Source organism: Sciurus carolinensis, chromosome 12, assembly GCF_902686445.1.
Source record: "Sciurus carolinensis chromosome 12, mSciCar1.2, whole genome shotgun sequence".
In the NCBI taxonomy this organism is placed as follows: domain Eukaryota; kingdom Metazoa; phylum Chordata; class Mammalia; order Rodentia; family Sciuridae; genus Sciurus; species Sciurus carolinensis.
The window spans coordinates 7,680,114-7,824,292 of NC_062224.1; the positions used below are offsets into that span (position 1 = coordinate 7,680,114).

At 39.4% G+C, this 144,179-nt stretch overlaps 1 protein-coding gene across 3 annotated transcripts; it reads left to right on the plus strand.

Annotated features, from left to right (window-relative positions):
- Positions 1–17,641: 17,641 nt before the first annotated feature.
- Wdr37 (WD repeat domain 37) lies at positions 17,642–88,376 on the plus strand. Of its 3 annotated transcripts, XM_047521051.1 has the most exons (15): positions 17,643–17,715; positions 17,801–17,881; positions 27,297–27,474; positions 32,400–32,496; positions 35,004–35,099; positions 35,405–35,469; positions 38,986–39,121; positions 40,461–40,532; positions 42,771–42,815; positions 45,020–45,096; positions 55,844–56,084; positions 57,250–57,391; positions 78,144–78,278; positions 78,790–78,904; positions 85,435–88,376. In XM_047521051.1, the coding sequence occupies exons 3-15, from the start codon at positions 27,337–27,339 to the stop codon at positions 85,564–85,566; spliced, it is 1,491 nt and encodes a 496-aa protein (XP_047377007.1). In that variant the 5' UTR covers positions 17,643–17,715; positions 17,801–17,881; positions 27,297–27,336; the 3' UTR covers positions 85,567–88,376. The 3 variants fall into 3 exon arrangements, with proteins under 3 accessions (XP_047377006.1, XP_047377007.1, XP_047377005.1); XM_047521050.1 differs by having other exon boundaries at positions 17,642–17,881; XM_047521049.1 differs by lacking the exons at positions 17,643–17,715; positions 17,801–17,881 and adding an exon at positions 18,295–18,461.
- Positions 88,377–144,179: the final 55,803 nt, after the last annotated feature.

Here is a 144,179-nt window from a genome sequence, read left to right on the forward strand (position 1 = left end):
CATGAGAACACATCATCCCATCCCACTTGCAACTCAGTGGGGGAGTACATTTTCTGGTAATAGGTTGTCTAGACACCCCTTGAACCATTATAGTATTAGAGGTGTTTCCCGCTGTCTTGGTGGGGAGGGAATAGGGAACCACTGGAGGTGTGGCCTGGCTGGAAATTTAAAGCTAGAAAAGTAATATTAAGAAATAAACACAAAAGATGAGAAGTATATTTTTCAAAGCAGGGGCACTGATGGGTGGAAGAGATTTGATGGATCTGATCCTAACAAAGGAACAAGCCTGAAAATGCTTTATTTATAGTGAAACACACCAAAGGAATTCATTGTGTGTGTGTGTGTATGGAGGGGGGTTCTTCAAGGTAAACAAGAAGCAAGAAGCTGTGGGCAAGTGGCTTGATTGGGGACCTACCAGTTGCACAGTAATTCTTCCTCCTCTAGGCAGCTGGCACCACAAGGCTAGTTGGGCACACTGGTGTCTCTTGCCCAAGCAGGCATCTAAATTCAAAACTATTGAACTCAAATTCCACACCAGGCATGGAATCTGCCCCATTAACAGCAGCCACCTGCAAATGGGTGTGTCTTTCTACACCTTTGCATGGAGAGATTCCCAGACGAGGTAGAAAAGCTGTCCAAGACTATGGAGGTCAAAGCTATAATTTACCTGCCATTTCCGAGAGAGAAAAGAGGTCCAGGTTAAGGGGTGAATGCAGAGAAGCTGACATCAGCACCCAAGAGGAAACTGACCTCTTGATTCCCTGCAGAGAAGCACACCGGAGTCATGCATGGTGGTAGGAGTTGTCGGAGCCATTAGAATAGACCTGGGCCCATCAGGCCTGTGTGGAGGGATCTGGCCTCAAGGACCTACGGCCTTGAGGACCTCTGCCCCTGAGGACAATCATTACTCCAATGATGGCTCTGACATTTAGGACAGGGCTTTGTAGGTGGCTGTTTGGCCTGCCAGCATTCCCATCAGAAATGTCCCTCTTCTCCACAATGGAAACAAGTCCCCTTTGTGGCTTGAGGTGCATTCTATTTTTCTCCTTTCTCATTCAGAAACTTACTCCTCTTAGGGCCATGATTAGTCCTCAGCCTTTTTCCTGTCTCTATACTCCCTTTCCTTCTTCCCTCCTGATCTCTGTTATAAAAGACAGAGTTGCAAGCCAGAGGATATCATCTAAGGATTGATCAGGGCCAAATGCCAATTTTTGTAATTTCCTCCAAATATCTAGGGTCATCTGAATGATAAATTTATCTTTTAAAAGTAGGTTGCCCTCTGTGGATTCAGGATCCACAGTGGTGTGTTTTCTCATTGCCTGCCTGAGTTTCTCCATAAAAAAATAGCAGGACTTTCCTGAGGACCTTGTATGATTTCGGATACCTTGGAATAATTAATAGGTTTTTATTTGATTCTCCTGAGGGTCTCAAGGATTAATGTTCTGCAAATGTTTAATTTTCCAGGCTTCCTGCTCATCATTCAGATCCCAGTCAGGATCATTTCTGGGAATGACCTGTGCTCCAAGTAGATAATTAGGTTTGCTTCTAATTTATGCTACTGGGGCATGAGTAAGATGTAGGTTATCCCCAAACTGTTCAGCTGCTTTTAGGGTGGTCTCCTTCTCCTTGGAGGTTAATGTTTGGTTAAACAATAGCATAATATCTTTGCAGGTGAGATCTAACACCTGACATAAGTTCTGAAACACCTCAATATAGTTACCTGGATCCTCTGAAAACCTCCCTAAATCCATCTTTATCTGTTTTAAGTCTTGGAGGAAGAAAGGGGTATGTACTTTAATTGGTCCAAATTCTCCCCTGGCATGTCCTGGAGAGGTAGTATATTCAACTTGCCTGTTGGGACGGATGGAGGAGGGCCTGTGTATAGAGGACAAGAGGACTGCTGGTGGATGTCAGCAGGAGGTGGAAATTTTAGGGTCCTTCTGGTTCCCGTCCCTCAGTGGGTGATTCCTTAAGGCCTTCTCTCATGCAGGGATTACCGCTGAGTCTAATTTACACACTTGGCATAGTTTGGGGTTTTCTGTTAGAGAAAAGCAAGCCTGGCTGTAGGGAACTTCTGACCATGTCCCTTCCCTTTTGTGAAATGCATTAAGTTGTGAAATAGTATTAATGTTAATACTTCCTCCTGGTGGCCAGGATTCTCCATCAAGGAGTTTGTACTGAGGCCAGGTCGGCAGAAAAAAAAAAATGAGGTGCTTTTTCTTGAGGGTTAAACTTATCCCAGTTTCCCAGTATGGACACTAGTGGTGAACCTGGCATAACTGTTGAGAACGAAGCTCCCATATGAGGAAGGAAAAAACCGAACTCGGGCCCTCATGCCAGAGAAAACTGTTCGTTTCACTGGAGACGTCTCTCCATGAGCTTGGTGGACCAGAAAACCGATCTCTTACCATGTGATTTTGCCATCTGGCATCAACGGAAAAATTCAAAAATAGTCTCTGCTTTACCCCATGCCAGAGACCTGGGAGAATTCAGACTTGGGTGTCGGGGTTTCCAGGACCCCCAGCCTTGGGCATGGTCAAGATGGCGCCTGACGCTGAGCCAAAAGCGGCCAGCTATACAGTAAACAACCAGCGAATTCCAATGATTGGCTAGTTAACGATGTGACTAGAGCATGCCCCCCTCGTGTACCTATCCTATGCTTGCAGCTGTCCGCGTTTACCTCATGTACTCTCCCCGATTGGTTGAAGTGTATAAAAGCCTGGTGGGTGGGAGAGTAGAGAGGCAGAAGCGGAAGAAGCGGCGGAGGCGGAGGCTGAAGCTGAGCTGGAAGCTGGGAGTGCGCGGAAGCTGGGAGAAGCTGAGAGAAGAGAAGCTGGGAGTGCTCGGAAGCTAGGAGTGAGAGAAGTGTAGGAGAGGGACTGTGCACAATAAACTTCCAAAGCTTCAGACATTTGTCGTGTCTCTCTCTGCGGGCAGAGGGAGCGCGATAACTGGTGCCGAAACCCGGGACATGAAGGGAAGATGAAGGCCTTATAAAAGAAAACAAGGTAAGATATTTGAAAATTTTTTTTTTTGTATACAAGTTAAACCGGTTATAAAAAAGTTAAAGGGTATCAGGATATGCTATCAGCGGTCCTGGGGACACGTGGAGTGCGGTCCGGTTGAAAGGTATCGGGACGCGCCATCAGCGGTACTGACGCGTAGAACGCGTAGAACGCGGGTTAAAAGGTATCGGGATCCTGACGCGTAGAACGCGGGTCAAAAGGTATCGGGATACGCCATCAGCGGTCCTGACGCGTGGAACGCGGGTTAAAAGGTATCGGGATGCGCCGTCGGCGGTCCTGACGCGCGGAACGCGGTCTAATTGAAGTGAAAGTAGAAACACGTTTGAAGCGGTCCAATTAGGGTATAGGTAGTACGTGAAAAGCCGCTATAAAAATTCTAATGCACACTTGATAGTTTTCCTTTCAGTAATCTCGTTGCTCCTGGCAGCTAGGCCACTGTTTGTTATTGTAACTGCCATAACTAAAGCTATTCAAATTAGTAACAATAGGGTCTGAATGCAGCAACCCCTCAGGGAGCTATTAAAAAACAATGGGACGCCATTGAGGGAAAAAACAGCTAAAGTAAGAAAAGCTGCTCAGTGTGCCACAAGGGGGATCTTCATGAACAGGATTTAATAGTAACAGAAAAGAACGCTTAAAGAGAATAAAGTGAGGAAAAATTGAGTGGTGGTGACCTAGAAAATAATTGCTCAAAAAATTTAGGAACAGGGGAGAAAAGGGAACTAAGTCTAACACAAAGAACCCCCAAAAGGAATAACCAAGTGGTAGTGAAAACTTAAGAACAAGGGGAAAAGGTAGGAGAAACCTAAGCCTAATAGAAAGAGCTTCAAAATCTGTAGAACCTGCCCGTATTTGAGGAGCAAATGGAGATACCATCAACCATTAGAAAAACTTTAAAGAGGCAGTTAAGACTATTGGAGACAGTTATGCAGAGCAGTGTTATCTGGAGGACAATGTCTAATTGGAGAAGCTCAGTGGCAAGAAATAGCTGTTGAAACTGCTTGCAGAAACATAGTGGCAAGGTTTCCCGATAGAAATGTTAATAGGAGAAGGCCAATACGTTTCAATAGATGCACAAAATCAGCAGCAAGGAGATAATGCCCTAACAAAAGATAAGAGATAACTATAGTAAAATCTGTTACACCTTATGCCCCAGGGCTATGTCCAAGATGCAGAAGAGGAAGTCATTGGAATAGTGCCTGTCAGCCTATTAGAGATAGGGAGGATAATTTCCTAGGGTTGAATCCTAAACTTCAAAAAAACGGGAGACAGGGCCCTCCCCGGGGCCCGCAACAAATATACGGGGTAATTCAACAAGTTCCCCGATGGTGGTATCCTCCCACAGAGAAGGGGAGCGCAGAGCCACCTCAGGAAGTGCCGGATTGGACATCTGTGCCACCTCCAGACTCATACTAACCCCAGATATGGGGGTGCAGATGATTGATACTGATTGGCATGAAAAAATCCCACAGAACAGTGTAGGACTATTACTAGGTAGAGGTTCCTCAACACTAAAAGGACTTATAGTACACCCAGGGGTTATTGATCCTGATTTCACTGGACAAATAAAAGCCTTGGTCTCTTCACCAAAAGGAATTACGGTCATCTCTCCAGGGGATCGCATTGCACAAATGCTTATATTGCCCAGTCGACATTCTTTGTGGCCCAGTAAAAATACAAATAAAAGACAAGGAGGTTTTGGATCAACAGGAACCCCTTTAATAAACCTTAGTATGGATATGGGACAGAGGCCCCTCCTAAAATTAAAAGTGGGAAATATGGAATTTATAGGTTTATTAGATACGGGAGCAGACAAAAGTATTATTAGCGCAATGGTCTGGCCAAAGCACTGGCCATTGATCACAGCAGCTCAGAGCTTGAGAGGCTTAGGAGTAGCAGAAAGCCCCAAAGTGCTTCCTCATTATCGTGGAAAGATACAGAGGGACACACAGGAATATTTCAGCCATATGTCTGTAATGTTCCTATTAGCCTATGGGGACGAGACGTCCTGCAGCAAATGGATATGAAACTCAACACTGATCAGACTTACCAAGGGACTCCTGTAAGAAATATGTTACAAAATATGAACTATGATGATAAAAAAGGATTAGGAAAACATAGTCAAGGATCTACCCAACCACTGCCTTTACTTCCACCAAAAAATGATTCTCATGGATTGGGTTTTTCCTGGGGGCCACTGATAAACCATCAATCCCTATAATATGGAAAGATGATAAGCCTCGCTGGATTCCACAGTGGCCCCTAACAAAAAAGAAGCTAGAGGCAGCTCATAAGTTAGTACAAGAGCAGGTACAAGCAGGTCATTTACAACATTCTACCTCTCCTTGGAATACTCCAATATTCTTAACAAAGAAAAAATCAGGAAAATGGAGGTTATTACATGATTTATGAGCCATAAACGAACAAATGTACCCTATGGGACCCATCCAATGTGGACTCCCTCTTGTCACTGCACTACCAAAAAATTGGCCTACTATTATTCTGGATTTAAAAGATTGCTTTTTCTCTATACCCTTACACAAAAATGATTGTTGGAGATTTGCTTTTACTTTGCCCTCTCTTAATCACACTCAGCCTGACCAGAGATTCGAATGGACCGTGTTGCCTCAAGGTATGGCTAACAGTCCTACTATATGTCAAATATACGTAGATAAAGCGTTAACAACTACTAGACAAAAGTTTAAGAGATTGTTGATTTATCATTATATGGATGACATACTTATTTGCCATCCAGAAAAAGAAGTTTTGTTAGAAGCATTACAATTTATAACTCAAGCATTAGAAAAGAGAGGACTAACGATAGCTCCTGAAAAATTACAATTAGAGGAGATCCAAGAATATCTGGGTACAAGGCTCACTGCTACTACAGTCAGACCAACAAGGTTGACCATCAGGACAGATCAATTGAATACCTTGAACGATTTTCAGAAACTCTTAGGTGACATTAACTGGATCAGATCCTATTTAAAATTATCCACAGGGGAATTAAAACCTTTATTCGATATATTAAAAGGTAATCCTGACTTGAATTCCCCTAGGAAACTTACTCCCGAAGCACGGATATCCTTACAGCTAGTAGAGAATAGACTTCAGCAGTGTTACATTGATCGTTGTGATCCTACTCAACCATTAAGTTTAATCATAATCTTAGAGAAGCATACCCCTTTTGGCATAGTTTGGCAAGGAGGACCTCTGCAAAGTATAAATCTCCCTAGCTCTCCGGCTAAAACATTGCAATCATATCCCCAAGCTATTGCTCAGGTAATATTCAAGGGAATAGAATCTTGCATTACTGTTTTTGGAATCCATCCGTCTATTATTATAACTCCTTATTCCACTCAGCAAATTAAATGGCTAATTAATAATGATGATGATTGGTCAGTATTATATTGTTCCACTTCAGCTCAGTTCGATAACCATTATCCCCAACATCCCTGGATTCAATTCTGTAAAAATACTCCCATAGTTTTTCCAAAAGTGACTAGTGTCCAGCCTCTTAAAGACTGTGTAACCATTTTTACTGATGGCTCCAAAAATGGAGTAGGTGCAGTACTTATCAGTAAACAACTTCACACCATAATAGTTCCACCCAACTCCGCACAGGTTACTGAACTTGCAGCTGTAATATTAGCCTTTAAATTAGCAGATAATCAGCCATTCAATCTTCTATCTGATAGCTTATATATCGTTAACGCTTTACAGGTTCTTGAAACGGTACCTCATATTTCTTCCATGTCCACGGTAGCTTCTTATTTTACTATGCTACAAAACCTTATCCTACAGCGTAAACATCTATTCTATGTAGGACATATTAGAGCTCATTCTAATTTACCAGGACCTTTGGCCAATGCTAATGACTTGGTAGATATGGCCACCAAATCGATCTTTGTTTTTTCCATAGAGGAACAAGCAAAACTCTTTCATGAAAAATTCCATGTAAATTCCACTACTTTGAGCAGAAAATTTCCTATATCTAAATGTATGGCTCGACAAATAGTAAAAAATTGTCAACATTGTGCTCCTTTAATCCCAGTACAATCCTTTGGAGTTAACCCCAGGGGACTGCTGCCTGGTCATATTTGACAGATGGATGTAACCCATATTTCTGAATTTGGTACTGTTAAGTATGTACATGTGTCAGTAGACACTGCTTCAGGGGTCATTATGGCTTCCGCTCATTCTGGAGAAAAGGTAAAAGATGTCATTCAACACTGCCTACAAGCATTTGCTGGTTGGGGCATACCTAAAGTTATTAAAACAGATAATGGTCCTGCTTATACTTCCAAAAGCTTCCGGTTGTTTTTACAAACATTTAACATCCAATCAGTCACTGGCATCCCCTATAATCCTCAGGGACAGGGCATTGTGGAAAGAGCACATCTTACTTTAAAAAATTGTCTAAATAAACAAAAAGGGGGAATAGGAGCCTCCTACAAGTCTCCTAAAGATAAACTTAATTTAGTTCTTTTCATTCTAAATTTCTTAACTCTGGATAGGGACGGCCATTCTGCAGCTGATCGACATTATAATCCCCATAATACTCCTCAAGTATGGGCAAAATGGAAAGATATCCTGACAGGTTGTTGGAAAGGACCGGATCCAGTCCTTCGTTGGGTCTGAGGGTCTGTTTGTATTTTCCCACAGGATCAACAGACTCCAGTCTGGATTCCAGAAAGGCTAATCAGAGTTTTACAGCATGCAAGTGATGCTGCTCCTCCTTGCAATGGTGAGTCTGAGCCTTCCTCCAATAACAAAAACTCAGACGGAAAGGCAAACCCGGAACCTATGGGCCATTGTTAGCCTGGCCATATTTTTCACTTCTAACTAACACATTTTTTATCCTTCCTTTTCTTGTTTTTCACCAATTCCCCTATAAGCCTGTCAATTCTACTGATGATTTTTCAGGTCGTGCTGTTTTTGGTGACAAGGATATCTCTAGTCTTTCTTTGCTTTAACAGGAAAGCTGTTTTGTTATCAAGGAACAGAAGAGGAATTTCTGCACTTTGCTGTTGGAATCATACTACAAATCAGACCCAGAGTAGAGCAACTCGTTCTGCTGACTCTAGCTGTAATATTGCTTTTCCTCCCACGTCAGCTTGTGTATTTCCTCCCTTTTATGTTTCTACCAACTAACATTTCTAATAACACCTCTTAACTGTTCACTAACCGTGTGCTATCTCTCACAATACTGGAATGGTTCTTTTGCCACCCGTGCAATTTGCACATTTCTATCTTCCTACCAGTCCTAGTTTCTGTTGCAGATATAGAATTGCCAGTGCTATTATCAAGGAACAGAAGAGGCTTTGACATTGCAACAGCCGTGATCATTGTCATCACAGTCCTTGCAGTAGCAGCATTGACACAACCATAACAACGATCATTTGGTCGAAGATACAGCTGCAGCCTTACAGACCATAGAGACTTTATCAGAAAGTGGACTCACTATAAGAACAAGTGGATACCTTGCAAGAACTTTTGGGACTGGGATGCGTTTATTCCCTGAGAGCTGTTTTGTGTTGCCCGTATTGTAACTCTACTGGGATGTATATTGTTTCTGTATTTAATATGGCTATATGGTTTTTCTTCTGTTTATAGATTTGTCAAACAGCGGGCAGGCTTAGGAGCTATGGTGGTACTCCTCTGCCTTGGCCTCCTTCTCTTCATTCGTTTTGGCATGCATCTACGAGCTAACCAATAGAGAGATCAAATTATCTTTCATCAGGCCATGACCGCCCTAAAGGCCGACAGCCCCCCATTAGTATGGCTCTTGATGCTGGACCGGTAGTCAAAGACGGGTAATGAAGGAGGTGGCTGTGTACCAACCTAAGACAGGAGCTGCAGCATGCTCTGCAGGCTCTGATGACGGGTAAGGACATATGCTGACCACTCAGCCTAAGACAGACACGGTCCCGAGCCTTAGTTTAATAGTAAAGAAGGGGGATCTGTCGGGGTTTCCAGGACCCCCAGCCTTGGGCATGGTCAAGATGGCGCCTGACGCTGAGCCAAAAGCGGCCAGCTATACAGTAAACAACCAGCGAATTCCAATGATTGGCTAGTTAACGATGTGACTAGAGCATGCCCCCCTCGTGTACCTATCCTATGCTTGCAGCTGTCCGCGTTTACCTCGTGTACTCTCCCCTGATTGGTTGAAGTGTATATAAGCCTGGTGGGTGGGAGAGTAGAGAGGCAGAAGCGGAAGAAGCGGCGGAGGCGGAGGCTGAAGCTGAGCTGGAAGCTGGGAGTGCGCGGAAGCTGGGAGAAGCTGAGAGAAGAGAAGCTGGGAGTGCTAGGAAGCTAGGAGTGAGAGAAGTGTAGGAGAGGGACTGTGCACAATAAACTTCCAAAGCTTCAGACATTTGTCGTGTCTCTCTCTGCGGGCAGAGGGAGCGCGATACTTGGGGGCATGGCTGACCTTCTCCTGCCACAACTTCCAAATGTGACCGTCCACCAGAAAAAGGCCTCCAATGGGGCACATTTAAATCTCCGGAGAGTAAGGAGGACATCTAGCGGTTGCTACACACTTAACACCCTTTTCCTGGAGTTCAAGGAAGGGGTGGATTAAAAAGCTTCATTTCTGCAGACAAAAAAAAAAAAAAAAAAAAAAAAAACAGAACCCCAAATCGAACCAAAACAAACAAACAAACAAATCTTGCAGAGCATGTTGGTGCACAGAAACCACAATGGGGAGAACCCTCACAGGCTTATAAAAGCTTACTATGTGAGCCCAGGGAACCCAGATATTTCCTTCTGAACCACTCCATGTCCCTCTATGAACCCTGGAGTCGGAAGAGCTGGAATCTGATCTGCAAGGGGAGGGAAGTGCTTGGGAGGAGCAAGCATGACAACTTGAGAGTGCGATGTGGCCCGTCCATGTGTTACTGGCCCATTTGCTCAAAGCTACTTATTGGCCCATCTCCACAGGATACCCCATTGGGGTATGTTAGATATGGAAAATGACAAACCCCAAAATAGTGTGACCTGGGAAGAGGGATTGAGGAGGAAGGCAACACACTGATAACATTGGTCCTTTCCCAGTGACCCGACAAGCCCTGGGGAGGAGATATCCATCAAGCCTAGAGTGACAGTCTGGGAGGAAGCCAAAGCATTGATCCTTCCCCAGACAAATCCTCTCCCAGATACTGACTGCTGTCCCCAGACCCCCATCTTGCCCAGTAAAAACAGATCTCAAATTCCCGAGTGCCCAAACCGACATACTCAGTAATTAAGCCACCTCTTAGTGTACCCTACACAGACTCCCCCTTTGGCCAGTGGTTCATTTTCCACCAGGAAAGTGGGTCCATCTGATGCGTGATTTCATCACTGAATAAAGGCTGTGCTGATCCATGAAGTTTATTCCAAGCTCAGTCCTTTTGTGCTAAGAGGATGGTAGGAAGAAGAGTCAGGAGAAGAAACCTTTGAGATTCAGCTGAGGGTGACCCAGGCCAAAACCTTATAGTTGTTCCAAGTCCACACATCCAAAGGCAGACCAAGATTAGAGACACTACTCATGCCAAATGCTCTCTGAGCCTGGATAGGGTAGTGGGAAATGTCTTTGGCAGAACCCAACATGCTTGCCTCACAGGGCAGGTGATTCAGAACAGCCTAGGTCGGGAATCCTCTCATCCATGTCTTGTAGAATGGTGGCTTACACTAACTGCATTTAATCAGCTGCCCATTATTGTCCTCCAGAAAGAAAGATGCACCTCAGAAAGATGTGGGGTGCATATGAAGGAGACTGCGTCTGTCATGATCTCAGTGGGAACTCCAAATATGATACCCGTGGTAACAAGTGATCAGGGCCAAATTCTGTTTCCCCAGATGTTGAAGATTGAACACTCGAGAAACACTGAGCAAGTGTAGAAAGCAAGTTTTATTTAAAGGATAGTGCTGTGTCCAGTGCAAGGTGTGAACAGTTCTCTGAATGTAGGCGGTGAGTGAATTAGAAATAAAGAAAATAAAAGAAATAAAGACAAACAAGCAAACATAGAGGAAAGCAGGACTTGATGGCTCACCAGAGCTCTGGTGGCAGCAAGACTGGCTGACTATGAGGCTCTGCATGTGCCACGTCTATTCCCCACCATTCCAGCATATGACAGGGCTCTGTTGGAACAGAAATCATAGACGTGGCATACTCCTATGGGCGATTGCTTTTCTTGGAATACTGTTAATAATCACAAATCTCTTTGAGAAAACAGCGTAGAATCCCCAGGGAAATTTTACTGTATTGGAACATACAATAAAATGTAATGGATGTCTGTTATGTGAAATCAGGAGAGATATGCCCCTTAATATAAGTAATGGTATATTCATGGATGAGCTAAGACAAGCAGCTTTATCAGCACCACAAATAACAACTCCAGCCACTCCTCATGTGACTCCAGTTATACAAAAACAAAAACCCATGGTCCCCACACTACAGGGACCTCCAAATGTTGCATATAGAATAAAAGGAAAATTCTGGTATCATCCTCGAGGCATGGATGTGAGTAAAAACACCTGGCCACCACCTACTGATCCTCCTCTCCCTTATACAGGTGTATATAGTGATGAAGGACGGTGGATAGTTAGAAAAAGAAAATGAAACGGTAGATGGGTTAATGCTCAAACACTTGGGTTTATGGTTGGTGCTTAAAGACAAAAGAGCAAAAAAGAGCTCTCATTAGACAGATCAATAGTTGGTTCAGAAAGTGCTATCGATTAACCACAGATATGATTTCCACCTTCTTATGTCTAACACCTTGAAGGTCAAAATATAATTTTAGTCTGCTATTAACCAGAGAATAATTGGCATAAGGAACTAGTATTGTCTAAAGGCTGATTTCTTTTGTTAATAATTATAGAATGTACTTGTAGGCTAAAATATTGTTAAAAATAGCTAACTATGAATGAAAACCACAAGCATGTTTTTTGAGCTAAGTGTTACAGTTTATTAATGCTCAAAGATTTTGAATAAACCAGATTCAGCCTCAGAACACTTGGTGTCTCTGTCTGCTGCTTCTCCAATGCGCTGATGCCTCCCATCCACCTAGGACCCCTGACCGCTGCTAGGGCTGGACTCTGGCATGCATGTTTATTATATAGGTTTTTACTTCAAAAGGATATATTGGAGAAATCTTCAAGATAGATAAAATGAAGTTGTGAGTGAAAAGCAACTTAATTGGAGTTTATCAGCTTGGGCTGATATCTCTGGCGTCTCAAGACTAATGAGCATGCCCATATATTTTCTAGCTCTGGTCAGTTGGTGTTTGACCCCAAGGCTATTCAAATCAATTGATTCTGTGAGACACAGAATTTTCCCTTTGAACAGGGTGTTGCTAGTGACTGAGTGGTCTCAATCCATGCGATAGTATCTACTGAGAGTTCTCAGAAGGGCCCCACCTCTGCATTGGGATGGTTCAAAGAAACCTGTAATTTACCACTCCCAAGGTCCATCCATTTTCTTGCAAATGACATAATTTCCTTTATCTTTATGGCTGAATAAAACTCCATTGTGTATATATGCCACATTTTATAAAAATTCATTCATTAATTGATGGACACCTATGTTGGTTACGTAGTTTGGCTTTTGTGAATTGTACTGCTGCAACATGGGCATGCATATATCACTAGAGTGGAGTATTTCCTCCACCTGCTCTAACAATATGATTTTTAAGCAAATAACAATTAGCCCAGTGAACACAGGGTTGGGTGAGTACAAGCCTCAACATGGCCATCCAGTACTTCTCTCCCTGGATTTAAAAAATTGAAGCAATGGGGGAAAATGTTCAGTGCCTGTTTGGTAGCTAAACTGAGAATGTGATCCTGTCAACCGCCAGCTGATGATAATCTGCCTTGTGGAAAAAGACGGTCTCCAGTAGAAGAAATTGAAGGTCATAGGTGGGGAGAAGCAAAGGATAGAGATGGGAAGAGTCCTTGGTTTCAGTGTGTCTGTGGTCACTTGGACTCCTGCTTTTCTCATAGTTTCATTTTAAGAATCAGTGAATTCCTCTTTTCCCCAGTCAAGTTTAAGTTCATTTGCTGTCTCTTGCATTCATAAAAACCTTGACAAATATGCAGTGTTTTTTACATTAACACCATTTGAATATTTAGTGTGCCTCAGGTGCTGGTATAAATATTTCACATGTATTCATTTGATTAATATGACTGCAAAAAACAATGTTTACCTCCATAGGAAAACAGTAAAAGCTAACTAGTAAAAATTAGCACAGAACAGTTAGACAATTTGCCCAAAAAAATACAACCAGTAAGTAGCAAAATTTAGGATTAGAACCTGGGAGATCGAGCTCTAGCCTGTCTAGTCACATGCTCAACTACCTTTTCAGGTAAAGGAACACTGTTCATTGATTAAACAAGTCCCAGTCTTGAGAGAGAGAGTTGCGGGCTGAAAAAGTGGATCTGTATCTATAAGCATACACATTATAGGTGAAACTGAAGAGTGGATACAAGAAAGAGTGGGAGTAGAAAAGGACAGCGTGTGGATTGCTGAGGAGCCAATGGGTAAGAGGAAAGGCAGAGAGAGCACATCTGGAGAGGAATCCTACTCCTGCCTTCTGCTTTCTTTACCTGCTTCCATTCTCAGGAATGTAGCTCCTCAGTACCTATTTCACAGAGACTAAGTGGTTCCATTGTAAAGGCTTCCCATGTTCTGGTCTTCTAGAATCATTTTTCACTATTCTCAGAACAAAACCTTCACTCACGCCAGTTTCATGGGTTTTTTTGCTGTCACTTTTCTATCCATCCTTTCTTTTTATTTCTGTGAAATGTGCCACTACTTCATCCATTTCTCTCCCAATGTCTTATTTGGCCTTTGAAATTCAGTTTGAATTTCCTTTGGGTATTCTTCAACTATTTCAAACAAAAAGTTCTCATTTTTCTTTTTTATACTATGAATGTACTTATGGTTAATTATCATGCTCATGCTTAATGGACCTTATTTTGTTTCATATTATTAATTCGACCTTAAGTGACTTTCAATTTCTTTGAAGTCTGGGATCACATCTCGTTTGTGTCTTCACATGAATGCAAAGGTAATTATAGGAAAATGAACACCAACTAAATAAGAAATGTTTCATGGTGGAAGTGTTTCTGGTGCCAGGATCCTTTTTTTTTTTTTCTTTAGGTAGCAGGGATTGAACTCAGGGGCACTTAACCACTGAACCATGTACACAGATCCTCTTTATATTTTGACACTGAAGTCTCACTATGTTGCTGAGGGCTTTATTAAATTGCTGAGGCTGGCATTGAACTTACTATCCTCCTGCCTCAGCTTCCCAAGCTGCTGGGGTTACAGGCAGGATCCATTATACCTGCATAGGATCCTTTCTTAACTTTTGTGGCTACTTAGCATATTAGAGATAACAGTGAAAAGAAAGAAACCATTCTGGCTTTCAGAACTTTAAGATTTTGTTGTTGTTTGACTTGACGCCAGTAAGGTACCACACAAAGAAACATATACATAACCATTTAAAAAGAATATCTTTTATAGTATCTTCTACTCTTTCCATTGTTCAATAAAATTTACAGAAGGCCATCATTTGAACTAAGTTTCTGTACTAGGCCCCAAGAAGCCAAACTGACATGGTGTCACTCTTGCTAAGTGCCACATAATTAAGTTTTAAGGAACCAGGTAAACCCCCTGAACAGATCAGTTTCTCCTGAGAATAGAAGGTTCACGGTAACTACTTGGAAAGGGCCCCATCAATCCTAGCTAGGTTAATAAGAAATTCTCATCTTCTTTAACCATTATAAGAAAAGTGACCTATAGCAAACCAATGTTAGCCAATCTACTTTTTATGTTGTTTTCTTGTTCCCACTGGACAAAAAACAACTCTTTTGTCATATTTGAAGGAACACTCATTCTTTTTAGAACAAGATGCTTCCTAATTCTAGAATCTCTAATAAAAGCCAATATAGCCTTAAATTTATTGCAATTTTTAAAAAACTATAAACAATTTCCAAATCTCCCAATGAATAACATGAATCCTTAAAAAGGGGGCAAGAAAGAAGGATTCCTATATTTACACTTTATTTCTGTGTTAATGGGGATTTAACCTAGGACCTAGCACATGCTAAGCATGTGCTCTACCATTGAGCGACAGCTCCAGTGCTTTTAATTTTATTTATATATTTTTTGTGGTCCCGTGGATTTAACCCAGGAGCATTGTACCACTGAGACCCATCCCCATCTCTTTTATTTTGAGATAGTGTCTTGTTAAGTTGCACAGGCTGCTTCAGTCTTGAATAGATAGGATCACAGGTTTGGCTTTTTTATATTTGTCTTTTAGACAGTCTTATTTTTTCTTTGGTTTTATAATTTATAACATAGACTGATGTGACTACATATTATGGACCTAGTAATAGGCTACATATCTGCATTCAACACTCCACTTTGAAGATTCTGTTCTGGAAAATGTTGCCATTAGGTTGAGCACAATAGTAGCTCCATCATTAAATCTTTGTGTATAATCTTGATATGGAAAAATGCAGGATTCTTAATCCACAACAAAGTTTACTATGTATGCATAGCCTTATCCAATTCAGATTCATATATTTTCATACGGTTAATATTAACAAAAATTGAAGAGGCTTAGGAGATGGTTTCACCTCAACCACTTAGTCTGTTACCTTGGGTTAGTTACTAAGTATCTTGAAGCACCTCTGCCCTAAGAAAGGTATAACAATACCTCATTCAATAACTGGGCACTGCTAGTTAAAAAAAATTCTTTTTAGATGTTGATAGACCTTTATTCATTTATTTATATGTGGTGCCAAGAATTGAACCCAGTGCATCATACATGCTAGGCAAGCATTCTACCATTGAGCCACAACCCCAGCCCTGCTATTTTCCATAAATGGGTTATAAGTTATGGTTTAGAGAACAGTATGAAGTTATTTACAGTATTTTTCATTTATATGTAGTTTTTACCAACAGAGATAAGGTTTTCTAACACCATCTGGAACAGGTTAACAATGTATGTTTGATTGTTTATTGAGCAGAATTTTCCAACATTTTCCCCAATTGTTACTTCATTTTGAAAAAAAAAAAAAAACTAGGTATCATAGTAATGAGAACAATGCGGATTTGTTTCTTTATGCAAAATGATGCAAATTCCTTTTACAGACATGAACCAAACATATTTCTAAAAACAGTCTGAAGACCAAACATACTTGCTGAGATTAGAATAGTTGTTCCCTTTTGTCACATGGACACACACAAAGAAACAGGCTCTACTGAAAAACTAGAATGAGAAAAGATGGCAAGTACTTGGTGTGTGAAACTGAACAGAGAATGTGATATTTTTCAATGAGACTGGAAGCATTTACTCATCAGCTCTTCTTCCAGTGTCATGGATGAGGTCCAGGTGACCTAGGTCAGCAAGTCAGTGCTGACTAATGTCCTCATCAGTCACCCAAGTGAAGAAACAGACACAAGAAGAATGCCATTTGAAGACTGATTTTATATTGTTAGTGATGGAACACCAAGGATCAATGGTAAACATGCATTATAGATTCACCTTCACAGTTCTTGGAAGGAAACAATCTTGCCAACAACTTGATCTTGTAAGACAGTAAATTTATTTTTAAGCCACCTATTTTGTGATTTTGTTACTGCAGCACTATTAAACTATACACAGTGGAGACAATGTAGGCTTTGGCATCTGGATCTTAATCCTTGCTCTGTTGCATACTATCTTTTTGACTTCTGAAGTCATTTCAATGTTCTCATGTTTAGTTAAAATTCAGTTTAGCAGTTTCCACTTTATTGTCTTGAGGATTAAATTAATTACAAATTATGTGAATTGATTAGCCCTCAAAACTTGATTCCTGTCTCTTGGTTTTGTGATACCTCATAAAGTACTCAATATTTCCCAGTGACTTGTGGAATCCTAAATATATCAAAGAAAAATAAAACTCCCATTAACAATATCTTGAGTACAAGATACAAACTGAGTACAAATTGTGGATGTTGTTTTGCAAAATAAAGTCACCTAGTAGAGAGTTAGTTGAATATGATAATGCAGGCTATCATGACTAGCAGAATGTCTTGTATAATATATGTTAACACCCTTCAAGTTTGGAAATGATTTCTCCAAGGAGTCAAATATTTTAGTTCATCTTAAAATTGTTTACAGTGATAAGCTTTTATTATACTTAATGCAGAAGTAACTTCACTTTTGAATTTACATATTTCTTTGGTTATCTGAATCCCCAAATACATTAAATTTGCTGCTTCTCCAATAAACATATTACCGCTTTTTGAATCTGAATCTCGAGTATTATTTTTAAGGGCAGGAGCAAGATTGTTAGCCCATATAGAAGAAAAATGCTTTTCATACTTCTGATTTACTCTAGGTGAGCATTAACTGCTCAGATAGAGTTGTTTGCAAAGCAGAGATGGCTGTTTATGTAATGGCTCCAATCTATTATGTACTTTTCCAACCTAGATTAAAGCTTAAGTCCCACCTTTTGCAGAGAACAGCTGATTCTGTTTTCTCTTTTTAGCCAATGGTGATCAAATATTTCAGAAGGAAACTGGGTGAGTCATCTTCTGCAGATAAGCTGAAATATTAATAGTTCTATCTCCATCAGGCTCCCCTGCAGGCAAATAGCAAGACGACCACAGAGCCCTGCCAGTTAAGCGGTTCAGAGCAAATTAGCGAATAAAGCGGTGTGGATTTGAAAGATTTCGAAATTGTTATAAACAGTATACTTGACCTTGCATTTTAAGGGATTATTTTTCTTCTCGTCCCCAGTTCCTAGGCTTGAGCGAGTTTTTAGGACAGATGGATTTAAAACCTGCCTGACCGGGGACCCCCACCGGAACCCCTGCAGCGGTGAGTAGATCCGTGCGCTAGCTCCCCGGTTACAGGCGCTCCGGGGTCCTAGGGAGGAGGTTCCCTGGGCGCCCGGGTGCATCGTATTGGGGTTGTAGGACTGGGCTCGTTCTGGGCACGGGTCCGGGCGTCTCCGGGAAGCGTCAACGCCAGAGGCGCCGAGCCGGCCCGCCTCTCAAAGGGGCGCCGTACTCGCTCCCCTTCCTAGGTCCCTGGATCGGTCCTCGCTCGCGCCCAGATAGGGTTAGCTAGGGTGGCGGGGACCACAGCACCGCAGCGCAACGGACAGACCCGCGGGGAACCAGGCCTGCGGGGCGGAAGCCAGGACAAGACTTCCGGCGGCGCCAGGCTTGGGCGGAGCTTCCGGTGGTTCTGGGCGTGGGCGGTGGTCAGGGCGGGACTTCCGGCGGCGCCGGAAGTGCGGGCACGCCAGGTTGGGGTCGTCGGGTCGCGTCAGTGCGGAGTTGGTCGGTGTCCTGCACGTCTGCGGATCAGTTCTGCGGGCTGTGTCGTGGGGACTTACAGGCTGAGTGCGACCGGGGCTGGCTCCGGGCGGTGGAGAGTACAGCTGCTGTAACAGGTAAGTGCCGCCATCTTCCCAGCTGTCGGGCTCCGTGTCCTTCCCGCCGTACCTGGAGGAGGGATGGGCCTGGAGGAGGGGTCGAGGTGGACGGGAGGATGCAGCGGAAGAGGAATCGCGGTGCGGCAGAGGCAGCGCGGGCGTGGGACGCGGTGTCACGGTCGCGTGGACCAGGGCTCGAGGTGGACGAGGGGTCGCGGCTCCCCTTTCCTCCCGTGTCTCAGAGCGGCACCTGGCCGGGCTGCCAATGTCGCGCGGGAAGCCACTGAGAGGCTGTTAGAAGACGGCGGTCTTCGATTCCGAAGAAGGGCCCTGGCAGGGCCGCTGGGAAGGGAGGTGAGAGGGGCGGGGAGCGCGGGGTGAGCGGATGCTGAAGTGGTTGACCCGCGCCGTGCTTTCTGTTCCCCTTCTCGACTTCCCCTTGCGCGCTGCCACCGACCAGGCAGCTGTTCTTTGGGGTAGTCCAGCAGCACCGGTAATAGACCTGTTTGCCAAAGTTGCATAAATAAGCCTTTCAACTTTCAAGTATCTTCTGGCCAGCCAGGTTTTTACTCTATTACATTCCTTAGGCTTGGCTGGGTCTGTTGACGCTGATGTCATGGTCTTCTGCCATGAGTGCTGATTGCTTGGAACTTTCTTGTAAGCTCAGAGGGGTTTCCCTTAAATTCAGTATTTTGGCCTATGAGTTCATGGCCTTTAAAAGCATTCCAGGAATTATTTGCCTCTAAATAAATCAGATAGCTCAAGATAATTCACTTACGTACTTCCAGGATGTTTTCTCCTCCTTTAAGAACAGTTTTACCACACCACTCTTTGCTTTTTGGGTTACTTTCCTGATCAAATTCGAGTGTGTCCGAATTACATTTGAAACGTGGTCCACAGACTTAAACACTGTGTGTGTGTGTGTGTGTGTGTGTGTGTTCACACACACACACACATATATATATATATATATGTATGTATTTATTGTGCTTCTAGGGATCGAACCCAGGAGTGTTCTACCACAGAGCTACATCCTCCCTCACTTTTTTCTTTTAAAACAGTGTCTCACTAAGTTGCCGAGCCTGTCCATGAGCTTGTGATCCTCCTGCTTCAGCCTCGAGTCACTAGGGTTAAGGGCGTGCGCCAGGCCGACTGAACCCAGTATTTAAATGTGACCGAAGTGGAATAAAAGGAGTGGCACCGTTAGGCCCTTGCTTTGGACACTACTTTTCTATTAATGCTGCACACAGGAGACAGGGTAGTGGATATTGGCCACAGTTGATAACAACAGTATGACCTTGGGACAAGGAAATTTTAAGACCTAATTTCCTGTCTTCTAAAGTGGTTTTTATCAACCTCTTTTTCTTATTGGAAAGGTTATATCATATATGCCAAGCATTCTTGAAAAGTGCTGGTTGCAGGAGGTTTTTGTAATGTTTATTTCCTCTTCTCTCAGCCTCTTTTAGTACTTCTTTTTGGGTAGCTATGTTAGATGATTCACTTACTTTGTGCATGTCCTGAGCTAAAATCTTTACTTCAGTCCTTTTCCCAGAGGTGATACTACAAGTTTTCTTAATACTCCTATCATGATTTTCCTAAGGAAAAGATTTTACAATGTTTCATCCTTGTTTTGAGTTAATTCTTCTAGCTGTTGAGATCTTTGAAAAAATTTTGGTGGCGTTTTTCCAAATAATTGATGTCTGCCAGCTCAGCATTATCCATAGAATTGATGGGCATGTATTCACAAAACATTTTAAGCAGGTTGATACTGATGACAGATTTCTGAGGTTGCTTCCCATTCTCTCCATTTTCTCCTCATATTGTGTTTGGTGTTCCAGTTCTCTAGAAATTCACCTAAAATGCTATTACAGTAAAATATTACTAAGAATTTTTGAACTTGTTGAGATTTAGTCACATTTTATATTCTTTAACCTCACATGCATGTAATGTCCTTTAACCATTGTTTTGCATATTATTAACATTTGTGAAATTAAGCACTTGTTTTTCTCTTCTTGAAAGAAAAATATTTAAAATCTCCCTGAATATGCAGTAGAAAGTAATGTTTTGCATTTTTTTGTTTCATAAAAAGGCACAAATTAGTAATTTGTTGTAGCTTTTAAAAACCATTTTGGCTATCTACTGTCCTCAAATTATATGTACTTAGAAGAATCTGATAATTTATTAGTGGCTATTAATATTGGGACCACTAAAAAGAGCCATTTGAAGGGAGTAGAAGGCTAAGTATTCTTTGATGATATTTAATATTACAGCATTTACAAAGGTGGGAATTCTGCTTGCTAACATACAGTATGCTTATGAATTTCATTAATTTATTAAATATTTGACCAGTGCCTGCTCTGTGCACAGCACTAGTGCATCCAAACTGTATGTTTTTGTCTTGCTTACAAACAATAGGGGGGATGATGTGTGGCAGCACATAAAGACAAATGAGACCATAAATCAATTAAGAAGTAGAGTTTATATTAAATCTGTTTATTTGAATGACAGGATAGGGAGGTTGGATTTTCAGAGGGACTATTTATAGTATTTTAAAGAATGATGTTTATTAAAAAACAAGGAGGGGCAGTAGAGCCCAGTGGTAGAGCACTTGTCTAGCATGTGGGAGGCTCTGGGTTCTACCGCCAACACAGCATAATAAAAAACAAATAAAAAATGAGGGTATTTTATTTACCTCAGTCTTCTACTTAATGTGGTCATTTGTCCTATAATATTGGACAAACGTGAAAATTTTTTTTATTAGATCATTGTAGTTATGCATAGTAGTTGAGTTCATCCAAAATTATACATGTATAGAATTTGGTTTCAGTTCACAATCCCCGTTCTCCTTCCTCGCTAGACTTCTTTTGCTCATTTATTTATTTTTGATCGGTTCTTTTTACTTATACATAAAAGTGAAATTACTTGTGGTATATATATATATGCAACATGATTTTAAAAGAATTCATTCTGCGTTTCTACCCCTTTTCTGTCCCTCATCTCTGCCTCTTGTTCTTCTTCTATATTGCTGATCTTCCCCGTATCTTCATGTTAGTCTATCCTTCCCTCTCTCTGTATTTTACTCTAGCTTCCATGTATGAGAGAAAACATTTGACCTTTGAGTTTCTGGTACTGGTTTATTAATGTGAATATTTTTGAGGGAGAGTAATTTTCTTTTGGAATTTTAGGTTTCTGTTTTAGTTTGTATTTAGGCAAAACAGTGTCTAATAGTTAAAGTAGATCGTTTTTTATTTTCACTTGCTTGTTTTTCTGCATTCTTTGGGTCAAACCCATGTCCTTATGCTTCCTAGGCAAGTGCTGTACCATTGATCCATCCCCCTGGCCCTCAAGTACCTTATTTTAGTGTGGGAAAATTTTCTTACTCTTTATAGATCTAAGGTTAATTTACTAAATTGTTTAGTCTATCAGATATTATCAGACTGTTAATTGGATTTGGGAATTCTATTTAACAGGGATATTGTGAGAATTAGTGACTTTTTATTTTAGTCTCATAACAGACCTTTTTAGTAGTTTTTCTTTTTTTGTTGGTGAGGGTAAATGCCTGGAATGCTCTTCTTTTTTTTTTTTTTTTTTAAGTTTTAAAAATTTTATTCTAATTAGTTATACAAGACAGTAGAATGCATTTTGACACATTGTACATAAATGGAGCACAGCTTCTCATTCTTGTGACTGTATATGGTGCAGAGTCACACCAGTGCTGTAATCATACATGTATGTAGTAGTTTTTCAACCTCAGATAGATCTGCTAATCCATTCGCTTTCCTTCAGTATCTCAGCAGTTTTTTTCTTTCATCTTGCGTGTCTAGCTTAGATTCTGTGGTATATCAGTATTCATTTTAAAAATACCTGCAACTTCCTTACCCCTCTCTTTTTATGACTCCAACCTAAAAAAACCCTGAACTTCTTATTAATCAAATATTTAAATATTTTTATTCTAGTACACAGACTTGAGATGAAAACAGTAGTACCTGTGTCCTTAAGATTTTAGTTCTTGCATCCTCCTTTTTAATTGAGGATTTTGTGTGAAAGGAAGTGATGATAGGACCAGTGCAGACTGCTGGGGAAAAAGATGGAGGGTATGAATACACAGACAAAAGTAAAATAGAAAAAATTTGTAGGAAAAAATTGTGACAAAGAGGATTAATAGAAAAAAAATTTTTTTAAGAGGTTAGGAAACCACAGAACTAATTTTAGAGAATTGGCAGGTGAACAGTAGCTGAAGAAATTTAGAAAGAGGCAGAACTTCAATTAGTCAAGTAATCTTTAAACATTATCAACAGGATATGGCACAGACATTATGACCCCATCTTTCAGATATGATTTCACAGAATTTAGAAAGTTGCTAAAAGGCAAAATTATGAAAAAAAATCTTTCGGTACCAGGTTTTGGGCAGGGAGTTGTAATGCATGTATTTGGTTGGAAGTTGTTTGGTGGAAAAAGATTGCCACTTATTGACTTGGTGAAGTGACATTAAAAGCAGAGTCATAGGGGACATCATGTGATTTACAGGGAGGAGGGGTGGGGGGAGAGGGAATAAAAGGCAGAATGTAAGGATTTTAAAATCAGTTGTCAAGAGGGCTGCGTATTTCCTAGTGGGATTAGAGGGCATGAAAAAGTCAGTGGTATCATACCTGAGATTAAGTCAGTGATGTAAAACTTGTAAATTTGAGGTTTTAAAAGAATTGATACTGCAATGTTTTGTTTTTTTTTTTTTTTTTCTTCACTTCTTTGGTAACCAACTTGTATAATCTTTGGAATGCATTACTTGTTCAGTTTATACTTAACAGAATGTTAATAGAATGTTTCTACTGATGAAGTTCTTAAAAAGAGGAAAGAGGGTTGTGGCTCAGTGGTAGAGCACTTGCCTAGTATGTGAGATGCACTTGGTTTGATCCTTAGCACCACATAAAAATAAATAAAGGAAAGAGGAACCCCTTTACCACTTTTGATTTAAATGTAGATATTTTTCTCTAAGGCCACAGCTTTCATAGGCTTTTGATATTTTTCTTTCCTTTACAAAATATTCTTTATAAACTGCAGTGTAACTGAATGTTTTTAGTGTTGTAAAGCAAGACTTGGTCTCTGCCATTTTCAAAATTAATTAATTAGTTAACTTTTTTGGTACTGGGGATTGAATCCAGGGGCACTTCTGCATTGAGCTACATCCCCAGTCATTTATATTTTTTGAGTCAGGTTCTCAGTAAGTTGCTTAGGGTCTTACCAAGTTGCCCAGGCTGGTCTTGAATTTTTGATCTTCCTGCCTCACAGGGATTACTGACTTGTGCCACTGCGTCTGGTTCTGTTGCCATTTTAGGATAAGGCCTACACATGGGCAATTTGAGAAACAAAAGGTGATCCTTGGCTTTGTACTTATGGAAAGATGGAGTTGACACATTTCCCTTTATTCTTTGCTTGAAAGCAAAGCTAAAAACATTGTTCCTTATATGTAAAACAAATATAAGGCTGAAAGATAGAGAAAAGAGACTGTACCTTGGGCCCTGAGAAATGACAGAGAACTTCTTTTTGCCTCATGTATACTGACTTGGTTTTGGAGAAACTTGCAACCCAGAAACACCAATTGGTTCAGACTAAAAAAGTCTGAAGGAAAGCCTTTCTCCTTAGCTAAAAGACTAGGAAAGGGACAGCCTACCAACTAGAAAACTTTCAGACAACAAGTGCTTTATTCCTGCCAAATGGCACGGAAAACTTTGCAGAGCCTCTGCCTTAATCCTGATGATCAGAGAGACTGGATAGGGAGTCTAGACTTTCACCCTTGATAAGTAGTAATAAGGAGCCCTTCTCTGAAGGGGTAGTATCAGAGAAGGCTGGGTGAGGAGCTGGGTTTTCTTACCTGTTAGGTGGTAACCAGGCCTACCTACCCTTTTTCCTGCTGAGGTGGCACAGAGACCTACCAGGGATTCAGGAATGAATCTGTGATGTCAAGGTAGCTGTGTAGGGAGCAGTAAGGAGGAATCCCTGATTGAGCCATGATGGTGTGAGTGGGGGCCTAAAGGAAGGCTAAATTCTCACTCCACCACCTGGTAGTAACAGGAGGTACCCTTGTTATACAGGACTCAGTGAAGACTGAATGAGGAACACTAACTTCAAAACAAGGGAGCCCCCTTTTTTCTTGTTGAAGCAATGTCAGCATTGCTGTAACAAGACCTTTGTATCCTGAATCTGATAGCATAATTCCCCAAATGTCAAGGTTTCAGTTGAAAATTATTTATCATTTGAAGAACAGGAAGGTCTCAACCTGAATGAAAAAATATAACTGTTAACACTGAGATGACACTGATGTTAGGAATGTTTGACAGAGATTTTAAAGTGGCCATCCTAAAAATACTTCAATGAGCAATTACAAATCCTTCAACAAGCAATTATGAAGGGCACTTACTCTATGATCTCATGTTTGTAATGTTTTCAAAATGACAAAATGAGAAAAATATTAGGAAGAAAATACAGGATATAAAGAAGAAGCATGGAAATTTCAGAAGTAAAAATGCAATATAAACAAAGAAAATGATAAAAGGAATTAGTAGGGAAGAACAAACAATGGGATGAGCAATAATATTGGTAAATTCATTGGACTTTCCTAATTTATGTCTGAAAGTTGAAGCATGACTATCTGAAATGCTTCTTCTGTGTTATAAAAGAAACATTTCAAGAGATGATATTATAAATGGAGAAGGGCAAAACCATAGATAAGGTTTTGGCACTTTTTATTGACTATAATTTGTGGAGGTATAATGTAATACGTGGAGCAGCCACTAACAAAGTTATACAAAAGAGATAAAATCATAATTCCATTTGTAGTTATCTTTCCTTATGGAATACTGGTTCTAGGTTCCCTGAAGAACCTAATGGTAACTTCAAAACTAACACAAAAGTTTTGGTTAAGAGCTGTTGAAAGCTTTATGCACGAGTTAAAGATTTTAAAGACTTTTAAATAATTAACAGGTAAACTGTTTTCTAGATTTCTCACACCAGTTTTGGGTTAGGAGTGTCTGTAAAAAATTTTAATAACAAGCTATATTGGTGAGAGTTCTAAGTAGTGTATGATAAAAGGCAAACAAAACTAGTTAAACTGTGTATGTGTGTGTGTGCATTCATATAGTATTGTTTAGAAGAAAGAATTATAGTCTTTCTTATATTCTAAGATATATTGATTTTTACTATTTTAATGATAGTACTGTAAAATAATCTAAGTGGATTGAGTTTATGTTTTCTCCCGTGGAAAGAAATATTTTCATATTTGATATTTAAGATTGTAATTAGAATGCTCAATACCCAAATAGGAAAGGTTCTCATTGATCATATTATTAATAACCTTTTGGGAGACATTGAAATTTTCTGTGCATACATCCTATTTTTTTATAATATTTCTTTTGAATAAACTTTTTTCTTTTAAAACAAGTGAGTATTTAAAAAGAAAAGAGTGCTGGCCATCTTAAAATAATATAACTTAAATAAATAATTTGTAACAAAGTTTGGAAGTCTTAAAATTGCTAAGTGAAATCCATTTAGGAGGAAAGGGACAACAGTTCAGGAATTTCTGTTGAGTCTGGTAGTCTGAGGAGTCAGGAAGAAGGCTGGAGAGTAGAAATAAGTCTTGCCTTTGGGTACAGATCTTTTTGCAGTCACTTAAGTCACAGTTTTAGCTGTCTGCTTAGAATATGGATATTTATATAGGCCTTAGGATTATTTTAAAGGCATTTTTCTATCAAGTTGTTATGCATTTAATAGAATCATTCCTCTAATAAACTTACGCCAATTTTCCTTTCTGAATCAAGAGAATTTTGTGCATGTTGATTTCTTAGAGGTCATGGATATGTCCTGTTTTGCCTTACTCAGTGTGGGGGAGGGGAGAAGGCAGTGCTGCTTCTTAGCATTTACATTAACTGATATGGTGATTGACTTGTCTTTAGAGGAGGAGGGATTAATTAGAGCAAAATAAGTAGGTGATGTTTCAAACGGTTAATCTATAGTAGAAGAAAGGTGTAATATGTGAACATACTACTTAAACCAGTGTTAATACGGTGATCATGTTGATAGGAGGAATGCATAATGGAATAATAGAAGACAGGTAGAAAATGCACAATTAGTAAATCACAGTGTTCAAATTATTTAGAGATTTGAAAAACTTAACCACATGTGACCAGTTCAAGTTGAAATGCTATGAATATAAAATACACATTGAATTTTGAGGAAGTAATAATGAAAACAACATAAAATACCCACCCCTTTTGTGCTGGGGATCAAACCTGGGGTGGGGGGAGGACCACTGTGTGTGGTAGGCAAGTGCTCAACTAGACTTCCATTTCTAGCTCCATTAATGTTTTTTTATATCAACAGTAAAATATTTTAGATATGTTGGGTTAAATAAATTATTAAAAGTAAATTCACATGCGTTTACTGTTTAGAATGTGGCCATTAGAAAATTTAAAATTAGGTAGGTAGCTTGTATTGTATGTCTCTTGTATTGAATTATTCTAGAATCTATAGTAGTTTAGAATTTGCAGTTGTAGTTGGTTATCTTTGCGGGGTCAGTAGACTGAGCCTGGAGGAAGTTGCATTAAAGGAGAGTTGTTTTTATTTTAAACCCTTAGCTATTTTTATTTTAAAAATGTTGATGAAATTTGATCAAAAAATACATCTTTAACGAGGGCTGTTGTCTTTACCTTAAAATACCTTAATCCGTTGTGGTGTAAATTATATATAAACGTTAACCAATGTAAGAAAGTTCATAATAAAAAGTAGTAATTGTCCACTGTTTTTTATTTCAATTTTTTTGTATCAGAAATAAAGTACTTATTTTTTTCTGCTGTTGTTTAGATTATTGCAGGAGTGACCAGGATACTACCTTTTAGAAGTAATGCCCACAGAAAGCGGAAGTTGTTCAACTGCTCGCCAAGCAAAACAAAAACGCAAATCACATAGCCTTTCTATTCGAAGAACTAATAGCTCAGAACAGGAGAGGACGGGACTACCAAGAGAAATGCTAGAAGGACAAGTAAGTTAATATTGATCAGTACCTTATTTTAAAGATGTTGATCGTGTTTATAATGTTATAAAAATAGCCTAATATGTACAGATTTCTAAAAAATGGTTTGGGTCCTCAAAACTTTTTATCAAAACTCCCCCCAAATAAGTCCATTAAAACTACTGTCACACACGGTAGCCTACACAGAGATAGAATTAGATTTCTGGATTAATGTATTGATAACACTTAACGAAAAGGAATAAGTGTGACAGTACAAATTAGTTTTTATTCCCTGTACAGGTTCATTGACAGTATAGTTTTGCATTTTCCTATCTGGAGAAAAAAAGATCATATAGTTAGCAATTTCTGTTTTCAGGAGGTTTTTGAATTAGTTCTTTTAAAAAATTATTTAAAAAATACTTTTAGTTGTAGATGGACACAATACCTTTATTTTTGTGTGGTGCTAAGGATTGAACCCAGTACCTCACACATGCTATGCAAGTACTCTACTGCTGAGCTACAACCCCAGCACTGGAATTAGTTCTCGTAGTAACTTGCCTTTATCCTTGTCTCTGCTCTAGTGAGCATACTGTCCTTTGATTAAATGCATTAATCTTATTGATAAATTTAGCTTATACTTCGTTTTTTAATAGATGATGCAAATATTTGAGTTTTTAATGATTGCTATTGTGAAATCTAAAGTATATGAAAATAAACTAGAGATATAAATGCTTATATGTGTGTATATAAATACATAATTTTATAACTGTTCTTTCAAAATTATAACCAATTCATCAAATATACTGCTGCAGGAAAATAAGACTACATCTGAGGAATTGTTTCTTGTTAATATTGGGTCTTATTAGAACCTCACTGATCATTTTATGGTTGGGTCCTCTAGGCTCCAACTCCACAAGGGCAGTAGTGTCTACACTGAACCCAACATAGCTGCTGCCACAAAGTAAATAATCAGTTCAAATGTAGTTTTTATGTGTTGTCATCCTTCAGTATCCTTGGGGGATTGGTTCCAGGATCTCCTGAGGATGTCAAAATACATGGTCCTTATTTATAGTTGTACAATATTTGCTTGTAACAAATGCATATCCTTCTGTGTACTGTAAGTCATCTCTAGATGACTTATACTCACCTAATACAATGTAGATGCTATGTAAATAGTTGTTACATTATGTTGTTTAGGACATAATGACAAGAAAAAAAGAGTCTGTACATAACTCTATATAGATGCAATTTTTTTCCACTCAAATAGTTTTGACCTGTAGTTGGTTGAATCCATGGGTGTAGAACTTGCAGATGTGGAGGTTCAACTGTGCCTGCTGCTACTTTCTATAAAAAATGATTACATTTTGAGGTAATTATGGAAATAAACTGATAATAATAACTTTGGTGTTCTTAATTGTGTAACTTTGCTAGGACTGCTGTCACAGAGTACCCCAAACTAGGTGGCTTAAACAAAAGAAATTTATTTTCTCACACTTCTGGAGCCTGAAATCTTAGGTCAAGCAATAGAGAGGATTTGTTTCTCTTGTGGCCTCTCTCCTTGGTTTAGATGACTGCCTTTTTCTTGTGACCTTTCATGGTCTTTCCTCACTGCATGTCCTAATCTCCTGTTTTGTAAGAACACCAGTCATAATGGATTAAGGTCCACCTTTGTGGTTGCATTTTAACTTAATTACTTCTGTAAAGACCCTATTATTTATTTATTTATTTTTTTGAGACTCTATTTTTAAATATTGTCACATTCTAAGGTACTTGGGATTGGGACTTCAGCATATGAATTTTGGGGGATATAATTTAGCCATTTGAGAGTGAAACCAGAGCTATGTAGGAGGATTTTTGTGATGGTGGGAATGTACTGTGTGTTATTTGATAAGGAAGTAACACAACTACGTGTGACTATTGGGCACTTGAAAAGTGGCTGGTGTGATTTAGAACCTGAAATTTTAGTTTTTTAAAATTTTAAATTATTACACTTAGTTTTTTAGTTTTTAAAAATTTTAAATTATTACATTAAAATTTACAGTCAAATTGGGCTGGTGGCTACTATATTGGACAGTGCAGGTAAACAGTCTAAGATAGTTTAAAAATTTTTTTGGTTTACTTACACTTTTAGCAGTGAGAATTCTACAACTTCTTGCTGATATATTCTAGTTACCTCCCACACAAGGTAAATACAAATGTGTTCTCCTGGCCTTCTTGAGTTCTTGTTCTCCATTATGATGTAATACAAGGAAATAATTGCATATCTCAGTAACCTTATGAAGGTAATTCAGAATTCTGCAGCTGAACAACTTAGTCCTCTGCTGCTCTATGGCCCTCTTTGTGGCTCCCACCTAGACACTACTTATTTGTTGAATCAGTACCAATAATTTGTAGTGGAACCAACCAACATGTTCTGTTAGTGGCCAGTGTAAGGTGCTCTGCCTTCCTTTTGCAGCAAGAGGGTAGAGAGTGATGTGTTTGTATGCAGTGGGCATGGTAGGTAAAAGTGGAATGATTAAGAATATAGAGGTGTTGATTGCCAGTAAATTGAATTATAGGCGTAATCTCTGTCTTAGGCAAAGTATCTAATAATAATCTCTCACTTGGGGAGCAAAATAAAAAAAAGTGAAGATTAGTCTGAATGAGATATTAGGTTTTATTTTCTACATGTTAGATTTGTAAATCAGAAGTAGTTTAGAAAGCAGTGATTAGTGTGCAGGAATGGGATTCTGTCATTACAGAGGACTGTTGAGTCTCTGTCTTTACCTACCTCTGTGCCGCATGCCTATGGTTTTTGAAGAGCTACTTTTTCAGGTGTATGTCAGTGTTGATGTGATAAAGTACAAATTCATTTAAAATCCTTACTTAATCATCGTAACTTTTCTGTCTTGAATTTTCTCAAGTGGGACCGAAAGTTGAACACCTTTTTCAGGGATTGTGAAATTAAATGGCACAGAAAAGGAGAACTGATAAAGTGGGGTTTATGATTTGTTTTCCAAAACGCACCTCAACTTTGTTTTCTATAACACTTGCTTTTATATATATACATATACATATGTATATATATATTTTAATTGCTTTTAATTGCTTTAAGAGGTGTTCGATGTTCAAGGAAATACATTTTAATTGTGCATGATAAAGATTTTAAAACATTATGGGTATAGGTGAGTAGAATTGGTGTATGTAAGAGGAGATGTGGTCTTGTGTGGGAGTCAGAATGGCTTCTCCAAGGTAACATTTGGGAGGAGGGAACGTTCCATCAAGAGGAAGTGAGTGGAATATGCAGAGAACATGAGGCAGGGCAAATAAATATTAAATCCACTTCTCAGCACTCAAGCTCATGTTTTGTAATTATTGGAATTTCCTCTTTGGCTTAATTTACATTTCCATTGTGATTTTAAGTTTTTCTTTGTTTATTTCACATTCTTTATCTGCATTTTAGAAGGATGTTGAGATTACCAGTTCTGCCAGGTTCAAATTTTAAGTTAGTAATTTTACATGTATATATTTTTAAGTGGTTTACAATTTTTTTGTGGGATATATGTGATTAATACAAAACTCAAATTGCTAAAATGTTATCATTTTCCCTAAATTTATCTTCCTATAAAGTTACTCTGAGCCAGGCACGGTGGTACATGCCTATAATCCCAGCAGCTCCGGAGGCTGAGGCAGGAGGATTGTGAGTTCAAAAGCAGCCTCAGCAACTTAGCGAGGCTAAGCAACTCAGTGGGACCCTATCTCTAAATAAAAATATAAAAAAGGACAGGGGATGTGGCTCAGTTTTTAAGCACCTCTAGGTTCAATTCCCAGTGCAAAAACAAAACAAAACAAAACAAAAAGTTAACCTGAGAAGGAATTTTAATGAACAGCATATCTTTTAAAAAAAGTTGTAATTTACAGATATGCTACAATCTGTGCTATATATAAATTTGAGAAGTTACTTGGAAAACTACACTGATAGCAATTAAATAGTGGAACATTATTTTAGAAATATTTCTTGAGAATTTTGGGGGGGGATTATTCTTGAATGCTGGAGTGAGTGGAGGACCCATGTAGGCCAGACCCTGGAGATTAGAGTGTAGGCGATGTCCAGCAGTCTTCTGTTTATTAGCAGAATTCAGGAAAAGTAAATGTTTTGTGTACTTGTTTGGTGTCTGCGATGCTGCTCCCTTATTTGACCCTACTCAAAATTCAGCTGAGACATCGCTTCTTCCCATTGCCTTCCTTTGACTTTTAGACAGAGACTGGATTTGTGACAGAAGATATGCAAAGGCATGAAGAATGTGGCCCAACGGGGAACTTTAAAGTTAAATGTGTTCACTTAACTAATAGACATTTTGCTCTTATAGGTGAGATTTTTCCTTTTTTTCCCTTTTCGTAGCACTCCTTTAGGTATTAAATAGTTATAGGAAATACCTAGTGGATTTTGCTTGAAGCACAGTGTATGTTAATGAGATGATAAAGCACATATTAAAATACATTGATAATAGTATTGATAGAGCTTAAAAGCTATTTGTAATATAATTTCACCTATGGGTGTTACCTTCTCTACAAATTTGGAAGTTTTTGCATAGGTAGGTTTTTATCTTTTCTTGTAAAAGGAAAAATTATGTTATTTTGAAGAAACAATTGTTTTTAAATCTCATATTACCCTAGGTAGTCATTTATACAATTTGATTATAGTTTCCTCTGTGGAAATTTGAAGCTTTCTTCTTCTTCTTTTTTTTTTTTTTTGGTGCTGGGGATTGAACCCTGTGCCTGGTGCATGCTAAAAATACACACTACTACTGAGCAACACTAAAATTTGTAAGCATGTTGTATATAAGAAAATACATTGTGATATAAAGTAAGAATTTAAGATAAAAGACAATTGACTTTGAAAAAAGTATGTTGGTACTTGGTATTAGAGCCCCCATTCATTCATTCATTTTAAACAAAATCTTTCTCTTCTGTAGGATTCTAAACTGCCTTCCTCGGTTCGCACCACACTTCTGGAACTATTTGGTCAAATAGAAAGAGAATTTGAAAACCTTTATATTGAAAACTTAGAATGTGAGTATCTCCTATCTTAACTCTTTTATAAATAACTTCTTACCTATGTGTAGAAATATTGGGAGTAAAATTTGTTGGTAGGTGTTCATCACTGTATTAATTTTCAACTGTAATAAACAGTGACTTAAAACAACACATATTTATTGTCTTAGGGTCATATAGGTTTGACATGATTTTTCACTGAAGTCAAGGTCTTGGCAGAGCTGTTCCCTTCTGGAGGCTCTAGGGATGAACAGTTCCTATTTGTTGGTACTGTGACAGGATTCAGTTCCTTGTGCTTGGGACATGTTCCCTTGCCACACTCCTTGGCTCATAGGATCTCCTCCCTGGATTAGTGATGCATCCTCTTGTTGTCAGTGACCCACCCTTCTGCCTGTCCTCCATTCATAGAGATGTGTTTGGATTGAGCCCTCTGGACCATTTTTCAGCCTCTGTACCTTTCAGTCTAAGTTGTGATTTTATAAGAAATAAATGCATTTTATTTTTCCTACCCCAAGTAAATTGAGATGACTTTGATTCATATTTTTATTATACCATCATTTGAAAATTTTCCAAAATGCATGCAGTACCTAACCTATGAGAGGTAAATCAAATAAATTTTTTAATTAACTTGACTTTAGCTTTTTCTTTTTTATTTGGAAGTAAAGTATACTTACAAAATATCAAACAATAAAAAGAGAAAAAAGATATCTATCATTGTCCTTGACCATATTGAACTTTTTAAAGGAAACCATGTTTTGCATTTTTTACTTTTAGTTCTTCTGTTATTATTTCTTTAAATATAAGTAATCTACTTTTAGTTTTAGATCTACACAGTTTAGGCTGAATGCATTAATGTTTCACATGAAATGTTAGGAACTAAACAACTTTTGTTCCTCCATTAGTTTCTAATTTTTATTTTCATAGTTTTTGTTTATAATTTTTTTATTATGCCAGTATCATTCATTCTTTCATGTTTATCTACAAGTCGATTCCAAAAATGAAATACTAACAAGCTGCATTTGTATTATTAGTTATCATTTATAACTAAATAACTGATTAGGTAAATAATGAGAATATAATTTTATGTCACTTGAACTTTGCTATTGGTAAATATATAATGTTTTAAACCTGGATTTTCCTTTTTTTATTTTTTTAAAGTTTATCTTGAAAATTTATAGAGGGAGAGTGATTCCAAGTAGGTGTCATGTACTGCATCTTTATTCTGCTTTTTGTTTGTTTGTTTTTTTAAAGAGTTTTAACACTGAACTCAAATTATTGAGTTTCCATTGTGATCTGAGGCCTTATATATTTTATAAATTCATGTAGTTTGTTTGGGAAACTGTAGGATTATCCTGGGCATGGTGACATATGCTGTAATCCCAGCTACTGGGAGGCTGAGGCAGGAGGAGTAAGAGTTCAAGGCCAGCCTGGGCAATTTAGTGAGATCCTGTCTCAGAATAAAATAGAAAAAGAGAATGGGTTGCTCACTGTTAGACTGCTTGCCTAGCATGCACAAGGCCATGGATTCACTCCCCCAAACCATAAAACTGTACAATTACAAATTATGGACACTGAAATTGAGTTTGCATGGTGTAGCACTTACAGTTTTGGTGACTCCTTACTATCCTTAGGGTAAAGTTTAATTTGTTCTGATGGGGTGTAGTGTAGATCTTTAGCCCTCAGCTTAGTTTTGACCTTCCCTTTTTCTAACATTTGACCAGAGCAGTCTCCTCACAGAGTCCTAGGAGGCTGCATAGTGTTGTGGCAAGGGTGTAGGCTATTGAGCTGGGTATACCTGTGTGCAGGTCAGGTCTCAGGTGTGTCATATCAGTAGCTTTATGTCCTTAGACTAGTTGCTTCCCTGGCCAAGTCTCTTAGAGTTGTGTCTTCATGATGTAGCAAGAGTTTAGGAGATTTTTATTTTATTTTATTTCATTTCATTTCATTTTTATTTTTATTTTATTTTTTGGTACCAGAGATTGACCAGGGGTGCTTAACCACTTAGCAACATTCCCATTTTTTTTTTTTTTTAAATTTTTTCAGTTGTAGGAGGTCACAATACCTTTGTTTTATTTATTTATTTTTAAGTGGTGCTGAGGATCAAACCCAGTGCCTCACACATGCTAGGCAAGCATTCTACCACTGAACCACAACCCCAGCCTCATATTCCCTATTTTTTAAATTTTTTATTTTGAGATAGGGTCTCACTAAGTTGCTTAGGGACTTGATAAATTGCTGAGACTGATCTTGAACTTGCTATCCTCCTGTCTTAGCCTCTCAAATTGCTTGAATTGTAGGTGTGCATTACCACACCCACCCAAGCTTTTATTTTTTGAGCGATATCTAGAATGATCTCTTGAGTTATTGGAAACTATAAATTGTGATCTTCCTTTTTTAGTATTATTTCTATCTTTGTTTATAGACAATATTAACATAAGATTTTTATGTGTACAAGTTTTAGAAGTGTTGAACATATTTAAACATAAAAACATTTTACATTTTTGAAAATTTGTTTTCATTTTTAGTGCGTAGAGAAATCGATACTCTCAATGAACGCTTAGCTGCTGAAGGACAAGCAATTGATGGAGCAGAACTGAGTAAGGGCCAGCTCAAAACAAAAGGTAAGGTGAATGATCCTGAAGTATTCTCTTATAGATTATTTATCAAGGAAATTTGAAACTTAATGAAGACACTCACTTGCTTTTTGATGTCAGCAAAACTTTAGAAAGATATGGAATTTAGGTGTGGTCTAGAGGAATAAGGCAGGTGCTTGGGTCCTTGTTCCATCTCTTTAATCTCCTTGTCATCTTGGGCAAATGAGCCCTCTCTTTCACTTGCTTTCTGTGTAAGACAAAGATCCACTTTGCGATGCTGTGGTTCTTGGGTGGTTTGATTGTATTTGATTGTTGATTCTCTGTCTCTACAGCCAGTCACAGTACCAGTCAGCTTTCTCAGAAACTAAAGACCACTTACAAGGCTTCAACCAGCAAGGTATGCAGGGCGCTGGCTCTCGAACCAGTCATGTGGTGTTTAAGGTGTGCAGATGTGTACTTTAAATTGCATATTTTCCAATTAGAAATGTGTAATAGAAAAAGATAAATGTCTGGTTTCTAGGAAGACTTAATCTTTAAAATAATATGTTAATTGGGTAAAGTAAGCAGACACATAGACACTAAGTCACCCTAATACTTACTGAGATCAATATGTTATATATTAGTAAATCTATTATCTGTAGAGGAAAAATATATTTTCTGTTTTTACTTGGCTTGATTTAAAGGCTCTGAGTTGGAGAAAGCAAATAAATAGATCTAAAACAATTAAAATTATGTTCTGGGCTAAAGTTACCATTATCTTTTTAAATTTTTTCTAAGTGTGATGAGGAAGTAAAGGTCTGTCTCCGAGGTAAATAAGGGACATAAATTCAGGGAATTTAGCTTTTAAAGTATTTTGGGCTGACATTGAAATGGTAAGGATTTAATTGTTTGGAACATTGTGTATGATGAAGCAATGTTTTGAGGTAATTTTGAATATATCTCTAGTTGGGAATATTTTGAGTATGTAAGATAAATTATCTAACCTTGGTGAATGTATATTCCTTTGGCTAACCCTGAGGGAAAAAGTTGAAATTTGCTGTGATTGCAGTTATGTTAGCTTTTTATTTTTCCAATTTGTTCTCTGAGCTTAAAGTTGTATAGTATGACAGCGATAGTGACATTAGTTGCAGTGAATAGGGAGAAATCAGTGCTTCTATTATTTTTCCTTATCTGGAAGTCTTTGGTAATTATTATTTAAAAGAAAATAGGAGTGTTGCTGACATTTTCTACTCTTTGTTTTGATAGCATCTAGAATGTAACATTAATTTTTGATTCTTTTGGTTCATATAATATCTAGCCCACATTGTTTTGAAAGTTTTAATAAATTTAACTTTTCTTCAAAATAAAGTGTGAAATTTTGTTTTTCCTGGTTTGATTTCTTGTAACATTATCTTGAATGACTGCTTATTCTGGTGCTTACAGTCGTATGTATAAATGTGCAATCTTAGAATTCTGAAACTTTCTGATTGTTTCTGAAGTAGAGGAAGAAATAATTATATAAAGTTATCCTTTACCATAAGTAATAAAAAATAAGGTTTGGACAAAGGTAAGGATATGTATACTAATATTCTGCTATAAAAATATATTGGAGATATTTAGAGACTTAGTCATTTTAGGACTAGAAATTCATCTGAATTTATAAGAAACAGTATTAATGATTTTTAATAGCATTTGCACACTGCGTGTACTCATCTTAAGAAATAACATTATCTGAAAATTGAAGAAATAATTTGGTAACAGAAAATATTCTGATTTGTACTACAGCATGGATTCTTGGTATTAAAGCTAAGCATGAATGCAACAAGAAAAATGCTACAGTCTAGATTCATTACTTTCCCTCCTTCTGACTCAGAGCCATGAAAGGCAAGTAGCATGTTTGGTGAGATAGTGGGAACACAAGTGTGTTAAGTAAACCCAGAAGAGGTTTTTCCCCTTCCTGGGTGGCTAATGGTGTATTTCTAATGCTTCATTGGGAGGGAGGTAAGATAGTCTAACCTGCAAACTACTTTAAAGAAACTTGTGAAATTGTTTACCAATATTTTTATAAACTATCTTTCATTGTAGGGAAAAAAGAACCTTTCTGATTTTTTTCAAAAGTGCTTTAGATGGCATCTCAATTGAGATGATTTAGGATGATAACCCTAAGCATCATTTAGTTGCTTTTCTGCTGCTTTACTGTTTGAATGTTCCTTCTAAGTAATTCAGTCTGTTTTGTTGCCTCTTTGTACCTGTACTAAGTCAGTGTTTTTAAAGAAAGAGTTAAAGTTAAAAGATGGTCAAAATGTAGTGGACATTTTGGAAGAAACACATGAGATGATATATTATATATAGTATTCATAAACATCACATTATCTCTGCTTGTAAAACAACACTAAGAATACAGTTGGATTCTTGGGGTAGTAGTGGTGGCCCCCTCTGTTCTTACTGTAGGAAGGGGATCAGTGAAAAAGTGGTTTCTTATAGTACTATTGTTTATATTAGAAATGGTGAGAGACTTGGAAAATGAAATTTCCTACAAGTTACTATGGAGAAAGTTGTATGTCTTTAACTTCACTCCCTACTAAAATGTTGTGATATTTGATATTCAAAGGACACTTTATGTGAGCAAAAGCACTTTCTCGTTGTGGAAGGGATCATTTTGCTGGGTTGAACAGTTTGAACAACCCTCAGAAACAAAAGAAGATAATGATGGATTTGAGATTGAATAAGGCCTTTTATATTTTCTGTCAAATTTAAACTAACTCAAATGGAATCTGTGTATATTATTGGTTAAAAATGTCAGACTCTTCATCAGGTATTTTACTTTAGTCTTTCGGTGTATCTCGGAAATACTTTGAATGCACATACCTGAATGGATGTAACAGTGGATCATGGATTGTGCATTTTGTGTTTATTTAAGACTAAATTCAGATACATTTTTCAGGACTTTGTTAAACCAGTGTTGAACTTGTATGATGCCACCAATCTGTGATTTTCATTTAGTTTTATGGTTTCATTATTCTGAATAATTTACATTATTCTGGTTTATTTAAAAACTAGAAGGTTTTTTTGTTTAAATCTAACAGCAATTTAAAAACCAAATTTCAAAGAAATCTTTGTGTTTAGTTTCTTCCTCACTCATTTTATTTTTCCTTATAAGAGGAAACAAGAATTATTTGTTGTATATGTCATTATATGAGATAATATCTTACTGCGTGTGTACCTCATTGTCTGTATTGTTTTCATGTTTGTCTCCCATTAGACTGTGAGCTTCAAAAAGGCCAGGAGTCCATTCAGCTCTGTCTCTTCCATCTAGTGCAGTGCCTGACTTTGAGCAGGAGCTCAATAAACAATTTCAAATAAACCTGCTCATCAGTTGAAAGTGTCGTCTTTTTATTCCTTTCCCAGCATGGGCTTTTTTTTCCCTTCTGATAAAATATGATCGGTGTAAATGATCAAAAACAGGAAAAAAATGAAAGGTTTTCGTCGAGCACAATAGTTAATATTAATGATTTGGGTATCTTTCCTGACTTTTTCATGTCTGGCTGGCTAGCTACCTCTTTTTTTTTTTTTTTTTAAAGAATTTTGGGAATTTTGCCTGATGTTTCGGATTTGTGGAGGAGTGACTTCAAATGCCTACCTACACCTTTCTTCTGTAGTAAATTACTTTCCTGACTCCTGTGAAGTGGGGGAAATCTTCTGAAGGTTTTGGAAAGGCTTCATTCTCTGATACCCAGCTGAATGAGCCTAACTTTACTATGCAAAGTGGTTCAGTTCTGTTCGTGCTTTTGTTTTGTTCCTGTAGTGTTTACAATATTTGATTAAGTGATTTATACTTTTTTTTTTAAGAGATTATTTTTGTTTTTCCTTTTTAGCTTAGAAAAAATTCACTTCAGTAAATGTTTAAAAATACTCCTTCCCCTCTTAATTTTAGATTGTCTCCAGCTTTAAGACTACCACATCCAGGGCTGTCTGCCAGCTTGTGAAGGAGTATATTGGCCACAGGGATGGTATCTGGGATGTCAGTGTTGCAAGGACACAGCCAGTGGTGCTTGGCACTGCCTCTGCTGGTGAGTTGCACCCTGATCCATTTGACTATGGAGATGTGGCTTTGCCTGCAACCTGACTGAATTGACTGTCAGTGATTAGGGCCTTTCTGTAGTTCAGTGGATAGGATGACAGCCAATGGTGGACTTGAATTTCTAAAGAAGGAAATACTTGAATTTAACTTAATCCTGTTAAGGAATCAGTGTTCACTTTTGGCTACGTAAGTGGGATATTTTTAAAATGTTAGATATTTTTTGATTTACTTTGTTCCTGTTATTCATATCCAGATGTTTCTGATTTGTAGATATATTTGACATCTTTCTTTCACTAGTGAAGTACAGCTTGGGGGTAGTGTTGTAGTAATAACTGGAAAGTGCACATTATTTAGGGAGCCTAGCTGGCAGTGGAGACTGGTGTCCCTTAAGGTTTGTCCGCATGAGTCATGGGGATGGGGTGTTAGAGAAAGACTCCTTTCTTCTCACTATAAACAGGAGACTTTATGAAAGCTAAGGTGGTATAGGTATGGTATAATGCAGTACCGCTTCAGATAAAAATTGCTAAAATTTAAAGTAGTACTCAGTTTTTTGAAAATGATTTCCCAGCATGTGAGGAGTTAATTACTCACTAGACTTTACTTTTTAGAGGTGAAATAGAATATGATATACTTGTTATAGTGGTAAAGAAAAGTGCTGTGTCTTGTTTGAAACTATGTTCATGTATGAGCACTTCAGATTGCTTTGGGAATTACAATTAAAACATGAAAAGATTCTAATATTTCTGAAATTTTATTTGGAGAATTGGCATTTATCAGATTTTTCTTAATTTTTTTTTCCCCCACTTTTATTGTATCTAAGAGAAAAGGCCTAAAGGAATACTTTTTTGTGTCAAATAAACTACCTGGACTTGAATGCTGTTTGAATTTGAATATATTGAAAGATACTTTGAAATACTCTGTATCTCCATAAAATAATGAAACCACATGGGACTGGGATGTGTCTTAGTGTCAGAGCACTTGCCCGGCATGTGCATGGCCCTGGGTTTTTTACCCAGCTCTGCACAGAAAAGAAGGACCAATGAAGCTGTGATGTGGACGACTTCTGTATACATGCAGACAGTGTAGACTAGGAAATTGAGTCATGATTTTGTTCATTTGCCAATTCCATGACTTTAAACAAGTCACAATCTTTCCAATATTGGAAACTTTTTTTTAGATCAATTGAATATTCTAGAGTAGTAGAATCATAGTTGCAAGAAGCATTAGTAGTAGTGTAACTTTTGTTTTTGGTGTGTCTTATGATTTATTTTTTATGAAAAAGACTGTAAAATTGATGATGGCTACAACCCTTTTGTTTGATCTTGCAGATCACACAGCTTTGCTGTGGAGCATAGAGACAGGGAAATGCCTTGTCAAATATACAGGCCATGTGGGTTCAGGTAAGCATTTACCTAAATTAGTACTGTAGTTTTGAAGCTATTTCCTTTTTGATTTGTTTTTTAAATCTTTCATGATAAAGTCAACTATATTGATAGAAAGTTATATGCTGGATAGGCGGTTTTACTATTTTGGTTGTTAGGGACAGTGTGGTATGTTGAGATTATGATAAATGATGTTCCTTTAGCTTGTGTGGACTTAATTAAGAGAAAAAGCTTAGCTCCCTGAACAAACCATGTGTCATATTAGTCTACATTTTATCTAATATTGTATATAAACCATATGTAGGAAATTTTTTAATTGTTGTAATAAATGTGTGCATTATTTAATATAAAATATCTGGTTTAGAGATTCACTTTTAACGTAGTGATATATTCAGGCTAAATAAAGGATACACCTTATTATTGCGCTTCGTGTCTGTAGTTAATGCTGTCTACAGTACTCTTTTCTGCCTTTTCAGTTCTACCTGTGCATGTACCAACGTCCCAACCAAATTTCATTTCTCACTTTTCTCCCAAATGCCCTTTGAGTTTCCTTCTACCTAGAATGTCCTTATTGCTAGCCTCTGTCAGAGGCAGGCTGCCACTTACCTCCTCTGCCAACTGACACCGTATCCTTAATCTTTGTAGGCAGAGTCAGAGTCATCATTGCCGTTGTTAGTTTGTACAAAGTTATGCACTTGATTTGTTTGGGTGCCTTTCTGCTCACTTCAGTTCCCATCCAAGGTCAGGGCTCCAAGTGAGCTACAAGCCCCATCTCTTCCCTTCTTCGGACCTTCTGTCCTTCAGCAATTCCTCTTGTCACCTCTGTCTTCTCTCTCTTGCCATGGGCTTTCCCTCTTTAGTGTGTAGACAGGCCTCATACCTTTCCCATATTAAACATCATCTTTCCTTGCTGCTTCCTTGCCTATTTTCCTTTCCACCTTCTATCCCCATAGTCTTTGTCTGTGGCACATTTGCATGGCCTGCAATTTTCTAACACAATGCCTGGAATATATATAATAGGTGCTCAAAAGTATAACACAACTCTGTTAAAAGAATGAGGGTTGTATTGTTTCTATGTTCTCAACTCAAATTCATTCCTTAAATACATTTGTTTATTTTTAGCATGATACATTGCTTAAGTTTATTATTTAAAAGTTATCCACACTTTTACCAGCTCTTCCCCCAGTTACCTGTATTTTAATGTTGAGATTAAAAATATCTTCTTTCATTTTTCATTTAGTTTCTTAGGCAAACACAGTTCTAATGGCATAGCTAATAAGATTTCATTGGTAGAGATAACTGATTGAGGTTTGGTGAAACTCTTATTACATTCTGTGTAAGGGATGTGCGCTTTCTTCACGAAATGTGGAAATGAGGGTTGAGCTCCCCAGAGTGACTTAAGTTCAGCTCTTATTTGACTGACCAGTGGTGGTTTCAGTCAGGTGTAAGACCTAGGATTTACTTGAGAATCCTAAGTGGGTTGATGGGCTCAAGATTGCCTTAGGAGCTGAGCAGCTCTGTTCAATTGGCCGCCGCCTCAGTGTGCTGGGTTATTGTCCTTGTGCTTGCCGTCTTGTTGACCACCCAGTGAATTGTCCCATCTGCAGTCAAGGAAGAAAGCAGGGGGAATGAGTTGCTGAGACTCTTCTCTAGCTTCAGCTACTTTTTTAGAAAATGAGAGCTTACTCAGAAGACCTTCACTGAACTCCCCTTTTTGTGTTGTTGATCTTTTGAATAAGAAGAATGAGAGATTGTCATCAGAGTTTAATCCAGTCCCAGTTCATTCCCTGGGCTGGGGGAATTCCCTCCTGGTCTCCACTGGTCTTGAATTGATTGGGATTCTGTGTGCTGGGAAGGAGAGCAGGGTGGGGCCTGTCAGTCGGGAAACAGTGAGTGAACAGTGAGCAGCATCTGCACACTGTAATGTGCCTTTGTCTATTGTCATATGATGTTTTCTTTTTTTACCCTGGTTTATTTTTAGTTCTAATTAACCCCTGTTTTTAAAAAGTAGTAGGTTATTGATATTCTTTTTCTGTGTTTCCTATAGTTAGCAGTTTGGCAGTTCATATACTTTTTATTGTACCTCAGTTCTAACACATTTATTCATAGTTTAATCGAGTGGGAGGATCTAATATTGAGCTATCATTGTGCCTTTAATTTTAAATTTTAACTTTGCAAATATGTATATGACTAATAAGTACTGATGAAATGTTTTTGTTACTTTAAACGTGTTTTTATAATATTTTTATTTTGCAGTAAATTCTATAAAATTTCATCCCTCAGAGCAGTTGGCTCTAACTGGTATGTTGATTTTTTTTCTCTTTAATTGAACAAAATTATTGATAATAGTAAAACAACTATAAGTATTCTTTTATTGGTAGCACCTGAATTATCCAATGGCTTTTATGAAAGTTAGACATTTTATGAATTAAAGAAAAGGACATTGAGTAGTACTTTTAAAAAATAGTAGTGAATCACAGATTAGAATTACTTGAATTTATTGTGAAATTAAAATCAGTTCATATTCTTTTTTTCTCCCTTTCTCCTCCTCTTCTTCCTTCTCTCTTTTTGGCAGAACTGGAGATTGACTTCTATGAACACTCTACCTACATTCCCTACCCTTTTTACTTTTTGTTTTGAGATAGGGTCTTGCTCATTGCTGGCCTTGAACTTATGTCTTCTGCCTTAGCCTCTGCAGTAGCTGGGATTTTAGGTGTATATACCACTGTGCTCTGCTTCAATTTGTAATTGTCTTGAAGTCTTTTTTATAAAGCATTTTATTATTGCCCTTGATATGATTTTCAATAAATTGTAATATAGGTATTTTGAAACCCTGTGATTACCGCTGTATTTCCTAAACCTGTATGAATCCAAAGTAAAGAAATGAAAAAAAAAAAAATAATAATGAGACAGTAATTTTCCAGATTTAGCATTTTCATGCCTTTCTTGACAATTTACCTATGCTGTGATAACTTGGATTTCCCACATTTCATGTAGTGGTTTTCAAAAGTCTAATTTCATTTGTTGCTTTTGGAAGGTAGAATTATTGTCCTGAGCATTTTTCTTAAAAGAATTGTCAAGATAATTGTAGAGCCCAGTGCTATGTAAACTGTTGATAATCTTGAAGGATATGTGTAGGTTTTTGATAGATCAGAGGTCCGCAAACCTTCCATAAAGGACCAGTTAGTAAATATTTTCATCTTTTAACTGTAGGGTCTCTGCTGTAACTCCTCAATCTTACTGTTGTATGAAAACAGCAGAGACAATGCACAGGTGAGGGGATGACCTTTTATTTATAAAAATGGCTTCCTGGATTTGGCACACAGACCAGATTTTGCCGATCTCAAAATACAACACAAAAGTTAAGATAACTGGGTGCTTCGTGCAGGTGGAATTGTTTTAAGCAAGGAGCCCACACTGAGTACTTTGAATGTTTGAATGTGTGAGATGCAGCAAGTCAATGAGTCTGGTCAGAGAATTTTTATATGTAAGAGAAATATGGTGGGTAGGTTAATCTGAGAATATTTTCACAGGCCTAGACCATCTTAGCTAATTTATGCCTTAATAAGTAACTGAGGAATAAAGTAGGCAAGGAATTTATACCTTATTACATTGGTGGTTTGTTGTATGATTTCCGGGGAAGGAGGCAAGGAGACCAGTGTGTTGGATATGTCTAGGTGTGTAAATCAATGGTTTAGAAAGGAGGGGTGAAACCACGAGATGCTTAAAAAAGGTACTGATGGAAACTTGGAGATAATTAAAGTAATGGGAATAGAAAAGAGCTTTAGACTACAATTCTGTATATTGTTGATTTGAAGAAAAATTGGCAAGTCACTCCGAGCAATAAATTGATTTCCACCATAAAAAAATATACTACCATTAACATATAGTACCTTCTTTATGAAGCTCTGTAGCACTGAAGAGAAGATGAAGGCCAAAATGATTTTTTTGAGGGGTAAGATGAGACCATTTTTGTAAATCTGAGAGCCTATTCTGGGTCTTGTAGTCTTTTCACTCCTGAGTCAAAGCATTTTCCAAACTGGGGAAAAGAGAAGAATAGGGAAGCAGCACAAATAAGTAACAGTGATAGGTGCCTGGCAAATTGTAAAGTCCTATCAATGATGAATGGTTGAAAATGTCTTAATCATGTTGCTAAAACATCTCAGAATCTATTTTAGTCATAAGTTATAGTGTAATAAAATTCCTGTTAGATAGAAAATAAAATCATCTTTTTTGTAAATTTTCTCTGACCCTCTAAAACTTTCTACCCTAAAATGAAAGGGGAAATATTTTTATAAATAATCATAATCCTGATTTTGCACATTTACTCCTTGAATAGAATTGTGCAGTCTGTGAAATAACTATTTAAATCAAGTACATTTATTGCACTAAATAATCACTAAGTTAGAAAAATCTGACCAATGTTTTTTAGCCAGAGCATAGCAAAGAGCACATTTTATGTATGGTGTGTACTTTGGGTAATTTTCCCCAATTTCTCTCTTCAGCTTCTGGAGATCAGACTGCTCATATTTGGAGATATGTGGTACAGCTGCCGACACCTCAGCCTGTTGCCGACACTAGTGTAAGCACATTTACCTACCCCCAAAACTCAACATGGTCCTCCTAATGTAGAATTCTGGGTGCTTGCAAATTTTAGAATACATTTATAGTATCTGTTGTGGACTGAATGCTTATATCCCCCTGCAAATTCATATGTTGAAGCCCTAATCTCCAATGTGACTATATTTGGAATTGGGGCCTCTAAGGAAGTAGTTAAGGTTGAATGACATCATAAGCATGGAGTCTTAACCCGAGTCCTTCAAAGAAGGTCACCAGAGAGCTTGCGTGTGCTTGCTTATACTCGCACACTCTCCCTTGCTCCGTCATTTTTTCTCCATCATTTGAAGACAAAGCGAGAAGTCATCTGAAAGCCAGGAAGAAAGCCCTTACTGGAAACCAAATTGGCAGGAACCTTGGCCTTATACTTCTGACTTCTAGAACTGTGTGAAAATAAGTCTCTGTTGTTTGTATGTCACACAGCCTTATGGTAATTCATTATGGCAGCTGGAGCTAAGATCCGGCAACAAAAGTGGATATGCTGACATACGAAATACCTAAAAATGTGAAAGTGGCTTTGATATTGATTAATAGGTAGAAATTTGGAGCCATTTTGAGGTACATGCTGGAAGTTGTTTAGATTGCAGTGAAGAGATTGTTGGCAGAAATAGGGATGTTAAAGATGATTCCATTGAGGGCTCAAGAAGAAAAGAGGAGAGCTAGAAAGGAAGCTTCTATCCTGTCCTCTTAAAGATATACGTGTGTATATCATCATGTTAAAGGCCATTCTGATGAGGTCTCAGAAGGAAATGAGGAACAGGTTATTGGAAGCTAGAGGAAAGGTCAGTCTTGTTACAAGAATTTGGCTGAACTGTGGTCTAGAGTTTGTGGAAGGTAGATTTTCCAGTTTGGGGATGAACTTGGATATTTAGCTGAGAAGATTTGTATGGAAAGTGATAAAAGGTGTAACCTGGTTTCTTCTAAATGCTTGGAGTACAGTGTGAGCGGGAGAGAGAAAAACTGAACTGTTTTGCACACACACACAAAAAAGAACTAGAAGATTTAGAATATTCTCAGCCTATCCATATCACAAAAAACGAAAAAGTTTGTTCTGAAGGGAAGATTAAGGGCATGACTGAATAACTATTTGATAAAGAAGTAATGTAGGCATGAACTGCAAATGTAATTAGCCCCTTCAGCAACAGTTAGGAATAGAGAGACGATTATACTAGCAGAGACACTGCCATCTGGGAGTAAAGGAAATAGAGGAAATGAGGTGAAATGAATGAAGGCTGTCATACTGTCGAGATTCTACAGCCACTGTGAAATAGAGGTGTCTGGCTGTGAACTCATCATCCTTTAAGACAAGGGAAGAAGGACCTGAGAGAGAGTTGGAGATTGACAGGGCCACTACTTGTACCACAGACCCAGGGGACAGGGTAAGTTCCTTCTCAGTTTCAAAGGGTGAGGCTTTTTGGTTTCTGGGGGCCAGGATGCCACAGCCCAGTCCAAGGTGGGACTGTCCAGATGAGACCTGGGGAAGGGGTCTGGAGGACAGACCATTAAGTCAACAAGGATCGTTTGGGGACCTTAAGATCCACTGCAATATATCTTGTTAAGTTCTGGACTTGTTTGGGACCTTTTGTCCCTTCTGCTTTTCCTGTTTCTCCCTTTTGGAATGGGAATGTTGTCCTATGCCTGTCCCACCACTTTATTTTGTGAAAATAAAACTAGTTTGGTTTCTGTAGTTCTTAACTGGAGAGAAATTTTGCCTCCAGAAGAATTGTATCTGAAGCCTCACCCATACCTAATTTAGATACTACTTTGTTCAGACTTTAGCTTTAGTGCTAATGCACTTGGGGCTTTTAGGGTGGAATGAATGTATTTTGCCATGTAAGAACATCATTAAATTTGGAGGACCAGGTATGTTATGGATTAATTTTTGTGTTGCCCCCAATTGCTCTGTAGAAACCTTAACCCCCAATGTGGCTGTATTTGGAAGAAGGGTCTTTAATTAAAGAAGTAGTTAAGGTTGAATGAGGTAATAAGGCTTGGGTCCTGATCCAGTAGGATTAGTGTCCTGAGAGGAAAAGACATCTAGACCACTTAACCTTCTCTCTCTGTCCTCATAATGTGAGGACTCAGCAAGAAGGAGTGTGTGCCAACCAGGAAGAGTGCCCTCAACAGAAACTGAACTGTATGATACCTTCATCGTGCCTTGTTCTCCAGAACTGTTTAAGAAAATAAACTGTTTGAGCTACTCAGTTTGTGGTATTTTGTTACAGCAGCTCAGGCCAAGACAAGAGCTAAAAAGAAGTATCTTCATACGTGGATTTCCACAAATATTAAACATTTACCATTCTTTCTTTTAAAATTTATGTTTAGGTTATACTTCTTAAAGTATTATATATATAATAATAGACACCTCTTTTATCTCTTGTGGATTTTTATTACCACGTCAATTAATGACTTCTGTGGTATCATCATTTTTATGTGGGTAAAATTTTAACATAGGTATAACAAAAAGATACTGCACATTGAGAAGAAAGAATCCACATGTCCTTAAATTACTGTTTGCCTTATACTCTTGGATACTTTTGTACCACTTCATTCTGAGTCAATAGATTTATGATCACATGAAGGTTTTAATTATCGTTTGAATGAAAATTATCCTTCCAGTTTCTGTTGCACTGTAGATTTTAGCGCTATTGTCATCACAATGGTCAGTCCCTCCCTGTGCAGCATAAGCAGGTAGAAATGGTGACAGCAAATGATTTTATGTAGTCAAGTGCAAGTCTGTGAAGTTTCAGTTTGTGTTGGGCTTTGATTGTTGTGAGGATGGCAGTAATCTAGTTTTTATATTTCTGTCTTTGAATATTAATTTACTTTTTTGCTTTGCAAACATTCTAAACATCATTGTATTTGGAGGCAGGTTGAGCAATTAATTCCAGCAATAAATGTTTCTTTCAGTTAAAAATTCTTAACAGTTCACTTTTAATTGAATATATAGTGGCTCCCCCTTTGTCCACAGTTTTGCTTTCAGGTTTCGGTTACCTGTGGTCAGCTGTATTCTGAATTTTTATTTTTTTATTTTTATTTTTTGGTACTGGGGATTGAACTCGGGGTTTTCAACCGCTGAGCCACATCCTCAGCCCTATTTTGTATATAATTTAGAGACGGTCTCACTGAGTTGCTTAGTGCCTCACTTCTACTGAAGCTGTCTTTGAACTCGAGATCCTCCTGCCTCAGCCTCCCAAGCTGCTGGGATTACAGGCATGTGCCACCGTGCCCAGCTTATAGTCTGAAAATATTAAATGGAGAAATCCATAAATAAATAATTCTTGAGTTTTAAATAAATTTTTTTAAACAAAATACCATTATTATTGTTCTATTTTATTATTAGTTTTTGTTGATCTCTTACTGTGCCTGATTTATAAATTAAATTTTATCATAAGTATCTGTGTATAGGAAAACACAGTATTTATAAGGTTCAGTACAATCTGTTGTTTCAAGAATTTGCAGAACATCTTGGAACATATCACCCTCAGATATGGTGGGACAGTTATATGTTTAACAGTTTTTTTCTTCCTGTGGAATTACCAAACTATTCATTATGTGGCATATTTAAATTGTGCATTAAGAAACAAACAAATTGAGCACCATTGAGAGACAAAGGCAAAAAAATGAGACTGAGGATTAATGTTCAGAAAACTCACAAACTGAATCAACATCATGAGGATTGTTTTCCAAATAAAATTAGAAAAGCACTGATATTGTTAGAGGAAAAATTTTTGTACAGTTACTTAAATCAAAAAACATTTAATATTTTACTTGGAGTATTAAAATAACTGTTTTCTCTTCATTACTTCGCTTGCATTTAACACAGGAGTTTTTTTCCTGGATTACTGCTACATCCATATTTGGTGCTAATGTTGGAGTGGGAGGAGCTTGGTTTGAATTAAAGATGAGCCTTTGCTGTGTTGTAACTTGAATAGCTTCAGAAGCACTGTCAAGGACAGCTCCTGCCTTACCTCACTGGTGTAGTCGACAGTACTCTTCTGTAGTATTGCTTCTTACATTGAAATCAGTTTGTTTTTTTACACTTTTGCTGGCCAGTCGTGTCTCAGATTTGCTTAGCAATTCTAAACCTAGATTTTAAGACAAACTCTGTTAAATTCTGTGTCTGTCTTGAATCAGTACAGCTTTCCCGTAGATGTTATCTAAAATTTGCATTAGTGAGTTTTACTTGACATTCAGTGTTGAGAAAGAAATATTTGGGTGCGTAGAATAAACAGATTTAGGGGTTAGTGTTGTGACTCAGTGGTAGAGCGCTTGCCTAGGACGTGTGAGGAAAGGTATTGTGTCCATCTCCAACTAAAAATAATATTTTAAAAAAACAGATTTAGATTACCATCTAAATAGCTGTTACATGTGAGTTATGTGACATTCAGTAATTAACTAGTAGGGTTAATTTTTTTCCATCTGAAAGGGGAAATGGAAAGGAGTTAATTAAGTGGCTTCTAGTGTGGTCTTTGCTACATTAAAACACTCATTCAGTGACGCCTTGATTCTGAGGACTCAGTACATACTTTATCAGTATTATATCAGCAATTTCTGGACATTGTATTAAAATATGTATTAAAATATTGTTTCCACCCTTTCTGTCTCCTGCCCTTTGTCAAATGAAGTTAAAAGAGCTTATAATTATTGTTTTTTTGATGGTGCTGGGGATTGAGCCCAGGACCTTGTGCCTGCTAGGCAAGTACTCCCCAGCTCTATAATTATTCTTTTTGAATTCATTTTTATTGTAAACAAATGGGATACATCTTGTTTCTCTGTTTGTACATGAAGTAGAGGCATACTGTTTCTGTAATCATACATTTACCTAGAGTAATAGTTTTTGATTCATTCTGTTCTTTTTTTTTCTTCACCCTCACCCCTCCCACACCCCTCTTATCCCTCTATACAGTCCCTCCTTCCTCCATTCTTGCCCCCCTCCCACCCCCCATTATGTGTCATCATCTGCTTATCAGTGAGATCATTCGTCCTTTAGTTTTTTGAGATTGGCTTATCTCCCTTAGCATGATATTCTCAAATTTCATCCATTTACCTGCAAATGCCATAATTTTATTATTTTTTATGGATGAGTAATATATAATTATTCTTAATATGGAATTTATTACATTTATACTGTACAATACCTTTCAGTATCTTGTGTAGTGGAAGAATTACTTGCATAAGGTGTTAACTTTGTTTCACCTTTTAAAACGGATCCTGACAACCAGGGACTCCAGAGCTCCCACCCGAGCTCCCGCATGTCCACTCTGCATACTCAGTCCCTTTGTTGAACTTTGAAGTGCCTTACACTAATGTGACTCAAACCCCTAACCCATGATCTTGCTACCAAACCCTCTCAGGTGTTTCCTGAGTGAGGAAGTAGTTCCATTGTATATCTAGTTGTTTATTTCCTTCCATCAAAAAATACTGAATAGCCTCTTGTGTTCACTGTTCTGGGTCAGGGGTTTAGTGGTTAACAAAACTCAGAAAATTTGGAATTCTCATTGACAAACTCCTCTCATCCTCCCATCCTCCCCCTCCTCCACTTCCTACCAGTCCATGGAATTTTACTGATTACCGTTCTTAAAGCCATATTTTTCTATTTCTGGGATACTGCTTCTATAGTATACAGCAGAGGTCTCCACCAGGACCCCTCTATCTCCCCACCCAGGGACGGTGCAGGTGCAGATGAGTAGGACTCAGGAGCAGCTGAGGGAGCTGAAAGCCTTACAGCCTTGAGGCCATTGCCTCCTGAATGGTTCCATAAGCAGCACCAGAGTCATCGGGACACCAGACTGAGAGCTGTATGTTCCCGTTAGGAATTTAAGATGATGTGATGATGTGGATCTCTGTCTTCCTGCCTAGGTGCAGCTTATCCACTGAGTCATTTTTACCTTAAGCAGCATGACCCAGGAGCAAAACTCATCTCTTGCAGGAGGAAAGAAATTTTGTCACCCCTTTGCTGTTCCACAGATTGACAATCCCTCATCTTTTCCAGCCTGATCACTGTGGTTGCAACTTAACTAGTCTCCCTGCTTCAGGTGTGGCTGCCCATGACCACACTCCTTTTTGGTAGTCCATAAGGAATGATCTTCCTAGAATGAACATGCCATCACCTCAGTGCCTTCCCTTTGCCTTCAAGGGGAAGTCCTTTCAAAATGCCTTCTGTGTTGATGGCCCTTTGCCAGCCCTTCTGACCTTGTGTTCTGTCACTCCTGTCCTCTGCAGCCTCAGCTGAACTCATGCCCTCAATGCCCTGGACTTAACAGGTTCTCTCCCTTGCCTAGTGTGCTCCCTCTAACCTACACGAACTCCGCATCCTTCCCATGTTGCTCAGATGTGGCTTCCTTAAGGGTCAGACCACCCTCGTGTATTCCTCAAGGCGTCTTTTCCCTCATGGTGTTTAGCATCATCTGAAATGGGTAGTGCATTGTACAGTCATTCCTGTTGAGCACTCTCATTAGACTGTGAATCCTTTCTTCCTGGAGGAATCCCACCTCTGGCTGAATCTCCTTTTTGGTCCCTTTACTGACTTGAGCAATGAGCGCCCCGTTGACAGCCTGGCTTGGGTTTGTGGCCCTGCGCTGCCACATTCTCTTTCCAGCCCGCCATCCCACAACTGGAACGTCTGCCTCCTAGTTCTCTGAGAAGATGAACCAGTTGGAAAGAACTTCTGCACCCACCTCCCCCAGCTGCATGTGTCATGGCACCAGCTGTCCTGCAGTCATGGGTCATGACCTTGCTTCCATCATCATCCTCTTCCTTTTCCTCTTCTTGGATGTTGCACTAGCAATGATTCCCTCTGCTCTGTGCCATCAGAAGGTTCCTTTCTTGGGTCCTTCTCAGTAGCACATCTGTCCCTCAGTCTACCCAGGACTCCATTTAGCCTTCCCACACTGACCTCAGAAGTGTCACCTGTGCTGCTTTCCCTCCTGAGGCACTGTTCTCTCGGACCAGCTTTGTGCCCCCTGCCACTCTCTTGGACCTCGTCTTTGACATCCCCTCCATGTTGCCCACCCTGTGGACATTCTCAGGCTGCTTCTTAGGCTCCTTAATTGTACTTATTAACTGTGGTCCTCCTCCCACCTCTCATCTTATTTCATTTTCTTCCTTCCTTTTGAATCTTGCTGTCTGGCTGTCTTCCTCTTCACATTTCTGACGCTCTGCCTGCTTCACCTGTGTGTCTCCTTTCTCCTGACACTCCATTGCTCACCTGCTGTCCTCCCACACCAGTCCCAGCTGATCTCATTCAGCACACATGACTTTACGGACTCTTTGTTGCTGCTGATCCCAGAAGTGCATACTCTATATGCCTTTCTGTAAACTCAGAATTCTGTATAGTGTAGTCATCTGACTCTTCACTCCATCTCTCTTTGGGTGTCCCATAGCCACTGCAGACCTACTGAAATTGGGTTCTGGATGTTGTCCCCCGTCTGCTCCTTTCATTGTGCTACCCATCCCAGAAATGTCACCTTCTACACAGTGGTTTGGATTGTATACTTTTTTTTTTTTTCCTTCTCCTACTCAGTACTGGGGATTGAACTCGGGGTACTTTACCAGTGAGCCACATCTCCAACCTTTTTCCCTTTTTATTTTGAGACAGGGCCTTGCTAAGTTGCTGAGGCTGGCCTCAAACTTGGATCCTTCTGCCTTAGTCTCCTGAGTCACTGGGATTACAAGTGTGCAGCATGGCACCCAGCTGGGCTATACACCTTTAAATTGTCTGTGAACTTTTGTGTTTTCTCAAACTCCATGTGATTATCAACCTGTCAGCAAATCCTGAAGCTTCACCCAGAGGATATTCTAATCAGCCTTTCATCTCATCTCCATCACACTGTCCTAGTCCAGGCTGTCTTCTCTTACCTGTACCTTTGTAATCTTCCAGTTTCTCCCTGTTGTTTCCAGGGCTGCCATTCCCAAGTACCACAGGCTTCAACAACAAATTTAACAACAAATTTATGTTATCACAGTCCTGGAGACTGGAAGTTAAAGATTTTCTGAGGACTCTCTTCTTGGCTTGCAGATAGGCACCTTCTCACTTCATTCCTTTTTGTGTGTTTCTCCTCTAATTTCCTCTTAAAGATACCAGTCATGGTGGATAAGTGCCCACCATAATGGCCTCTCTTTAACTTTGGTAGTTTCTCAAAGGCCCTCTTTCTGAATGCAGTCATATTCTGAGGTCCTGGGGTTAGGGCTTGGCTCATGAGATTGCAGGAGACACAGGCCCACCCACAACAGCCTCTTAACCTCCTTTTACTTTTCCCCTTGTTCGCACAGCATGAATCAGATTCTCTCATATCCTTACTCAAAACTATGTGATAATTTTCCATCATACATGGAATAAAAGTCTTTTCATGGTCTCCCAGGTCTTACCCCGCTTTACCTATGTCTGTCTACTCTTCCCACTATCCTCCCCTTCCCCCGCACACTGGCAAACTCAAATTTTTTGTAGCACAGACAGGACTTTATGCTGTTTCCTCTGCCTCAAATGCTGTTCCTTTGTCAATAATTCTGAGTGAATTAGCAGCCCTTGACTGCCCCTGTGTCTTCTTTTTCTTCACAGCACCTACCACTTCTTGACTGTGTACATGTACATATAACAGATAGTCCCATACTAGAACATACGTATGGTATATTTCCTTGCGTGTTTGTGCATGTGTGATATAGCCTTATACTAGTTGGGTGTATGTCACATGTAACCGAGTGAACTTTATTTTTTCTTTTTATTGGTGCATTGTAGTTATACATAATGGTTGCATTTGTTGTTACATATTAGTACATACACACAATGTGACAATATAATTTGGCCAATATCTCTCCCCAGTGCTTCTCCCCCCCATCCCCTCTTCCCAGCTTTGGTCTCCTTCCTCTGTTCTACTGATCTCCCTTTGTTTTTCATACGAATCCCCCACTTTCCTTTTCCTCTGTAGCTTCCACATATGAGAGAAAACATACGATCCTTGACCTTCTGACTTTGACTTGTTTTACTTTACATGATGGTCTTAAGTTCCATCCATTTTCCTGCAAATGACATTTTCTTTATGGCTGAATAAAACTCCATTGTGTATGTATACCCCCCTTTCTTTATCCATTCATCTGTAGATGGACACCTAGACTGGTTCCATAGTTTGACTATTGTGAGTTGTGCTGCTGTGAATAGGTTATGCATATATTGCTATAGTAGGGTGACTTTAATTCTTCAGGGTAGATACTGAGGAGTTGGTATAGCTGGATCATATGACGGTTCTATGTGTAGTCTTTTGAGGAACTCCCCTACTGATTTCCATAGTGGTTGTACTAATTTATAGTCCCTCCATCAGTGTAAAAATGTTCCTTTTTCTCCACATCCTCTCCAGCATTTATTATTGTTTGTATTCTTGATGGCTGCCATTCTGACTGATGTAAGATAAAAATCTCAGTGTAGTTTTGATTTGTATTTCCCTAGTTCCCTACTAATGATGTTGAACTTTTTTTCATATACTAATTGGCTATTTGTATTTTTCTTTGGTGACGTGTCTATTTAATTCACTTGCCCATTTATTTATTGGGTTATTTTTTTATTGGTGTTTTTGAGTCCTTTGTTTATTTTAGATATTAATCCTCTGTCAAAAGTATAGCTCTCAGAGATTTTCTTCCATTCTGTAAAATGTAGTTTCTCTCTTCACGTTCTTGTTCCCTCTGCTGTGCAGAAACTTTTTTTTTGCGGTGCTGGGGATGGAACCCAGGGCTCTGTGCTTGCAAGGCAAGCACTCTACTGACTGAGCTATCTCCCCAGCCCTTTTTTTCTTTTTTTAATTTGGTGCCATCCTACTTATTAACTCTTGTCATTTTTTCCTGAGCTTTAGGGGCACTGTTGAGAAAGTTGTTGCCTGTGCCTGTAAGCTGTAGTGTTGGCCCTAAGTCAGACTAGTGTGTGTGTGTGTTTGTGCATGCATTTCTTTCTTGCCAGAATAGAAGTTTTGTGAGGGCAAAGGACTTTGTCAGTTTTATTTATTCCAACATTCTTACCATCTAGAATGAACATAGCCTTACATGTAAACAGTACCCAGTCTTTTTGTAAGCACCTGATCAATATTTGTAGAATGAATAAGCATATTCTTAAAGGATCAAAGCCTAGATGACTCTTTTGTCTCTGGCATTTGACAAATTCTTCACTGATATCCAGGAAAATAAAGTGAGTTCCCATATTAGTATACAATAAAATTCTATAATTATCTTGGATTTATAAGCTTGTATTGACTCCTGAGAATCGAAGTGCCTTTTTTGTTTTTGGCTGTGCTGGGGATTGAACCCAGGGCCTTGTGCATGTGAGGCAAGCACTCTACCGACTAGCTATCTCCCCAGCCCTCGAAATGCATTTTTGATGTTAGTGATGTTTATTTGTATTTGGTTTTATATTGCATTTCTACTAATAAGTGGCAAAAACTTAAAATATCAAAAATTATTCTGTCATTTTGTTGGTTAGTAGAAATGGATTGTATTTCATTTGATGTCATAGTGGCCTTTTAAAAAATATTTGTCTTTCAGTTTCAGCCAGTCATAAAATGATAAACATTCATTGAGCACTAGTTATGTATCAGATACTATGTTTGTATTGGTCATAATGATGAGTAAGTCCTGGAAGGATAGATGACACCAGTCTGATGGTGTAACTGTGACAGAAAAAACTCGAGATTCCCAGGAAATCTTTGTTTTGTGATTTTTTTTACCTTTAGCAACAAATATCTGGAGAAGACGAAATAGAGTGCTCTGATAAAGATGAGCCTGATATCGATGGAGACGTGTCTAGTGACTGCCCTACTATTCGGGTTCCGCTGACATCTCTTAAAAGCCACCAGGGAGTGGTCATAGCTGCTGACTGGCTAGTTGGAGGGAAGCAGGCAGTGACAGCCTCGTGGGACAGAACGGCAAACCTGTACGATGTTGAGACGTCCGAACTTGTTCATTCTCTGACAGGTACCCTAATGTCAACACGTTAAATTCCTAGTAGGTTCTTTCAGTTTTCTGTTCACAAATTTATGTCTGATGTTACAAATGACTTTTTGGCCAGAATTGTTTTTAGTCTTCTTGGCTCTTTCATTGTAAATTTTGGAGATAATTCCTAATTAAATTTATTGATAGCTAAATTTATTTTATATTTAGGATATTGTAGCATATAGTATCTTGTTGTTTGAAATATGGTTGTATTGGTTTTGTTTTTCTGTGGCAATTTCTGTTTCTACAGACATAGTGACATGATACAACAGGAATTCACTATCTCATGGTTTCCTGGTCTGGCTTACTTGGTGGCTCAGTGCTGCTCCTCTGCTCAGCAGCTTGCAGCCTGAAGTGAAAGTGTTGTGGAGGCAGGACCTCACTGAGGCATGTGGTCCTCTTCCAAGCTTACTGGTTGTAGGAAGAGTCCATTGCCTTGTAGCCATGTGGCTGAGGACCCCATTTTCTTGCCATCAGCTGGAGACTACTTTGAGCAGCTGGAGGCTGCTCTGGGTCCCTCTAAAGTCCTTGCCCCGTGTTGCAGTTTGCTTTCTTCCAGGCCACCAGAAGCACTGAATTTTCCCACCTTTGGAAGGGCCTGGACCCTTTGCAAAGGTTAGATGTTGCCACCCAGGACAACCTTTCTTTTCATAACTCAAAGTCAACCCTGTTAGGGACCTTAATTACATCTGGGAGTTCTGTTTGCTCTATAATGTATCGTAATTATCAGGAGATACCTCATTTAAAGGTTTTGCCCAAATGCAAGGGAAGGGCATTGTTAAAGTGCATGCCTTTTACTGAGGGCCAGAATATTATGCCATTAGAAAATATTCTAGAAGTGAAGAAGGAAGACTTAAGCTGTTACTCAGCCTGTTAGTGATTTGTCTGACTTCCTGTTAGAATCCTGCTAGTTCCCTGCTCCTTTAAAATGGGTGACTGAAGTGACTTTCAGCTTCTTTGAGAAAACTGGTCCCACCATGACTGCACATGTTATTATGTGATTCCTTTAGATTTTCTTTTCCACTGGCTGTTAGCAGTGGAGTTTATAAGGACAGGTATTTTTAAGTTTTTGTGTTTTTAAAAAGTTTCACTCTAATTGTGAATCTGCAGGTGGATGATCTTGCATTTTTGTCATCTTTGATTGTAGGGCATGACCAGGAGTTAACTCACTGTTGTACACACCCCACTCAGCGGCTAGTGGTGACCTCCTCCCGTGACACGACCTTCCGTCTCTGGGATTTCAGGGACCCTTCCATTCACTCCGTGAATGTTTTCCAAGGACACACGGAGTGAGTTCAGAGATCTTAACTATTTATGAAATAAGTTTTATGGGTTACCATTAAAACTTAATTTTAATGTTAATTTTCAGTAATTGCACCTTTACACTCTTTCAAAATGACTATGCTTTTCTTAACATTTAGCTGCATTTTCAAGGAATTTTTATGGGATTAAGAGAAGACTCTAGTGTTCTTTCAAGAAATTGGATGGGAATTAGAATGGGGTATTGAGAAGAAAGGGAAAAGGAAGAATCAGGAAGCGCTCTAGGCTTGGTGCATGGGTCAAGGGAAGGATGGTTCCATCCTCCGTTGAGAGGGTCTGACTGCAGCTGCTGAGATACTCTCCCAGGTTTTCCTGGTGCAGCTTTCCTTAGTCTAGTTTGTTTTTGTTGTTACATGTGTTCTCAGGGTATGTTCTGGTAGAAGGTAGATTCTCTCTCTCTCACACACACAGACACACAAACTAGCATGTGTCCCTCTCTGCTTGGATTTCTCTGAGACATCTCGAGCATGAGGATGTCTGTTACTCTTTCCACAAGCCATTTCTTCCAGTCTGATCCTTCTCAGTAAACGAGGAGACCATTTGTCCAGTTTCTTGTGACATAGACCTTGAAATATTTCTTGATGATTCGCTTTTAAAATCTCTCTTTTCCTATTTCTCTATGCTGCCCCCCAACCCCGGAGTCCATCAGCAAGAGCCCTGTCCATTGAGAAAGGGGAGGAAATGTGGAATGAATTTAGCAAAATCACGCTGTGTGCGTGTATAGATACATCATAGTGAATTTCACCTTTATGTATATATAAAGTACCAATCAAAAACAAATGAGTGAAAGGAAGGTCAGTAGGGTAGAGAGAGGAGAGGGAAAGGGTGGGTACTGGAAAATGAAATCAGATTACATGCTTCTATGATTTTGTCATACAAATGAACCTATTTTTGTATAACTAAACTGCTCTGATTTAAAAAAAAAAAAATAAAAGAATCCTGTCCAGGCACACCTCCCTAGTACTTCTCTCCACTGTCCCCCCTTGCACCGCTGCCCGCTTCAGAATCTCACTGTCTCTGACCTGGATGACAGAGCTTGACACTCAGCCATTTTTTAAATAAATGAATACTTGTTCAATTGACTACTGAAAAATTTGACAATGTCTTTCACATATTTAGCTTTAGACATTAAGTCTTAGTTTCATGTTTAAAATATTAATAAAATATGTGAAAGGAAAATAGGACAAAGTTTTTAAAGAAGCTTGAGTTTAGAAAACAAGGATGCGTAGAATTTTTTATAGCTGTGGTCTGTAATGGTAAAAGTGTATTGATATTTTATTGTATGAATGTATCTGTTCCAGGAGCTGCTCTCATTTTTAATTACTTAATCCTAATCTGAGATGGACTTTTATTCTAGTTCTCAGGTAACAATTGCCACAGTAAGAGCAAATCTTCACATTCTTAGTGACTGAGCACAGCATAGTGTTGTCACTTCATTGCTGTGCAGAATAGGCCAAGCCCAGCCTGACCCCTGAGAGCTCCAATGTGGAACTCCATCTCATGTCCACCTCAGTCCCGCCTGCCACACTTAGGGTTGGGGATGAGGCCAAAGCAGGGGAGGGCAACTATATGAGCCTGGATGTGATGTCCAGTACCTGCAGAGGGACCCACATGCAGAGGTCGCACTTGGCTTCCTGCACACTGGGGTGGGCGTGGGGGGCCCTTCCTGCTGTAGTGCTGCTCTTCCCGGGATCCCACAGTGAAGGCAGACTGAGGTCCAGAGGACAGACGTAAGCCTGCAGGTTCTTTCTAGCCTTTTTAATTTTGAAAAGTCTTAAGCCTGTTGAAAGAATAACAAGTAAATGCCCATTTACCCTTCCCCCTGGATTCACTTATTGTTTGTTTGTTTATTTATATACTTTTCATATTAAATTTTTTTGGTACTGGGGATTGAACCCGGGGACACTTAACCACTGAGTCACATCTCCAGCTCTTTTTAGTCTTTTATTTAGAGGCAGGGCCTCACTAAGTTGCTGAGGTTGGCTTTGAACTTGTGATCCTCCTCCTTCAACCTCCTGAGCCACTGGGATTATAGGCATGTACTACCGTAACCTGCCACCTGTTGTTTTTATTCCACTTTTTTTTGTGTGCCTTTCTATCTTGTGTACATGTATGTACCAACTATATATTTATAAAATACACACTTATTTTCTTTGACTGAGTCCTCTGAGCATCTATCTTTTAAGAATTAAGATGTTGTCCTATACAGTTCCTTATCAGCTTAAGAAAATTAACTGAAATTCTCTAATACAGCTAGCGACTACAGTATTTTCATACTGATTCAACTGTTCCTAATATGTCTTTGATACTTTTTTTAATGTAGGATTTTATAAGGATTTACTCATTACAGTTAGATATAATGTTCTTTGGCCATTCTTATTCTGTGACAGTTCTCCACACGTTTTTGTTGTATTTTATGACTTTTTAATTATTTTTGTGAAAAATACAAGGCAACCCTCTCCCCCACCACTGCTCCCCGCCATTTTGGTATGGGTGATTGAACAGGGGCACTTAACCACTTAGTCACCTCCCCAGCCCTTGTTATTTTTTATTTTGGGATAAGGTCTTGTTAAATTGCTGAGGCTAGCCTTGAACTTGTGATCCTCCTGCCTCAGCCTCCCAAATTGCTGGGATTACAGGCATGCACCACTGGGCCCATCCAACTTCTTTGTAGAATACCTCATGATCTGCATTTTTCTCCTGATTTCCTTTTCTGCCAGAAGTGCCTCTCAGCCCTAGTCATGTGCTTTTTGTGTCCCATCAGAACACATATAGGACCAGGTGTCCTGCTCTTAGGTGTGCTGAGTTGAATCCCTTGTTTTTGATGGTGTATGCCACATTTCTTCATTGAAAGGCAGTTTTTCTGTTTGAAGTTAGTGAAGTGACACTTCAAGATATGAGAATACTTACTTCCAGGAGCCTTTTTCCTGCTGGGTCTAATGCCATTGTTGATCTTTACCTCAGTATAGTGAGTGTTGCAAAAAAAGGTGATGTTTCTAATTGTGCCCTTCTTCCTGCACTCATCAGCTGGCACTTTGTTCTTTCAATATTATCTTAGACTGTGGTCTTTATTGTCATTTTATTTTAGACTCTTAGCATACTGGTTTATGGCTGTCTGTGCCTTCCATGTGACGCTTTGGTCTCTGAGCATTGTCCTAATAGAGTGAGATGCCCTGGCTAAAGAGTGCCAACAGCTTCTCACTGAATTGACTCTGCTAACCTGTACTCTGGACCAAGCAGAACCCTTCTGAGATTTGAGAGTTGAGTGACAAAGAGAGTTTTATGTGTAAAGAGCAGGCAACTGTACTCCTCATGTGATGGAACAGACGTGGGCATGGGGAGGCCAGCCAGTCTGCCTCTACTATGCTTGCTTACCTGCAAAGACAGGGGACCCAAGGAAGGCTGGAGCATTGTGTCCAGAGAGGGGGTGCAGAATGTCCAGGGTTTGGTAAGTCCTTGCTGTAACCTGGCCAGGTGTTGTAAAAACATCTCACAGATTGGATTTGGTAACCCTGTCAAAGCCTGGCTAGCATCATCCTTGCTCTAGGGAGAGAAACTGAGGCTAAGGCAGTCAGGTGATTTGCTGAGGGTTGCCAGAGTGATTCTAGAATAGCTTCTCCTGGAATGATGTTATTTCCTCATGATGTTATTTAAAGGCCTTTTTCATCACATTCTGTGTTCAGACTTTATTTGATCGAAAAATTTTACTTTTGTGCAAAAAGATGAGAATATATTTGCATTACTGGGAGTTGATGGAAATACATGTTTTAGTTTTATGGGTATTGTTTCTCATTTGTGTCTTGATTCTGAAACAGCGAATATTCCTGTGTTATTTCAATATTTATTTAATTATGGCATATTTTTGCAGTTAGTTGATAAATAATGCATTTTTTAAAAGAGGTATGAGTAATGTAACTGGTTATGAAGGAATTCTTATTTCAAAATACAATTTCTAAGGGTTTTTTTTTAATGATATTAGTAGGCTTAGAATTAATGTGGTATATAATTCATGTGAACTCTTTCTCCTACCTAGTTAGATGGTTAGATTCAGTTTAGCTATGAGGATAAGTGAAAGTTTTAATGAAAATAGAATATAGGTACAAGGGTCACTCAGATTATTTGTGTATTTTCTTATTCAAACACGAACTACCATGTTTTATTAATATGTAGATCCAGAAACATGTTTCAGAAAGTGTTTTCTTTGGTACTAATTTCTCTTCTGTGTCAGAATAGGGAAAGTTTTCAGTTTTAGGCCTTTCTGAATTGGCAGGTTGTGAGAAGAGTTAGGAGGCTCAATTTTCAATTCTGCTTTCAGGGTCTGGGTGGACTAAGGGTGGCTTGTCCTGGTATGCCTTCTAGCCTTCCTCATGCAGGCCTAGGACGTGGTCAGCAGGTGGAGCTACAGACATCTTTATTGAATAAAATATATCATCAGCAGCAAACCTCTAGAAATACCTCAAATTTAGGAAAACAGGAAATAATGTATAAATGGGTTTCATCTGAGGAATCTTTTTAGTAACTTGATTTTTGTCTCTGTCATGAATTCTGTATGTTTGAGCCCATAGGACAGAACCTACAGAATGCATTATCTAAAAATGTTTACACATGTGTATCCATGCCAGGGCATGCTTTTTATTAAATGCAAACATGAGGATCGAATTCCTCATTAAGAGCAGAAGAATGATCAATGGCTGCAGTATGTCTCCTGTTTAATTGCTTTCCTAGGATGTTCTAATGGTGACGTATGAAAACAAACCCTGGATCTATCTCCTGCCTTTTCCCAGCATCCTTAACAGTCTGACAGATCCTCTGTTTTGAGACTTTTCTACAGTGGTCCACAGTGTCCTCAGAGGGAGCCATGAGTCCCCAGTGTGTTCCTGGTTTATTACCCCGCCTGAGGGGAGTAGCCATCCTGTCTGCATGTCTAATATCTAGTTCAGTGTCTATCACCTTAATGAGTAAGTGGAAATATTTTCCTAGAAATGCACTATTAGACCGACAGTGTTGTCTTCTGGTCTTTGTTAACTCTGTTGGCTTTCTAGGTGATTTTCTTGAGTCTTCTTACTCAGTTCTCTTCCTCAATAACTTAAACTCAGACCTACAGTAAGAAGTGTGCTGTCCTTGTTAATACAACCCTGAAGAGTGGTGTTGAAAGTGTTTTTTAGTGAATCATTGCTTTAAAAGAGTATTTCTTAAGTGTAAGTGACTGCAGAAGCCTTTCTTGTGTAATTCACATTAACATGGTGTGGAACTCTCATTTATCTCAGGGGAGCTCAGGGTAAATTCTCTAGTAAGGTATATTAGAATCTAGTGCCTTTTATAATGTGAATAATTGACTTAACTGTCCAGTTAACTTGTATTTCTGTACATTGGGTTTTTTTTTCAGACAAGATGTAACCAAATAGGCTTCAGGATTATTAGCTCAGTTTTGTAATCTAATTTCTTTAGAAACTGGGAGAGATATTTTCCCCCTTTTCATTTTCTCTGTTATCTCTGTACTTTTATGTGACTTCTCTACCTTTTTGAAAAAAAACTAGAGTTTGAGATGCAGTGTTTCAGTGTAAGATAAAAAAAACTGTAACCAAATGGATCCCCTTGAAATTTGTACTGTCATTATCTTTGCTGGATAGAGATAGGGCTCCTTGATGTATGCTCTGCTTAAAGCTTTTATCATAAATTTTTAGAAAGGACTAAAGCTTTTTTCTTTTTTGATGTGTTTCATTTATTTTCACTCTGTACATGACATCTCTTCATTTAATAGGAATTCTGCCATAATAGTGTTTATTTGGTCTAGCTACTTGTGTAACTGTTATTATTTGACTAGGTGTTACTAGCCCAGTGTGTACCAATTTATATAACATTGTCTTATAGCAGAAATGCAGAATTGTACTGTGTATTGTTCTTGTAAATAATAGAAATGTTTGAGAATTTTAGAATGTCTCAGGAATTTCACCTATTGACAGTTTATTTCTCATATATTTCTATCCTAATCATCAAGAACTCAAACTTATAATTCAATGCTTTTTTATACCTGAACTGAGCTAGGTCCTTATATGTTCACGTGTTCTCCCACTGACGGTGTAATTCAGTAAACTCAGCTGCTGTTCCACAAGCCAGCTCTTTCTCCTCTCCTGTGTCTTGCACACTTGGACCAAGTTGGACTCCACAAAGTGTGGCTTTCACTGTATGGATTATGGATGGTACACATTTGCAGTAGTCTCTTACTCTTAGGTAACTTATTTTTAGGTTAAATTCACTAGCCGTCCTTTGAAAGGAGTATGAGAGATGCCCATTTGGATTGTTCTTTAACAGAAGGACCCTGCCTTCAGCTCTCTTAGATTCAACTTGGCATTGCTACCTTCTGTAGGAGTATGATAAGAGCTTTTTTCTCCTCCTGTCCCTGTACCCTAACCTCTTTTCCCATTTTACTTTTTTTTTAAAATTTATTTTTATTGTAAATAAATGGGATACGTGCTGTTTCTGTTTGTACATGGAGTAACAGCATACCATTTGCATATTCATACATTTACACAGAGTAATGATGTTTGATTCATTCCTTTATTTTTTTCCTCCCCCCCACCCCTCCTACTCCTCTTTTCCCTCTATACAGTCCCTCCTTCCTCCATTCTTGCTCCCCTCCCACCCCCCATTACATGTCATCATCCGCTTATCAGTGAGATCATTCATCTTTTGGATGTTTGAGATTGGCTTATCTCACTTAAAATGATATTCTCCAATTTCATCCATTTGCCTGCAAATGCCATAATTTTACTATTCTTTATAGCTGAGTAATATTCCATTGTATATATATACCACAGTTTCTTTATCCATTCATCAATTGAAGGGCATCTAGGTTGGTTCCATAGTCTGGCTATTGTGAATTGAGCAGCTATGAACATTGATGTGGCTGTATCTCTGTAGTATGCTGATTTTAAGTCCTTTGGGTATAGGCCGAGGAGTGGGATAGCTGGGTCAAATGGTAGGTCCATTCCAAGTTTTCTAAGGAATCTCCACACTGCTTTCCAGAGTGACTGCACTAATTTGCAGTCCCATCAGCAATGTATGAGTGTACCTTTTTCCCCACATCCTCTCCAACACCTGTTGTTGCTTGTATTCTTGATAATTGCCATTCTAATTGGGGTGAGATGGAATCTTAGTGTAGTTTTGATTTGCATTTCTCTTATTACTAAAGTTGGTGAACATTTTTTCATATGTTTGTTGATTGCTTGTAGATCTTCTTCTGTGAAGTGTCTGTTCATTTCCTTAGCCCATTTGTTGATTGGGTTATTTGTATTCTTGGTGTAGAGTTTTTTGAGTTCTTTATATATTCTCGAAATTAGTGCTCTATCTGAAGTATGAGTGGCAAAGATATTCTCCCACTCTGTAGACTCTTTCTTCGCATAGCTGATAGTTTCCTTTGCTGAGAGAAATCTATTTAATTTGAATCTGTCCCAGTTATTGATTCTTGCTTTTATTTCTTGTGCTATGGGAGTCCTGTTAAGGAAGTCTGATCCTAAGCCAACAAGGTGAAGATTTGGACCTACTTTTTCTTCTATAAGATGCAGGGTCTCTGGTCTGATTTCAAGGTCCTTGATCTATTGTGAGTTGATTTTTGTGCAGGGTGAGAGATAGGGGTTTAGTTTCATTCTGTTGCATATGGATTTCTAGTTTTCCCAGCACCATTTGTTGAAGAGGCTATCTTTTCTCCATTGCATATTTTTGGCACCTTTGTCTAGTATTAGAAAATTGTATTTATTTGGGTTTGTGTCCGTGTCCTCTATTCTGTATCATTGATCTACCTATTTTGGTGCCAATACCATGCTGTTTTTGTTACTATTGCTTTGTAGTATAGTTGAAGTTCTGGTATTGCGATACCCGCTATTTCATTCTTCCTGCTAAGGATTGCTTCAGCTATTCTGGGTTTCTTATTCTTCCAGATGAATTTCATGATTGCTTGCTCTATTTCTGTAAGGTACATCATTGGGATTTTAATTGGAATTGCATTGAATCTGTATAGCACTTTTGGTAGTATGACCATTTTGACAATATTAATTCTTCCTATCTAAGAACATGGGAGGTCTTTCCATCTTCTAAGGTCTTCCTTAATTTCTTTCTTCAATGTTTTGTAGTTTTCATTGTAGAGATCTTTTACCTCTTTGGTTAGATTGATGCCCAAGTATTTTTTTTTTTTTGAGGCAATTGCAAATGGAGTTGTTTTCCTCATTTCCCTTTCAGCTGTTTCGTTGCTTGCATATAAAAATGCTTTAGATTTATGCGTGTTGATTTTATGGCCTGCTATTTTGCTGAATTCATTGATGAGGTCTAGAAGTTTTGTGGAGGAGTTTTTTTAGTTTATTTAGTTTCTCTAAATATAGACTCATGTCATCCACAAATAGTGACAGCTTAAGTTCCTCTTTTCCTATTTGTATCCCTTTAATTTCTTTAGTCTGCCTAATTACTCTGGCTAGAGTTTCGAGGACAATGTTGAATAGAAGTGGTGAAAGAGGACATCCCTGTCTTGTTCCCATTTTTCCCATTTTACTTTATTTTGTTTCAGTTACTATAAAAAGGAACTGACAGTTGATGTAGTCACTGGTCATTAAGCTTCCTCCATGGGTGGCAGATGACTCCAGTTTATTACCCGGCTGATGGTATTTATTTACAAATATGAATAAACTTTGGTATTGAAAAAAATCTGAAATTAGCTCAACATGGGTAAAATATTAGAGAATGCATGGGTTTTTTGTTTCCTTCTTTTTTGTTTTCTTTCCACGATTATAACTTTGTCCTCAGAATGTCAACTTTGATGCTTTCTTCTAAAGAAAAAAAACCACACGTTCAACAAAATAAAACAAAAGAATCAGCTTGAAAATGATGATGATTGTTTTGAACATATAACGTTTTCATATGCTTTAATTGCCAGACACCTGGGAGAGATATTTAGTACTAAGTACTAAGTTCTAGATCATATGCTTACCATGGTTAATACATTGAATTTTGTATCTTGATATTAACAGTTTTCTTTATGCTTTTAAAGAGAAAAAAAAATGTTTGGAAAATGACGTTTTTTACTTAGATGCTAGTCAGTTATAACTGAATTTTGTGCTCCCTCAGTCAGGATACAGAAATTCCTGGTGTGTAGGCTATGGGGAGGCAGGCCACCTTTTCCTTGGACAGTGCAAATTTTGGAAGACTGCAGTAGGTTTGTAATTCTGTTTTTCTCTTAGTGATGGGTTTTAAACCCCTCTTTGTGAGGAGGAGGAGGAGGAGGAAAAACAGGTATTTCCTGAGCTGTGTCTTCTAGGGACAGAAGGACAACTCTAGAAATGCTTCCAAAGGTGGAAATGGTTATTTGAGAATAAAATAACCTATAGATTACAGTGGCCCCGAAACTACATCTTCTGCCTTTGAATTAAAACTTCATCCCAGTTTTGCGTTCCTTTACCTTAAGCATGGTTGTTGTATCTTCTTTTTAGTTTAGATGGACAAAAGCAATTTTTTGGGGGGAGGTGTGTATGGGAAATTGAACCCCAGGTGCTTTACCACTGAGCTACCCAGACCTTTTTATTTATTTTTGTAAATTTTGAGACAGGGTCTTCCTAAGTTGCCGAGGGCCTCGCTAAGTTGCTGAGGTTGGTTTCCGACTTGTGAGCCTCCTGCCTCAGCCTTCTGAGTTGTTGGGATTATGCGCGTGTGCCACTGTGCCCAGCAGAAGTAATTTTATTTTGAGGAAGTTTATAGATTCCTAGCCATAGTTGGTCAATACCTACGGGTATCATAAAATCAAGGCTGAGGATAACTAAGGACTAATAGACTAATGGCATAAACTCCTAATGTATGTCCTATTTTTTTTTCCCCCAGCTTAACTATTAGCCTAAATAGGTTGCAAAGATTCATAGAGGAATGTAATGGGCAATAGCTGGCAAAAATGGGATGTTGCAGTCTTGTGTTCAAGTGTGTTTTGGTGTTTCTCTTGTATTAATTAGTGAACGTTGTGTCTGTGACTACAGGAACAACCAGGGGGATGTTCGAGTGTGCCATATAAGCATGCAGTGCACCAGTGTGTGTGCACAGTTGTTTCTTGGAGTGAAGGGACATTGATTTCACTGACCGCTCGTTCTGGTCAGCTTCTGCAGAGCTACCCTGTTCTTGGTTTACTAGTCTATAATTTGAATAGACAGTAATTTACTGAGTCATTCCCTAGATATATTTTAAAGTACTTCCCATTTATAACATAGTTTTCAAAAGTGATGAATTTAATACTTACCCACCCCCTCTGAAAAAAAAAAAAGGACTTTTCAGGAACTAATAACAATAAAACCCTGTGTACATGTATGATTACAGGAATGGTATGAATCTACGTCATGCACAACCATAGAAATGAAATGATGTACCCCATTCATGTACAATGAATCAAAATGCAGTCTGCAAAAAAAAAAAAAGAAAGAAAGAAAAAAAGAAAATTAGGGCATTTAAATTGTTCTCCCTGACAGATTCATTGCAAGCTATCTAACCCTTTTACTGAGATGATATAAAAATTAGCATTTTATTGACACAGACTAGAAACTTTCTGAGATACTTTAACATGGATTCACTGAGACAGGTGAGAGATATCTCTCAATCCACCATGTATTATATAGAACCAGCAGTGTGGGGAAGAGAGCCATTACCAAAGGGTTAGCTTATTTTTGGAAAACATGGTAGTGATAGTAGTGTGTGTTTTTATTCCTAGCATGGCCAATGCTGGATGGGCATCCCATGCTTAGCTGAGGTGAGCTGTCCACGTGGTTACATCTCTAGCTGCTTTCATGACTTGTCACACTCAGCTGCTGCCAGAATTCTCTGCTTTGCATCTGAGCTGCAGGGTTCTGACACTCAGTAATAGAGCAGAGTAACACTTCATTTAACTCCCATCTTTGGGGAGTGAGATGTTCCACATAAGTGAGTTCTTCAGTAATCCCTCAAGAACCAAAACTTAAAAAACAACAACAACAAAACTTTAACTCTTCTAAACTCTGTGTATCCTGGTGTGTGTAAAGAAAGGGGAATATAGATGCTTTCAGGAATCTTGTGTGTATTATTATATTGTTTTCCAACACTAAATGTTTCCCCAAACATTTACTCTGAGTTTTGTGTCTCTTCTTTGTGTTTCATTTTTGTTCTGACTTCTCTGGAAGTCAGTTGTTGAATTTTGCTAATTTCATGTTAGTGTCTAATGGTGTTTCTCTGCTGATCTTTAATTTTTCTTAGTAATTGCTCTTGATACTTTTAAGGTGATATAAAAATAAAAGTTAGCCTAACTAAATAAAGGCCTAAAGAACATTTTTAATAAAGAAAGAACATTGAATGTATGCACGTTAGGAATTTCCTTCTATATTTTGTAAGGTCATGCTGCAAGACAATCCAAGAGCATACATTAGTAAACATATGTATAGACCCCTGGACCTGCATGCAGTTGTAAAAAATGGTATGTGTCCTTAACTAACCTTGATCTTCTGGGAAGACAAGACTGGTACGTGAAACAGCAAATTAAGAGAGCACAGAGCTCAGTGCTGTATTACTTAGTCCAGAGAACACAGAACTTAGTTGAGAGCTATTAGTACAGAGCTGGTGCTATGTGATTTAGTTCAGAGAACACAGAGCTTAACTGAGTGTGGTTACTTAGACTCCAGAGCACAGAACTGAGTGCTGTGTTACTTGGTGCAGACACCACCGTTTGACATTTCTAGGATGAACACTTCTTTTTATGTACCAGCCAAGATGTACTCTTTCGTGCTTAGTTAATAACCCAAGGAGTTCTTACTATGTTCACAGTGTCAGTGGGTGGACTTACAGGCTTGTTTTTAGACATCTAGAATAGTAAGTATCAACACTTTCATAAAGACAACTTAACTTGGTTAACAACAGCAAAGATTTTTCAAACTCTGGTTTGTATGATTTGAAAAAGAAGGCATCATATGTTGGTAGAGTATTATTATCCTAGTTTTTCAAGTAACAGTTTCTGAAGGAGACTTAAAAAAATGAACCCATTAAGTCCCAGGTTTTTAAGGTACTGTTTTTACACTACTGCCTTTTATAATAAGTGAGTTCATTTAATATATATCACATCTATTATACACCTACAAAGTTTCTTGAGGAAAAAACGTCTTTTTTTTTTTTTTTCTGTGTTTTTTTTTTTTTTTTTTTTTTTTTTTTTGGTGCTGGGGATCGAACCCAGGGCCTTGTGCTTACAAGGCTAGCACTCTACCAACTGAGCTATCTCCCCAGCCCAAAAACGTCTTTTTTTGATGAATATGTTATAGTCATGAGTTGCCATTTAAAAAGAACAAATCAAAAATATTAATTCCTTTAGCACGTGATAGGCACAGTCAGTGAGGTAAGAGGAGCATGCCTAGTGAAGTGCTGAGCAGTCTAGTAAGGAGGGGAATCCAGAGGTCAGCTGTCACCTGAGCCATTAGGTCCAGTCAGTGGGGCTACTTCATGGGTGGTCTCATACAGCTTTCCTAGTGGCGAGATGGCAGTAGTGGCCCCTGCCAAGTCACTTCTGGGCAGGCATGGCCTTCTGGAGGAGGCTTGCTGCAGAGGAGCCCAGAGAAAAGGGTCCAGAGGATTCGTTTTCAGATAGGAAGGTGTGGAAAGGATTCAGTGGCAGTGAGTGCTTGGTGGGGGGAGAGAAGAGGGGAGACAGTCATTGTGACCACGGACCTGGGTCAGAGGATAGAGTTGGGGGATATTTCTGCAGGTGATGGTGGATGTAAATCTCCGTTGCCTGACGTGTTTTGTTTTTATTTTTCTGAAAGTTGGGTGTGGAAATGTCCTTCGGTAAAAGATGAAAGAGCAAGGTGTTGAGTAGGCATTGAGAAACGTGGGCAGCATGGGGCCTGGTGCAGGGCATGGAATGCAGAGCATGGCTGTGGCAGCTGTGCAGGGGCAAGTGTGGAGTATGCAGAGTTGGTGAAACTAGATTGTGGTTTTCCTGAGTGATAAACTGAAACAGAGCAGTCCTGAGGACACTGAAGGTGTGTGCATTAGTGTAACTGTGGTGATTGTCTACAGCTCTTAAGTTGACCTTGGAGTCTGATCTGAATATGGGCCAGGCTCTGGAACTTTTTGATAAGAATATGGTGGTACCATGACTCCCTTTCCCTTCCTGTTAGTGCTGGTGGGCGTCTTTCTAATGCAGAGGATGGCAGAGAACAAACTTGGCAGAATTTAGAGAGTTGAGTGACCTTAGGAGTCTGTTGGCCACCGCTTGATGAACTTTAGTAAGCAAACATTTTCCCATGCAGTCAGACTTTCCCCCATTATTGTAACAGTCTGAAGCTGATGGTGTGTAGAGGGAGGAGTGTTTCTTTTCCAGGTTGAGGGGCAGTTTTTTCTGGTAGTTTTTGTAAGCAGTCTGATCTTCTGTGGGTCTGAAGCACACTGGGCCATTTACCTACCTGAGACCTCCCCAGGGTAGTAGAGGACAGAGGTCTTTTGATTGTCCTGTATAATGGTACTCCTCAAATGTCAGTTTCTAGATGGCCAGACAATATACAAAGCATGACTTATATACATGTTAGGAGAAAAGCAGTGGCTATCCCTTGGGTGACTCTAAGGAAATGCCATATGTTGGAGGGCTGTGATAACAACTTATTCTGAACCTTTACGTGACATTTGACTTTCCCTCTGCCCTCCTCACCTGAGTGTGGAAACCTTGGGTGCCTTCTGGTGCCATCTGCTGTTCCCTTTTGAGCCTCCTTCAGTGAGTGGCAGAATCAGGTGTACCGTGCTTTAAAAAACAGTTGTTCCTTAGCACAGTTTTCTCAGTAGCATCCATTTTTGTGTCAGTGGGAGTTTAGTTACAGCTTATGTACATGTTCACATGAATGTACATATGTAACTATATACAGTTACATGTACATGTCATGATGGTCATTCTCATGGTGGACAGAGTTCAACCCTGCTTGGTCCTCAAGCTGTGAGGCCTCTTGGGCACCTTGTCCATTGTTGCATGAAGAGAGTTGCCTTTTTCTCAAGTTTGAGAAACATTTCAGGTCAATGTCGTTATTTTGCAGGTGAATAAACCAACATTCCCAGGCCCTGGAACAGGTTGACTAGGGGCAAGGGTCCCATCTGTTACTTTCTGCTCTATGTGATGTCGCTTATTGGCTCATCTTTTGTTTACCCATTAAAGCAAGAGTGACTATTTTACTTGCAAGTTTTTGGTTAATCTGCTAGTATTTGAGAAAATCTTGCTGTGCAATATAGTTCTGACTTTATCCTCCCTCCCTTCTTTCCTCTGTGTGTGTGTGTGTGTGTGTGTGTGTGTGTGTGCACGGGCGCATCGTTGCTAGAGATTATACCCAGGGCCTCGTACTTGCTGAGCAAGCACTGTGCCACTGAGTTATATCCCCAGCCCTCAGTTTTCCTAATTATTCTAATGAATAAGTCTTTTCTGTACCTCATTATCATGAAAACTGATGTAATATATCATTTTCTCTTGTTATATTTCAAAAATAAAGGAAAACTTCAAAACTTTTAATATACAGAACTACATAATGAATACTATTGAAGTATTGGCTGTTGTTAATTGATAAACATGTGACAGACATGAAATGGAAAGTTAGATCATTAAAACCTGAGGGAGGTCATTCCTTACCTATTTAAATAAATTTCTCTTGGATTTTTTAAAGAGAGTGATGCAATTATAAATATTCTGAACTTATTTACAGTTGAGTATCATGCTATGTAGTAAGAATTAAAGAGAATGACCAGATTTTAAGAACGTAAATAAGAATATTGACCTATGATAATGCAAGAATGAATTTATGGTTTAATTCTTACTCATTTAAATTTTTTTTTTTTTTTTTTTGTGGTGCTGGGGATTGAACGCAGGGCCTTGTGCTTTCGAGGCAAGTACTCTACCACCTGAGCTATATCCCCAGCCGCCATAAAAATTTTTTTGGTAATAATTTAAAAAATTTTGTGTTGAAATGTCATCTTTAAGATTGTCACTTATAGAATTAATAGAAACTTAAGAATTTAGCCCAGTAACTAAACATATTGCCTAGATATGCTCTGAAATCACATTAGGAGCTCTTGTCTATGGTTATTATAGAAGATTGTAGCTTCAGCAGGATGATTGTCAGCATTACTTTTTTTGGGCCATTTAATATTGCTTACCCCGAAACTGAACTGTATTTGATTAAAAACAGGGTGAATATTGCTGTCTTCTTTGCTAGAGTAGAGGCCTCACTGGCAGCAGTTTTACCCTCTTCTCTGTGGCATGTTTTTTAACAGAGTAGGTGAAAGCACCCAGAAACCACTCCAGACGCGGGAACTCACACAAGAGATTTTAAGCGGACAGGCAGAGTGTCTCCCTGCAGGGTGAGAGAGAGAGAGAGAGCGCACACGTGCAAGAGTGAGGAGGAGAGAGTCTAAAGCGAGAAAGAGAGAGGGAGAAAATGGAGGAGATGGCCAAGGGGGTGGGGGTCACAGAGAATTTTAGATTGGGCAGAGCCCATAGCTAAGAGTTCTCAGGGGGCTCTGAGGACTCACCGCCAGTAGAGGAAAGACTGACTGTCCAGAGTCAAATTCTGTGGTGGGTGAGGAGGTCAGCAACAGCAAGAGGCAGAAACACCCTATGGTGGATATTGACCAGGAGGAGGTGGCATGGTCAAGGTGACTCGGATCCCCATGAGGGGAGAACCAGCAAGCAATGACCATGGATCCCATCCCAGGTTTCATCACAGAAAGACTTTCCTACCCGGAAACATTTTCTCTCCTTACTAAATATATTTCACTGTCTGTCTCACTCACTCGCTCGCTCTCTCTCTTTCTCTCTCTCATCCTGCGGGCAGACACACTGCCTGTCTGTTTAATAAAACCTCTTGCATGAGTTCCCGTGTCCGGAGTGGTTTCTGGGTGCTTTCAGTAGGACCTGCCACACAGTAGGTGCTTTAGTAAATACTTGTTGAGCAAACAGTTCTGTAGTACATACAAATTTATCATTGATTTAGATTAGATATTTCTTATTCCTGAAAAAGGAGGAGTAGAGAATAGTGTAACCAAGTGAGGATATTGAGGTAATGCTACACATTAGGTGAATTCATTATTTTCCCCAGGGAATAGTGAATTTTAAATTCTGAAGAAGAATTATGTGATACAAGTTTGACCTTTCCTTTTCCTTTGATTGTGTTTTTTTTTTTTTTTTAAATCTCAGCGTCTTTTTTTTTTTTTTTTTTTTATTTCAAAGGGGGGGAGTTAACCATCAAGGAATATTCAGAAAGGTATTTCATTTGGACATGACTTTTTTAGTTAGGTATCTGAATTCTTAACATACAGGCTCATGTGAGTTCTTTGAACTCTGATAAGCACATGTGATAGAAAAGACACCAAGATCCTAGAGTGTCTGCTTATTAAGGCTGTCTGACTACTAAGACTGAGGTCTTGTTTCATCTCTTTGGTGTTTGATTTTATATAAAATTTGGAAAATGATAGCCAGGAAAGAATTTGGCAGTCTGAGTACTTTGCAGTAAGGAATGCAGTTGTGCCGCGTTCTTCCTTGCATTGTGTGTGCTTTGTGCAGGTGTGTTGGCTGGCTCTGGGTTGGCTTAGGGGAGCACACTTTGTTTCCAATTCCACACAGTGCTGTTTGAAGGCCAGGATCAGCTGGATGAACTACGTGTGGTACCTGCACTTGTTTTATAGTACTGCATTATATTTGTAACAGTTGATTGGCCAAAGTGATCATGTCCCAATGATATCTTCATAGGTAGTCTTTTTAAAGATGACGTCTGTGTACCTTTAACAAGATAGGCCTGTGTACCAAGGAAAGGGATGGCCCATATGCTTGTTTCTAGTTGGGGGGTGCTTGTTCTCTGTAAATACACTGGTCTGCTCTTTAGTTATCAAAACATTATTGTGTAGGAATATATATCTAAAAAATGAGAAATGGAAATTCTATAGTCAACTTTTGACATGGTGCCAGAAAAACACTGCATTAGCATTTCATGGTCCAGCATTTTCCACATCATATATTTTTTTTCTTAGCCGTGAAATTTCGGCAGATTGTTATGCAAAGCAATTTTGTGTCTCTGTGTGACTGGGAAGACAGCTGTTAGTCCTAATGAGGAGTGCTAGCATTACAGTATTTCCGTTGATTGAGACCCACGGAGGGAGCAGAATGTTCCAGATCGGGCAGTGGTGTGTGGTGAGAAGGTACCATACTGTCAGCTGGAAGTACATGCTCTGCTGCTTTCCACGACAAGATAAATGAGTTTCGCTGGCGTTTGGCAGAGTCTGAAGCTTTTCCAGTGAGCAGTTGTAGCTCACCAACCTCCCCGTGGGACCCGTGGTCTAAGGGTGCCTTTAAAACTACTGCCTCTGTGCCAGTTTTTTTTTTTCTTTTGATGTCCTACAATACCTGTCAAGATTGTGATTTATTAAAAACCTAATGCCTTTTAGCATTTCATTAACATAGGGTTAGATGATCTTTTGTTGATTAGTAGAATCCCCATTGATTTAGTAGAATGTTAGCTGAAATTTAACTTGGCCCAAACCTCCTGAAGACTGTTAAGGCCAAAGAGAAGTCAATAGTCTTCTTTACCTTCCACTCTTGACATGTCTACTAGTAATTGAAACTCTTGAAGCCTTATTGTAACCTTTTCATTCAAGGAAAACAATATCCAATTTATAGTCATGTCCATACATTGTTATTTTTTTAAATAAAGAATTCAGTTTGGTTCATTTTTAAAGATTTACTCTGTCAATCCACTTTTCTCTTTGTTGTATATTGCTGTGTGCAGGATGGTATTTTCATTTATGCCCCTGTACATGTAGTACAGTGGTTTTGTTGATGGTCACATGTGGGGAGGTGGTGCAGGATGGTTTCTGATGAGTGGAGCTGGGGAGGCTGCTGAACCCTGCAGAGCACAGGATGCCCCCACCGGAGAAGGCGCCCACCCAGCATCAGTTCCACCATGAGGAATTAGCATGGCGAATTAGGCTATAGAACACGTACTGTGAAAAAGACTGTCTTGAGGAGGCAGACTGTGAAAGTATAATCACCATCATATTTTTGTGATTGTGTTCACGGGGCTCAGTGTTATGTCACAGTTTGTTTTTAGGCATTGTTGAGACGCCTTGATTCCTATCAGCTACTTTGATGTGTTTTTAAAAACCTTGTATTAATGCAACAGAGCTTAATTCGAACTTCACTTGTGTCCATATAAATGAAGAGGGTTTTCATAAATGGGACATAGTGACTGGGTAGTGCCCATCTCATCAGGTGTCTGAATAGAACATGCTATCACATCTCGAAGTACAGCTTCAGTGACAGGAACAACTGGCATTTAAATTGGAATTACTAAGGTCTACGCAGTTGATAGATGTAAACTCAGGATGTAGAAATAAAACTTTTATCCATGCAAATTAGTGATTTGTGATGTGAACATAAGAGGACATCTTATTTCATTGATAGAAATTGATATATTGGTTCTCTTTTAGGTGCGTTGGTGAGTACTGAGATATATTTTAAGCCCTTGTGCAGGTTGAGTGACCCCAGTTTTTATAGTTGAGGGAGACAGTGGTAGAGCTGAGGCCTGTGTTTCTCTAGAAGCTCTTGCCCCTGCATCTTTGTGTCTATAGATTCTGGCCTGAAATTGGGCAGTGTCTTCTGGGGTGGATGAGTCCTGGGGTGATTTGTTATTAATACATTGGATAAAATGGACACCTGGTACTGCACTAGGCAAGAAGCAAGTCCTGTTCAGGCCTGTTGAAGAGATGCGTGGTAAAAATGGGAACTCATCTGCTTATAAAGAAAATGATTCAACATGCCTTTTAGGTGTTCTGCATGACACTGGAAGTATCTTGGTCTGAAGTGGACTGGAAAAGTAAGGTGTTTTTTTTTGTTGTTGTTGTTTTTTAAATCACATTTTCTTACTGATCTTTGCCAGTGAGCAGAGAGGTGATTGAATTTTAGCTTTTCTTCTCAAATATTATATTATTTCAGTCCTAACTATCTTCTAACAGGTGACTTTGTGACTTTCCTTTGAGAGGAAGGTTAGCATTTTTGGTTAGCATCACTGATTGAGACAGCATCAGCCAGTTAAGAGACAGTTTTCTTTGAAGATTTTGATTGAGTTTCTTCAGAGATGCAATCAAATGATGATATTAACTCTGTGTGTGTGTGTGTGTGTGTGTGTGTATGTATTATCCTTTCTTCATGGTCTTGTTTATATTGTTAATTCAACTTCATTTGTTAGAACATAAATATTTAACACAGGTATTGTTAAACACATTTCAAGGGCAGAGTTTGTGAAATGACTTAGCACTAAATGAAATTTTTTTTGTCATATATTTTTATAGCTTCATCAGGAATCATATACTTCTCTTTGGTATATGAATTCTTTCATTTCCTTGTCTTGCCATTTCAGGTCTTCCTCTGTTCTCATGAAATTCAACCCCTAACCCCCAGTCATATATTTTATATTTGAGTTAAAAGAAAAATTATCATTATTTCGATTATGTAGGTGTTCAGAGAGAGTAGTTCTGATGTTGAGTTTTTCTTCTCAAACTTTAAAAAAAATTGTGATCAAATATTTATACCATTTTTACCACTTTTAGGTTTATAGTTAGTGGCATTAAATAAATTCATGTTGTTGAGCAATCATTACCACTATTTCCAAACTTTACATCATTCTAAACAGAAATTTGAGGCTCATTAAACTCCCCATTCCCATCCTTCTCCAAGAACTGGATGACCTCCATTCTAATTCTATCTCTATTGATTTACTTCTTCCAGAAACTTTCTATAAATGGGATCTTTCTGTGTTTTAAACTTTCGCCCGTGCTTTATCTCTTATATTTTATGACTGAATATTATTCTGTTATATGCATATACCACTTTTTTTTTTTTTTTAAGTCTCTGCTCTTGGACATTGGGTTATTTTAGCTTTTTTGGCTGTTGTTGGTAATGCTGCTGTGAACATTGTTTGAATACTTGCTTTCAGTTATTTTGGGTATATACCCAGAAATAGAATTGCTGAATATTAATGCTATATTTAATTGTTTGACGAACTACTATACTGTTTTCCATGGAGGTTCCTCATTTCATATCATGACTGGGAGTGCATAGGGGTTCTGATTTCTCTACATTTTTAACTGTTTATTATCTGCTTTTTGTTTTTGTATAATAACCATCCTAATGGGTGTGTAATGATAGCTCATTGTGGTTTTGATTTTCATTTCCCTGATGATTGGTGATAGTAAGCATCTTTTCATATGCTTGTTGACCATGTGTATATCTTTGGGAAAATGTCTATTGAAATATTATTTTTGAATTGTTGTTGAGTTGTCTTGATTGTTTTTCTCTAACTCCTATGTTAAATTGAGACTGGCAGTTGGAATTTTTTTTTTTAAGTTCTCTGACAGACCCAAATATATGGAAATTTTGACAAGTTTCTTTTAATCCGTGTTTTTTTTCCTACTAACTGTTTTTTGTTCCTTGCCTTGATATGGTAGAATAAACTATTTTTCTATTCTAAGAATATAGAGTTTAAGAGACAGGAGCAGGTTACAGAGTAGAAGACCACTATAAGCTTGCATGTCTCTGGTCTTCTCTCTGTTCCCTTGCCATCTCTGGAAACAGGGCTGTGTGTTTATCGTACTGTGTGGGAAGATGTGCATCCTGTATCCATACTATTAAGGGTCTGATCCTGTACCCTTTACTTGTAGTACTGTAACCTCTGCTGTGTTCACTGTGGGAGACAACGTTGTTTCAGGCAGCGATGACCGTACAGTGAAAGTCTGGGATTTAAAAAATATGAGATCCCCAATTGCAACCATTCGCACAGACTCGGCCATTAACAGGTAAGGGTTGATTGTAATTTAATGCCTTATTTATATAGATTTAGTGTTTAATTGATATGGTCTTGAGAAAAATGATTTTGATACCTGGAAAATGTATTTTATTGATCCTTCAATTCAAATTCATTATTCCATATGTATTTAAACTTCCTCAGTATAAAATCAGGTTGATACAACAAAATTTATGACAATAAGAGTTGGGCCATTTATAGTCAGATGTTGTAGGGCTTTTGTTTACTTACTAAAAGGAATCGATCTTGGTTTTGGGTGGGTTTATGTCTACTGTTGAGCACAGTGTGCCTGTATCATGCATATGTGTATGGGGTCTGTGTGGTCTTGCAGTTATGTGTACTTATCTTGGTCTCTTTTCTAATAGGCAGTGCCTGTAGTTTGCTAATTTAGTTTGCCTGAAATGTGAATTATGTGCAATATCCTACTACATCATTATTTGTAAATTCGAAAATTTACATTGTCACGATTTTACACACAAACCTTTTTTATCTCCTCTTTGCAGGATCAATGTATGTGTTGGCCAAAAAATCATAGCCCTCCCCCATGACAACCGACAAGTGCGATTGTTTGATATGTCGGGAGTGCGACTAGCACGACTTCCCCGGAGCAGTCGACAGGTAACAGTTAAGATGTTTATAAATCACATTACAGGAGAATTTGGAATTTCACACCTTAAATCCTTGTGTGGTTCACTATAATGTGAACCACATATGTAATCTTAAATTTTCCAATAATCACATTAAAAAAAGGAGAGAAAAAAGATAAATGAACATCTATTTTCTGTAATCAACTACACCCAAAATAATATAATTGCAACATGTAATCATTGTAAAAATATTAGAACTGTTTTACATTTGTGTTTTTTCACTAAGTTTTTGGACACTAAATTTTGTTTTTTTCTGAGAAATTGCTTTTTTTTTTTTTGCGGTGCTAGGGATTGAACCCAGGGCTTTGTGTTTGCAAGGCAAGCACTCTACCGACTGAACTATCTCCCCAGCCCTAAATTTTGTTTTTTTCAGATTCAAGATGTTTTATTAACAGCTACTACAAACAGTAAGATAACTCAATTAGATTACCAAGTACAAAATCAACATATCAAAATCAGGAGTTTACATATATTCAAACAATCTTTTGGAAACTTTAATGGAAGAAAAGATTTCATATATAACAGTAACAAAAAGTATATTAATATGTTTGCCAATAAAAATGTGAGACCTACTAAGAATAAAAATTAAAATACCAGTGAAGGCAAAAAATAGCCTTTCTATAAATAGAAGGACCATATTATTGTGTAAATTAATTTGTAAATTTAACAAAACCTCAATGAAAACTTAACAGTTTTAAGCCATATTACCTGATGCTAAATTTAGTGAAAAAAATAAACATAGAAGTGGGATCAGCACTAAAACACATTTTAAAAGCATAAATAATTTAAAAGCATCATACTGGCCTATTAGCAAAACAGAAAGCCCAGAAGTAAATTCACTCAGATATGTTTAGAAATTGAATGTATAAAAAGGACAGCATCTCAAATCACTGGGAAAAGGAAGTAGTCAATAAATGTTATAGGGATAAGTAAAGTAATATCACTGCCTTACCTTATATACCATGATAAATTCCATATGTACCAAAGAAATTTTTTAAATAGCACAACCATTAAATAATAAGAAAACTTGAAATTTTTTTCTTTACAAATCTGGAGTTAGCAAAAACTATCTAACCTTTCATGACTCAAAATCCCCAAGTCATAAATTATTTCACTGGTACTTTTTATTACATAAAAATCAATTTTTTATGGAAAGAAGCATCATAAACTTTTAAAAAAGGCAACTGAGGGAGATACGTATAGCTCATATCACAAAGAGCTATCCTTCCTGACATGTAAATTGACAAAATCATAACCCTTTCGAAACATAGAAAATTTTTGATTTTGGGTTTAGGCCATTAACATTCAGAGTTATTATTGAGATATGATTTGTATTCCCAGTCATTTTGGTTTCTTTTTGGTTTTTAACTTGACTTGGTTTCTCCTTTGATTGACTTTTCTCCTTTGATTGGTAATTCCTCCCTTTGCTGACCTACATTGTGGTTTTTCATTTCCTCCTCATGGAATGTTTTGTTGAGAATGTTCTGTATTGCAGGCTTTCTATTTGTAAATTCTTCTAACTTTTGTTTATCATGGAAGGATTTTGTCTTCAAATCTGAAGGTTAGTTTTACTGGGTATAAGATTCTTGGTTGGCAACCATGTTCTTTCAGAGCTTGAAATATGTTGTTCCAGGCCCTTCTAGCTTTTAGGGTCTGGGCTGAGAAATCTACTGATACCCGTATTGATTTCCCCCTATATGTAATCTGATGCTTTTCTCTCACAGCCTTTAAAATTCTCTTTCTTTTGGATGTTAGGCATTTTCATTATAATGTGCATTGGTGTGGATCTGTTGTGATTTTGTGCATTTGGTGTTGTGTAATCCTCTTATATTTGATTTTCCATTTCATTCTTCAGGTTTGGGAAATTTTCTGATATTTCATTGAATAGAGTGTTCATTCCTTTGGTTTGTATCTCTGTACCTTCCTCTATCCCAATAATTCTTAAGTTTGGTCTTTTCATGATGTCCCATAGTTCTTGGAGATCCCGTTCATGATTTCTTACCATCTTCTCTGTTTGGTCAACTTTATTTTCAAGATTAAATATTTTGTCTTCATTGTCTGAGGTTCTGTCTTCTAAGTGATCTAGTCTGTTGGTGATGCTTTCCATTGAGGTTTTTTGTTTGTTTGTTTATTGTTTCCTTCATTTCAAGAATTTCTGCTTGTTTTTTTTTTTTTTCCCCCCAGAATCTCTCTTTGTTGAAATGATGGTTTGCTTCCTGCAGTTGTTCTTTCAACTGTTTACTGGAGTGATCATTCATTGCTTGCATTTGCTTTGTTATTTCATCCTTTGCTTTGTGAATCATTTTAATTAAGTATATTCTAAACTCCTTTTCTGACATTTCTTCTACCATACTGTAATTGGATTCTATTAATATAGAATTTAGGTTTATTTGGAACTCTTTCTTCCCTTGTTTTTTCATGTTGTTTGTGTATCTTCCCCTCTAGCAGTGCAGATCTGGAGTATTACAGTTTCCCCCCATAGGTTTATAGTGACCCTGCAGGTTTCTAAAACGTCTTCTTTAAGAGGGAGATCAATATTAGCAGCACCCAGTATAGACAGTATGCAGCCCTAAACCAAATAACCCCTATTAAAATGTTAACAATATTGTCATCATAAACAAAGATGATGAGTTCAATTATTTTCTATAGTATAACAAGTAGATTTGCAGTGAGGTCTACAATTTCTAATGTGGACAAAGAGGATGGGGAGGGGCATAGGATGTAACTGTTAATGGGATAAAAAAAGAGTATATGGAAGTACTAGATCATAGGAAGAGTGAAAGTGGAATCAAAAGAAGTTGGTTGTTAGCATGAGAAAAGAGAGAAAGAGACTGAGGAAACAGGAAACAAAAGGAAAATAGAGTGAGAAAAAGAAATAAAAACTTAAAAATTTTCAAAAAGGAGAAAAAAAAATCTACACTATAACATATACTATTCAAACCTCCCAGTCTTTAGTAGCTTTATGCATGAGAGGTACCTGACAATGAACTTCCAGTCTCTAGCAGATGTCTCAGGATGGAATTGGCCCCACCTAAAGATGGCTGCTTCTGCTTCCAGGATAATTCAAGATGACTGCACTGGCTTCCACATGTGTTGGGGAGCTGCAGCACAGTGCACGGGTGCCGAGTCTGTGTGGGGTGCAGTCAGTCGAGCCAGTGGTCCTGGAGGCGGGTGCTATCGGTCAAGCTGTGGGTCCTGCAGGTCCTGGCTGTTGTCCCAAAATGGTGGCAGCCATGTGTAACCAAACCTGTGTGTACTGTGACAGTGGATTTCCTGTCAACAGCGGCAGCTGGTGATCCACTGGCGGACGATTGGCAGATGGACCTTGGGTGGTGGGTGATGGTAGGTGAAAGGCAGGCGATAGGCAAGAGGAAGGCCATCAGGCAAATGGTGAATGATCGGCAGCAGTGAGCAATCTGCACTCAAAAAGTAGTCGATATGCTGGTAGACTGCAGGTGATGGAGGTGGACAAATTGGGTAAACAGCAGGGGATCCATGAGCAGCAAAGACTACCTCACAGAGAAACAGATTTTCCTCTGCCTGAAACCCGAGTTATGGAGCGACAAGGAATGCAGCCTCCCTCTAGTCTGCCATCTTGGATCTTCTGGTTGCTAAAGTTTTATTGGAAGTACTGGATTTATTTTGAGTTTGTAAAATTTGAAGTTGAAAAAAATGGAGTCAGCATACTCAAGTTGTTCCATGCCCTTTTTAGTGTTTCCCATTACCCTGTGTTTAAATTTTTAAGTTTAAAATTCGATAAGTTCAAATGTTCACTTCATTGGTTTCTATAACCATACCTGGCAAGCTTGTCAGCATGCATTAGTGGCTGCCATATTGAAAAGCACATTCTCAGATATTTTTCATTTGAATTTATACAAAATGGAAATGTTACTGTAGTCAGGCAGGAGCAGTGTTAGTTATCCACTGTGGGAGCTTTTTGAGATGGAATTCTTACCTTCTCCTCCAACTAGAAAAACTCCTTTCAATAGCAGGTTGTCATGAGAAGAAGAAATTCCATTTTAAATGTTACTTTCTTGTAAATTAAGGGATTGCTGTTTGCTGACTTCATATGTGGCATAGGGGAGTGAGATGGGTGTTTCTGTGTGTGGTTTTAAGACTACCTCATCAGAGTTGTCTGCAGTGCATGGTAAAAATCAAGATTTTGTGTAGTAGTAGCTCAGAACAGTGAAATCAGAATCTCCTAAAGTGACACCTAGGAGCCTGCATTTAGATAATACCCTGGTTGGTTTTAAACCCTTTGAAGTTGGCAGCTAAGTCTTAGCTGTGGATAACTTTGGTTAGTCCCTCTTGTAGTTGTGTATAGTGGAGATAAATGTAATAAACAAAAACTCCCTTACTGTGGAGGCAGCATTTATTAAGGCTTTTGTGTTTGAGTCCCACAAACAATCATTGTTTTGTTCTCTTTTGATCTTTTCTGAAGGTCATTGTGATATCTCTGTGATGAAAAAATCAATTAGTTCTGTTTAAGAATTCATTTTCTGAATGCCAGGAATATGTCTCAGTGTTAGAGCACTTGCCTAGCATGTGCAAGACCCTGGGTTCAATCCCCAGTGCTCCAAAAAGAAGCTAAAACAATCCATTCCCTGATCCCGCCAGTCCTTTTGTCTGTACCTATGTGTGCATTCACCTCTGAGCATTGCTGGCTATCCTGTACAACATTCCCCACTGTTGCTGCCTTCTGGCTGCTCCTCTCTCAATTCCTTATTGTTGATACTAGTCTCATTTTAGTATAAAATCTCGCAGAACAGTTGTTGAGCTCCAGAGCATCTGTGTACTAGACGTGTGCTTTGAAAACTGCAGTCTTATGAGCAATTATGGAGAGAGATTGTGAAGTGGAAATTTGCCACTAGTACAGCAACACCTTTTCTTTTCTTTTCTTTTTTTTTTTTTCCTGGTGCTGGGGATTGAAGCCAGGGCCTTGTGCTTGCGAGGCGAGCACTTTACCAACTGAGCTATCTCCCCAGCCCAACACCTTTTCTTTTAGTGACTTGCAGTTTCTGAAAACTAACTGTCCTTACTGCAAGGGCAGTTCAGCCATTCTTCCCTTCCCCCAATGGAATATAAGGGTACTGTTTGAAGGTAATTATTGAGCTTTTTATTCTTCGAGTGTTTATCATAGAAAAATTCCTCATGAAATTAAAGTAACTAACAAAAGCTTCTCAACTCCCCAACTCCTTGGGAAGCTGAATTGCTTGTCTCCAGGGGAATATTTTTCACTTGCCAACCACATGACTTCAGTGTCTCTGCAATGAACACCTTGTATGTATCGTCAGTTCTCGTCTAAAGGCTTGGTTTTCTTGCTAATTAATGGATTTTTTGTTGTTTTGTTATTAACAAAGAAGTTATTGAAACCCTTTGCTATATGGTCTTTTTTTTAATACTTTTTTTTGTGGACTATTGTAGTTTTCTCCTCAATGTGAATGTTTTGCAGAGGAAAATTTTGAACCAATTGAGTGTTTCTTCTATTTAATGTCAGTTTTACTTAATAGTGACTCTTGTATTTTATTGACGATATAACAGTTAAAGCTATCATATTAATTTAGAAAGTATGCATGATTCCTAAGGTATTACTTTCAGATATATTCATATTGGGCATTATCTTAAGCACTCGTATCTATATTCATATTAAATATGTCACATAAACTTTGTCAAGTAGTTTGCAGTAATTTCCCCAACATTCCAATATTTAACTGGAATTCCTGAAGATGGCAGGAATCTCCCTGAAAGGCCATTTATTTGTCTTTATTTATCACTGAGTGTCTCTTTCTAGCTCATTTATTATCTGAATCATTTGTTAAAATGGTACTTGAGATCTTTGAGTAAATTTCATCACACACACACACACACAGCTATATATAACCTTGTCTTCTAGCCTCATTTATTCATTTAAAAATTTCAAGTTGGTCATTTGATCATTTATTTTTTTCTGATTGTAATCTTATTTTCTTAAAGAATCATAAAGTACTTCTGATATGAGTCCCACTTCATTCATCTTGTGTTCTGACGTCACTCATTTCATCATGGCTTTACTAACCTATCACTTGAAAGCTTGCCATGTGAAATATTTTTTACTGACTTGGGCTAATCCTGTGAATCATCTCCTCCCTCACCTTTAAAAAATTTTTTTTGATACCAGGGATTAAATCCAGGGACACTTAACCACTGAGCCACATCTCCAGACCTTTCCTTTTTTATTTTTTATTTAGAGACTGGGTGTTGAACCCAGGGACTTGTGCTTGCGAGGCGAGCACTTTACCATACTTTTGCTAAGTTGCTTAGGGCCTCACTAAGTTGCTAAGCTGGCCTTGAACTTGCGATCCTCCTGCTTCAGCCTCTCGAGCTGCTGAGATTACAGGTGTGTGCCACTGCACCTAGCACTCCCTTTTGTTTTAATCATTTTGAGTGGTGTAGTTGTTAATATGAATGAATTTTTATAAATCTTGTTTTAAGAATAACATACCAACTTTGGTTTGTTAATAGGGCCACAGAAGAATGGTGTGCTGCTCAGCATGGAGTGAAGACCACCCCATTTGCAACCTGTTCACCTGTGGGTTTGATAGGCAAGCCATTGGTTGGAACATCAACATTCCTGCATTGTTACAAGAAAAATAAGGTCACCAGTATTCCTTAGTTTCATGTTTGCCATGGACCTTTGATTCATGCAGTCTTTTCTGCATATTAATCAGCCATTTTTGTGAGCGTTTGACCCTGAGAAGGGTGCTTTGTATGTATTCTCTTCACATTGTGCCCAGCTTGCATGAAATGTACAGAAAATGTGTGATCTTATTTTTTATTTTTGTCTTGCGTTTGTATATATTGGAATCCTCTGGTCAGTAGAAGTGAAGCTCACCTCCCATGCAGTACATAAAATGCTTGTGAGTTGTTGACATTTGACAGATGAACAGTAGGGCATTACATTTGTGTGAATTAAATGTGAACCTATGTACTTATTATGAGGCATAAACAGTCTGTTGCATTTTCTGGAATGATTATACATATCTACCTTGTACTGGGAAGAGTACAGAGCTGCATTTGCATTGGCCGATAAGTGGCAGGAATGATCAAAGGTTGCATATTCACTTATGTGTGAAGTTTTGGCATGTGCTATTGTGTAATTCAATTTCAATTTTGATTTTTATTACAGTTCTGTAAAAATAGCCTGGATTTGCAATATTCAGAGAGTTTCTTTTGAAAAGAAAAAGTTCCTGCTCTTTTTATAGAAAATCATTTCAGTTGCCTGAGGTCTCATACTAGCAAATTCTAAAATATAATGATTCTAATCACTGATTTTAGATACTAAGCAAAATTTTAAGCACTTTAGTTTATAGCTGTGGTTATAAACAGTTTTTAGAAGTTTCAAATGACTTATCCATTGAATGTGACTTGACCTTTATAAGAAGGCCCTGCTACCTGAAAACAAAATCTTATTTATTTTCTACATCTTTGGTTTGCATATATCTAAATGGGTTCACTTCCTCGGTGGTATTTGAGAGCCAACAATGCAAATAAATGAGTACTACCTCAAAAATAAATATTTGGAAAACTTTGGAGTCTCACTGTTGCTTAGCTAAAGCACTTTTTGATTCATAGCTGGAATACTGAAATCAATTTAGAAGGCAAGAAAGACAATCCTACCAAATGTATCCTGAAGGTAAAAGGTTCTTCAGTTAGGCTAATAGGATGATAAATATAACATAGTTCATAGGTAACAAGATGCTTTTGTCTTGAGTAGCTGGGATACCTCTCAGTGCCAATCCTACTACTGCACGAGTGAGCCTGTTATCCTTGCCTTCTTAGAAATTACTGTTCATCTGATATTTGTTAAGTTTATGTTTCTTATTGAGTTATAGTTTTGATAAAGATACATCTCAGTTACTTCCCCTCAACATTTTTAATCCTTTACATACAGCCCTTTGGTGGCTAATCATTTGGAGAGGCACAGGAAGATAGTATTTAAAACTCTCATGGGGATAGTCCGTTCCCCCAATTCCTTGTGTTTCCCCCTGTTTTGTGGTGACGTAGGAGGTCACCTGAGCTGTTAATGGTTAGGTATAGTACATAGGATGCTCAGGTGTCCTTTGGTGGAGCTTACTAACAGTGAGAAACACTTCATTGTTGGCACCTTTCACTTGGGTCGTACAGGAGCTGATCTTAGGAACTTCAGAGCTGAATCATTCAGAATAATTCTGAAATGACTAACAGCCAGAAAGGAGGGACCCAAGAATAACCAACAACTAAGGGACAAACTACAAATGTTTTAGAATTATTTGGGTTTTTAAGCTAAAATATTTGTTGTGTTTTTAAAATCCAACATGTTCTGATCACAAGTTTGACACAGTGTTTTTGAGAACTGAAGTCAACTGGTCACTGTGGTTGATTAGAATTTCAAACTCCAGCTTCTGCTGTCCTCAGTGTATTCTGCCTGATGGAGTACTGCAATGAAATATTTACTGTGGCCTAATTTTACCTTATGGCGAGAGATCCCCTCACATCTGCTTATGCAAGGGCATCGATGAGCTGCGCAGGCTGTGTTCTTGGGTTTCTTATATTTTAGTTTGAAAATCTAGATGACTTAGAATGGTAGAAACAATGAAAAATGTATACAAATAACTAAATCAAATTTCAAGATGCAGGTCTTTGCTAGATGAAAAAGATTTGAAGCTTTTAAAAATATATATTTATAATGGCTACATAGTTCTATGCAGACTAGTGACCTTCACTGCCAATAGCTGCTCACTTCTTGTTAACTTGAGGGACCAGCCTCTAACACCAGAAATGAGGCTCCTCACTTATTTTCATGAGGGCAGAAGACCCTAACGGTGCTTGAGCAGAGTTCTCAGGAGCAGGATGTGACTTACTGTTAACTATTGTGTCATCTTCTAACGTGATCTCATCCTACTGCTGCTGTGGCCACAAGTGTTATCTTCAAGGAGTGGGGGGTGGTTCATGTATGTGCGTGTGTGTGTGTGTGTGTGTGTGTGCATGTGGCTAAAATTAAGTTGTGTTATCAGCCACATGTAATCTCATCTGAAATAGTGTTTGGAAATAGGAACACTATTATGTGCTGACGTGTCCAGGATTTCATTTAATAATGGAAGGAAAATATGTGGTTACTAGAAAATGTGTGTTGATACAAAAAAAAATCATAAGAGATTTGTTGTTCTATAAAGCAACATTCTTTTGCTCAATCACTGCACATCAGTTTTTGTAGAGTCAAAAATTTCTGTACATATTTTGGAATCTGAAGACTATGTAAATCATTTGTTACTTAAGTCTGTGAAAACAAGTTTCTTTGCAGGAAAAAGTATGCATTTTTAAGTGTTCTGTGGAATCATTTATTTTTATTGTATCAATGTAATTGTTTTTAAGTGTTCAATGTCTACATTGCAATATGAAATTCATTAAAACATCTATGTTCCATAATTACTATTATCAAGTTTTATGTTTTTGGGAGTCTTTTATTATTTTTGCTTTTATCATGTTTTACTTTGTGAAATATTGTTAATAATTATATAAAAAATACAGTTGCCTAGCATTTAAACAAGTTATTTATAATATTGCCCATTTAAAAAAAATTTAGACTTAGAAACCCCAATTGAATTATATTTTCTATTCATCTTTTATTAAATGATACATAATTATGCTTGTTTTTTCCCATACCACTCTAAAACCTTTAACAGAGTGTTCTAATATAAGCTTTTGGTGAAGCTCTCAGAGTATCTTAAAATGCTTTTACTACTTTTATTACAGCAAGCTTGTTTGAGAGTTAAAATTACTGTTACAGAAAGTTGGACACCCTTTTGGAAGAATGCAAGTCAAGATTGGCCATGATTACTTGCACATTGTTATATTCTAATTCAAGTGAGTGAGGCATTGTGGTTGTTAGAGAAACCTCAGAAGGTGTTGAAGTATGACTGGATATTTCTTTGCTTGGTAGTGGATTCTTTTTCACATTGGTAAACTTCACTGCCTAAATCACATGGGCAAGAGAAAGAAATTTCTCCCATTTAACGTTCTTTTTTGTGATCATCCAGATTTCATTTATAATTTCAGTTAAAAATTCATGTTATATTAATATAAGGAATAAAAAAGAAAAGACTTGTATTGCTCTAATTTCATCAAAATGTTGCAAAATATCTCCTGTACTATCTATAAATTTTGTTTTCCACTAATTTCAAATTTTTATTTTTTTAAAAACTGGAAGCATTTTATTTATTATATGCAACAATGACATCTAGTCCTTATGAGAAAAGCTGAAAGTGAACTCAGATGAAATTTGTAATTTTAATTTAATTTTATTAAAATAACTTGAATTAAGCAACATGTGGTCAAGGTGGAAATAGATTAAACAACATTGGAGTTGTAAGAACTTGTGTGAAAGACATGATACATTTTTGGGGGGACCCATTTATGATTTGTGGACTAAGATAGAGAATCCTACATTACATAATTTGGTCAAGGAAATGACATTTATACAGAAGCCTAAAAATTGTTGGGTGTTTGCAGAAAATTATAATTCCAGACAAAGAGAAAATTGCACACAAAAATGGTGAGAAAGAAAAGAACTTGGCATATTGCAAGTACTGAAATAACAGTGCAGCCAGAGCATAGTATGAAGGGTGGTGGTCCAGGACGAGGCTGGGGTGATGAACAGGCACCATCTCATTCAGAGGCCTTGGGGAAGAGTGAATTTTATTTTGTGTGAACTGTACAAGGTAAAGATTAGATATGGGAGCCATGTAGGCATCCAGGTGAAAGAGACTGGCTTTGGCGATTCTGGTCTTTTATTCTTCCAAATGAATTTTAGGACTTTTTTCTAGTTCTCTGAAGAAAGGCATTGGTATTTTGATGTGAATTGCCTTGAATCTGTATATTGCTGTAGTAATTATGGACATTTTGACGATATTCTGCCTATCAGTGAACATGGGATATCTTTCTATCTTGTGCCTTCTTCAGTTTCTTTCTGCAGTGTTCTGTAGTTTTTCATTGCACAGGTCTTTCCTTGGTTAGATTTATTCCTAAGCATTTTGTTTATTATTTTTTGAGGCTCATGAATGGGATTATTTTCCTGATATTTTTCTCAGCAGATTCATTTTTTGGTGTCTAAAACCATTGATTTTTGTATGTTGATTTTGTAACCTTTTATGTTTCTGAATTATTTATTTATTCTAGTGGTCTTCTGGTGAAATTTTTTGAATCTTCTAAGTATAGGATCATATCATCTGCAAACAGTGATAATTTGACTTTTCCTTTCCTATTTTTATCACTTTTATTTTCTTCTCTTACCTAATTTCTCTGGCTAGAATTTCTAGTACAGTTTTAAATAGGACTGGTGAGAGTGGATATTCTTGTCTTGTTCTGGATTTTAAGGGAAATGCTTTCAGTTTTCCCCCACTTACTGTGATGTTTGTATTGGGTTTGTCGTATATAATGTTTATGATATTGTGGTAAATTCCTTCTATCTGGTTTCTTCTGTGTTTTTGTCATGAATGGGTGCTGAATTTTGTCAGAGGCTATCTCTGCATCTGTTGAGATGACTAATATTTTTGAAATTTTTTTATTCTAATTAGTTGTACATAACAGTAGAATACATTTATACATTTTGATAAATCATAAATGGAGTGTAATTTCCTCATTTTTCTGATTTTTTATATTGTAGGATCACATTGGTCATGCAGTCATATATGTACATGAGATAATAATGTCTTTTTTAATTCTCTTCCTACCCCAGACCCCTTCCCTCCTCTTCACTCCCCTTTACCTAATCTAAAATAACTCTATTCTTCCCTATCCCCACCCCCACTATGAATTAGCATTCACATATCAGAGAAAACATTTGGTCTTTAGTTTTTTGGGTTTGACTTATTTTGTTTAGCATGATATTCTCCAACTCCATCCATTTACCAGCAAATGCCATAATTTCATTTTCTTTAAAACTGAGTAGTATTCCATCGTGTATATATATACCACATTTTCTTTATCCATTCATCTGTTGAAAGGCACCTATGTTGGTTCCATAGTTTAGCTATTGTGAATTGAACTGCTATAAACATTGATGTGACAGTGTCACTGTAGTATGCTGATTTTAAGTCCTTTGGGTATAAACTGAGGAGTGGGATAACTGGGTCAAATGTTGGTTCCATTCCAAGTTTTCTTAGGAATCTCCATACTGCTTTCTGAAATGGTTGCACCATTTTGCATTCCCACCAGCAGTATTTGAGTGTACCTTTTCCCCCACATCCTCACCAACATTTATTGTTGCTTGCATTCTTGATAATTGTTGTTATGACAGTAATTTTTGTCCTTAATTATACTTAGGTGGTGAAGTACATTTATGATTTGCACATATCAAACTACTTGCAACCCTGTGATAAAACCAACTTGGTTATGATGTACAGTCTTCTTAATATGTTGGATACAATTTGCTAGTACTGAGGATTTTTGCATCTAAGTTCATCAGAGATATTGGTCTATAGTTTTCTTTCCTTGATGTGACCTTATCTGGCTTTGGCCTGAAGGTGATAACTGGCTTTGTAGAATGAATCTGTAAGTACTCCATTCCTTATTTCATGGAATAATTTGAGGAGAATTGTCATTAGTCCTCCTTTAAGGTCTGGTAGAATTGAACTGAGATCGCTTTTTATTACTGCTTCTATCTCATTGCTAGTTATTGCACTGCCTAGATTTTCTGTGTTCTCTTGATTCAATTTTGGCAGGTCACATGTTCCTATAAATTCCGGGTTTTAAAGTCCCCTAATAGTCTCTGGATTTCTGTAGTGTCTGTGGTGAGTTCTTTTTTTTTTTTTTTTTTTTTTTCATCTCTAATTTTATTAATTTGGGTCTTTCTATTTGGTTAGTTTCACTAAGGGTTTATCAATCTTGTTTATCTTTTCAAAGAACTGCTCATATTTTTGAGCCTTTGTGTTTTTAAAAATTATTTTAATTGATTTAATTTGTTTCATTCTATTGAATTATTTTCTTCCTTCTACTGGAATTGGTTTGGTTTTGCTTTTCAGGGACCTTTGTAAGTATCATTAGGTTGTTTATTTGGGATGTGATTTTCTTACGTAGGTACTCATAGCTGTCAACTTTCCTCTTAAAACCTCCTTCGAGTGTCCCAGAAATTCTGGTATGTTGTATCAATCACTATAATTGTTTGATTCTAAGAAATTGTTAAATATCTCTCCTGATTTCTTCTGTTATCCATTCATCATGGATAAGTTTATTGTTCATTCTCCATATAGTTACATAGGTTCTGTAGGGGATTGTTTTAATCAGCTTTTTTGCTGCTGGGACTAAATGATCTGACCAGCACAAGTATAGAGGAGGAAAGATTTATTTGAGGGCTCAGGGTTTCAGAGGTCTTAGTTCATAGAAGGCTGACTTCATTCCTTGGGGTTCAATGTGAGGCTAAGCATCATGGCGGGAGAGGGTGGTGGAGGGATGCAGCTTACAACATCAGGAAGCAAAGACTTCACTTGCCAGATACAAATATATATATACCCATAACCATGACCCAATTCCCACCTCCTCCAGTTACACCCTACCACTTCAATTAATTCCATCAGGGATTAATTCACTGATTTTAAGACTCTTAACCCAATCATTTCTCCTCTGAGTCTTCCTGCATTGTCTCACATGTGAGCTTTTGGGGGACACCTCACATCCAAACCATAACAGGTGTTATTGATTAAAATTTTTGGTGGTGATTTCTGCATTTCATTCCATTATGATGATGGGATCATCTTCATAATATGCATAATCATCTTCATAATATGCATAAGGTCATAAGATGCAAAGGATGATATAATTTTTTAAAAAATATTTTCTGAATTGCTTTGTGATCTAAAATATGGTCTATTTTGGAGAACGTTCTGTGAATAATTGAGAAGAGAGTGAATTTGGCTATTGTGGAATATTCTGTAGGTGGAATATTCTATAGATGTCTGTTACGTTCATTTGATTTTATAATTTTTTTTAGGTCCAAATAATCTTTACTGAGTTCGAGTCTTAGTGACCTGTTGGTGAGAGATTTGTGTGGAAATCAACCAGTATTATTGTACTAGGGTCTATCTGGGTCTTTGAGTAGTGTATGTTTTATGTAATTCAGTGCACCAATGTCTGAGGCATAAACATTTACCATTGCTATAGCTTTTTGTAGGATTGTTCTATTTACCATGTATGAAGTGACTTTCTTTGTCCCTTCTGATTAATTTTGGCTTGAAGTCTCCTTTGTTGAATATGACAAAAATTTAACTCTTGCTTGTTTTTGGCTCCATTGCCATGGTATATCAATTTCAGTCCTTTCATTTTGAGCCTGTGACTGTCTTTGCCTGTAAAGTGAGTCTCTTGCAAGTAACATGTAGTTTGGTCTTGTTTGCTAATCTATTCTGCCAGTCTGTGTCTTAATAGGAGAATTGAGACCACTTCCATTCAATGCTATTACAGAGTTGTCTATTAAATCCTGCCATTTTGATTAATTTCTAATATTTAATTTGGTCCTGGTTCTCTTTTGTTAGTTACACTTCAAATAAGATGCGTACACTTGCAAACTCTGGGGTTTGTTTTCTGTTTCTTCTGTGTGTAGTATTTCTTCAAGTATTTTCTGTAGTGCTGGCTTAGTAATATAACTTCTTTAACTTTCTGCTTCTCTTGGAAAGTTTTTTAATTTCTTATTTGATTCTGAAGGATAGCTTTGCTGAATACAGCAATCTTGGTTGACAGTTAATATTTTTTTTTTTACAGGACTTGGTATACATTTTTCCAAGCTCTCCTGGATTTTAAGAGTTTGTTCTGAGAAATCAGAAGCAATTCTGATTAGCTTGCCTCTGTATGGCCTAACTTTTTCAAACCTTGTGGCTTTTACAATTCTTTCCTTGTTTTGTATGTTAGGAGTTTTAATTATAATGTGTCCTAGGCAGGGTTTTTTTTTTTTTTTTTTTTTTTTTTAATCTTGTCTATTTGGGATTCTAAATGCATCCCCTCTGGATGTCCTTCTCATTCTCAAGGTTTGAAAACTTTTCCTTTATTTCCCTGAAGAGGTTTGCCATGCCATTAGCCTTCATCATCTCACAACCCTCTTCAGTTCCAATGATATTTAAACTTGTTCTCTTTATGTTGTCCCAGAGTTCTTGTATATTCTGGTCATGGTTACTTTTTTCTCTTCTTTAATACTGTTTGAATGTCCAAGGCTGGCCACTTTGTCTTCCAGTTCTGAGATACTGTCTTCAGCATGATCTACTACTTTGGACTTCAACTGAACATTTTGTTTTGTCTTTTATTTCCAAGATTTCTGTTTGGTTCTTTTCCAATATACCTATCTCCTTATTGAATTTCTCATCTATATCCAGTATTCACTTCCCTAATTCATTCAATTGTTTTTTTTGTGCTCACTGGATTTCATTGATCATTTTTATAGTCAGTCTTTTGAATTTATCTGGTATTTCATGTTACCTTGTTTTTTCATATTTATGGTATTCTGTGTTGGGGTTTTTTGTTTTGTTTTGTTTTGGTGCCAGGGATTGAACTCAGGGCTGCTTTACTGCTGAGCCACATCCCCAGGCCCTTTTTTATTTTTATTTAGGGACAGGGTCTCACTGAGTTGCTTAGAGCCTTGCTAAGTTGCTGCGACTGGTGTTGAACTTGCAATCCTCCTGTCTTAGTCTCCTGAGCCACTGTTCTGTTGGATTTTATGCATCTTAAGGATGAATTTCTCTTCCACTCTTATGTGGACCTTCTCAGGGCACTACCTTCTCTTACCAGTGTCCTGGAATATTAGGTTGTTAATGCCTTTGTCAGTATATTTTCAGATAAGTTTTGGAGTGTAGTTTGCCTGCTAATTCTTTGGTGCTGATTAGTATACTTGGTAGTTTTGTGGTGCTGGGGATTGAATCCCGGACCTTGTGCTTGCGAGGCAAGCACTCTACCGACTGAGCTATATCCCCAGCCCGCTCCACTTCCTCTTTAGGTCTCAGAAGAATGAAATCCTTCTTGGAGTTCTGGCAGTTGTGTTCTGTGTGGTGGGGTATGTGAGGCACACCCTTTGTGATCTTTTTCACTTAACTCTGGATTCTAATAGGGTGTGGGAATGAGCTAAATTGTGACTCCATAGCTGTGGTGTCTGAAGCCTTTGTGTTATTTCTGTTTTTGCTGTAGGAGAGGATGTCCATGAGTGGGCCCTGAGGCCCTTCCCCGCCTCCTATTTGGGGCTTGGTCATTAGGGTATTTGTCTCTTCTCTGATTAAAGTATTGTTGAAGTCTGGGTGTGGTTAGTTTGTGGGCTGTTCAGCAGCAAGGTCTCCTGTGAAATTGTGTCCCAGTGGGTTCCCGGCACCTCACAGAAAAAGGGGAAACAAACAATAGCAGGACAATATGTAGTATTAATATGAAATAGATCCCCAGTGTCTCCTAGAACAACACTAGTTACCACAAAAAAGGAATGGTGGGGTCAGCAGTTGCCAACCTTCAAAACAAATACCTGCGCTCTAGCTCTGACATTAAATAGCAGGTGTCGGCTGTGTTATCCACAGCACTGAGAGCTGCAGCAACACGAATGGGCAGGAGTCACATTAACCAAACAACACTTAGAAATTCAGTTTATTAAGAGAAGAGAAAATGTGACGGAAGGTAAAAGGAAGTTTAGAATGTTCAAAATGTGAACAGAGAGCAGAAGACATCTAGGAAGTGACGGCTGTAAAGGAGGAGAAAATTCACAGGAGAGGGAGAACAGGAGAGGCTGGCTCTGAGAGGAGGAATTAGGAGGGAAAAAGGAGGAACAAACAAAAACCACACCAAACCAGGTCAAAACAACCCTGACCCTCAGCGGATAAGACTAGTAAGAATCATAAAAAAGTTGAGAAGAAATAGGTGTATGTCTGTCTATCCATGAAATAGCAAGAACTCACACAGGCAAAGATTCTTAATGAAAAATGAAAGAATCGTCTCCACTTAGGTGGTTGGAACAGTTGACAAGGACGGATGATCCCTGCCTGTGCCCGACTCCCTTTTTTTTCTGTTTCGTCTTGGACTATGAACCCCTAGAACAAGGTTGTTAAACCTATCACCTTTTGTGCTGTTCCCTAAGTGCCAGCGGGAGTGGCCTAAACCTGAAGCTGGAGAAAGTAACTCTCGTTCCTTCTCCCCGGCCTGAGGCAGGATGGGTGGGAAGTACTGGTGATTACAGTTGTGTCCAGGCAGATCAGACCCATGCACTCCTAGGTGGGAGCTGCTGCAGAGTCCTACGAGGGGCGTTCTGGTGGCTGGGGCTTAGGGACTTGGTTGGGTAGTATCTACTCTGGACTGATTAGATCAACACACCCCGAGTTCCAGGCAGATGCACATCTCTGCTGGGAGTTGGATCTCAGGATCCTCCCAAGAAATCATAGGGCAGAGCAGCCAACCCTTTGCCCACTTTACGCACTCTGTTGTGCATGAACAAGGCCTTCCTAGGCTTAGTGGCTGAGAATGTCCACACCTGCCTGTCCAGTGTCCTGACCTCCTCTGGCTGGTCATGTGAGCTGTAACTCAAAGGGAAAGCGAGTTGCACTCCTCTCCAAGTTCTGACTTGAATTCCCCTAAGTACAGTCTTCTTCCTGTTTTGATCACATTCTGCGAGGTATGCTCCAGGCCACTAGGTACTTCTGAGGACAGTGTGGCAATGTTTGCTGTGATCTTCCAGGCTCAGGCTGGTGCACCAGCAAGCTGGCACGGCCTCAGCTTTCTGCTTGCCAGTTGAGAATCACAGCGCACTTTTCAAACACCAGCACATGGAGCCTTGATTCAGTTGACTACAGGTCGCTTTTCTGTTCCACAGGTTTTTCAGAGCTAGGCTTGTCCTTCTGTTTCTCTGTTATCCCTCCCCTCTGTGGTGAACTCTTTCTGCTGCTGCTGCTTCAGCTGGCTTGGCTCTGATGTATTCGTTTTTTGTTCAATGCACCTGAATTTCTGAGTCTCCAAGAGACTGTCCGTCTGATGTTGATTGAATTTCAGTGGATTCCCTCTTGATTCGCCCACCTTGCTGAGACGTGATAGTCCTGCTGATTGATTCCTGAGCCAGGAAGCAACTGGAAATGCAGGCTGCCTTTAATCTGCCATCTTGAATTCTCCCCAAGAGGCATTTTGTCACCACCACTTCACAAACACCATCACTTTCTTACACTTTGGGCACTTCGTCCTTCTCTCACCCACATGGATACTGTAGGAAGAGCCGCTTCCTATTATGTGACTCTTCTTCCAGGTATGATTGACTGGCAGAGGGGTGATACACCTAACCCAAACTCCCCCCCAGTCAGGAAATTCCCTTAAAAATTTTACATTGTGAATAGGAAGCTACTTTCTGCAGTAAGTTGTAGAGTCCAGGGATTAGTGTCCATGTTTTTAGTATGGAAATCATGTGAGCACTTCCAATTCCTAAGAGGAGACTATTAGAATTAAATACTCAGCAAAACAACTACCTTTCAAGAGTGAGTGTGAAACAGACATGCTGGAATAAATAAAAAAGCTTTCTACATATTTCCTACTGGAACTTTTTAAGGAGATATGGTAAAAAGAGGAGTAAGTTATAACAAGAATGCTTTCAAGGACTGGGGTTGTAGCTCAGTAGTAGAGGGCTTGCCTAGCCTTCGTAACACACTGGGTTTGATTCTCAGCATCGCATGTAAATAAATAAAGGTTTATTGACAATTAAAAAAAAATTTAAAAAGTGCTTTCAAAATTCTCAAAATACCAACACTTTTGTAAAATTTATATATGATTAGAGTCAGTGACTTACTTGTCTTTTATTACTTGACTATACTTTTGAAATAGCGATTGACTCTAGTCTTTGCTGAAGTGGTTATATGTGTGTAGTAAAATTTCACATATAACCACTTAAACACATTGGAAAGAAAAAGTAGTCACTAAAGGGCATTGGAAAATGAGGCAAAAGGGAAGAGGAATGGAAGGGACAACACTATTTCTAGTGTTTTTATTTTAGAACCATGAAAATATATTACCTAGTAACTGCAAAGTCTCCATTTTATACTAGTAATAAAATTATGTAATCTATTTGGGTTGGGGAATCTAAAAATAAAAATAAGAGGCTTGAAATCATCCATAGGAATATTTTAAAACTTTAAAAAGAAATAATAGAAGACACTAATAAAATTAGGAATCATCGCATTGGTAAGAAGAGACAATATTAAGATGTTAGTTCTTCCCATTTTGACAACTAGGCTTCATACAATTCCAATTTGAATCACCACAGTTGTTTGAAGAATCTGATAATATGGTTCCTAAATTTATTTGAAAGCAAAGATCAGGGTGAGCAAGATGTTCAAGAAAAGAGGAGGAAAAGGAGATGGAAAAAAAAAAAAGATTTGCTTTAAGACTGGTAAAGTAGTAATTATGAAAGTATGCATTGGAAAAGAGAAAAAATTGACCAATGAAACAGGAACAGAAATCAAAACATTTTATATATATGTGAATTAAAATTTGAGGTTTTCAGCATGTACAATCACAGATAAGTGGGAAGAAAGTGAATGTAATGGTTAATTAGTTTAGGTGTTAACTTGACTGAACTACAGGGTGTCCAGAGAGCAGCTAAAATGTTATTTCTGGGTGTGTCTCTGAGGTGTTTCTGTAAGAGACTAACTTCTGAATCAGTAGACTGAGTAAAGATCTGCCCTCACATGTTTTTTGCCACCATCCTCTACATTGAGGGCCCAGGTAAAATTAAAAGATGGAAGAAGGATAAATTCTCTCTCTTCTTGAACTGGTGCCTCCATCTTCTGCCCTTGGACATCAGAGACCCTACTTTTCAGGCCCTCAGATTCAGATAAAGACTTAGACAGTTGGTTCCCTGGTTTTTAATCCTTCAAATTTGGACTGAAACTACCCCACCAGCTTCCCTGTACCTCCAATTTTCAGATGGCAGATGGTGAAACTTCTTAGCTTCCATAAGCCAATTCCTCATAATAAATCTCTTTCTAGCAATCTCTATATATCTTACTGGTTCTGTTTTTCTGGAGAATCTTGACTGACAAAGTGACCTATTTAATTACTATCGCCATATGAAATGAAATTAATTTGAACCTCTACCTCACACCAAAATCAATTCCAGCATTAACTATTAAAAGATATGTTAAAGGAAAAAAATTAAAAAATAAGAACACTTTTAAAACTTTTGGTTTATTAGACAGTTAAGCAATTATCAAAAAGTGCATTAGCCATATTAACCATGCTAAAAAAGATTGGTTAATGCAACTATATTAAGAGTGAAAGGGGATATGGCTCAGTTGGTAGAGTGCTTGCCTCGCACGCACAAGGCCCTGGGTTCAATCCCCAGCACCATTAAAAAAAAAAAAAGAAAAGTGAAAAGTTTCATTCATTGTATGACACCATAGAAAGGGTGAAGTTAATATCCCAAATCATAGTTGCAACAAACATAACTCACAAAGGATTATTATTCAGAATAGTAAACGAAGCAAAATTCCACATGTCTATAGGAGAGTTGGGAATTGGGCAACAGATAAAAATAAGTATGTCACTAAATAAAATATAGTCAATAAGTAAAATATAGAAATTGGGAACATGAACCTGAAGGCCAAAATGAGTTGCCATTTCATAGTGACATTATTATTGCTAGAGCATACAGACTACTGAAACTTTTGAATCCTGTTGGGGTATAGAATAATACAGTGACTTCCAGAAACCATGGTCCTGTGAGCCTGGCTCTTCATGCCTCCCTGTCTGCCTGTCTGCAGTTAGGTGTGGATTTAGAACAGGGTTTGTTGCAATGTGGTGTTTGGAGAATCATCTTGAGCATCTTAGTTAAAATGGAGACTTCTGGTTCGAAGGGCTCAGTCCCAGAGCTACTGACTCAGAATTGCTGGGGATGAGACAAGCATGCCTTTTAAACAAGCCCCTGCATGTAATTCTGCTGTTCAGTTTAAGAACTACTGTCCTGATGGACCTCTTGCCCATGTGCAAGATTATACCACCAAAGAAGCAACCCAAATACACATCAATAGGGCACAGGCAAATTGTCATGTCTACACGGTGAATATTACACAGCAATAAAAAGCAAGGAACCAGGCTGGGTTTGTGGCTCAGTGATAGAGCGCTTGCCTAGCATGTGTGAGGCATTAGGTTTGATCTTCACCATGTAAAAATAAATAAATAAATAAAGGTATTGTGTCCATCTACAACTAAAAACATATTTAAATAAAGAGCTAGGAACCTTACACAGATATATTATATTGATTGAAGGAATAAGCCACCAAAGACTATCCACAGATTAAAACATTTTTATAGGGCACAAAAGCCAAACAAAACTGTTTAATGCTCCTATTCATCTATCATGTATTCATCCATCTGTCTCTTTATCTACCTACCTACCTACCTACCTACCTATCATCTATCTCTATCTTCACGTATCTTGGGACAAGGGAATGAAAACATAAAATTCATCCTGGAGTAACTCTGGCCCAAGAGTGGAGGGTTGGATAGGCAGGCAGAGAACAGGATCAGGGAAGAGCTCAGAACTGGCAATGTTCTGTTGCTGGTGGGACTGCAGATTAGTTCAACTACTATGGAAAGCAGTGTGGAGAATCCTCAGAAAACTTGGAATGGAACCAACATTTGACCCAGCTATCCCATTCCTCGATTTATACACAAAGGACTTAAACTCAGCATACTACAGTGACACAGCCACATCAATGTTTATAGCAACTCAATTCACAATAGCTAGATTGTGGAACCAACCTAGATGCCCTTCAACAGATGAATGGATAAAGAAACTGTGGTATATATACACAATGGAATATTATTCAGCCATAAAGAAGAATAATATTATGGCATTTACAGGGAAATGGATGGAATTGGAGAATATCATGCTAAGTAAAATAAGCCAATCCCAAAAATCCAAAGGTGGAATGTTTTCCCTGATAAGTGGATGCGGATCCATAGTGGGGGGTGGATAGGGAAGAATGAAGGAACTTTGGATTATGCAGAGGGGAGTGAAGGGAGGGATGGGGTGGTGGGGATGGGAAGGACAGTAGAATGAGACAGACATTATCACCCCTATGTACATGTATGATTACATCACTGGTGTGACTCAGCATCACTTAACAGAGGAATGAGAAGTTATGCTCCATTTGGGTAAAATGTGTCAAAATGCATTCTACTGTCATGTATAAATAACTAGAACAAATTAAAAAATTTAAAAAAAGAATTGGCAATGTTCTGTCTTTAATTTGAATGGTGAGAACACAAGTCTCAGCAGTTCAATTTTCATACTTCGTAACAAATGTCTTTATCATTTTCCTTTAATGTCTAATATCTTATAATTAAAGAGTAATATAAAAATTCTAAAGAGAATGTGTGTGTATGTCAAAGATGGATAAAATGAACGCTGATAAAATGGGAGTCATTTACTCATATGTTTGACAGCATCAGTTTCAAACTTACTGCATATTCACATTTTATTCACTTCAGATATTAGTTGTTTTTTTTTCATTTACAAACATGATTTTATGCTTCTGAAATGTTGGCCTTTTTGCACATTCCATAGGAGGGAACACAAAGTCAATTTTGTCCCAGGAAAATGTTCTTGAAAAAATGGTCACTGAGGAAATTGTACAAAATGCAGTGTGCTACCGTGTGTCAAAATTGGGCTGTTTTCAAATACATTTTAGAAATTCTAGTTTTCAAGTAGGAAATGTAATAAGGATTTCATTTACCAGGTGTGATCATAAAACAATAAAAGTAGTTTTCTTATGTTGCTCATAAAATGGGACTGAAGATAATTTCAAATCCAGGAGACAGTCCAAAAATCGTGTTGAGCAATGACCACATATTGGAATAAGAATTTTTATTCTCACAGCCTGTGTTGTGAGAAAACAGCATTTATTTGGATAGGTGGAAACTGGAATATTTGCCAAAAATATCATTTTCTACAATGCATAGCTATTAAAATTTCTAGTTTCTGAAGGGCTTCTTAATAAATAATGTAAAATATTCCACTGGTAAACAATTTGTTTTTCTTCCTAGTGATAAAATTAAAAAAAAAATTTAAAAAAACAATTGGCAATGCTCTATAGAAATGTCTATGCTCTATAGCCAATCCTTGTTAGCTGTAGCTCATTTAATCTTTTCCTCTATGTTGAACAGCTTTATTGTAGTATAATGGATGTCCAACATACCGAACATATTTAAGGTCTAAAATTTGGTAAGTTTTCAAGTTCATGCACGCATATCAATGCACTTATCACTAAAGTCAAAAGAATGCAATGTCAGTTACTCAAAGAATTTGTTCTTAATGTACTTCCCCTCTCTGGCCCTACTCCATCCCTGAGGAACCACTAGTCTACTCTGTCAATGAGGATGAATTCACATTTTCTGGAATTTTATATGAAAGCGATTATAGAATATATGCTTACTTACTTATTTTGAGCTTCTTTCAGAAAAACTCGTTTGAGATTCATCCTTGTTATTGCATTTCCTAACGTGCTCCTTATTGTGGAGTAGTACTTCACTGTGTGGATTTACCACTTTTGACCACCCATTGTTCTTGGACATTCACATTGTTTCCAGTTTTTGGCCCCTTCAAATAAAACTGGTCTTCATATTTGAATATGCTTTCGTTTCTCCGGAATAGATTCCTCAGGATGAAATGGCTGAATCACACAGTTGGTATATCTATTTATATTTGTGGTACTGGGGACCGAACTTGAGGGTGCTCTACCACTGTGCTACCCACCACCAGGCTTTTTAATTGTATTTTTCCCAGGCTGGCCTCGAACTTGTGATCCTCCCGAGCAACTGGGATTCCAGGTATGCCCTGCTGTGCCTGGTCCAGTTGGCATAGTTGTAACTTTTTAACAACTTGCTGTACAGGTTGCCAAAGTGGTTGTGCTGGAGGCTTCTGGTGTCTGTTCCCACATGTGGAGAGCTTGGAAGTTGTCACTCCTTCTCACATACACGCACACACACACACTTGAAAGTTGTCACTCCTCATATACATGCACACACACACACATGCACACACACTTGGAAGTTGTCACTCCTCCTCACATACATACACACACACACACTTGGAAGTTGTCACTCCTCTCTCTGTCACACACACACACACACACACACACACTTGGAAGTTGTCACTCCTCTCTCTGTCACACACACACACACACACACACTTGGAAGTTGTCACTCCTCTCTCTGTCACACACACACACACACACACACACACACTTGGAAGTTGTCACTCCTCTCTCTGTCACACACACACACACACACACACAACTTGGAAGTTGTCACTCCTCTCTCTGTCACACACACACACACATGCACATGCACACACTTGGAATTTGTCACTCCTCTCTCTGTCACACACACACACACACACACACAACTTGGAAGTTGTCACTCCTCTCTGTCACACACACACACACACACACACAACTTGGAAGTTGTCACTCCTTCTCACATAACACGCACACACACACACTTGGAAGTTGTCACTCCTCCTCACATACATACACACACACACACACACACACACACTTGGAAGTTGTCACTCCTCTCTGTCACACACACACACACACACACACACACACACACACACACGCACACACTGAAATCATCCTGAAGTCAGTCTTTTCTTAGCGGCAGTAGAGTCGGGGTCCCGGGCGAGAGGCCACCCCCAACAGCAGAGTGACAGCTGCCCAGCGCACGGGGACGCTTGCGGGCGCTGGTGGGAGCGCAAGCTCTGGGGCGCGTCCCAGGCTGCGCCGTCTCCCGGGGTCGCTTCCAGGAGCAGCCCCAGTCCCCACGGAGACAACGGGAGAAGAACGGCCTGGTGGGCGAGCGCGAGGGCGAGGGGCAGCAGAGCCGGCAGCGCCGTCTGCCAGGTCCCGCTCTGCGGCGAGGAGCGCCCTCCGGAGCCTCATCGCCTCGGGAAAGGAAGCCTCTCAGCGGCAGCCCCGCCGCCTGGCTGTGGGTCGCGGTGGGACCGGGCGTGTCCCGCAAAGCGCCTGTTAATGCGGGGAAGTTCAGAGGCGAAGTGATCAGACTTGGAGAGCTGTGACCTAACCGGTCCCTCTGAGCTCCACAACCAAGGCCGGTGGGCATGCCCGGAGGAGGCGGGTCACTCCTGCGTCCCCCTCCACCCCGCTTCCTGACCCTCACCCTGCCGAGTGGCTTTCATCTCCTGGCCCCGCCGTGAGGGGCCACCTCAGTTTGGGCCCCAGCATGCATTTGGCTGTCTATGGACTGAGACCTCTGAAACTATAAGCCCCCAATATACTCTTCCTCCTCCAAGTTGTTCTTGTTGGGGATTTGGGTCACACTAATGCAGCAGCCCATTAAAACACTTCTCGCAGAGGACCAAACACTCTGAGAGCCACTTAGTGGATCAGGCCCACTAAGAACATCCCCTGAGACCCAGTTATGGGATTGAGCAGCACCCTGCTTTACCAGCCCCAGAAGAGATTTCCTGCACAGTGAAGGCAGATTAGAGCCCAAGAGCCACAGGCACAGACTATTTAAGGAGGAGCTTCAAGGGAAGCCAAGACAATAGCAGAGACAAAGACACTAGAGGAAACTGAAGCCTCTGTCACCACAGCACAAAACTGCCCAACACCTCACTAGGAAAACAGCACCCCAAACTAAAAGGTACACTCAGTTCCTTTCCATCAATACATCATGTCTCACATTCAATCAAGATTACTAGGTGTGCTGAAAGGCAAGAAAAAACCAACATGAAGAGACAGAGGCGGGCTGGGGAGATAGCTCAGCTGGTAGAGTGCTTGTCTCTGAAGCACAAGGCCCTGAGTTCGATCCCCAGTACCAAAAAAAAAAAAAAAAAAAAAGAGACAGAGGCAGCATCGGGTCAGGCTTGGAGGAGGCACAGATGTGGGAAGGATCAGACGGGAAATTTGAAAACAGGTCTGATTAACACCCTGAGGATTCTAGTGAAAAAAAGTGAGTAACAGGCAAAAACTAATGTGGTCAGAGAGAAGGAAGTCAAAAATAAAAAGAAATACTAGAAACAACAACACTGTAACAGATGAAGAGTGGTTTTGATGGGTCACTCAATAGACCACACATGGCTGGGGAAGGAATCCGTGAACTTCAAGATGGATAAATAGACATTACCCTGTCTGAAATGCAAAGAGGAAAAAGAACTAAGTTCAGGAAGCTCAGGGAACATCATGTGGATATATCCCAAAAATTCTTAGGCATATCATATTCCTGCTGCAGAAAACCAAAGACAAAAAAGAAATCTCCAGCCGGGCGTGGTGGTGCACGCCTATAATCCCAGCGGCTCGGGAGGCTGAGGCAGGAGGATCGTGAGTTCAAAGCCAGCCTCAGCAACTTTGCGAGGCCCTAAGCAACTCAGTGAGACCCTGTCTCTAAATAAAATACAAAAAAGGGCAGGGGATGTGACTCTGTGGTTAAGCACCCCTGGGTTCAATTCCTGGTTAAAAAAAAAACAAACAAACTCAAAAGATGTCAGAGAGAAAACATCTTTCCCATAGAGGAATAAGGATTCCTCCATAAAATTTCTTGTCAGAAGAAGAAGAAGAGAATGGAGGGAAATTTAAAACATTGAAAGACCATCAGTGTAGAATTTCGTATCCAGACAAATTATCCTGTGGATGTAAAGAAACAATATTTTCTCAGACGAAAACCATGAAGCCTCATTCCCACCCCCTTTTCTTTCTTATTTTGAGACAGGTTTTCACTAAATTGCGTAGGGCCTCCCTAAGTTGCTAAGCTGTCCTCAAACTTGCAATCCTCCTGTCTCAGCCTCCCAAGTCACTAGAATCACAGGCATACACCACAGCACCTATTTTTTTCCCCCCATAACTGATTTTAGTTAAGTGTTCTGTAGCCCTTAGAATAATTTGGGAAGTTTGCCCTCTTCAATTTTCTGATACAATTTGTATAGAATTCATCTCTTAAATATTGGTGGACTTTTAAGTGAATCAATATGGGCATGGAGTTTTCTTTATGGAAAGGTTTTTAACTGTAAGTTAAATTTAGTTAGTACACATGTTATGGTGTGAATGTCCCCTCTAAAACTCATGCTGATACTTAATTGCCACTGGGATGGTATGAGAGAGTGGGAAGGGATGATTATATCATGAGGCTCCACCTTCATGAATAGATTAATGCCACTGCTGTGGGATGGGCTTTCTTATAAAAACCCTCCCTTTCTCTGTCTCTCTCACCCGCTATGTCACGTGTTTCTTGCCGTGTGATCTGCCATGTTATGATGCTGCAAGAAGGTCTTCATCAGCCATGGCCCTGTGGTCTTGGACTTCTAGCCTCCAGAACCGCGAGAAATACGTTTATTTATAAATTACCCAGTCTGTGGTATTCTGTTATAGAAGCAGAAAATGGACTAAGACCTTCAGGTTATCCATTGAGTTAAACTTCGGTACTTTTCATTTATTAAGAAATGTTTTGATTTTATCTAAGTAATCGAATTTATTGGCATAAAGTTGTTCAAATTAGTCCCTTATTATCTTTAAATATCTGCATTATCTGTAATGATGTCACCATTCTTAAATCTGATATTGATAAATACATCTTTCTTTTTTATTTAGATCAGTCTGGCTGGGTCTATAAATTTTATTGATGCTCTTGAAGCACAAGCTTTTTAGTTCATTGACATTTCTACTATATTTTTTTGTTTTCAGTTTGATTTTTATTATTTCCTTTCTTCTTATTACTTTGAATTTAATTTGTTCTTCTTTTTCCATGATCTTATGATGGAAAGCTGAGGTCCTCAATCCTTTTTCCTGTTCTTGGCATTTAATGTTATAATTTTTTTTTTTTTTTTGGTACTAGGGATTGAACTTGGGCACTCAACCACTGAACCACATCCCCAGCCCTATTCTGTATTTTATTTAGAGACAGCATCTCACTGAGTTGCTTAGTGCCACAATTTTGCTGAGGCTGGCTTTGAGTTCGTGATCCTCCTGCCTCAGCCTCCCGAGCTGCGGGGATTACAGGCGTGTACCAGCACGTCCAGCTTTAGTGCTAACATGTTAAGTTCTTAGCAGCATCTGACAACTTTTGACATGACGTGTTACAATTTTCATCCACTTCACACAATACTTTCTAACTTTTGGCTTTTCTTTGACTTTTTAGAAGTGTGTTATTTAGCTTCTAAATATGAGGAATTGCCCAAACATCTTTCTGTTATTGGCTTCTAATTTTTTTTTTTACACTGTAAGTCCTTTGTAGGACTTGAGTCTTTTTAAACTTATGGAGTCTTCCTTTACAGCCCTAGCCTCTTTCGGTTAATGTTCTGTGTGCATTTGAAAGAATATGTATTCTACTGTGGTCACTTGTAAGATTATGTAAACATCAATTCAGTGAAGTTGGTTGATAGTGAAGACCAATGTCTGTATCCAGATTTTTGTTCAGTTCGTTCTATCAGTTATTGAGAAAGAAAATGTAATTGTGAACTTGTCTATCCTTATTCTTTATTTTTTCTCCTTGTATTTTGAAGTTTTGTTATTAGGTGCATAAACTTTTGGGATTATAATGTCCTCTTGATCAATTGATCCTTTATTAGTGTGCAGTGAACTTCTTCGTGAAATCTGCTTCTTCATCCCCGGAGGTATTCTTTCTCCTGAAGTACACTTCATCTGACATTGATAGTTTGACTCTGGCTTTCTTGTGGCAGGATTCATATGACAAAATTTCTCTCATCCTTGTATGTCACCATTTGTGTCTGTATGTGTACAGTGCATTTCTTAATCAAGATATTGTTGTTTGGCTTTATAATTTTTATAATTCATCATAGTGCTTTGTTGCCTTTGAATTGCAGAGCAAAGACTATTTACATGTAGTGGGATTATTCATATGGATATGTTTAAATCTACCATCTTGCTTTTGGTTTTGAAATTGTTCCATCTGTTTGTTATTGCTCTTTTCCTAGAAATGTCAGTGCTGTCATTTTAAAAAGAAGTCCTAGGCTTTTATTGTTACTATTAGCTTCAATCCGTTTTTTCCTTGTGGATTTTTTAAAGGCACCTGTCAGAAACACATGGACTTCAGAGTACTTTAAACAAGGGAGGACAACGCTGTCACCCCTCCCAATATTCAGTTAACACTTCTCTAGTTGTTTCATTACTACTCAGGAAAGGGGACACAATGTTGTGGTTTTGGGTGACACAGAAAGACCTGTGCTTGAAATCGTCCAGGAATTTTCAGAATCTATACACGGTGAACTCATTTAATGTTTGATATAGTTGTGAAGCAGTATGTATTTTCTGTTACTTTGCTAGCTTGCGGTCATATTCCTTATTTCAAAGATTTTCAGATGTGCTAGGAAGGAGGAATCCAGCAAAATTCCATCCAACTAATTAATACCTAAGGGATGTAAAATTCCTAAAAAACTGTGCAGCTCTTCTGAAGATTAGATAGGCCAATTGGGTCACCTGGAGAGAGGGCTTAAGGCTGTCAGTAAAGGGCGTATGACCGGAACAGCTCTCCCCAGGTACAGTCACCCCAGTCAGTTTATAAGTGTTTTTTTTTTTTTTTGCGGTGCTGGGGATCGAACCCAGGGCCTTGTGCATGCAAGGCAAGCACTCTACCGACTGAGCTATCTCCCCAGCCCACCCCAGTCAGTTTATAAGGAAAGAGGTTTGCTAGCATCCCAATGACTGCTGCCAAGGATGTCTTCAGACAACGTACACTGTTTTTTTTTTTAATTAACTTTTAAATGTAATGAATCTATATGCAACTGAAAGTCTGCAATTCATATTTTTGCCTTTTCTTTTAAATATTAGAATGCCAGACCAAAAAGGGCCAGCATGTCCACCCGCCTTATCCAATTAGTTGGAGCGGAAGCAGGGCTTCCTCGTGTGGACAGCTGAGCCAGGACTCAGGTCAGCTTGGCTTCCTGTGCCCACTGGCTCGGTCTTGTTACCTGCTGCTCCTGCCTACAGGATCCTGAGCTTGCATTCTGTGAAACACATGCTGATCATGTTCTAGATGAGCCTACTTCTATGCTGAGCCCTGCACCCGAATATCTCAGATGTCCTGAATGACAAGTGCTGGCTATGTCAAAAGCCATTTGCCTACAGCCTTTTATTATGAAAAAATTCAAGCCTACAGGAGAATTGAAAGACTTTTACAATAAAAATCCATATTTCTACTACTTAGTTTTTATGACAACATTTAACATGCTCGGGGCTGAGGGCTCAATGGCGGAGTGCTTGGGTGCTGAGTTTAGTCCCTATCACACACACACACACACACACACACACACACACACACACACAATTGCATCCATATTCCTTTAAATTCGGAAGCATTAAACTCCCCTGAAGTGTCCTGGCCACGTTTCTGCCTAGCTTTAGAAAGTTACGCTGTCTTAACCTCTGGGCCACAATAAACGGCTGCGAAGAGCACAGTTAAAGAAAGCCGAAAGGCAGGGAGTAGGTTACTATGGCAGTGATCAGTGTTTTCAAATATCGCAGGGTGGAAATTGCTTCCCTCAGCAGTGTCCGTTTCTAATCTGCACATTAGCCCTTTCTGCAAATCAGCGCCTGGTGGGAGGACTGATCTACTGTTAGATGGAGTGGCTGCGGCAGCCTCTCTGTGGAAGAGGGAGAGATAAGGAAAGAGGAACTATTTCCACCATCTCTGCCATTCTGAAACCACTGATCCTCCCGACAGGAGAGGCATTCTAACTGGCCTCGGGAGCCTGGGTGCAGTGGAGAGGCCGGGCCTGGACTGGGGGGTGGCTCTGCAGGGGACGCCCAGGCGTGACAGATTTTCTGCTTTGTCCTCAAGCTCCCTCCCCACGGCCGCTTCCCTCCCCATTCATCCTCGGATATTCATGTCCTCCTGATTTCCCCTCTAACATACGTGCACACGTGGACGACACACACACACATGCAAGAACACACAGTGCAAATGCCAGACACACGCACACGTGTGGATACAGACAAGCACACACATGCCCACACACTTACACACACACATAACACACCACACAATGCACATGTAAGTGTGCACAAGCACACACATGAACACACGCCTACACAGACCACATGAATACATACATGGCACATGCACAAACAAGCACACTCCTGTACAACTATGTACACACATATGTACATACAACCACTTAAGCATGCATGTGCACACACATGACAGGCACCCTCTTATGGTTGGATAGGTGTCCCCAAATCTCCCGTTAGTGCAGGAATATTCAGAGGTGAAAAGATTAGATTTTGAGAGCTGTGATCTAATGGGTCCATCTGAGTCTGACAGCCTGGGTGGTAACTTAGGAAGTGCCCTGGAAGGGTGCGTCTTCCCTCTGGCCCCTTCTCTCTCTCTGCTTCTTTGCTGCCATGAGGGGAGCAGCTTCCCCCCATAGTGCCCTTCCTCATGATGTGCTGCCTCACCGTGGACCCCAAACAATGGAGTTGACCAACTATGGACTGAGACCTCTGAAACTCTGAGCCCCAAATAAGCTTCCCCTCTAAGTTGTTCTTGTTGTGTATTTTGGTCACAGCAATGCAAAAGTTGACTACAACACACCCTGAGGCTTTTCCTCTGTGCTTCCAACTGCAGATGCCTCTCTGCCGTCACCCTGTTTCATTGCCTGCCTGTGGTATATTGAAATAATTCACCCAATCTCCTCCTCCAGGAGTGTAAGCCCCGTGGAGATGTGCAAAGAGCAGCCTCACCCAGAGCAAGTAGGTGGGCTGCCTTCCAGGATGAGTGTGCAGTGGGAACCGATCCACATTTTACCAGAATGGCACACTCAGTGGGCACAAGGAGCTTCATGGTTGAACCTGCAAAGGCCTTTGGGAGCTGTGCATGGTGGTGCAGGCCTGTAATCCCAGCTACTCGGGAGGCTGAGGCAGAAGGGTAGCAAGTTTGAGGCCAGCCTGGGCAACTTAGTGACTCCGTGTCTGAAGTAATTAAGTAAATAAGTAGTTAACTGTGTAAGGCTGGGAATGTAGCTCAGTGGTCGAGCAGCCCTCAGATCCATCTGCAGTATTGGCAAAAAACCAACAAAACCAAATAATAATAATAATAACAAAGGTCTTCACGAATTAAAGGGGGAAAGAGCTGGGGAGGAGACCCTGGAAACCCCCAGAGTGTCCTGGGAGGAGTGTCTGGGGATGGAGGGGACAAGAGAGAGGGCGGGAGTCCAATGAGAAAAGAAGCCGAAGAGGATTAGAGAATGAGGTGGCCCAGTCCAGCGGGGTGGGGACTGGGGGAAGAGTGTGAATGTCCTGTGACCTCCGAAGACATCCTCCACGAGGAGCACCAGTGATGAGGCTCTGTCATGGGAATACCCAACATGTCTCAATGAGGCAGAGAGGACACATTTTGTGCAGCTTCTGTCTGGGAAGTCCCTTCGCGAGGCAAGCTTGCGTGGTGTCCCGGCATCTATCTGGGGCATGAAGGGAAACCGCCACGTCTCCATGACATCAGAATTTGGTCAAGTACCCCAGGCCTCATGAGCTGCGGGTGGGGAGGGAACAGCTAATACCATCCCTACTGCCGAGTCTGCCATGGCACCGAGTAGATATATTCCAGAAAGTACGGCCTCGTGGGCTGTTTACAAATGACACACTGCTCGTCCTTTATGTCAGAAGCTTCAAAGAACGAGCTGCATTTCAGGTTATAAAATTTTCCTCATGTTTCAGTTCAGGAGTTTGAGGAAAATAAAAGATGGGTCTAGTTTGAAATGGTTCAGCAGGTGGTTTCCCGAGTTGCAAACTGAACTGATGTGTCAAAAAAAGATCTGGGTTCTTTAATCATCCAGTTTTGTTCATGGCCTCCTGAGAAATGAGGAAAGAAACCTGAAGAAGGACATTGTCCAGAGGAGAGGGCGTAAGCTGTGTGCACACCAACCCTTCAGCTAGACATGGGCCCCAATGTCCTTCTACCCAAATGTCCTCGAGCCAGGAACACTGATGACTGTCTTAGGAGTTTCCTCTCCGTTCTTGATCAACGGGGCCATCATTAGATAGTGAGAGCTGCCCATGTGAACAGCAGAAACGTCTTCAGGGGAGTGGGGTGTTTTTCAGCTTTAAAGAAGTTGTGAGAACAGAGCGTAGAACTTTTACCAGGTATAAATTCTACCATTATTGATTGTTCAGTATGTTTTCAGATGTAGCAATCAAATTCCATATCTGCAATTTATGCATTTCTGTGGATTTATATACTCTCGACTGTCACTTGGTCAAGACCACTACTCCTCATAACCTCGCAACTGCTAACGGAGCACACCCACAGCTGGCCCAAGCTTGGGGGTGTTCACACACTCACACTGGAGGGGGGACTTCCCAGATTTCAGAGGGGAGTCAGATGCTGGACAACCAGAGAAACACACCACAGGCAGCGCCAAGGTGGACACAGAACAATGATTCACTCCTCAAAAAATTAAGAGCCGGGCTGGGGAGATAGCTCAGTCGGTAAAGTGCTTGCCTTGCAAGCACAAGGTCCTGGGTCCAATCCTTAGTATGGCAAAAAAAAAAAAAAAAAAAAAAAAAAAAAAAAAAAAAAAAAAAATTAAAAGCCCCATGAGGAATAAAGATAGAATGTCTTTCCAGTATTCATTTCCTAAATTTTCTGAATTATAACTTGATAAGGAGTCTCACTCAATTTCTACCCATGGTCAACACACACACACACACACACACACACACACACATGAAATTTCAGTTTCTTCACTGGGCAACTGAAATCACACAATGAGCAGTTACATTTGTACAACCATTTGACTTCTGTCCCATTTAGAAACTTCAGAAAGTTGGCTTTGGCACTGGGTGAATCACAAATTCCCAACCACCCAAATCCAATTTCTCCAAACCTCAGTACACAGGCACTTCTGCTGATGGGAAATGGCATGAGGGGACTCAGTGTGTTGCTCCCGGTGATCGATTAGGAAGTTGGACAAATCTCAGAGATATAATAGTCATGGCACGTCTGGTAGTCATAAATATTATACAGAATAAATCATAGAGTCCAGAAAGTTTAATGTATTTTAAAAAAAATCATATTAATGATTAAGAATGCCAGCATTAAAGGGATAACTGACCTTATTCTTCCACTGGAGTAATTTCTATTTTTGCAAATCAGAGACCAAAGAGGAATGAAAAGAAACTTTGGTTTCTCAGTGGTCGTCTCAGCATTCAATGCTTGATAAATGCAGTTTAAACTCAGGTGGAAATACTTATAGAAGACACAACATTTTAGATCTTGGTTTTTCTTCCTGCTTATTTGGGGTAAAAAGGAAATTGCTTTGTTTGTGAATGCAGACACGTATTAGGTATAGAAAATGATGTTGGCTTCAGTCCATATTTTTCCCGGTGCATTATAGTTGTACATATTGACGGGGTTTGTCGGTACATATTTGTACATGCACACAATGTAACAATATCAGTCCCCAGCACTTCCCCTCCGTCCCTGCCTCCCTGCCCCCCTGCCCTTGGTCCCTTTCCTCTACTGATCTCCCTTTGATTTCCATGAGATACACCCCACCTTTTCCTTTTTCCTCTCTAGCTTCTGCCAGTGAGAGAAGACATACGACCCTTGACTTATTTCACTGAACAGAATGATCTCTAGTTCCATCCATTTTCTTCATGGCTGAATAAAATCCCATGTGTGCATGGACCACGTTTTCTATGTATGTTCATCCACTGATGGTTTAGTCGTATCTGAAGACTTCTAGTGAAGGAGGGAGAGATTCAGAATTGCACTTAATTTTCAAGTTCTTTTTAAAGAAACTCCCAGTCTGGCTATGTAGTAGATCACTTTGCTCACGTAGGTGCCTAGGGTGGAGAAGGCCAACCCAGTGGCCATTGCGTCCGTGTTCTCTGCCCCACCCAGCTGCCTGTCCCTGGGCCTCCTTTTTGTTCACCCTCTCTGCCCCCTGGGAGACAGGGCTGGCGTGGGCACAGGGCAGGGCATGGTCTTGGTGGGAATAACACGTCCGCCTCTCTGCATTTCTGTTGGTCTTCTGCTTGAGTGTCTCTAAACTCTTTTATTTCTATGTCTGAACATCCTGGTGCTGAAACATGGTTGCCGTTCTCCTCTGTTCTCTGTGGTCTCCCTCAGTTCTTCTCCTGTGCTCTCTGGCATTCTTTTTCTTCTTGCTCCTCTTTCGCTCCTTGCGTTCTCACATTTTCCCCCCACATATGGCTCTGGATGTCTTACCAGCTCAGTGTTAACAGAGACAGGTCAGGCGATGCTAAATCCTGTACAAAATAAATGATAATTTGCCTCAAGTTGGACTGATGAAATTCTACTTCTGTGCATCTTCAAAGACACTAATCAAGTGACGGTGAAATGAAATATACTGTAAAATCTTCATTGGACCAAACTTTGGGCAAATGTATTACCATTAGTCAAAAAGTCAGTATTTTAACCTTTTCTATATATTTCACCTTTTCCTATCTCCACATCAGGGTGGTAGTTTAAGGACTCCCTGACAAATAGGTGAAGCTATAATTTTGTGAAAGTCCATGCATTAGTTTTCCATTGCTACTGTCGCAAATTACCGGGCACTTAGTGGCTTAAAACAACACTATTTCACCATTTTGTGAGTTGGGAGTCCAACAGGGGGGTCACTGGGCTAAAATCAAGGTGCCGGCAGTGTTGAGTTCCTTTCTGAAGGCTCTAGAGAAACTCTGATTCCCACTTTTTCTACTTTCTAGGGCCAGCAAAGTCCCATGGACCAGGGGTCCTCCCTCCAGATTTGAAGTCAGGGTTGCTGCATCTCTCCACGTGGTTTAGCCTCTCCCTTACTTCTTCTGCTCCCTCTTCCACTTTAAGGACTGGAGATTTTATTGGACCCACCGGGGACAATGCAGGACAATCCCTTATTCTAAGGCCAGTGGATTAGCACCTTACCCCCTCCCCCCACCCCCTTGACTGTCACCTCCTTCCCCATGTGTCCTGGGAAACTTGCAGGATCTGGGGGTTAGGATGAGGAAATCTGAGAGGGGCTGTTATTTTGACCATTGAAGCTGGTATAAATTTTACACAATCCTTTCTAAATAATTTTCTTTCCATGGTCATGGTATGAACTACATTATTTGTGTCATGTTTGCAAATTTCAGTGTTGTTTTAACCTCTCTGTGTGTGACATTTTAGCTGCCACCAGGTTTGTAATAAGCTTCTTGTTTTCCACTCTTAATCTTCAACAAGTGTCTAAAACTGTACTTGACAGCCTTAGTCCTGTTTCATTTTCCCCTCAAACAAGACAAAAGTTGTTTAGCAGGAACAAGTTGTTCTTTGGGTCTCAATTTCAATGTCTCTTAGACTGAGATTTCTGGACTTCTTGCTAATACATCAGAAACACTAGAGTCACAAAATAGAGTCTTTGTTGCAAACAATATCTGTGGGGAGGTCTCTCTCCAAAACCTGAGAGAATTTACAAGACTGCTTATAATTTCATTTGACTTTCTCTTGACTGAAATGTCAGTTTTCGAGGGAGAGTAGTTCATGCAAAAAGAATTTATCTGAAAATGTGAATCTAAATAAGGACTTGCATTTTGAGGCAATCATCCAGGGCCTGCAACCACAGGAAGTGGAAATGGATGGAGATGGGGTTGAGTGGGTTCCTTTCGTACTTTGTTCAGACCTTGGCTGCAATATTCAGAAAACTGGGGTGAGGGGGTGGGGGGGACAAAACACCTGATTGGATTCTTTTGTTGTTTGGAAGTTTCATAGATTTCTAACGCTTCCTGGGGCACTTTATTGGATTCCTGATGTCACCCTCACACTGTGTGACATTTGAGTAGCAGACCAGCTGTCTGTTGGGGAAGACAGAGCCCAAGGAAAGAGAAATGAATAAACTCTTCTCTTGTCGTTTTAAAATATTACAGATGAACAGAATGTCTCCTCAGCCCTCCAGTAATCTGCTGGTGACATCGCCTCTTGTTTCTGCTTCTTTCTGTTCCCATTCCCAAGCTAGATGCCTCCTTGTCGTGTGGAAACCTCCCTGATTCTAACAACGTCCCTCCTCCCTACCCAGCCACATCCTGCCAATTTTCTGGGCTCTTGTTTTCAATCGGCTTCCGTTTCCCTGAAGATGCCTTAAATACCTGTCATTTTGGACCACTGACGTCTCCCCTCGAACTCTAAGACCCGCGTGGAGCGTGCCCTGAGCCTGTGCGTCCCCCTCCATCTTGGTCTGAGCTCCTCTGTTTGGGTCTCTTCCTGCTCGGGCTGCTGAGCTTCGGGATGCAGATTCCGGAGAGCTCACCAGGGGGCAGAGCGCGCCAGCGAACGCCAGAGCAACCCGGCGGCTCCACATTTGCTTTCTTAGGAGTAGGTTAAAACATGTTAGTGTATAATTTATGTGCCTGTAGGCACTGTAAGGTAATATAATTGGCCTGTCAGGGCAGCGATGTTGTTTGCTTTGAAATATGTCCATCAACAATCTCTCTTAAAACTGCAGGGAATGTGCTGTGACTTTTGATGCCCTGATTTAAAGAAACCCCCCAGGCTTACCTGGACCTCATTCATTAACTTTTTCTACATCGTATTTAGAAGCACAGAACAAATTCATCAAACAGCAGCTTGGTTTTTGCTTTTGAGCCCTGAAAAGCATTTTTGCTGCATCTGATGATTTTTTCCCCCATAAATAAGAGATCATTTTTATGATGTGATGTGCAACAAATGCTTCTTCCAAGCATGAATGTAGAAAAGAGGTGCCTTTGAGTTGACGCTGATTTGCAAAACTTTGATGTTGTGATCAGTTTATTTGTGTGTATGTGTAAACTCCTGCGTGTTCTCCTGCTGTAAGGGGGGGAGTGCCAGTTTCTGAGTACAGACCGGCTGTCCATATGGGAAGCCTTCTGGAGAAAAAGTCCCCTTCTGTTATCTGTTGATACACATATCTAAGTAAGCAACCCTGAGCCTCAGGCAGAGATCCTGAGAGATTATCCTTTCTTGAACTTTTCCCCTCTTCTCACTCTTCTCTTCTAGATGGGGAGCATCCCAAGGGAAACTGGTGAGCTTCCTGGGTGGGAGTTCCTGAGTAGAAGGAGCCAGGCCCCGGAAGCCAGAGCAGTGTGTGCATGTCCGCATCTCGACCATCCCATGGTGGGAGTATTTAGCAAACACCACAAAAGGGACATATTAAAACTAAACTGTTGAGTGTGTATCTGCAAAATGCTTCTGAGATGGAAATGTTGGGAATGGAGACTCCAGGAAGGGGAACTAAGCTGGAAGAAACTGAAAAGACTGTTCTTGGGAGGAAAAATGAAAGATAATGAGTTCATTTTTCCAGATATTGGATTGAAATCTATGTGGCACATGACTGGTGGTTCATTTCCCAACCATCTGTGAGAACAGAGGTGCCCTTTGTTGACTCCCTTAGGCACAGAAGTGAGGAACTGCATCCCACCTGGACAGCGGCCTTGGGTTTGATGTGGCCTGTGCAGAGGTAGAAGTTCCATTTTCTTTAAGTTCTTGCTAAAGTACAGTAACATGCACAAGAAGAAGCTCGTGTTAACCCCGTCTTGGTGCTTCACTAATGAAAGAGGGTTTTGGAGTCTCTCTGGACAATCGTTAAAAGAACATATTAATTAAAGTACATGAAAAAGTAATGAGCAGGTTGAAAGACTTCAGCGATGTTTAAAAGTAATAAAAAAAAAAAAAACGCAGTTCAATCTACTTGGTAAGAATAAAACAAAACAAAACAAAACCGTTCCCCTACTTGCAGAAAGATATTTAAAACTTTTTTCATTGGGGCTCAAAATAGGCGTTTGCATTTGCAGGCAGTCGAGAACAAGCAGGCGTGCGCAGCAGCTGCGGCCGCGGGCTCCTTAGCCTTCTCCGCGGGTCCGGTCCTTTCAGCCTCGCCTGCAAACACACACAGCAGCGGCTCCTGCAGCCGAAGTCCCCCAGTTCTCACTTTATAATTCTCGGAAGAGTTTGGTTTTCTAAACATCTAGTTGTCAGCCGCCGCCGCCGAACCCGAGAAGAAAGCCTCTGATGCGCCTCCAGCGAGCCCAGGGCTGTGTGTTTAGAAACGACCCAATTAAAATCCACGGAGCAGAGTGCCCGATGCCACCAGCCAGACAAACCCTCGGCCTTCCTCTGCATCAAAGCAGCCCAGCCCGTGGAGGCGGAAGCTCAGCGAGCCTTCAGCTCCGCGGGCAAGAGGGTGTTTGCAAGAGGCTCGCTGCGGAGGAGCGGCGAGCGCCCCTGCTTGCTTTCTGCACTGCGTTCCCGCCGCCCGGGCCTCAGTCAGTGCCCTGGTGGTCAGAGCCTGAGGATCCTCAGGAGAGCGCCGCACGACCCCGAGCCAGCCTGCACGCTTAGCCCTGTGAGAGAGGGAACGCAGAGACTCCCCAGGAAAACGCCCAGAGTCCCTTCCTTTCCCAGGCTGTACGCACTGCTGCAGCCGAGGGCAAACTGCATGCAGTAAATCCCGCAAATCTTGTGTGGGACTCTGATTTTTAAAACATGGGAACGCCTGGGAGTCACCATCCGATCACCACCAAACCCCAGTCTTTCTCAATGTCCCCTCATGAGCTGAGCCATGAAGATGGAGCTCAATTTCCAAAGAGTTGTGCGATTCTATTTTTCATTTGTGTCCTAAATGAAATTAGGTGGAAATGCGGTATATTAATTTTTTTGAGGTTTAATGGAGAGATCTCAAGTTGAAGGGATTGAAAGAAGATAGAAATTTATTTCTCTCTCAAATGAGAAAATATGTTTTAATTAGTCGGGATTAGTTTGAGTGGCGAATGATGGAAAACCCCAAGTAGAGCAGCTTAATCCCTTGCTGTTCAAAGTGTGGCTACACTTCGGCAGCATCAGCATTACCTGGGGACTTTTTAGAGATGTCTGGTCCCAGTCCCAATCTGGAGTTCTTTATGAGAACCTGAATTTTAATGAGACCTTCAGGTGACTGATTTAAAAGTGGGAATTTCTTTCCTTTTTTTTTTTTTTGCGCGGTGCTGGGGATTGAACCCAGGGCCTTGTGCATGCAAGGCAGGCACTCTGCCAACTGAGCCATATCCCCAGCCTGGGAATTTATTTCTCTCTCATATTTAAGTTTGTGAGTGATCTACCAAGGCCTAGTGTGAACTCTATGAAGTCTGGAAGGCAGATTTTCTTTTTTCTAAATTTTAAATCTAACTTCTGTTTCCAGGGCCATCTCATGGTTCAAGGTGGCTCTAGCTACTCCAGACATTACATGTATACTCCATGTAAGGACCGTTCCCGGAAGTTACTTACCACCTGCGCTGACAGCCCATCTGCTGGCACTTTGGCAGATGGTTGTATTTAGGTGCACAGGTGACTCTTTTACCTGTTTTGGTTTCTTTTCCTTCCTTCCCCCTCTTTTTTTTTTTTTTTTTTTTGGGTGCTAGGGATCGAACTCAGGGCCTTGTGCTTACAAGGCAAGCACTCTACCAACTGAGCTATCTCCCCAGCCCCCCTTCCCCCAATTCTTGACCATTTTTTTCCTTGAGAGCAGTTCTCAGTAAATTCGTTGCACCAAAACCCTTGGCTCAGGACCTGCTTGTAGGAGAATTGGAGCAAGACAGAGGGTAAGATCAATGGCTGCCACCCACATCTAGTGAAGTCAAGGGCCGTTTTCCAGAGATGTCCCCTGAACTGGAAGCAGCCACAGTACCCTTTGGCTTTGCTTTTCAGTACCCATGGTTACCTTTCCAGAGGCTGTGTCTATTTGGGCTACTTGCTTCCAGAGCAACCAGTTAGGTTGCTGATGAGAGAGAAGACTTTCAAACCTCAGATCACATCTTTAAGGAGGAAGAGTCTGATGTTCCAAATAGTGGGAAGGTATGGGAGTTTAGTTAGCATGCGATTGAGCTGCCTCAATAAAAATCAATTTGCTATTATACCTGGTTGACTTGTTACAAAAATAAGGAAATAAATAAAAGGAAATAAGAAAACACATTCAGTGGCTTGGAGGTAGAGCAGGAAATTCAGTGAGTGCTCACCACGTGTTTGCAGAGGAAGTTGTATGAAGGTTTGCATGTATGAAAATATCTCCTTGGCTTCCATGGCACTGTGAACAGCGGCAACTTCTGATTTCTTAGATGACGAGGTACTGGTGCCTTCCTTCTATGCAGATATTTCTAAGACAACTAGGTGGACAACCAAGAGCCTCCATTTGAAACCTGGTAGTATGTGGGCTCCAGTGAATTCTTGGGGGTGAGCAGAAAGATGAATCTTGTTTTGTTTTTCTCTGAGAATATTTGGATTATTTGGGGATAATATATGTGTATTAGTTAGCTTTTTGCCACTGTGATAAAAATAACTGACAAGAACAACTTAGAGGAGGAAAGATTTATTCGGCTTGCAGTGTCAGAGGTTCAGTTCATGGGTGGCCAGCTCCAAGGCAGAACATCATGGTGGAAGGTGTGTCAGTAGAAAGCTGGGGAACAGAGAGATTGGGGAGTGGGGAGGGTGGAGCCAGGGAACAGATAAAGTTTCTAAGACCACATCCTCAGTGATCTACCTTTTCCACCCACATCCATCTGTCTACAGTTTCCACCCAGTAGTCCATTCAAATTATTAATACATCAAATGAATTCATCCACTGATGGTGTCACGATCCTGTGAACACTGCTACATTGCCTGACACTTGAGCCTTTTAAAGAAGATTTTTCTAGATCCAAGTCATAACAGTATGCTTTGGGTGGGGGGCTGGAATAGGGGTGATACTGAGCAGACAGGAAATAGGAAATACACATGTTACAGAGAGTTTGGTTTTTCCAAGGGCTTGAGGAGCCTGTGGGCCATTGCTTTGATGAATGATGATGGAATCACACATCAAGAAATGGAAATGAGCAAAACTAAAATCTCCTATTAAGACCGCTGAGTTTTAATGTACCTTGGCTTGAATTGTAGCTCTTTGGGATGAGCCTTTATTCATTTTCTAACAATTTTTAAAGAATTGACATGAAAGAGGGAACGTGTATGTACTGAGGAATCTGTGTTGACTTCAGCTAACTTGCAAGTTGTTCAGTGTTCTTTGTGTATTGCTGACATTTTTGTTCCAGAGTGATTTTGCTGCTTCTGAATTTTCTAAAAGGAAAACACTCTTGTAACTTTGATGACTGATATTTTTCTCAAATACCGTATGTGAAGATTTGTGGTGTCCATTTTCTTCAACTGCATTGCTCAGTGTCTATTCCATTTACGCACAAATTTGAAGCCTAGTTCTATTGAAGAGAAAAGACCTCTCAAATCCAGCACAGCTGTGTCTGGAAGACCTTCCACCTGTGGTGGAGGCCTTGGTAGGTTAACGACGTTACTTTCTGTTCTTGAACAGACTGTGGGTTGTTTGATCATCGGGGTTTCCAGATGTAAACAACAGACACTGACTTGTGGATCATCAGAGGGTATATGTTGGTAGGATATCAGGGTCTCACAGAATCTCCAGACATGTTGACTGTTATGAAAGAACTCAAGCACTTTCAGAGACTAAGAAACTGGATACTATGTCAAGATTGCTCAGCAGAAATCACTTAGTTGGTGTTTCCTTGTATCCTCAGCTCAAGATTATAAGTTTCTGAAGTGTCTTACAGATTGATCCACATGCCCACCTCTCTCCTAGCTGAAGGAGAGGGAGGGTCTATCTAGATCCCCTGACTTCTATGACAAGAAATGGTCACATCAAATCAATAAAGGATGTGGGAAAGGAAGTTCCTCAAGGCATCAGACTGCAATTAGGAAGGGGGATGGGTACTGAGGTAGATTCTGGATGACCAGAGGTGATCTAACTGAACCAACTAGGGAACTGCTTCATTCAAGGCTTGCATGTGGTGTGTTAACAATAGCTGTGGTTGGTATGAGTTGGTGGATAGCACTTTCTCACCTATAATCCCTGACCAATGGTAGGCATTTATGAGTGGTGATGATGTAAGGGTGACATCTGGTTCATTAGTCCACATGCATTTTTCTGCCCTTGACTTGGTTAGCAAATTATTTCCACAGTCTAATAAACTGAATTGTTGGGAAAGTATCCATTTTTTAATGTGTTTGATGATATCACACATATGCATGATATTTTTAAGACCTTTCCAAAGAGTTATATATGATTGTACTAATGAACATGGAATGTCATCAATAACTCAGAGAGTAGAGTATTGTAGGCCCTGCTTCTCTGAAGTGACCTGTCTTGTGAAGGCGAAAATTAAATTAAAAATAAAAAAAATTAAAAATTAAAAAATTTCTTAGAAATTATATACATACACACACATATACCCATATATATAGACATATGTACATATATATTTTCTCTATACATGACAAAGTTTGAGATAGGTAAGCATTTTCTTGTTTTCCACTTAGGGTCCCAAACTAATTCTTAGGAGTGGATGTGCCCCATACCAATCAAACACTAGTGCTGTGTTCCTCAGGGGCACGTGGCACCGTCTCACATCAATACAGAGTAGTCACAATATTTCACACCTCAGCACATTCCTTGATATTGACCAGAGGCCCCAAATGTCATGTATTTCTTTGACTTCCGGGTGGAAGCTTTCCAGGAACTGTGAATCTGTGGTCACAAAATCAAGATGCTTTCAGAGCCATTGTTGGCAGAATCATAGATTCTCAGTGGATGGTTGGAAGAACCTCATGTTAAAGAAAACATTCATGCACCTGTGCTGGCTTTTCATTGCCATGACCAAAGTACCTGACAAGAACTAGAAGAAGAAAGATTTATTCTGGCTCACAGTTTCAGAGGATTCAGCCCATGGTTGGCCAGCTCCATTTCCTGGGGCCTGAGGTGAGTCAGAACATCATAGCATGGTAGAGTATGCTACCTTTCTGGCTGCTCAGCTCATGGCTTGTCTCCAGTGATCTGCTTCTTCCCACCTCCTACTAGTCTACCTAGCGAATGAGTTAGTCCGCTGATGAGATTGGAGCCCTTATGATCCAATCGTTAACTAAAAGCTCCACCTCTGAACATTGCTGCACAGGGGACCATATTTTGAACACATGAATTCCGGGGGAACATTACAGATCTAAACCATAACATGTCCCAAGTCCTTTGCTGCTCTGGAGAGAGCCGAAATGCATATGGGTGGCGGTCAAGTGCTCAAACTTCGTAGCTGTGACAGGTCAGGCAAGTTATTTAAGCTCGCAAAGCCTTAGTTAAAAGCTAGCAAAGGCTTAGTTTTCTCATTTATCATGAAGGGTCCCAAATATCTAAAATTGTGAGGTTTAAAATTGTAAGGCTTAAAAGCAAAGTGGGTAGCAGGTGCCTAGGGTGTGGTCAAGAAACTGGTAAGTTTTAGTTTAAAATAAATATCACTCAAGGGTGGGATTCATTTTCATTCACTCTTACGATTATGTCGTGCACCACATATGCACACAGCTGGCAAGCTGAATGGTCAAGGTTGAAGTTCAGGTCTGATTTCCAATCTTGTCTCCCCTCCTGCCACAATAAACTGCCTTCTGTTTTTTTTTTTTTTTTTTTTTTTTTTTTTTTTTTTTTAAATTACCAATAGATCACTCAAAGTTCAAGATTTGTGCACAGGGAATAATTCAGACTTGGTGAAAGGCACCCCAGCCTCTTTCTCCCCAACACCTCCCAATAGCATTCCCTCTTCTGGTTGGTGGCTCAGGGCAGCTTCCTATGAACTGGGTCTTGACTAAGTCACTGAGACACGTTCTCCAGTTGTGAACGGACCCATTACGCGTGAGGTGATGTCTGACTGTCGGCTCAGGGAAGTGTGGCATCTGGGACACCATGAAACACCTTGCCCAGAGCTTTGGTCCCATGTGGGAACAGCGCTGGTGTTTTTAACCAGGAAAATGAAATCTCATCAAGCCCCTTAAGTAAATTCCCATGGAATCAAAAGCGGGTGCACCACAGCGTGACAGCAGCAAGAAGGGCAAGAGAGGTCATTCATGGAGGTCAGCTCCGGTGCAATCTCCTTTCACACGGAAGGGGTTTCCGAAGACGCCTGAGTAGGAGAGAAGGAATATTTCCAAAGACAATTACTTTCATCTTAAAAAGGGAAATGACTGCATTAATGTTCTTTATTATTGCATTGTATTGGAATATTAGGCTAATCACTCTCACAGCTAAAGTTGGCATCAATTATTTTAAAAATAATTAATTTTCATAATCATAAGTGCAAAATGTCTGAGTTTTAAAAATGCCATCCACGAGCCCCTCACTCAAAATCACTGATGACAGCTGAGTATCATTAGTTGGGTATCTTCAATGGAAACGCACTTTTCCATTTGACAACAGAACAGGAACACTTTCCTCTACCGTGGAATATTGTGATAAAACATGAAGTGGTATTTCAGCTTTGGCATGCATCATGATTTATTTATCTATCATATTTAAACATTTATTTTTATATTATTGCCTATCTCCCATGTGATCTGTATTTCTCTTTAGGCTCACAAAAGAATTACTCTATAATCTCTGTCTACTGGCAGGTGTCTCCCCAGTTGGATTGGTTTTGCTATTTTCTTAGGATAGGAATTTCTACAATGATCATTGGGCTATTCAAAATACAAGAAGGTCTCATTTTATGCACAAGACAATTTCATAAAATATGGTTTATATTTGGTATTGCAGAAGATGAAACCTTGCCTTAAACGTACTCATATACCTTAGGAGCAATGGTGTGGAATTATTACTGAAAAGTTTTTTCTTTGATAAGAAAAGCATTCACCTGCTTATTAAATAATGATAGGATTCAACTGGAGTTTAACTCTAAACCTTTGTGCTTTTAGATACTGGGTCACTTAGAATTTCCTGTGCTGGGTTTTCTGAAGAGGAGGTACGTCATTCTCTTGATGCTGGGGCTCAGGTTCCTTGGCCGAGGGACATCTGTGTTGTTCTGCATGTAGATCCTCTGCTAAGGATTTGATAAGCATGGTGAGCTGGTTGTGTTGATAACAATAATCTAAGATCTGTAGATACCTTACCTCATTACCAAGAACCAGGAAAGCACAATCAATATTCTCAGACTTCTTATTCTCCCGCTGCCCCCAGAAGAGAAGGTATTTAAAAAAGTCCTTTTCAACAGGCTAGGAAGATGGTGGTGTAGACGCAGGCTGCACATCCCTGTTCCTCTCCTGTTTGGTGCTGAGGTTTGCTAGTGGGCTGTCAGAGACTTGAAAGACTCAGATTCTGGTTGCTGGAACAGAGGGTGAGAAAGATTGCATCAGTTCTGAATCCAAGGCAGGTCAGGCAGAGGGGTCACACATAGGGAGAGTGAGAGAGGCATATCCGGCAAGATTGTTAGGGAAGCAGTGACAGGAGGGGAAGTCTGTCTGAATTTAACTCATCCGCAGTTGCGCAGTGGGAAGCTGCATGAGAAGGATTCTGGGTCTGTCAATTGGTAAATGGAGAACCGGGGCAGGGAGCATCTTATTGGGGCTCCCTAAGCCGTGTTCCCTAAACCTGCCCCTTAGGGAAACATAATTCCTCTGCATCTTCACGTCCCCTAGAGATCTTAGCAGAGAATGCCATGCAGGAACCTGGTCGCGAGCCATCTGAATGATTGACGCAGTGACACTGCTGCTTGGTGGAGGGATCAGAGCAGGGTGCACGCCATGCCTGTGTGACCAGCACTTCTTGTGCACTGAAAACTCCCAGGGTTATGGTTTGGATGTGAAGAGTTCCCCAACAGCTCACATGTGAGACAGTGCAGGAAGGTTCATAGGAGAAATGATCGGGTTGTGAGAGCCTTAACCCAGTCAGTGAATTAATCCCATGACAGGGGTTAACTGAGTGGGAACTGAAGTGTTGAGGCGTGGCTGGAGGAGGTGGGAATCAGGGCATGGCTTTGGGTATATAATTGTATCTGCTAAGTGGAGACTTCCTTCCGTCTGCTCTCTGATCATCATGTGAGCCACTTCCCTCTGCCACACTCTTCCACCATGATGTTCTGCCTCACCTCCAGCCCTGAGGAATGGAGCCAGCCTTCTATGAACAGAGACCTCTGAAACTGTGAGCCTTCAAATAAACTTTTCTTCCCTAAAATCGTTCTGAGCTCCACGTGGTTTTTGGAAGTGAGAGTCTGATCTAGATGTGAGAAAGAACAGACACGCCACCCTCCCCAGGGCAGCGCGGGGCTCAGCGGGCACCACCTCCACGCCCAGAGACAGAGGACGTACAGTCAGGGCTTGCATGTTGGCCCTGCCTTTGAACCTGGCTGTTCCAATACTGAAGCCCCCGAGAGAAGGGTCTACGTGTTAAATATTTGACAAGGAGAACTTTTGACTTTTTCATAATTTTTTTTTTTATGAGTCAAGTTAGTCTTTACTGTTTATTCACCATATGTAATATACAGTAGAAATCACTTGTTGAAACGGTAAGATAAATATTGTTCTTCTCATATCTCCAGATGGGAAAGACAGGTATTCTTAAAATGATTTTAATGTAAGTTAGATTGTGACAAGTACTGTAATAAGAAAAACAAAATGAAATTAATTTTTAACTGGAAAAGTGACTTCACAGAGTGATTCTTAACTGGTAAAGTGACTTCATAGAGTGATTTTTGAGCTGTATCTTAAAGGATGCAGGAGGATTTAACAAAACTCCCAAATTTCAGTCTCTAGCCCTTGTATTTCTTCTGATATCTGACTCCATCCTCACCATTTCCTTTTGAATACATAAATGTAACATAAATTCAAATTTAGTTCATAAACAAATCCCTGATCTTCATTCCTTCCAACCTACTGTGTGCACTGTCTTCCCCACGTTTGTAAATGGTTTCCCATTTGAAATCATAGACCGAAATCCTTAAAGCTTTTTAGGGTTAACATTCATAAATGTTTTTAATTTCACCTGTGTTGTTTTCTGTGTTGGTTTGTTTGGTTTCCCATCACTACTTGTTATTTCATACGTTTATATAATTTTAAGTATTTAAAATTTTTTTAGTTAGATTTTTTTCCTACTCTCTCATTTGTATTTCCTCTCCTCCCTTTTCTTTCTTCCTCGTCTTGGTTTTTCTTCCCTTCTTCTTCTCCTGCTCCTGCTTTGTTCCTCTTCTCTTCCTTTCTGTCCCCTTTCCCTCTATTTTCCATATAGTTTAATATTGTTTTTACTTTATTACCTAATTTTCAGTTTATTCTATATAATCACTTCCCTTTCCTTCTCTTTGGTTAAAGGAGTGGTAGAGAACATTTTCAGTAGCTTTTTATTGTGTGTTGATATATGGTTTGCTTTCAAGCTGTAGCTGTTACTGACGGTTATTTTCTCCTCTCAGAGCAGATCTGGGGATTGAACATAGACGTTGAACGAACACTTTGAGGCTGAGATAAACCCTCTGCCTGGAAGACATTGTAAAGAGAAAGCAGCTCACTAAAAGACCCTACCGTAACAGTAGTAGAGATATCCATTCCAAAAGAAGAGCAAATTTCAACATAGAAACAGATAACATGAGAAAACAAGACAATAAAATGCCTTTAAAACTTTAAAACTCCCCCACAGCTAAACCCAGAAATACTAAAGTAAAGGAAATGCTGGAAAAAGAATTCAAAAAGTGACCAGGTATGGTGGCATCCGACTATAGTCCCAGCAACTTGGGAAGTTGAGGCAGGAGAATCTCAAGTTCAAGGCCAGTCTCAGTAACTTAGTGAGTTCCTGAGCAACTTAGCAAGACCCTGTCTCAAAATAAAAAATAAGAAAAGGACTCGGGATGTAGCTCAGTAGTAAAGCATCACTGGGCTCAATATCCAGTACAAAAAATAAAAAGTAGATTGTTAAAATGAAGATTCAAGGAATGAACTAAGGGAGAAAATGCAGACTATGAAAAGGCATTTCAACAGAGACAGAGATTCTGAAAAAGAACCATTTAGGAATCTTTGAAATGAAAAACCCAATCAAATAAAAAAAAAACTCAGTGGAGAGAGTCTCACTAAAGACTGGATCAAGCAGAAGAAAGAAGATCGAGGCTGGAAGATAAGATGAAGGAATTAGAACCCTCAGACAGTAATAAAGAAAAAAAAGTATGAACAGAATATGCAAGAACAATCTGAAAACACCAAACTTAAGAATCAGAAGCTTGGAGGAAGATGAGGGGATACAGAGTAATGACATAGAAAATGTATCCAGGAAAATAAAATCAGAAAATTTCCCTGATCTTGAGAAAGAGATGGTCATGGAAGTACTGAAAGCATTTACAACTCCAAATAGAACTTTTTCCCAACATATTGTAGCTAAGATGCCAAAAATTCAGAACAAATAAAAATTTTTAAAAGCTGCAAGATAAAAATACCAAATCACTTATGAAGTCAAACCTGCAGAATAGCAATAGATTTCTTAGAAGAAACTCTAAAGGCCAGGAAGGCATGGAATAATGTATTTCAAGCTATGAAAAAAAACAATCATCAACTTAGATTACTATATCTCACAAATCTTTTCTTCAAAATCAAAGGAGAAAAATACAAGAAAAACTTTCAAGATAAGCAACTAAAAGAGTTCATGATTACTAAGCCAGCCCTGCAGAAGATATTTAAGGAAGTCCTACATGCAACAGAGGAAGATAAAAACATGGGAAAGCATGAACCACTTTAGAAAAATAATAACCAAATGAGAATTAGGAACAATTCAAATACTTATTTATACAGAAATAAAGTGACAGAAAGTAACGCATGACTCTGTATAATAACACTGAATGTAAACAGTCTTAATTCTTCGATTAAAAGACAGTTTGGCAGATTGAATTATAAAACTAGACCCAATTGTAGGTTATCTCCAAGAAACACACCTCAGCTGCAAAGGCATTTGTATACCCAAAGTGAAGGACAGAAAATGAAATCTGAAAGCAAGTCACTCACATATCAGACAAAGCAGACTTGAAACCAATATGAGTCAAAAGAGACAAGGTCATTACATGTTGGTAAAGAAAACAGTTCAACAAGAATTTTTGTTACTTAATTATTAACTTAACAATACTTAATTGTTAAGTATTCATGCTCCAAATTTTTTGGACTCATTTTCATAAAACAAACATTACTAGATATAAAGACCCCCAATACAATAAATGTGAGAAAATTTGATATACCTTTCTCACTAATAGATTATCTAGAGAGTAAATCAAGTACACATCAGATTTAAACCTGTATAGATTAATTGGATTTAACAGACATCTACATTCTATTTTATCTAAAAAAATGAATACACTTTCTTTTCAACTGCTCTTGGGACTTTCTTCAAAACTGATCATATATTAAGCAATGGAGTGAGTCTTAGTAAATAAAAAATAAATAATTTTTTGCATTTTTAATAATAATGGAATGAATGAAATTAGAATCATCAACAAGAAGAAATATGGAAACTATACAAAGAGTTTGAACAACACACTTTTGAATAAGTGAGTCACTGAAGAAATTAAGGGAGAAATTATAAAATACCTAAAATCAAATGAAGATGGAAACACAACACACCAGAATCTCTGGGAGAGAGCAAAGGCAATGCTAAGAGGCAAATTTATAGCTATGAGTGCACACATTATAAAAAAAACCCAGTAAGATCACAAATAAACAACCTAATGATGCATTTTAAGTTCTTAAAAAATAAGAACACGTCAATCATAAAAGTAATGTAAAGAATAAATAATAAGAATACAAATAATCCAATCAACAAATGGGCTAAGGAAATGAACACTTCACAGAATATGTACAAGCAATCAACAGATATATGAAAAAATGTTCAACATCTCTAGTAATAAGAGAAATGCAAATCAAAACTACCCTAAGATTCCATCTCACCCCAATTAGAATGGTGATTATCAAGAACACAAGCAACAACAGGTGTTGGAGAGGATGTGGGGAAAAAGCTACACTCATACATTGCTGGTGGGGTTGCAAATTAGTGCAGCCACTCTGGAAAGCAGTATGGAGATTCCTCAGAAAGCTTGGAATGGAACCACCATTTGACCCAACTATCCCACTCCTTGGCCTATACCCAAAGGACTTAAAATCAGCATACTACAGAGATACAGCCACATCAATGTTCTCTGCTCAATTCACCATAGCCAGATTGTGGAACCAACCTAGATGCCCTTCAGTTGATGAATGGATAAAGAAACTGTGGCATATATATACAATGGAATATTACTCTGCCATGAAGAATGATAAAATTATGACATTTGCAGGCAAATGGATGAAATTGGAGAATATCATGCTAAGTGAGATAAGCCAATCTCAAAAAACTAAAGGACGAATGATCTTGCTGATAAGAGGATGATGACACATAATGGGGGGTGGGAGGGGTTAGCGTTAGGGTTAGGGTTAGGTTTAGGGTTAGGGTTAGGGAGGGGGGCAAGAATGGAGGAAGGAAGGACTGTATAGAGGGAAAAGAGGGGTGGGAGGGGTGGGGGGGAGGGAAAAAATAACAATGAATCAAACAACATTACCCTATGTAAATTTATGATTACACAAATGGTGCCTTTACTCCATATACAGAGAAGCAACATGTATCCCATTTGTTTACAATAAAAAAGAAAAGAAAAGAAAAGAAAAGAAAAGAATAAATAATAAGGATTAGAGCTGAAATTGACAAAACAGAAACTGAAAAAAGAATACAAAGGGTCAATGAACAAAAAAATTCTTCTAAAAAAATCCAACATTGATAAACTCTTAGCCAAACAGAAAGAGATAGATAATAAAATTGGGGATGAAAATGGGGATATTAAAACAGATACAACTGAAATTCAGAGGATAATTAGGGACTATTTTGATAATTTATATTTTAATAATTTGAAAAACCTAGAAGAAATGGACAAATTTCTAGACACATGTGACCTACAAAGATGGAACCAAAAGGAGACAGAAAACCTAAACAGACAAATGGCAAGCAATGAGATTTAAGAGGTAATAAAAGGACTCTTGATAAAGTAAAGCCCAGGACCTGACAGATTCACAGCTGAATTTTACCAGCTCTTTAAAGCAGAACTAATACCAACACTCCTTAAATTAGTCCATGAAATTGAAAGGAAGGGAACACTTCCAAACTCATTCTATGAAGATGAAAACTAGATACAAATACTTGGAGGAGAGAAAACTACACACAAATATAACTGATGAACATAGATGCAAAAATCCTCAATAAAACATCAGCAAGTTGAATTCAAATGCCCATTAAAACGATCAAAATGATTTCATTCCAGGGATACAACTATGGTTCAATATACACAAATTGATAAATGTAATACATCACACAAATAGTACCAAGAACAGAAATCACATGATTATCTCGATAGATGCAAAAATAGCCTTTGGCAAAATTCAGCATGTCTGCCTTTATGATAAAATCCTTGAAGATACTAGAGATAGAACTACCTTACCTCTACATAATAAAGGCTATATATGACAAACCCAAAGCCAATATTAAAATGAATGGAGCAAACCTGAATGCATTTCCACTAAAATCAGTAGTAAAATAAAGAAGTTCACTTTCACCACTCTTATTCAATACAGTACTTTAAATGTTAGCTAGAGCAATTAGTCAAGAGAAAGAAATAAAAGGGATACAAATAGTAAAGGAAGAAGTTAAATTACTCCTACTTGCAGATATATGATTCTATACTTAGAAGACCCAGAAAGTTTCACCAAAAGACTTCTAGAGCTGACAAACAAATTCAGCAAACTAGAGGAATATAAGACAAACATAAAAAACAATAGTTTTTCTATACACTAATAATAAACTTACTGAGGAGGAAAATAATTCCATTTACAAAAGCTTAAACAAAACAAACAAAATAAAATACCTAGGAATAAACTTAACCAATGAGGTGAAAGACCTCTATAATAAAAATTATGGAACTCTGAAGAAAGAAATTGAGGAATACACTGGAAGATAGATCTCCCATGTTCATGGATAGGCAAAAATAATATTGGTAAAAATGGCCATATTACCAAAAGCGAGGTATGATCTCAATGTAATCTCCCAAAAATATCAATGACATTCTTCATAGGACTAGAGAAAAACAATTCTAAAATTCATATGAAGGAACAAAAGACCCAGAATATGAAAAGCAATCCTGAGTGAAAAGAGCAATATTTTGGAGGCTCACAATACCTGATTTCAAATCGTGCCATGGAGTCAGGGTAGCTAAAAGAACAGAGTACCTACATAAAAACAGACACAAAGACCAGCGGAGCAGACTAGAAAACACAGAGAAAAGCCCATATAACCACAGTCAGCTGATCCTTGACAAAGGTGCCCAAAACATACATTGGAAAAAAAGACAACCTCTTTAACAAATGGACCTGGGAAAACTGGAAATCCATATGTAGAAGAACAAAACTAGATCCCTCTCACTCTGCACAAAAGTAAACTCAAAATGGACCAAAGGCCTAAGTATATGACCAGAAAGTTCACAACTGGTGTTAGCAGAGTTCAACAGAGCATAGGCAGAGACTTCCTGAATAGGACCCTATAGCTCAGGACATAATACCAAGAATCAATAAAAGGGGTACATCAAACAGTTTGTTATAACAGAAGCAACATGCATGGTGGAAACACCACATCTGCGGAGCAAAGTGGAAATGAGGAGGGGAGATTATAGGCAAAGTTTCATTGAAATCCATTCGTGAAACTTTCTCAGAAAAGCAACTTCAATTTGCTTAGCAAAGGAAACAACAGAATGAAGAGCAAACTGACAGAATGTGAGAGAATCCTTGCCCTCTAGCCTTTGAGAGAGGACTAAAATCCCGAATACATGAAGAACTAAAAAACCTCAGTATCCAAAAGTCAAACAACCCAATCAATAACTCGGGAAATGAATCCAACAGAATCTTCAAAATAAGAAGTACAGTGACCAACAATTGTATGAAAAAATGTTCAACCTCTTTAGTCATCAAGATAATGCAGATCAAAATTACCCTGAGGTTCCATCTCACCTCAGCTTGAATGGGAATCATCTAGAATGCAATAATAATAAATGATGGTGAGGATACAGAGAAAAGGCAATTCTCATCCACTTTTGGTGGAATGTAAATTAGTGCAGTCACAGTGAAAATCAGTACAGAATTTCCTCAAAAAACTGCATATAGATCTACCACATGAACAGCTATACCACTCCTTGGTATTTATCCCAAAGAACTAAAGTCAGCTTATTTTAGAGATACATGCATACCCTTGTTTATAGCAGCACAATTCACAACAGCCACGTATGAATCAGCATAGGTGTCTGTCAACAGATGAATGGATATAGAAAATGTGGCATACATGTGCGATGGAGTTTCAGCCAGGAAGAAGAACAAATTTATTGCAGGAAAATGAATGGAACTGGAGATCATAATTTTGAGTGAAATACATCAGACTCAAAGAAAAATCCTGGATGTTTTCACTATATGTGGAAAACAGGAGAAAAAGAAAGAGAGAAAAAAGGGACCCCTTGTAATCAGAAGGGAGATCAGCAGGGTAGAGGCAGGGGCTGAAGGGAAGGAATGTGGGAGGGGTGGAGGAAGTATTTTGGAGTGAAACTCATCAAATTGTGTGTATGCACGAATATGCAGAAATAAAATCCACATTCTGTATAATTAATAAGTACCAATAAAAATCCTTTTAACTCGAGGAGACTACTATAAATTTTGATCATGTAGACAAAGTGTATGCCCATTGATTTGAAAATTACATATTAAGGCCCTGAGAAAAATAGCTTCCTTGCTTTCAGGTAAATCACTATCTAGAGGTGAGACAAATGTATGTAAATTTATACCCAGTTGAAATAAAATCATACCCTTCCGAAATGAGGTCTTCTTAATCCACACCACTATCAATAATGAGTTATTGGGCACAGATAAATTAATTAATAACTATTATTTATTAATGATTATTACCTATCAGACGTTTTGTACGCTTTATTTCTAATCTCCCAAACACCCTACAAGAGAGGTGCTGTTATTTAATTAGTAAGAGGTATTATTTGATGTGGTCGGAGAAGTGGGGCATATTTACATAGAGTGGTAGTTGTAAATGCTTTGATTTGCAGCGTGACATGAACGAACCCTGGGCCCCAAGGACTCTGTGAGTAGGTGCCGAGTTAGGTTTGCAGAATAGGCGTGGCTGGCACGGTGTGGCAGAGATGCCAACATGCATGAGCTCTGTACTGGCACGTCTGCAGCATCCCTTGGGGGTTGAGTGGGGTGCACAATGAGATTGTGTGCCTGGGTGGTTTGCTCGGTGCTTTCTGGCGTAGCTTTCTTTGATCTCATAATGGGTCTCGGGGGCAGGTGAGCTGAAGAAATTGTTAAAGACAGCATTGATAAGACTTCCTTTCCTTTGGCTTTTTATGACTTTATGCATTTATTTTAAAAATAGGATTTGAGGGCTTACTCTTTGCCAGGCTTATCAGAACATGCTATCCTGCCTCAGAGGGTCCAGGACAGCAGGGAAAGGAAAGGTGTGTTAATTTGACCCTGAGTGAATCATTGTGGGAAGCGGAGGTGGGGACCAGGCTTTTGACATGGCAGTGGGCAGGAGGGGAGTCCTCTGGCACCCCAGGTCAGTTCCCACTGTGGAAGCCCTTTGCCTGTCCCCTGATGTCCAGCCTTCTGTCTTCATTATCAAATGTCTGTTTGTCTGTGTTCCCAGCATGCCTTAGTGAGACAGTGAGTGCATGAGTCCAAAACAGGAACATGGTGCACTTCCAACCTTCCTCTTCCCTCCAACACCAGACATGTCTTCACGCTGTTCCAGGGGAGAGTAATCAGCCACTCTCTGTTGTTTGCTAAAGCAGCTGAAACCATGTCCCAACACAGAAACATGTAAAACTTGACTGAATATACTCTCCATAGGATTTCTTGTCCCTCTTTCAAATCCTCACTGTCTGATTAGGCCTGGAAGAGCTGAGATCTTGGAGCAGGTTCCATGGTGGTGGGAGGTGGGTTTTGAGCATATGCTAAATGGGCCAGGCTCTTTCTCCTTGGCTGGTCCACCTGAGTGATGGGTGACCCATACTGTGTATAGCTCAGAGTGTGTCCAAATTTATATTTTGGTTTTGGGGAGAATTATATCTACAGGAATGTACTGGTTTATAAGACAGGCCGTCACCTTCATCTTTCATTTAAAGACACATCGTGTCCACATGAACTGTGCAGTTTCCAGCAGTTTCCAGAAGAGAGCAGCATAGTTTGGATCTTGCTGCTTTATCTCGAGGTGTGAGCAGCAGGTGTGTGCTTTATCTCACAGGGGGACCAAGTAGAAGCAGGAGGAAGGCAGCTTTGACTTTTGTGGTCCTCCCTGGTTGTCCAGTGACCAAGGTCACCAGTTCCCCAAAGTGCAGGGGCTCTGGGGTCTCTCACTTCTCCTTCTCATCAAAATGCATCAGTGGAAACATTAATTCAGCCCTGAGTGTGTCCATGCTGGGCTCAGTGTTTTCAGTAGGGTCCTTCCAAACCTTCACCAGGCAGGGTCCATAAGTGCTCCTATCTTGTGGAGGAGAAAACAGAAAGACAAAGAACGTGCTTGTGACCACACAGCTGGAGTAAGTGTCAGAGTTTATTGGTGCTAAAGCCATGCCCTTGACACGTAGTCCACCCGCCTATGGAGGGGCATGCTCTTCGGATGTTGCTGGGAAACACAACAATACATTTAATACAACGCCTGTTGCTGGTTAATTGTTGTGTAGCTCATTACATTTTATAATTTCCATATGGTTGTTCATTTGACCATGATGTCAACCCCATTTTAGAGATGAGAAAAGGAGGCTCAGAGAGAGGTGAACAACTTTGGCCAAAATCATGTCACTAAAAAGTGACAGAATTAGGTGTGGATGTGGAGCCCCGGACTGGTGTTGAGAGGCTATTTTAGCCAGCATTTTTAGGTACTAGTTCTTTTTGGTTTATGCACTAACTGCTTGCTACATAGTCTGCTTTCCAGAACCGTCTCTTTCATCCTCAGGGTCTGAACGGGAGGCAGGCATCGTAGTAATTATCATCAACCTTATTGTATGAATGACAACCAACTTAAGGAAGTCAAATAAAATTTCAAAATGACAGCTAGAAAATGGCAGAGAGAGGATCAGTTTCCAGGCCTGTTTTATTTCAAGACTCTTTCCTCTTCTCTCCAACACAGAACATTGCCGGATGCCCACAGGGGTGTTTATTCCAGGAGACCCAGAAAAGGCACCACGTCCTTCACCTCTAAGAAACCATACTTGGCACAAAAGGGCCCCTGGAGGCTGGAGAGTGCCCATCCTCCGTGTGCTCTGGAGCCCCACCGTGGACAGAGGGAACTGAGCTGCCCCCAGCAGGATGGCTAGGAATGTGGCAGGGGGAGGTCAGGGTCAGGGAAGGCCCTGAGGGAAGGAGAGGGCCCCCCGGTGGTGGGTGACCGAGGAGCAAACGAGACATGGGAAGGGTTTGGTGAAACTGACGAGGTTCACAGCTGTGGCACTGTGGGCGTTTGGGGAGAGAAAAAAGCAGGGGAGAGATGGTGCTGAGGACCTGGAGGGAGTAACAAGGCAGGAGGAAGCCAGCGAGAAGGCGTGGAGACGGGCACCCTGACCACCCTGCCCGGAACCTGACCCTCAGCACCTCTGGTTGGCTACATCCAGGACACACACGTGCACACTCACACACACACACACACACATGCACACACCTCACACAGTACACACACAGGTGTATACACAGGCAGTGCAACACTTGTATACACGTACAAAACACATATCACACACACACACACACACACACACACCCCTAACAGAGATAAGGCTTCAAAAACACTCACACATGAGTAAAACTAGAAGCTTCCTGGTGGGTTCAGAGGAGGGACTGAAACACACATTCAGTGTGGAAATTCAGTGAAGTCCTCTTTCCCATGGCGAGTCTTCTGTCCTCTCCTCCCCTCTCCTCTCTCACCCCTGGGGCCTCTTCCTTCTCTCACTAGAGCCGAGCAGCCCCTCGACCCTCCCCGTCTGTTTCCTGCCCCCTCAGACACAGGCCATCTTGCCTTAGATCTTCTCTGCAAGAAAGAAGACAGCCCAATAAACACTTTGGACTCTCAAGGACAGCAAAAGTGGTCACTTTCTTTTCTTTTCTCTCCTCTTTTTTTTTTTTTTTTGCAGTGCTGGGGATTTGAACCCAGGGCCTTGTGCTTGCAAGGCGAGCACTCTACCAACTGAGCTATCTCCCCAGCCCCCCTTTTCTCTCCTCTTTAAACTTCTTATTATGGAAATTTCTGAACACATCCAGAGTAGCACAGGCTCAGTCCCCGGCCCCCATCATCTCGCGCTGGTCTCTGTCCCCACCCTCTTCCTGCCCTTTGCCGGCTCTGATTCTTCCCACGCAGACTTCGCTGGTCACCTCAGTGTTTGATTTAAATGGCGAGTCTGAAGGAGATTGGGAAGTGGCTACAGGGTCTATGCAAGGAGGCTCAGAGCATTTAGGGAAAAAAATCACTGGGTGTAGAAAGGTCATAATATTTAGAAAGGGGAAGAATTAAACAGGGTCTACTGGGAAGAGGTTACGGGTCTTTAAGTGATTCTCGTATCACAGTGTCCTCTGGATCTCACGTGGTGATGTTGCTTATTGACATCTAAAACGTCTCAGGGTCTTCTCAGGAGCTGGTGGTTTTTATATACACAAATGAGCCCAGCACGAGCCCTTTGGGACACTGATTTATCTGGTCTGTCCTAGCGAAAGCTGTGAGGCTCCCCTTTCCTTCTATCTGGGGAACCGCTAGCCACAGAGACATCAGGTCTGCAGATAAATGGAAGGGGCTGGGCTTCTTCTCCCTCTTCCTGTACTCTGCACACCATGCTGGACCGTTCTCTGCACCGGGACACTTGCTACCTGAGGGCAGAATTGCTTGTCCATCTCTATCCCTATGTATCCCTGTATCTCATATGTGATAGGTGCTTAATGTATGTTCAAATTAAACTCTCAAACTACATAAGGTGCTCATTTTTTTTTTTTTTTTTTACTTCATGAGATTGCACAATTTCCACTTGTGTTGGTTGAGTGAGGAAAATGAGCTTCTGGGACCATCTGGTGGTTAATTTCAACCTTCAGGATGTCCTGGCTCTGACTGTCCACATCTCCCATTCTGGCCTCCTTCCCACACCTGTGGGAGCCCCTGGGCTTGGTTTTTCCTTTGCTGTGACTGTCGGGGAATTTCTGAAACCCAGCCTGACACTTTGCTTTATTTTGAAAAATGACTCAGTGTGGAGTCAGCTGTTGCATGAGACCAGGTTGCTTTGTGTGCCGTCCAGGAGGAGTGGGGAGCCACTCGGGGTGATCCAGGGGCTCGGTGTCCCCAGGCCTTAACCCTGTGGTCCCTGACAGAGGGTCAGGTTGACAGGAAGCAGCCCCGTGGCTCTGGGCTTGTTATGGAGACAGTCTGTCTCCAACGGCTCTTAAATACTGACATCTTTTTAAGCTCTGTGTTTAATTCTTCCTTGTTCAGAGAGCACAACACACAAGTATTGCCCAAAGACTGGTCGCGCTGCAGAGGGCTCTGTTAACAAAACCCTGTTGCTTCAGAGAGTGTGCAGGCACAGAGGACGTCCAGGAGGTCAGCTCATGGAGCATGGCTGATACTTGCTGACTGCTAACTTGGTGGCCAGGTGCAGATTTGAGCACTTTCCCCGTCTCTGTGAGTAGGCACTTAAATGACCTTATCGTGATTGAAGAATAAAGTATGGACCGGTTAAGTCATCACCTAAGTTACAGGTGGGGAGTCCCTGTGAATGAAGGTGGCTAGACTCTAGACCTTCTGTTGTAAGTAGCCACGTGCCACAGGATATATTTAATGTGTGATGAGTGCTGTTGTTTTAGATATGAAATAATACTAAAAGGACAACAGCTCCTGAGTTGACAATAAGGCTTCCTCCTTCACTGACCTGGAGGGATGCAGGATGTCATCAGGAGCCCTGGGGCAGTGAAGGAAAACAGGGACCATATGATTCCCTGACTTGGGCCTTTGATGGGATGATGCCTGGTTAGGAGGAGGACCCTGACCGTTGGAGTCTTCCAGAAGACTCAGAAGGCTCTGGACGAACTCACCTCTGTGGTCACACAGATCTCCACCCACCATATTGTTATCACAAGGCCTGTCCCATCGAATGCAGGGGTTGGTGTGGCAGAGACAGAGACAGACTCCTGGAGGCTCGGCTCCCCTGGGAGAGGTGACTTTGGCGACCAGTCACTACTGGTTCACTATTAGGAGCAGTGCACATGTCTATGGCTGTGCATGTACAGAATTTCTTTTGGGTATCTACCCAGACACTGAACTGCTGGGTTGTCAGATGTTTGCAATCAAACCTGGCTTCCTGGGCACACCGTCTGGGCCATCAATAGGGTGCCTCCCTTGATTCAATGTGCTACTGTTGCTCTCTTCATTTTCTGACTCTTTCTCAATAGGGGACCTGCATTTTCACTTTGCACTGGACCAACGAGGTGGCTGGTCCTGTGAATTATGCCAAACTAGCTTTCCAAGTGGTTGGCCAGGTTACATTCCACCAGCCGTGTAGGAAAGTTCCTCACATTTGACGTCCTCGCTCACACTTGGTATTTTCAGACCTTCAAATATTTGCCAAGCCGATGATTGCATAATGAGATTTCATTGTGGCTTTTAATTTCTATTTCCCTGGTCATCAGTAAGGTGTCATGTCTTCATTGGTCATTTCCCTGGTTGTGAAATATCATACTGTTTTACGTTCTGTTTTCTGGGTCCTATCGGGTTGTCTTCGGTTTTCCTGGATCCATAGGAACTCCTTTGTCGGTTATATATGTTGTGAATACCTTTTGCACTCTAGAGATTCACAAAATTCGAATGTCGTCAAATTTATCAATCTTTTAGAGGTTTTATTTAGGAAATCCTTCCTTCTCCAAGGTTGGTGAGGTAGAGTTCCATTTCATCTTGTGAAAGCGTTCATACAGGTGTGACAGTTTGGATCTCGAATGTCCTCAAAGGCCCATGTGTCCAAGACATTATTGCCCCAGGGTCAACTGCTTATAGACTAGAACCTCCAACACTGAGGCAAAATAGACCATTCCTCTTTATAAGTTGATTGTCTCTGTATTTGTCATAGTATGGAAAACTGACCAACACAATAGGAATTGACTTTTGTATATGGTGGGAAGTTAGAAGGAATAAAATTTTGTTTTTTTCTATATGAATATTTAATTGTCCCAGCGTCAATGATCTATATAGTTTCACCTCTGTCATTTATTAAGTGTCCAAATATCCCCGTCCATGTCTGGGCTTCCTATTCTGTTTCATTGTTAATCCCTCTGTTAATGTCTTAATTAATTGAATTTAATAGATCGTGATTTCTAATAAGGCATGCCCAGAGTTAAAGGAAAAGAAAAGTCTAATGGGATTTTTGATTTGCATTCCATTGAGTCTAGAAATCAATTTGGAGAGTAGTGACATTTTAAAATAAGAAGTGTTCTAATATGTTAACTTGGGATAACTTTATTTAGATCTTTTTATTTTAAATATTTCTCAATAAAGTTTTTTTTATTTGTACAGACTGCATTTTGATTCATTGTGCAAAAATGGGGTACAACTTTTTGTTTCTATGGTTGTACACGATGTAGATTCATATCACTCATGTAATCGTACATGCACATAGGGTAATGATGTCTGTCTCATTCCACCATCTTTCATACCCCCACCCCCTTCCTCCCTCTCATTTCCCTCTACGTAATCTAAAGTTCCTCCATTCTTCTCTCACCCCCCACCCTCCCACCCCCATTATGTATCATCATCACTTATATGGGAAAACAATTTGGCCTTTGGTTTTTTTTGGATTAACTTATTTCACTTAGCATGATATTCTCCAATTCCATCCATTTATCTGCAAATGCCATAATATGATTCTTCTTCATGACTGAATAATATTCTGTTGTGTATATATACCACAGTTTCTATATCCATTCATCTGTTGCAGGGCACCTAGGTTGGTTCTGCATTCTAGCTATTGTGAATTGAGTTGCTATAAACTTTGATGTAGCTGAGTTACTGAAGTATGTTAATTTTAAGTCCTTTCAGTATAAACTGAGGAGTGGGATAACTGGGTTAAAAGGTGGGTCCATTCCAAGTTTTCTGAGGAATCTTCACACCACTTTCCAGAGTGACTGCACCAATTCGTAACTCCACCAGCAATGTGTGAGTGTGCCTTTTTCCCAACATCTATTACGCCAACATCTATTATTGTTTGTATTCTTGATGATAGCCATTCTAGTTGGAGTAAGAAGAAATCTTAGAGTTGTTTTAATTTGCATTTCTCTAATTACTAGAGATGTTGAACACTTTTTCATATATTTATTAATCGCCTGTATATCTTATTCTGTAAAGTGTTTGTCCAGTTCCTTGGCCCATTTATTGATTGGGTTCTTTGTATTTTTGGTATAAAGTTTTATAAGTTCTTTATAAATTTTGGAGATGAGTATTCTATCTGAAGTGCATGTGGAAAAGATTTTCTCCCACTCTGTAGGCTCTCTTTTCACATTACTGATTGTATGCTTTGTTGGGAAAAAACTTTTTAGTTTGAATCCATCCCATTTAAATAAAGTTTTATAATTTCCTTCATAATGATATTCAACACCTATTGTTAGAGTTACTCTTAGGTGCTTCATATTTTTGATGCATATGTACATGGCATTTCAAAAGTTAAAAAATTCTTACTATTTGTTGCTCACAGAGAAATAAAATTGATTTTGTACTGATTTTGAAATGTTAAATAGGCTAAAGTCTTGTTTGCGTTTTTCATACTTTTTTGGGGAATTGGGGATTGAACCTAGGGCACTTGGGCACTGAGCCACATCCCCAGCCCTATTTTTGGTTTAATTAGAGACAGGGTCTGATGATTTGCTTAGCACCTCGCTATTGCTGAGGTGGCTTTGAACTTGGGATCCTCCTGCCTCAGCCTCTCAAGCTGCTGGATTACAGGCATGAGCTATAGTTCCCGACTTCATTTGTCATGCATTACTTATTTTGGAGTAATTTTAGACATACAGAAAATTCAAGAATATAATACATAGAGGAGATTTTGTGTATCTGCCACCTAGTTTTCAGTGGTGTTGACATCCTTTGTGACCAGGGTACATTTTCCAACATTAACAGATTGACAGTAGCACATTAGTAATAACCAAACTCCATACTTGATTTTGGTTTTGCAAGTTTTCTATCTATGTTTTTCTGTCCCAGGTGCTTATCGAAGATCCCACATTGCATTTAGTTGTCATGTCTCCAAAGTCTCTTCTGGTCTTGACAGTTTCTCTGTTTATTTTTCATGGCCTTGACAGTTTTTAAGAGTATTGCTCCTCTATTTTCTATGAGGTCTTTGGATTTCTTTGACATATTTCTCACATTTACATTGGGGTTATGGGTTTTGGAAAGAGTGCAGCATGCTTGCTACATCCTATTGACATGTCTTACCACTGGTGATACTAACCTGGGCTAATGTGATATCAGCCAGGTCTCTTCACTGTACAATTACTAGTTTTCCGTTTCATAATCTGTTCTTTGGAAATTATTCATTAAGTCTAGCCCATCCTCAGGTAGTGGGTAGGGGAAAGATTCAGCTCCACCTTCTACAGGAAAGAATTATCTCCTTATTTTATTGGAAATCTTTTCTAAGAAAGTTCTATCTCTTCCCTCACCCTTTATTTAGTTAAATAAGTATAGATGTGTGTATGTATGTAAGTATGGATGTGTGTATTTATATTGTACTTTGGGTCATGATATAGTACTACATTATTTTTTGAGTTTCTCAAATTGTTCCAACTTTGGCCACTGGGAACGCCTTCAGGTTGTCTTCTCTACCCCTGGACATACCCCCACCATTATGTGTGTGTGTGTGCTGATGCTTTCTTACCTTCTGGTACAGTAAGGTATTTTAGGGCCACCAAGGTTAGTTTCCTTGTCTCTGCTCTTGAGTCAGTCAATTCACTAAAGAATCATGGTAAATATCGTTTTCCCTTCACTGAGGAATGATATTTAGAAACCAAAATCCAGGTGCTTGTGTGCTTACTGCTAAAGAAAAACCATTTTTTCCCCCTGCTGTACCCTCACTCGATACAAACAATTCTGTGACCAGATGCGTAGTTTTTTTCCCTTCACAACAAGCAATACTTCAGTGGACATCAACCAGGTATTATTTAATTCAGTTCTGATACTATCCAACAGGATATAATTCCTGGAAATATTGGGTTTCCACTATGGGTCTCTAAATATTAGAAAGGTTCATAGAATTACTTTACCTAACCTGACTGGTTTATTATAAAAGATATTACAAGTATACATATGAACAGCCAGAGAAGAGGTAGTGAGGTGAGGTCTAAATGATCTTGGATCCAGGAGCTTCTATTCCTGTGGAGTCCAGGCTCATCCCACGAGGGAACTTGGATGCTTTTATCAACCTGGAAATTCATTGAATCTCATTGTCCAAGAGTTTTAATAAAGCTTGATCTCTGGCCACCTTCCTGTTTCCTGGAGGTCAGTGGGTGGGACTGGAAGTATCAATCCCCTAATTCTGTAATCCTTTGGTCTTTCTGGAGACCAGCCCCAGCCTGAAGCTATGTAAGGGTTTCACCACATGTCATATTATTAGTACAGACTCACCTGTGATTGAAAGGAATTAATATAAATAACAATGGTTATTTCAATCACTTAGAAAATTCTTAGAGTTTTAGAAACCTTGTACAAGAACCAAATATTATAACAAAAGATGCTCTATCACCTTTATCACTCAGGAAATTATAAGGAATGTAGGAGTTCTATGTCAGGAATGTGAACATAGACCCACAAGATATATATGTATGATTACACATACATATCTATCATCTATTAACTAAATAGATGATATTAACTAAAAGGACATTTAAATAGATGTATCTGACTCTAATTCATTACTCCAGGGTATATTCCAATGTTATTCCCTGTTTATTTGAAACTTTTTTCTATGGCATTGAGAGATCTAGCTCCAATATATATACCATTTATTTACTTATTTGTCCAACTCTAGTATAGGTGTAAAATCATTCAGGATTATTAAATCTCTGTTTTGAACAAACATGTAGACTAGAGTTTAATATTTATGTATATTTATTTTTCTCTTCCACATTCAGTAAAAATACCAAAATTTACCCTGGTCAGTGTCTACTTCTTATTCATTCTCTATAGAGAGGTTATGTCATACCTTTATAATCCTGCTAGATTTATTTTTCAGATTCTACCTCCATATTGGGATTTCATTTTAATTTTGCATTTATTAAGTTTTACTCCTTACAATGCAAAGTTCTATGGTTTCTACAAATGCATAGAC

Coding starts and splice junctions, on each gene's coding strand:
- Wdr37 (XM_047521050.1), top strand. CDS start 27,337: ATGCCCACAGAAAGCGGAAGTTGTTCAACTGCTCGCCAAGCAAAACAA. Junction 35,100..35,404: donor GGGCCAGCTCAAAACAAAAG/GTAAGGTGAATG, acceptor CTGTCTCTACAG/CCAGTCACAGTACCAGTCAG. Junction 40,533..42,770: donor TACAGGCCATGTGGGTTCAG/GTAAGCATTTAC, acceptor TTTATTTTGCAG/TAAATTCTATAAAATTTCAT.